The 105,766-nt window shown below is 40.0% G+C and overlaps 6 protein-coding genes across 8 annotated transcripts; all 6 read right to left on the bottom strand.

The window, feature by feature from the left end:
- Nucleotides 1–24,375: 24,375 nt before the first annotated feature.
- Nucleotides 24,376–35,780, bottom strand: LOC124267251 (endo-1,4-beta-xylanase 1-like). The gene is made up of 12 exons (XM_046702164.1): nucleotides 35,566–35,780; nucleotides 35,108–35,256; nucleotides 34,540–34,638; nucleotides 32,723–32,879; nucleotides 31,493–31,538; nucleotides 30,668–30,823; nucleotides 30,490–30,545; nucleotides 29,995–30,132; nucleotides 29,219–29,390; nucleotides 28,803–28,913; nucleotides 26,830–27,048; nucleotides 24,376–24,615 (listed from the first exon to the last, which is right to left on the bottom strand). Exons 1-12 carry the CDS (start codon nucleotides 35,745–35,747, stop codon nucleotides 24,394–24,396), a joined length of 1,707 nt encoding a protein of 568 aa, XP_046558120.1. The 5' UTR covers nucleotides 35,748–35,780; the 3' UTR covers nucleotides 24,376–24,393.
- A 917-nt stretch (nucleotides 35,781–36,697) lies between these two features.
- On the bottom strand, nucleotides 36,698–61,173 carry LOC124267140 (endo-1,4-beta-xylanase 1-like). Of its 3 annotated transcripts, none has more exons than XM_046702019.1 (12): nucleotides 60,978–61,173; nucleotides 60,415–60,563; nucleotides 60,070–60,168; nucleotides 59,376–59,532; nucleotides 58,601–58,646; nucleotides 40,703–40,858; nucleotides 39,939–39,994; nucleotides 39,089–39,226; nucleotides 38,824–38,995; nucleotides 38,490–38,600; nucleotides 37,313–37,531; nucleotides 36,698–36,952 (listed from the first exon to the last, which is right to left on the bottom strand). In XM_046702019.1, exons 1-12 carry the CDS (start codon nucleotides 61,139–61,141, stop codon nucleotides 36,731–36,733), a joined length of 1,689 nt encoding a protein of 562 aa, XP_046557975.1. In that variant the 5' UTR covers nucleotides 61,142–61,173; the 3' UTR covers nucleotides 36,698–36,730. The 3 variants fall into 3 exon arrangements, with proteins under 3 accessions (XP_046557975.1, XP_046557976.1, XP_046557977.1); XM_046702020.1 differs by lacking the exon at nucleotides 58,601–58,646 and adding an exon at nucleotides 40,942–40,987; XM_046702021.1 differs by lacking the exons at nucleotides 58,601–58,646; nucleotides 59,376–59,532; nucleotides 60,070–60,168; nucleotides 60,415–60,563; nucleotides 60,978–61,173 and adding exons at nucleotides 40,942–40,987; nucleotides 41,603–41,759; nucleotides 42,397–42,495; nucleotides 42,788–42,936; nucleotides 43,373–43,549.
- A 2,173-nt stretch (nucleotides 61,174–63,346) lies between these two features.
- On the bottom strand, nucleotides 63,347–71,251 carry LOC124267139 (endo-1,4-beta-xylanase 1-like). The gene is made up of 12 exons (XM_046702017.1): nucleotides 71,037–71,251; nucleotides 70,544–70,692; nucleotides 70,166–70,264; nucleotides 68,876–69,032; nucleotides 67,910–67,955; nucleotides 67,669–67,824; nucleotides 67,001–67,056; nucleotides 66,498–66,635; nucleotides 65,756–65,927; nucleotides 64,782–64,892; nucleotides 64,341–64,559; nucleotides 63,347–63,596 (listed from the first exon to the last, which is right to left on the bottom strand). Exons 1-12 carry the CDS (start codon nucleotides 71,198–71,200, stop codon nucleotides 63,375–63,377), a joined length of 1,689 nt encoding a protein of 562 aa, XP_046557973.1. The 5' UTR covers nucleotides 71,201–71,251; the 3' UTR covers nucleotides 63,347–63,374.
- Nucleotides 71,252–73,109: 1,858 nt separating this feature from the next.
- Nucleotides 73,110–84,047, bottom strand: LOC124267225 (endo-1,4-beta-xylanase 1-like). The gene is made up of 10 exons (XM_046702141.1): nucleotides 83,947–84,047; nucleotides 82,578–82,726; nucleotides 82,163–82,261; nucleotides 80,385–80,541; nucleotides 77,530–77,566; nucleotides 77,289–77,444; nucleotides 75,937–75,992; nucleotides 74,497–74,656; nucleotides 73,720–73,866; nucleotides 73,110–73,280 (listed from the first exon to the last, which is right to left on the bottom strand). Exons 1-10 carry the CDS (start codon nucleotides 84,045–84,047, stop codon nucleotides 73,110–73,112), a joined length of 1,233 nt encoding a protein of 410 aa, XP_046558097.1.
- Nucleotides 84,048–85,467: 1,420 nt separating this feature from the next.
- Nucleotides 85,468–93,543, bottom strand: LOC124267138 (endo-1,4-beta-xylanase 1-like). Its single transcript, XM_046702016.1, has 12 exons — nucleotides 93,353–93,543; nucleotides 92,880–93,028; nucleotides 92,227–92,325; nucleotides 90,631–90,787; nucleotides 89,847–89,892; nucleotides 89,609–89,761; nucleotides 89,113–89,168; nucleotides 88,457–88,594; nucleotides 87,560–87,731; nucleotides 86,599–86,709; nucleotides 86,109–86,327; nucleotides 85,468–85,723 (listed from the first exon to the last, which is right to left on the bottom strand). The coding sequence occupies exons 1-12, from the start codon at nucleotides 93,514–93,516 to the stop codon at nucleotides 85,502–85,504; spliced, it is 1,686 nt and encodes a 561-aa protein (XP_046557972.1). The 5' UTR covers nucleotides 93,517–93,543; the 3' UTR covers nucleotides 85,468–85,501.
- Nucleotides 93,544–96,718: 3,175 nt separating this feature from the next.
- LOC124267224 (anti-sigma-I factor RsgI6-like) lies at nucleotides 96,719–105,149 on the bottom strand. Its single transcript, XM_046702140.1, has 11 exons — nucleotides 105,029–105,149; nucleotides 104,471–104,533; nucleotides 103,940–104,096; nucleotides 103,278–103,323; nucleotides 103,036–103,191; nucleotides 101,947–102,002; nucleotides 101,310–101,447; nucleotides 99,100–99,271; nucleotides 97,898–98,008; nucleotides 97,409–97,627; nucleotides 96,719–96,972 (listed from the first exon to the last, which is right to left on the bottom strand). Exons 1-11 carry the CDS (start codon nucleotides 105,147–105,149, stop codon nucleotides 96,751–96,753), a joined length of 1,461 nt encoding a protein of 486 aa, XP_046558096.1. The 3' UTR covers nucleotides 96,719–96,750.
- Between the last annotated feature and the right edge of the window lie 617 nt (nucleotides 105,150–105,766).

The following is a 105,766-nucleotide window of genomic DNA, read 5'->3' as shown; positions in this document are numbered from 1 at the left end:
GATGGTGTCTCTCACATGACTGTAAACTTTACTTTATGACGATCAGGTAAAACCTGATAACGATACATCACTGACATCCTAGATGCCGTTGTTATACCACATTTCGATGAGCATCCAAAAAACACAGGGCCATTCTTCATTTCACGGGTTAAAGCGTTGGCTCGTCACGCCGAAGACCCGGGTTCGAATCCCCACATGGGTACAATGAGTGAAGCCCATTGTTGGTGCCCCCCGCCGTGATATTGCTGGAATATTGCTAAAATTGGTGTAAAACCAAACTCAGTCAGTCAGTCAGTCTTCATTTCACGACAGTGCTAGGCAACACCGTGGACATGCAGTCGGTGATTTCTTACGCCAAGAAGCGGGGGCAACTTTACCTTGGCCCACCAGGAGCCCAGGGCCCCGTTCCTCAAAGCATGTATGGGAAATACGATCGTCTTAGGGTTAGGATCGCTTTTAGGAACGGGGCCCAGATTTCAAACCCATAGAGCATGTTCGAGACATCATAGGCCGCAGAATATACCAGAGAAAAACTCCCATACCAAATCTGTGTGTATGAGGGTCAGGGTTGCATTAACCCTGTGATCGGTTATTGGTACTGATGTGATTTCTTGAGGATTGTATGCTAGAGTCTTAAAATGGCATTTGAGGTTTGGATAATTTCCTTTAAACGTATTGATACTATGAAAAATATGGGGTGTTGCGATACTTTTTCACCATGCGTATATGTTCGGTGAATTATCAGAAGGAACGTTGCTTGTCGACTGCTATAAATGAAAGTTCTCGTGGCATATTTTGACATATTAAATAAACTGCTCTCTATCAGCACATTACAGAGAAATAGTGTGAATAATCTGCCATAGAATGAATATGAATACTTATTTCTCTTCTGTTCAACACTACATCAAGAACATTCCGCACACATTATGTCACACCTTTCAGAATCACACAGCAATGCTTCAAGCAGTACTTCTGCTCGTGTGTGTGGGCGGGGCTCTCTCAGCAAGCACCAAGGGTATGTATTGTTTCTTTTCGTGTGTGTCACCCGTGAAGATCCGGGTTAGAATTGGTCTTTAGCAACCCATGCTTGTCATAAGAGGCTACTAACGGGATCGGGTGGTCAGACTCGCTGACTTGGTTGACACATGTCATCGTATCCCAAATGCGTAGATCGATGCTCATGCAGTTGATCACTGGATTGTCTGGTCCAGACTCGATTATTTACAGACCGCTGTCATGTAGCTGGAATACTGCTGAGTGCGGCGTAAAACAACAACCAAACTAAACCAAATGTTATGACATTTGTGGGTGGACTGTCTGTCGTGAAGCAGCAAGGGTATGTATTGCTTCTTTCGGTGTGTGTGAGCGGGGCTCAGCGGTCTCTCGTGAAGCAGCAAGGGTATGTATTGCTTCTTTTGGTGTGTGTGAGCGGGGCTCAGCGGTCTCTCGTGAAGCAGCAAGGGTATGCATTGCTTCTTTTGGTGTGTGTGAGCGGGGCTCAGCGGTCTCTCGTGAAGCAGCAAGGGTATGCATTGCTTCTTTTGGTGTGTGTGAGCGGGGCTCAGCGGTCTCTCGTGAAGCAGCAAGGGTATGTATTGCTTCTTTTGATGTGTGAGCGGGGCTCAGCGGTGTGTGCTTCTTTGAGCGGGGCTCAGCGGTCTCTCGTGAAGCAGCAAGGGTATGCATTGCTTCTTTGGTGTGTGTGAGCGGGGCTCAGCGGTCTCTCGTGAAGCAGCAAGGGTATGTATTGCTTCTTTGGTGTGTGTGAGCGGGACTCAGCGGTCTCTCGTGAAGCAGCAAGGGTATGCATTGCTTCTTTTGGTGTGTGTGAGCGGGGCTCAGCGGTCTCTCGTGAAGCAGCAAGGGTATGTATTGCTTCTTTTGGTGTGTGTGAGCGGGGCTCAGCGGTCTCTCGTGAAGCAGCAAGGGTATGTATTGCTTCTTTTGGTGTGTGTGAGCGGGGCTCGCTGAGCAGGCAGTCGTGTGTAGAGCTTCCTGTGGCTTATGTGATCGGGGCTCTCAAGCAAAGCATGCATTGCTTCTTTTGGTGTACGGGGCTCAGCGGTTCTCGTCAGCAAGGGTATGTATTGCTTCTTTTGGTGTGTGTGAGCGGGCCTCGCTGTCGTCTCTCTCTGTGTCTCATCTTGTACAATGTTTTTAAGACAAACTAAGCTCAATGTTAAATAGCTCTTTAAATTCCAGCATGCTCTGCTTTGTTGTACGGGTTTTAATTGTATCTTGCGCCAAGGCGTGATGCGCTTTAAACTGTGTTATGATGTACATGTACTTGTGTGGTGCTCCAGGTTTTACGGTGATGTAATCTGTACAATGCTGGATGTTATGTGACATGTCAAGTGAGTCATGCTCTACGTGCGTGGTGGTTTAAACTGCACCGTGTCCTACATTCTTCTTGATGCTTTTAATTGTAAGTTTCAGTTTTAAATGCACCGTACTCTAAGTTGAGTGATGCTCTGCGCTAGTTAAAACTCTATATATGATAACGGCGCATGCCATGGAAAAGTGGAGTAATGACCAGAACCTTTTCTGACAATGTCCTCCACTTACCCAATGTATCTGTGCATACATGAACGATATGCTGCTTCATGCACCAGCGTTGTTCACCTCACGAACTGATTTCAAAGTCTGACCAACAAAACTAACAGAAAGAATACCCCCGCCCCCGCAAAAACAATACACCACACACACACAAATACAACAACAAACACCCAAAACCCCCACCCCCAACAACCCCCAAAAAGGAGGTAGAAATATGTCCTTCATTTTTGCTTCAGCATCTTGTCATCTGCCAAAGGTGGTCGGCCCATGTGAAGCTCTAATAATGCGCTACTACTACAACGACACCATGGGGATTTGTGAGAACTTCTACTATGGAGGTTGCCAGGGCAACGCAAACAACTTTCAGACTCTAGTCGATTGCGTTGCTATGTGTCAAATGGTTTAAAGATGAAGGTTCTCATGACATATTTTGGAAATAATAAACGTTGAAGATGAATTTTACTGTCGGTAATTTCCAGTTGTTGTTAAACATGTAAACACCAATGTGGACTGCATCTCCATCACTGTGTTGTTTTATATACGTATAGACACCATTAAGTGGCCTCCAATGGTGAAGGGGCGGTGGGGTAGCCTAGTGGTTAAAGTGTTCGCTCGTCACGCCGAAGACCCGGATTCGATTCCCCACATGGGTACACTGTGTGATTCCCATTTCTGGTGTCCTCCGCCTCCTCCTGGAATATTGCTAAAAAGCGGCGTAAAACCATACTCACTCACTCGCTCACTCAATGGGGAACATGATAATAATTTTACTTCCATACCTTCGTGTTATTTTTTAGTTTTACGCCGCTTTTAGCAATACTCCAGCAATATCACGGCGGGGGACACCAGAAAATGGGCTTTACACATTGTACCCATGTAGGGAATCGAACCCGGGTCTTAGGCGTGACGAGCGAACGCTTTAACCACTGGGCTACCCCACCGCACCCAATCGCTTTCAACACGTAAAAAGTTGCCCAACAAGACCCAAAACAATTACAGTTGTTAATGGAAGACAAATCTTAACCATGTAATCATCATGCGTAAGTATTCACAATATTTCTATTGAATCTATTATTTATTATAAGAGTAGAGGATATTCTATAACATGTTGTATACTATTAAATACATTTACGGTACTATGCAGGGAGCGACTTTTCTTATAATCATGTTAGGGCGGTATGGTAGCGTAGTGGTTGAAGCATTTGCACGTCACGCCGAAGACCCGTGTTCGATTCCTCCCATGTTTTCGATGTGCGGAGCCCTTTTCTGGTGTCCCCCGTTGATATTGATGGACTTGCGTTTCGAAATTAAAGTTTTTCAACCGAAAGATTCTATTCGCACGAAATAGGTCGAGTGCATTACGTTTTCTATATCCAGATTTTTCTTTAGAACCACAACCATTCTGGAGATGTTTTCTACTTTGGACCCTTGTTCATTACTTAAACATTATTATATGTACGTCAGAAATGACTTCAATATTTTATGACAGTATAAATGTAAAATACGTTCGCTACACCCTAAACTATAAAAAAAAATAAACATATCGAAAAACATCTTATAAATAATTACTTTAAGTACAGTTATAAGTAAACATACTGCATCTTTTATAATCAAGACAGGGGCGGTGGGGTAGCCTAGTGGTCAAAGCGTTGGCTCGTCACGCCGAAGACCCGGGTTCGAATCCCCACATGGGTACAATGTGTGAAGCCCATTTCTGGTGTCCCCCGCCGTGATGTTGCTGGAATATTGCTAAAAGCGGCGTAAAACCAAAACTCAGTCAGTCAGTCAGTATAATCAAGACAGAAATACTATAGACAACAGCACGAATCATAATGCATCACAAGCCTTCCCATTCCTTATCAGCCAGACAGGAATCCTCCACACTTACAATAACAAGTATTCGTTTAACCGACGAGTGTATCCTGCAATATCGGAAACACTCATTGCGTCCATGACAGTCACACGTGACAGTGGTTCTTTATCTCTGCGAACACAAAGCATTTTGGAAACATGCTGACTGTTTGACCCATGTAACTGAGATAAGACTGTTCTCATTAGACTGTGCCTGTCTCTGTCCATAAGCACATACAGCTACCTGCCGCCATGTTTGTGTGTTTACTTATTTTCGGTCTTCTGATTGCCTCTACCCCGCGACAGAGCCATGCAGCCGGTAGGTGATACTGGGTCAGTGAATGGCGTGTTTGTTGTTTAACGCCGCATATGATATTGCCATTTATCATATACCTATGAATAATATGGACCATTGGACATGCAATACTGGCTGTCGGCATATGTCCATATTGACCACCCGGGCTGAAAATGCATATCAGCCATATCAGTCCTTGGGCCCAAAAAATCATATCAGCCGTATGCCCGGATACTAAACTGGTACGGAATGTATACACGCAAACACTCGAAACGGAGCCTAGTTTATTTTAGAGTTACGTCCCTTGATGTGGTATGTGATAAAAAGGTTATGATATGACAGTTTCCCTTTCGCCAGTCATATCAGCCCTCGACTACCATATCATCCCCCTGTTCGCAGAGATAAAGAACAATGTATTTCGTTGCCATGCCATCACACGGATCACGTGATCACAACTTTATACTGGGTCAACATGCGTTTTTCGTGCATTGATTCTTTTGTATTTTGACCATTATAAATGATAAGAAATGACGTTTTATGAATTTAATCCTGATGTTAACGAGGGATATGGCTGATACTGGGGAAGGAATCCGGGATGGGTGTCAAAAGTTTTTCTTTGCGCTTTGGTCAGAGAATCACAATTACTACGATAAGTAACCCTTTTGTGTCCACAACAGTGCAACAGTACAGGGCAATGTTACAGTACATATACTTATGAGTATGAATATAACTGAGGCTCTATACCACAACCTCCATAAGCATCACTATGGATCCCAGTGGCAACAAACGTCGACCAGAAAACGTGTGGTTGCATCGTTTGGCGAACTATCTGCGTTCGCCCTTCACGCTGTGTTTGAGGTTCACCCTTCCCATTTCAAAATGTATCACAGTTTGTATAAAGATCCAATTTTCCCCTTCCAGCTGTGTGTAGCCTACCCAAAGACGTCGGACCATGTGACGGGCTTATGATGCGATATTACTACAACACCAGCTCAAAGCAGTGTGAGAACTTCTACTACGGCGGTTGCCAAGGCAACTCGAATAACTTCAACACGCTGATGGAATGTGTCATGAAGTGTCAGAATATTTAAAATTCACTGTTTGTGGCTGACAAATACACTCTCCTGTATTACAAATCTATAATCAAGGTTCTGTCATTTGTACGGCCCGCATTATGTAAACATATCTATATATGGGACACATACCTGATTCCACACCTGTCAGTCAGGCGGAAAATCTTCTTCATGTAAAACAAAACGTTATTGGAGATCTTACACACCATTTCTCAGTTGAAATAGTGTGTGTGGAATAGCTGGTAACCTGCATGTGCGCAAGCTACACAAAATGCACTTGATGAATTTCATTGTTTTCTCGTCCAACTTTCAACCCTCACTCACTAACACAACCATCTATCTTTCTCACTTACATCAGCATCGAATGGTCATTTCTCGGTTGTTTCATTATATTCCACATTAAATATGGGCGTATACTGTCTTTTACACGGCTGTTTAATATAAACTGTCTGTGCACAGTAAATACACAAAAAGTCTTAGATCACGACATGTTAGAATGTAATACATCACAACCTTCAGTCCATGTAATTTGAAAATATTCACCAGGCGACAGGTTTGAGGACTAAATGGGACTCAGATAAATATCCCCTAGTTCTGATACACTGTTATTTTCCTTATTATCTCAGCAATCCAATCCAGCCGCATACGACGCTGATACGCAATAGACTTGTTGTTAAATAGTAAAGAAGGACAAAGTAGCTTGGGCCCACCTTGTTGACTTTCAGCACAAGCTGAAGCACTGATGACCGCTAATCGCCAGGTTACGTGACCTGTTTGGGCAAAGGGTAAGGTCACCTCGGTATGAACAATCAGCTTGAATTCTTCTGTTTAGCAAAAGGCCTTGTGCCAGATGTTATAACTGCATGTATGATATAATGGAAATGTGTAAGGTTCACATCTTTTTGACATCAAGGAGGTGGATACACAAATGTCTTTTTACTCGGGGACATTTGCAGTATAGAACGAAGTAAACTAATTTGTAATGCTCCCTAATATTTGCCTGGTACCTTCGACATTCTGGGGTAACTCCAGCGTGTTTTCCCTTATTATGTTTACTGACTTCGATATGGAGAAATAAACCAGGCCGAACAACACCCTGTTCCAATTGGTGGAGAGTATTGGCTTTGCGTGGTGCGTGTATGGGCATGAAACAAGTATTATAATCTTGAAAAGATGTAACACGGAACAAAAGTCGTTTAGGTGAGTGAGTGAGTGAGTGAGTGAGTGAGTGAGTTTAGTTTTACCCCGCACTCAGCAATAATCCAGCTATATGGCGGGGGTCTGTAAATAATCGAGTCTGGACCAGACAATCCAGTGATCAACAGCATGAGCATCGATCTGCGCAATTGGGAACCGATGACATGTGTCAACCAAGTCAGCGAGCCTGACCACCCGATCCCGTTAGTCGCCTTTTACGACAAGCATAGTCGCCTTTTATGACAAGAATGGGTTGCTGAAGTTCTTTAGGTCTTAAACCAGCAAACTGTTTATATAGAGAGATTTGAGGCAATCTTGCTGAATTATTATAGACTTGAGTTGGTCTCCGTTTCTGAGTCTTTTCTCTTGAGACACGCCAGCTGACATAGATGCTAGAACAAAGACTTGTCTCAAGGGCAATTTGAACGGGTGTGTCAAAAGATAGGCCCTGTGTGTAATATTATGGACAAAGACATTATGTCGGTACTGATGCGGGATCGACTAGCTAGGGCACGTTGATTTGTGTGCATCTGAGACTACTCTGCCCCTTAGGATATATTAACTTGCTGTTGAATTCGAAGATCAGGACGGTAAACTGCAACAATTTTGAATAAACAACCGTCTTTAAATACAATGTGTGTGAGCGTGTGCGTGCATGCGTACCTCTGTGTGCTTGGATAAGCCGGACTGATTCCGGTGGTACAGTGCAAGTCCTCTGAGATATATAGGCCGCAGATTAACATGGATACCCCACTCAGACAGAGTATATTGACACCGAGACTACCAGTTATATCCACTATTGCCGAACGCAAGGCAGGGCAACAACAAGTACCATATTGTAACGTCTTTTGTTCGAGCCTCCTGCCTTCTGCTCCCCGGGAGCCGATTTAATTTTTAGGCCATGAAGGGGGTCTCGACACAGAAGGATATGAATAACTAATACATTCGACATAAGGAGTGTAAGTGTAGTATGTTTTCATTACTATATATAGTGAGTGAGTGAGTGAGTGTAGTTTTAGGACCCTGCTATCAGCATCACGGATATAAATGCGAGTAGTATAAATGTATTATTGTGTAATAACTGGAGAATTGTAATTGTTTTGCTTCGTATATTACCTGGACATAAAGGATAAGTAGAACTGTGTACTAATTTGGACATAATATAAATAGTACACAAGTGTTGTCATGGGACAATATTGCAAACTTAGACTCAATGGGAGCAGTATAATTGCCTAATAAGTTCGACTTAAAGAAACTATAGTATAGCTGTGTTATAGCTTCACTGAAAAGTATTGTCTAACACTGTGTTGCTTTATCTTACATAAAGGGATGCTTTGAGTGTGTTTAGATTTACGCCGCACCCAGCAATATTCCAGCTATATGGCAGCAGACTGTAAATAATGGAGTCAAGACCATCCAGTGATCAACAGCATGAGCATCGATCTACGCAATTGGGATACGATGACATGTGTCAACCAAGTCGGCGAGCCTGACCACCAAATCCCGTTCGGGATGCTTAGAACAGTGTTAAACTTTTCAATTGCTTTAACTTACAGGGAGACGTAGACGGTGTCCTCTCGTGAATGAGGATCCAGTATAAGTTCAGAGATCCAGTTGTGTGAAAACACCAAAGAAATATATTAGATTTATGGGTAATGACCAAACAGGCTTTATTAGCACGAAACAACAGTTAATTCGGTGATTAAACGTTGTTTTTTACCCCAAAACTACCTCAGTAACAACATCCGCCGTACATGATACCACTGGACCAACAACATATTTACTTCTTACCTGTGTTTGTTAAATCGGACTTGTGTAAACGGATAACAATGGCGGACGTGTCTGGTCGATTGTTTCCACCGGTAAGTCGCACCTGGTCGACGCTAATGTAAATCCCGAATGTTTGAAACACGTCATATTATCCGGCCTGGCGTGTTTAGGAGAATGAAAACACGATAAAACAGGATTTAGGAGGAAAAACAGCTTTTTAAAAGTCCGAATACAAAGGCGAGAGCTGGTCAGTAGATACTGTACCACAACGCCCGAGGAGCTGGCTGGCGAACACAAGCTGTTAAAATGAAGGTAAGTGTATAATTATTATGTTACATGAAAGACATATTAAGATTGTACTTTCCTTTCATTATAATATTCCTTCATTAAACTGACTGATGACATGTTGGTTTTAAATAAGATTTCTACAATGGAAACGACGTAATTAGATAGATGCTCATATATAGAATGTATAAACATGTAAAATTATTGTGTGAAATGATAATGTGATTATGTAAAACCTATTTGTAATTAGGTGTTTATACGATGAGGGCTTTTTATGTTTATAATAACAAGTAGATTACGGTTTGGTAGAGTAACTAGTTTGTTTCGTAACAATATCACACACACAAAAACACACACTCACACACACATTACAAAATAGTATGGTTTCATTAATATATTCCTTCATTTAAATGCATATCATTCATGGTTTAACTACTTGAGCATGCATTTATGACTAAATGCGTGATGGTCTTCAAGTGGATCAACGTCACGCCGAAGACCCGGGTTCGATTCTCCAGATGGGTACAATGTGTGAAGCCCATTTCTGGTGTCCTTCCGCCGTGATATTGCTGGAATATTGCTAAAAGCGGCGTTAAGCCATACTCACTCACTCACTCACTCATTCAAGTGGAACAGTACTTACATGAGTGATAGGGAAACTAATTTCCAAAGACTGGTCCTGTCTGAGCCTAAGTTGATATGTTGTAAATTATTTGTTAAATCTAGACATGGGCATTTGAGTAATAAGGGCAATCAATGGCGGTCGATTACATTAGCCGATGAATGATAATTAAGATCATGTAAGATTTGCCAAAGCGGTTACACACAATCTATCTAACTCTCTCGCTGTCACACACAGGTGCGCACGCACACGGATGCCCACACACAAGTAACCACACCTATTTTCATATTCTTGTTTTTTCCCCAGCTGATTGGAATTGCCGTCCTCCTCGCCATGTCCGTCCAAGCCAGGGACGACTGTACGTATCACGTGTCTACTCAAAAAACCATTAATCCCTGCTTTATTGATACCATAGTCCAGATTGTTACTATTAATGTGTTTGCAAATCCGAAAAACCTGTTGATATCAAACTATAGCATTGAAAGGTTCTGGTTTTGTACAGAAATATTCACTGGAAATAGAGTTTGGACGACTAAGTTGAAATTGTTTGTAAGAAAAGACAAGACCCAAAATTTAGAAAAAAATCAAAATAGCCAGAGGCACCAGTTATGTGATGAGTTATCCATATGCCAGTTTCGTTGCTAACAATGGTTTTCTAAGTTGTTTGAGAGGCATTTTAGAAGTAAGGAGATATAAGGATGAAGGAAAACCACGTTCTATGGATAGTCAACTTCTTTATTGCAATGAGTGCGACGTTTCGGTGTAGGTACTAACACCGTTATGAAGCAAGTGATGTTAGTGTTAGTACCTACACCGAAACGTCGCACTCATTGCAATAAAGAAGTTGACTATCCACAGAACTTGGTTTTCCTTAATGGTTTTCTAGTTATGGTTCATGGTAGGATAGAAACGCAGCCTTCAACATGAACCTAAGAAAGTATGTCTCCCCTCCTTATCGCTAGGAACAATTCAGTTTGAATGAAGAAATGCTATGAATGTCATTGATGCCACACACAGCAAAATGCCAGTTTGTAAACATCGAGTCTGGATTGGTCAAACTTCAAGTACCCAATGACGCCAAATAGTTTGGAGCCTCCAATAACTGCACTATCTTCTGTACGTTACCTTAGTGTAAAAGGGCTTTTGAGTGAATGAGTTTAAACTGAAGGCCATATCGGCACTAGTCCAGCCAAACCGTTACTAAAACTACGTACACATTAGGAATAGTTAGACTGCTTAAAGAGCTGTTGACGATGGAATGTACAATAACTAGAGTAACTCAATTTGAGGATTTAGGTATTATAGAAGGCCAGAGCCCCAACTACAAAGAATATATAGAATCCAAGAACCCATCCTAAGGTACCACTGTAACATTTATTGTTATGACACCAGGTGTTTATATGTATATTTCAGTGTGTGATCTGCCCCCGGAACAGGGGTACTGCCGAGGTTACTTCAGACGGTATTACTTCGACGAGGCCACACAGAGTTGTGTCGACTTCATATTTGGTGGTTGCGGTGGAAACAGGAACAACTTCGTGTTTCTCGAACACTGTCAGGAAATGTGTGAGGGTGACGCCGACGACACATCCACGTCCGAGCCGACCTCAGTTTCAACGACAACCAATTTCACCCACACCTCTAGTAACGTCACTTTTGACTCAGATCTTGATTCTAATTCAAGCACAGAAGCGCAAAACCTAACGGCTGAGGTGTCGATCGAAGATTCAGACAATTACACCTCTGAAAACACCTCTGAGACTCTAAACACTACGGCACTTAGTGGCGAGGCCGACGTGAATGTGACCGAGGAAGATCAAACTCCCGACAGTGTAACCAGTTCCAGCGATTTAACCCCGACTGAGCCCGGTCCTTCAGTAGCACCATTGAGAGTACCATTCCACGATTCTGTAATCAAGTCCTCCCCCGACTGTGCCTCCTTACCCGAGCGCGGCCTCTGTAGGGGGCTCTTCATCCATTTCTTCTACAATCCGGTGAGAGAGCGGTGTGAGGAGTTTATATACGGTGGCTGTGGTGGAAACGGGAACAACTACCAACAAGAACGTCTATGTCGAAAAGCTTGTTTAAAGCCTGTTAATATGCACGCAGCGGCGACTTTGAAGTCAACATCAACGACCTCTGACAAATCGACAACAACAATCACTCACACCACGTCATCAACAAATGACCTGCCCGTGTCTGTCACCACAGCGACGCAAGGGACATCGGAGTTGACAAGTAAGGAGACGTCATTTGAAGACCTTGCAGTTGATGACACAACTGAAGTGACGTCGCTCGACAGCCAGAAACCAGAAACCACTGTCACTGATGCATCTATTGAAGAAACGTCGCCCGATGACACGGTGATACAGGACTCTATCGATAGCACTACCCTATCAGGCAACGTCGTTGACATACTGGACAGTGAGACGCCGAGTGAAAACATGACTACAAAGAATTCAACAGAACACCAGGAACAAACGGACAATGTCAGCGAGGAAACAACTATAAGTAAAGACAGACCTGGAGATGAATTCGATCAATGGACGACCGTAACCGCCTTCAGCAGTGGGAAACCAACAACTGTCTCAGCTCAAACTCCGAAGGAATCGCCCGTAGGTGTGGACATTACACAGGTGTCAAAGGCGTCGTCTTCAGACCCATCTTCGACCGCTTCAACAACGATGTAAAAGTACTATGTAAATTATTGTGGGCGGAGACATGTCCTCGCCATATGTCTGCAAGCATCTGACTTGACTGATATATATTGGCACATGGCTGAATATACACACATGAACTTTACATAACTGATTATTCGGAGAAATGCTAATAATGCATGTTTATGATGGCCACTTGTATCAAAACTGACCTTTTGTACTTTTTTATGGGCGTGTAATTTCCCCGGTGATTACCAAAATAAAATGTAACAAAATATATGCTGAGCGTGTTCCCTACAAAGTGCATTTATGGGTGGAAAGACCACAGAACCAGCAGATGTATGGTTGTGACGTAGTGAACTGACTGACCCATGCCATGCTACTGTAGGCTGTAACCACTACTACTACCACAATTTAGTATTATGATATATATCCACATATTCAAATGCACACCTATACTCCTCCCTTAACGCACAGACTTACCCGCGGAGCTACCTTTCATCACACTTGCAACTTCATCAAACACAGCAATGTTGTCGTCCGGGTTTGAATTTCTGTCTGGTTAGAGATGGACTTGAAGACCCAAACAAGTCTGATTCGTTTTCATTGTGCCTATATCAACATCACATGCCAGTCCCGATTCTTGCTAACGAGGCCATTAAAGGACAAAGGACTCTAGGTGATATGCTGTGTATAACAACCTCCTAAAATGGGTACGAATACATTCTGGGAAAGCACAAACCACATCGGTCTCCTCCCAAAACTTCCACAGCTTTCTGGTTGACTGCACACACTTTAGCATACTGATTACCCCAGTCTGTAATGGTTTAACCCATTTATCAGTAATGAATGCAAACAATCACCTGGTAATAAATTATATATTTTATAAAGGCAGGGTTATTAACCAAAATACATATCTTTTCTAGTTACATATAACAGTCCATGTAGAACAATTATATAGAACTTATGTCCAATAGTGTCCAATATTTCACCCGCACATTTGACAGTCATAATCCTGTCACTCTGTACCGTTGCAGGAGCAAGTGGACGGTTCCGTCTCTGCTGTACTTCTGTCTTGAAAAATATCTGACTGACAAATTTCATTAAATTATATTTTAAAGTAAACATATAAAACTGGCTATTATTAAAAACGTACTACCGTTATTGTGTCACTACCATAACAATCAATGCCAATGTCCATACCATAACATTATCAATTTCCATATTTAATTAAAATTGATTTATGTGTTTATGCCTGGATTTGGTAGTGCAAGCATGTTTGGTAGTTGAGCTTTGAAGTAAGCATAATACAATTCATATTCTCATTTTGAATTTTTTTGCTACATATTACTTTATATTTGCAAATTAGGTTTTACTGTGTATTTATTGCCTTTAAGAAGCCTTTGACTATGTAGACAGAAACAAGTTATTATTTAAATTAGCACTTAAGGGTTGTCATGGGAAAATGTTTAATATACTTAAGAATATGTTAATATCAGTTAAATCATGTGTCAGATCAAACTAAAAAATAACGAGTAACTTTACCACACCAGCAGGTGTTCGACAAGGATGTGTTCTTAGTCCTATACTTTTCACCTTTTTCATAAATGAGCTTGTGACTGATATGTATGATAAGTGTGATCACGGTATATTTGTTACACAAAATATTTATGATATAATGCTACTTTTGTTTGCCGATGATGTTACAATGTCCTCTTATACTGTTTCAGTGTTGCAAAAGCAATTAAATATGCTCCAATATTTCTGTGAAAGATGGGGATTTCAAGTCAATTTAGATAAAACCAATGTTATTGTATTCAGAAATGGAGGCATTGTTGCTAAACGTGAAAGCTGGGTTCTAAACAACATAAATTTAAAAATTATACCATATTATAAGTATCAAGGTATTGTAATTTCATCAACGTTAAATTGGGCAAAAGCATGACAAACGCTAGCAGCTCAAGCTTCACGTGCATTGATGCTGCTGTTCACATTATTTCGAAAAAATAGTTGCATATCCTTTCTAGCGGCTTGTAAAATATTTGATAGCAAAGTTTCACCAATTTTACTGTATGGGTCTGAAATATGGGGGACAAGACACTTTGAAGTTATAGTTCTAGTTCACACACAGTATCTAAAACGTTTCTCACAGATTGGCAAATTCTCATCCAATAAGGCTGTACTTGGCGAAACGGCGCCACACGATGTTTGTTTCAACACAGATAAGGGTTATAAAATACTGGATAAAAATACTTCGTATGAATTGTTCTACATATCCATACCAATGCTATATAATGTTAAAAAAATTAGATGATGCTGGAAAGCAAAACTGGCTGTCAAATCTCAGAAATTTGCTATTTTACACAGGTTTTACCCACGTTTGGTTATCACACAGTGTTGGTGATTCTATATTGTTTACAACTATATTCAAACAACGGTTGAAAGATATTCATTGCCAAAATTGGCATAGTTTTATTTCATCTTCGCACTATTTAAGTAATTATAGTAGCAATAAGACTTTGTTGCAGCCTGAAAAATATTTAATGTGTCTCTCGGATAGGTCTTTGCTAAGAGCGTTTGGTACATTTAGAATATCTCTTCATGATTATAATATAAATCACCTACGTAGAAACAAAAATGAACATGTATATAACTCACTATGTTTGCAATGTGATCTTAACGTTATGGAGGACGAGTTCCACGTCCTGTTTATTTGTAAAAAGTATCATGACCTGAGATTAAAATATCTCCTAAGCCTCTCTAACGTTCAGCACTATTCAGTGAAACTCTTGTGTAATATATTAAATACAAATAATGAGGATTTTTCTTAAAAATATATTTCTATTGAGATGTAAATGGAAATAGACAAATTGCTGTATTGTTCACCACGTGACATGTGTTCTATCAAATACAATTGTATTCTAGGCTATGACCATTTCTGGTGTCCCCCGCCGTGATATAGCTGGAATATGGTTAATAGGGGCGTAAAACTGAACTCACTCTAGGCTATGAAACCGAAATACTGAATAAATATATTATTATATCATATCATATCATATTTGCAAATCAGAATTTAAAGGAATTTTTTTCAAAACTCATTAGCCATGTTATATTGTAAAAAAACATATTTTAATATACAATGTACATGTACATTAAATGTACTTTAAGCTTGCATAATTTATGTTTTGTATATTCAGAATAATATGAACGTACTTAACAAAATTTCAAGGTAAAACAAGAAAACAAAATTTACGTTTTTTTGCTTACATGAAATATCCACGAATTTATATTACATGTATATATATTTCAGATTTATTAACTAAATGCTCTCTTCTCTACTAAAAACTCTACTCTGCTAAGTCAGGTGATGTATCATTATCTATTGTTTGAGTTCAGTGCACTTCCCGGGCTATCCTATTACCTAAACAGGGGTGATGAGGAGTTGTTGTTTTAACAATGTGTGGTAGTTTTGGGATGTGGAAGTTTTGGGATATAACCGCCACATCAGTTCGACTATAAACATGGGTGCAATGTGTGAAGCCACTTTATGGCGTCCCCTGCCGTGATATTGATGGAATATTGCTAAAAGCGGCGTAAAGTTAAACTCATCTAATTTCTATGCTGCAAACATCTGATTATCTGTAAAAGCATACAAAACTAGTTTGTCCAGGAGGGCGAAACATTGTGTTAGTCATAGTCGTCGAACAGCTGAAACCTCGTGTCTGGAAAATGTGGATTCTGTTAGAGCAGTATGAATGTCAATATGCAAAACGTGATTTGTGGGGAATTGTAGGAAAACCATCTCAGTTCATATCACTTTGCTGTCGTAGTCTCAACAAATGTAATGTTTCTTTTGCTAGTAGCGACGTTACGACATGGTGTGTATCTGATCAGTAACAAGTCCAGCTGTGACGTAACGTACATGATTAAACAGTACTCGTGGGATAAGGGTTTGAATATGTAACAAATAATATTTACCAATGTAGGATTTAAACAAGAACGGGATATCACCGGCATGATGTAAGTTACAGTTGACGTAATACAATATCTAAGACCCTCAAGTTCCACAGGATACGGTGACAGATTCACGTGTCAGTACCACGGAGCCAGCTGTACATATGTACAGTGTACACAGGCTGGGTGGGCCCCGGTATGGAGGTGCCAATACGCGTATAGTTTTCTCATAAGTGCAGACGCCTGCACATTAAACACAAATGCACATGCACTTGTATTGAGCATACCGGAAACGGTGCCGCTAATTGGCATCAGTAATATCAGAGACGTGACTTAATACCGCCATAGCGAAACTCCGCCATTGCACCTCAATACAGTAATTACCATGGGAAAAATGTACAAAGGCCAGATGTGCACGGACTTGTTTGACTTGGAACATATATAGCTCGTGGTTCAATCATACACGAAGTCATCTGCTCTGGATTCGAGAAGTGTCTGCATCCGCCATGTTGAAGGTTGTCCTCTGCTTAGCTTGTGTGATATTCCTTGCTGGACTAACCCATCAGCAGGCTCCAGAAAATGGTAAGTTGTTACTAAGGTTGGGTATGATTTGTAAAATATTCAAATTATTTACTGTTTTTCTTGTTAACATACCTTCACTAATATTAGTAGGTTCTGTACCATTTCAGGTGGCTGAATTACATAAATTTACCCGAATTACTCATAAAATTACCCGAGTATTTATTGGTGTATACCATTTAGATGGCCGAATTACTTCAGCTCTCCTTAGCATTTCTTGGTTGTGTATTTTAATGTGACTCAATTACTATAGGCTTCTAAGGTTCAGAACGATTTGAAAAATGAAAGCTAATATTACGTTAAGTTTACTAAAAACAAGATCCATTCATAATGCAATGCCCGAGATTTACATTTTCGCGAGATGTACACGTCCTCATGGGCATCAGTTTTGGTCTCTCCTTTCTGATCTGTGCTTCTTCACATATAAAAGTGAAATTCTGCGAAACTGGCAAATTCTAAAACCTGCATTTTGGACAAATGTGGTATATATGGGTAAATCGTCCATTGACGGTCTAATATGGTCAAATATCAATTCTTTCTCTCCCCCCACCCCAACCTATATGATCTAGGAATGAAAAAGATCAGGGAAACGGGAAACCGTCTAATTTGTTTCATATATAGGTAAGTGCATAATTACTTACAGTGACAAACTACTAGCCCCATGAAGGGTGACATCTGTTCTCAACTTTTGAGGTTAAATTTGTTCAGGTGAATACTAGAGTAACCTTTGCCTGTATTTTGTATAAGCAGTACACCCGCCTATTTGTGAAAGCTTGACATCATCACTACTCGATAGCGATTCATAAATATACTCTCCCAAAAAAGAAACGCATCATGAAAATAGCAATTTCACGTAGCAATGAATTAAAACGTGATTCATTTTACAAAAGGCTTTGCTCTGTTTATGAATCCTATAGTGTTAATGTTTTGAAACATCACAACAAAACGCACCATCCGTAAAATACCCGTATTTAACAGCATGATTTTCAATTTCGGCGCGTGGTGTCACAGAATACACGATTCACATGCAATGCACGTGAAAGTTGGGGATCAGATAGTCTCAATGATGGGTATAAAAGGTTGATCGCTGTCTGTCGATTATTCACTGTATTTGGAATATTGTTGACGAACGCAAAATGCCACGTCTAAGTGAAGCCAACCGTCATATCGCCATTGGTTTGCTTGAAGCTGGCCAGTCTCAACGTGCAGTTGCCCGACGCATGAATGTTCACCAAAGCACCATTTCACAGCTCTGGGAGAGATATCGCCGGCAGAATGCGGTAGCAGATGCCCCTCGTAGTGGGCGACCTCGAGCGACCACTGCGGCGCAGGATCGCTACATCCGGATACATCACCTGCGTCATCGAACAGCTACGGCGACCAGTACCGCTCGACAAATGCCCGGATTGAGGAGGCTTTCTGCACAGACCGTCAGGAACAGGTTGAGAGAGGCTGGTTTACGTGCCAGAAGACCTTATTTTGGCCCTGTGCTTTGACAAGAATATCGTCGACATCGAGTTCAATGGTGCACCAACGTTCAGGCCTGGAACCTACCGAATTGGCGTAGAATCTGGTTCAGTGATGAATCACGATTTCTATTGAAACGACGCCATGGAAGAATGCGGGTGTACAGACGTCGACGTGAACGTTTCGCCGACGCTTGCGTTCCCCAGGTGGACAAATTCGGCCGGGGAAATGTTATGATGTGGGGAACGATCACCTGCCGTAGGAGAAGTGATTTGGTCATGATCCAGGGCAACCTGACAGCTCAACGGTACTGTGACGAAATCCTACGCCCACACCTCCTTCCAATCATTGATCGCCAGAGGGAGTTGTTTCAACAGGACAATGCCAGGCCCCACACAGCACGTCACACTAGAGACTTCCTCCAGAACCACAACATCAATGTGCTCCCCTGGCCCTCAAGATCACCGGACTTAAACCCGATCGGACATCTGTGGGATGCCCTGGACAGACGGGTGCGACGCCGTAACCCTCAGCCCCAGACACTTCAGCAACTCGCACAGGCACTGCAGGCAGAGTGGGCTGCGATTGGGCAACACAAGATTCTGAGACTTATTCGTTCGATGCCGAGGCGATGCCGTGCAGTTCTGGATGCCCACGGTGGTCACATGAGGTATTGACTTCAGCGCCACCACACGTCTCCATGTGACACTCAAACTGACTTTCCTCGAGTTGGTGCCAAAGACGGATAAGCCTGCATTCCCAGTGTGCAATTTTGTTATATTTCATTGACTCCATAAAGCCTACAAGATGTTTCAAAATAAACATAAAAATACAGTTGAAATTCCTATATGCGTTTCTTTTTGGGAGAGTATAAATCCCTATGATTTGGTTGGTATCGTCCAGTGAAATAAGCTTAGATTTCTTATGACCGTGGATTACATTTTATTGTGTTTAACATATATTTCTTAATGATAATGATTAGAGTCTAATCGCTTTTATTTACATTACATTTCCCTTAATATATAGACAGGTTTGGTATATTTTTCTTCTTGTTGTTCTACTACTGCTGTAAATGGAGGCATTACTCTATGCTTCTCTTCTCGTTTTGCTAGGTACAGAGCCCGCCAATGAAGGTAAGATACACACTACCGACTCTATATTTTCTTTAGGCTGGTCATATATCAATTCTTTAATATGGTCATATATCAATTCTTTCTCTCCCCTTCCCCAACCTATATGATCTAGGAATGAAAAAGATCAGGGAATCCGCCTCATTTGTTTCATATATCGGGAGGTGCATAATTACTTACAGTGACAAACTACTAGCCCCATGAAGGGTGACACCTGTTCTCAACTTTTGAGGTTAAATTTGTTCAGGTGAATACTAAAGTAACCTTTGCCTGTATTTTGTATAAGCAGTACACCGCCTATTTGTGAAAGATTGACATTTTTCTTCTTGTTGTTCTACTACTGCTGTAAATGGAGGCATTACTCTATGCTTCTCTTCTCGTTTTGCTAGGTACAGAGCCCGCCAATGAAGGTAAGATACACACTACCGACTCTATATTTTCTTTAGACTGTCTAGTCTTGTACATGATATAAAGAGGCTCAATTTCAGTGCGCTATAGGGTTGTCATGCTCGCTGACTTAACTGAGACATGTTATCGTATCCCATTTGCGTAGATCGATGCTCATGCTGTTGATTACTGGATTGTCTGGTCCAGACTCGATTGTTTACAGACCGTCGTCATAAAGAGTGCGGCGTAAAACTAAACTCACTCACTCGATTATTTCAGTGGGTAGCATTTACCCATGTTTCTCTAAATGTACTGCTAGGTTGTGATCTACTTTTGTTTCAGTTTTCTTAATGACAGGCGTTTTTCCCCTTATGTTTATAGCTAGCTCGTGTGCTATTTTAGACAAAGACATTACCGTTTGCTTCTTTTCTTGTATTTCTTCAAGGTGCAAAGCCCCCCGAAGCAGGTAGGATACATACTACCGATTCTTTTCTATTCTTTGAAAGATCCGGGGTAGAATTGGTCTTCAGCAACCCATGCTTTCCACAAATGGCGACTATGCTTGTCGTAAGAGGCGACTAACGGGATCGGGTGGTTAGGCTCGCTGACTTGGTTGACACATGTCATTGGTTCCCAATTGCACAGATCGATGCTCATGCTGTTGATCACTGGATTGTCTGGTCCAGACTCGATTATTTACAGACCGCCGCCATGTAGCTGGAATATTGCTGCGTGCGGCGTAAAACTAAAGTCACTCACTCACTCTGTTCTTTGAAGTGCTCATTGCTGTACACTATGTAAAGAGCTGAACGGCATTATACTACTCCCGTGACTGTATGACTGAACGGCATTATACTACTCCCGTGACTGTATGACTGAACTACATTACATCTCCCTTGCATTCATGAATAGGATGTGTAGCGACTTAGATATCTTGCACATATTATTGCTAGGTTTTCTATTGTTTTAAATACCTGAATTAAAACAACCTTGAAATGTTTGGTTGTGTACTATTTCCGATGTCTGAATTATATTAAGTGACTCTGATATAGCTAGTCGTGTACCTTTATGTATATGTATAAAGATAACTTTCGTTTTCAAAGTTACCCAAATATTGCTAGGGTTGAGTTTAGATGGCTGAAGTAATTTATATTATCCTTGTATTTGCAGGTACTGTTTTAGATGTTTGAGTTAAATTAAGTTTTCCTTGAATTGCTTGGTTGTGTACTTGTTAAGATAGCTGGATATCGTTCAAATCTGAAATTGAAATGAAAGAGACCGATTCTACCACAGCTTTTGAGGTAGAATCGAGCAAGCTCTTTCTACGCATATTTCAAAGACGGTCATACGACAAATGCACAATAGTTATCTTATATGTTATAAGCCTGGTTGGCTACTAATGTTTCCCTTCCAGTATTGGCGGTTTGGAATGGCAGAGTGCGACTTTATTTTGTTATGCCTTAGATATAGATACAATTTAGATAGCGAATTTTACAGTGGTTATATTCCATAACAAGTGTCCCACAGTAACTTTCTGGACCCGTGAAGGTCCGGGTTAGAATTGGCCTTCAGTAACCCATGCTTGTCGTAAGAGGCGACTAACAGGATCGGGTGGTCAGGCTCGCTGGCTTGGTTGACACATGTCATCGGTTACCAGATCGATGCTCATGGATTGTCTGGTCCAGACTCGATTATGTACAGATCACCGCCATATAGCTGGAATATTGCTGAGTGCAAACTAAACCAGTAATTTCCTGATCAACACCAAGATATTTTTCAAAGCATGTTTGAAATGAGTTTACTTTTATTCCCCTCTGCAGTGTGTAACCTGAAGCCGGACATCGGGAAATGCAAGGCTATGTTTCGTCGATTCCACTTCAACCCTACCTCGCAAAAGTGTGAGATGTTTGTCTACGGCGGGTGTGACGGCAACGCCAACAACTTTGAGAACATCGCCGACTGCCAGAAAGCCTGTCTCCCGTTGCAGTGAGAGAAATCGAAGCCAAAATAACCCTTAAATAAACTTTGAATCTTGACATCCAATATCGATTTATTGTTATATTCTTATTTAGGTCGTGAATTCTGTGTTTGCCTTTGCTCATACGGTGGATTCGATGACTCAACATGTTCTCTGAATATTGATGATACTTGCAGAGTTAATGAGTTTGGTTAAACTCATAGACGGATCCAGGAATTGTCAAAGGGGAAAGGGGTTTGAATCTTGGCTCAATGTGGACTTAGTCATGTACAACTTATATGAATGGATCACTGAATATCAGGGTGAGTGATGTGACACCTGTGAATCTAGAGAGACTATTGTGAGTGTTGAATCAACCAAGTCACCGAGTTAGACGTCCCGTTACATATTGTCGCCTCTTTCGATAAGCATGCTATTGATCTTTAGGGTCCCTTTTCCCACCTGGAATTACCATTGATATATGAGAATATATGCTGGTGAGGGGTGGGTTTCGAGACAAGCAGATGTTTGACACATACCATTTCAATGAACGACCAGGGGAGAGAATCATTTTTGATCTACTAAATTATGATTCAATGATTTTACTCCAGAATGCAGTAATGCTATCTAAACGTTTGTCAATATATTTTTGATTTGTAGTGCCGGGTTTTTATGAAAGTCGGTTATGCTCTCACTATCCTCAAATGGTGAGGACTGTCTGGTCCAGACTTGATTATTTACAGACCGCCGTCATATAGCTGGAATATTGCTGAGCGCGGCGTTGAACAACAACAAAATCAACCAACTCAAATGGTGATGTGCGCTGTTGTTTAGTGAGTAAATGCATTATGAGTCCATTATCAGCAATGTTATACAAAATAATAATAATAAGTCATATTCTATAGCGCACGTTTCCAAACACCAAGTGATTGCTCGCGGCGCTTAATCAGAATCTGATTCTTATTACCCCGGAAAATCAAAACTGCCTGTTCGGCGCTAGAAGGTTATAGTCACATGACTTTATTCAACCGGGTACCCATTTTCTGCTGGGTGAACACTTGTGTTGTGATATAGTGTGAATAAGTGTGTATGTAGAGGATTAAGCATTGGTTGAGAACATGTTCTACTAAACGGAAGTACAACTTAACAGCCCAACATCTAACAAAACAATAACAAAAACCAGAAAGAAAAACCAAGACGCAAAACAACAAGCAAAAATCTCACCACCAATAACAGCCCCATCAATCACAAAAACCCAACAACAACCAAACACAAAAACGTCTTTATTCCTCTTTTTGTACAAATATCCGATTGAAAAAAAGTCCTTTGGTTTTGAACCATTGTGTATTACACTTGCCTACCTGGTGTACTGTGATAATGAACACGCTTCTGAAAACACCGGAGGATTTTACTGCCACTTCATAAACCGCTCAAAAGCATTTAACAATGAAATTATTTTTTAAAAGTGGACAACAGTGATGTTAGTTACGAATTCCACATGTGCTCCGATTATACACATTACTCTGTCAGCACCGTATACCTTACCTTTCTCGTCTGTTGTATTTAACGAAGTAAAACATGTAAAACTCAAAACACCCAAAAGGAATTACATTTATCATACAACGGATAGCGATCTCGGCAGAAAAGCCAACGGATATTTTCCGTATCCGTTGGGGTCATATACGGATATCGATGCAAATTAGAGAAATCATATGAAATTTTAGGGACTATTTTTACAGTGTAAACAAACATGGCGTCACCCCGATCTATCGGCGATCGTGTCCGGATTGACGGCCGTGGTAACGGTACTGTCAGTGCTTTGATCCAAGAAAATTCAAATGTAATCTAAGATTTGTTGACAACAATACGTGCATTATCATAAAAACTTATTGGAAACTAGATCACTTAATTGAGTGATCAGGAGAAAATTGTGTCATCGAGTTTGTGACGTAACGTATTACTACGCACATATTTTTGACGTCATAGAAATCTGTGCACATTCCACGAAGTTTAGTTTCATGATTTGTGGTAATATTGAAATCGCCTTTTTTAAATCATAAAGTAAGATGACATTGTATGATAAATAGGTTATCGCACTGGTGTGTTTTGGGATGGCTGATATCATGCATTAGGAATACACACTATGTATTTAGCTCGCTAAATACAATGTTTATTCCTAATGCAGGATATTAACCATCCCAAAACACACTCGCGTGATGACGTATGTATCTTTATTTCTATCATCTTGGCTCCTTTTTCCGCATTAGGTTATAAAGGTAGGTTCTGAAATGATCCTCATTATGTTGTTAATTGCGACTACCCTAAACTGCCCTGAATATTTTGTCATGGTTACGCCACTCACATATAGAACCCAAACATGTGAAGAGGTGTGGCCAGGACTCAGTCACTTACAAACAAGTCATTCCCACCCAGGACCACAGACAAACAAGCACAACATATTAAAACCTCTGACGCCGGCAAGGTTAGACCCTGTAGCTCTTGACGGGGAATTGTGGTGCTTTAGATCTGGATATTGAGCCCATTTGTAGGTATATATATATGCATTTACATGTACAAAATGAAGTGCGAATACAATACATGTAGAGGGCGACTTTATTGGTGCACATTGATATTAACAGTATGAGCCGATTTTCCTAGGGTGAAAGTCTTCTTAAGGGTCGGGACTTCCTTGCCACGGACCTTCACTATCACGTCATAATCACCATGGAAACCCCTGACTTTGAAGGCATTTCCAGTCTGAGACAAAGCGTGAGTCTCGTTTGTCATCCATTGTTTCTCTGTGAGGTCCAGGTATCGTTGTCCGGCTGCATTCACCTGAGGCAGATAAGTTACAGCTGTAGACCCCACAGAAAACATAGAAGTAGGACAACTGGATTTTGTATGTGTTTTCGTTAACGTCGTATTCAGCAGTATTCAATGCCTGCGGTCTATAATCAACGACAATGGTTCAAGTGCGTACCCGGAAGGAGCTGCCGGTGACGGGGGTTCAAGAACGTACCCTGAAGGAGCTATCGGTGACGAGGATTCAAAAATACCTTGACGGGGCTGCCGGTGACGAGGGTTTAAACACATACCCTGAAGGAGCTGCCGATGACCAGGGTTAAGCACGTACTCTGAAGGAGCTGCCGGTGACGAGGATTCAAGTACGCACCCTGAAGGAGCTGCCGGTGACCAGGGTTAAGCACGTACTCTGAAGGAGCTGCCGGTGACGAGGATTCAAGTACGCACCATGAAGGAGCTGCAAGTGACGAGGATTCAAGTACTTACTCTGAAGGAGCTGCCGGTGACAAGGGTTCAAGTACGTACCCTGAAGGAGCTGCCGCTGACGAGGATCCAAGTACTTACTCTGAAGGAGCTGCCGGTGACAAGGGTTCAAGTACGTACCCTGAAGGAGCTGCCGGAGACGTGGGTTTAAGCACGTACCCTGAAGGAGCTGCCGGAGATGTGGGTTTAAGCACGTACCCTGAAGGAGCTGCCGGTGACAAGGGTTTAAGCACGTACCCTGAAGGAGCTGCCGGTGACGAGGGTTTAAGCACGTACTCTGAAGGAGCTGCCGGAGACGTGGGTTTAAGCACGTACTCTGAAGGAGCTGCCGGAGACGTGGGTTTAAGCACGTACTCTGAAGGAGCTGCCGGAGACGTGGGTTTAAGCACGTACTCTGAAGGAGCTGCCGGTGACAAGGGTTTAAGCACGTACTCTGAAGGAGCTGCCGGAGACGTGGGTTTAAGCACGTACTCTGAAGGAGCTGCCGGAGACGTGGGTTTAAGCACGTACTCTGAAGGAGCTGCCGGAGACGTGGGTTTAAGCACGTACCCGGAAGGAGCTGCCGGTGACAAGGGTTTAAGCACGTACTCTGGAAGGAGCTGCCGGTGACGTGGGTTTAAGCACGTACCTGGAAGGAGCTGCCGGAGACGTGGGTTTAAGCACGTACTCTGAAGGAGCTGCCGGACGACGTGGGTTTAAAGGACGGAGACGTGGGTTTAAGGAGCTGCCGGAGACGTGGGTTTAAGCACGTACTCTGAAGGAGCTGCCGGTGACGAGGAGCTACCGGAAGGAGCTTCGGTACGAGCAAGTACGCCCTGGAAGGAGCTGTGGTGACGAGGGTTTACCCTGAAGCTGCCGGTGACGAGGTACCCGGGAAGGAGCTGTCGGAGCTGCCGGAGACGTGGGTTTAAGCACGTACTCTGAAGGAGCTGCCGGAGACGTGGGTTTAAGCACGTACTCTGAAGGAGCTGCCGGTGACGAGGGTTTAAGCGTACTCTGAAGGAGCTGCCGGTGACAAGGGTTTAAGCACGTACCTGAAGGAGCTGCCGGTGACAAGGGTTCAAGCTGAAGGAGCTGCCGGAGACGTGGGTTTAAGCACGTACCTGAAGGAGCTGCCGGAACGGGGTTTAAGCACGTACTCTGAAGGAGCTGCCGGAGACGTGGGTTTAAGCACGTACCTTGAAGGAGCTGCCGGTGACGAGGGGTTTAAGCACGTACTCTGGAAGGAGCTGCCGGTGACAAGGGTTTAAGCACGTACCCTGAAGGAGCTGCCGGAGACGTGGGTTTAAGCACGTACTCTGGAAGGAGCTGCCGGAGACGTGGGTTTAAGCACGTACTCTGAAGGAGCTGCCGGTGACGAGGGTTTAAGCACGTACTCTGAAGGAGCTGCCGGTGACAAGGGTTTAAGCACGTACCCTGAAGGAGCTGCCGGTGACAAGGGTTCAAGAACGTACCCTGAAGGAGCTGCCGGAGACGTGGGTTTAAGCACGTACTCTGAAGGAGCTGCCGGAGACGTGGGTTTAAGCACGTACTCTGAAGGAGCTGCCGGTGACGAGGGTTTAAGCACGTACTCTGAAGGAGCTGCCGGAGACGTGGTTTCAAGTACGTACCCTGAAGGAGCTGTCGGTGACGAGGATTCAAGTACATACCACGAAGGACCGCTGGTGACGAGGGTTTAAGCAATTATTCTGAAGGAGCTGTCGGTGACGAGGATTCAAGTATGTACTTGAAGGGGCTGTCGATGACGACGGAGCAAGTACGTACCCTGAAGGAGCTGCCGGTGACGAGGGAAGCAGGTTCTCCACGGTAATGGTTATTGCTCCAGAACCCCCAGAACATGATCCCTTCGACAGCAGGGTGCCCGTAAAAGGCCCTGAAAGCCGTCTCGTACCAGTCGGCCCGGATCTTCTCGTCTGTCTGATACACGTCCAACTCCGTCACCCAGATAGGTACTCCAGCCTGGGCTATGGTGTCCAGATGCTCCTGCAGCAGTAGGGACAGGAGTGATACTGTTGTGCTCAACGCAGATGATTTACTACGTACGCTTGCACTCTCTCTAATACACACACAACACGCCGTGGTATTGGTGAATAGAGCTAAAATCGCATTATTTGCAAAGTATATAAGGACATATCCATACGTATAGGTTGTTACTGAATAATATATACTGAGTCAAAAAAGAAACGTCACATTCTTTCTTCAGGGCACTATAAAAGAACAAGAGATGGTAAGATGGTTAAATTGTTATTATTTCATTGCTGAGAACTGTGTGATGTACTCGATACACTGACAGTGCCATAATCAGTTCCATTAGGCTACACCGCTGTTCCAAAACATGGGTATACAGAATGTCAAGTCACAAGAATAAAAATGCGAAATTTCTCAGTTCAATATCGTGTATGGCCCCCCTGTGCATTCACCACTGCCAAACGCCGTCTCCTCATCGACAGCATGATGCTTGTGAACACGTGGTTGGGGATTCTGCGCCATTGCTCTTGCAAGGCAGCGCCAAGTTCCTGCAAATTCTGAGGTTGGTTCCTAAGACCACGAAGCCTTCTCCCAAGTGCATCCCAAACGTGCTCTATTGGATTAAGGTCAGCGGACCTCGATGGCCAGTCCATGACGTTGATTCCAGCGTTTTGAAGGAAATTTCGTGTCAACATCGCGGTATGCGGCCGAGCATTATCATGCTGGAACTGTAGACCTGGGCCATGAGCCGCCATGAAAGGAACCAGTTCAGGGGTGAGCACCTGGTCGCGGTAAGCAGCAGCTGTGAGGTTTCCACGGATGACCAGAAGTCGGGAACGGTTGTTCCCACAGAAAGCACCCCACACCATGCAACTTCCACCCCCGAATCTGTCGACTTCCTGTACACAACATTGGGCGTCTCCAGACTCTATGCCTGCCGTCCGCGAATCTGAGGGTAAACCTGGATTCATCGCTAGAGACGACTCGGTTCCAGTCTCTCTGGGTCCATCGGAGGTGACGTTGGGCCCACAGCGGACGTTGACATTGATGAAACGGCGTCAATATTGGCCCAAGATATGGACGTCGAGAATGGAGATTGGCAGCCCGCAACCGATTTCGAATGGTCTGTGAGGACAGTCGGCCTCTAAACATCTCAGCCCTGGTTCGTGTAGCCGGCAGAAATCTGTCACGTAGGTGACGTGGGACGATTTGACGGTCTTCTGCTCGTGACGTCACACGTGGACGACCCGACCTTGGGCGATCAGAAGTGGTGCCAGTTTGTTGTAGACGACCTCGCAAGTCATACACAGTACGGCGGCTGCATCCCATTGCTCTTGCGACGTCAATAACTTATCTTCCTGCTTGCAACATGCCAACGGCACGTTCACGTTGCACATTTGACAATCGTGGCATTTCAAGTACCGTTAGAACTGTGGTTTAAAAGTGTTTTTTCAATTCTTGAGGCCAATGCAAACACGTGCATATGAAGAAAACTTCGATGCGAAGATCACGTGATCGACTGCACGTGCAAAACCTGATTTGGCACTAACGTCATTTGCACGACGAATGGATGGGTTCGAGTGGGTTTTGCTAACGTTTTTCTAGAGTCGAAAGATAGGGATCCAATTTCGGATACATAGATGTATCATCAGAGAAAAATTATTCATTATTTTTCAAATTACATTTTGTGAAGTTTCTTTTTTGACTCAGTATAATCACACGATCATACGGAATAATACAATAGTGCAAATCAATTATGAACAGCGTACCTTGATCAGCGTTGGGTCTGGTTTGACATTGTCAGCAAAGTGACATTGTACACCGACTCCATACAGTCCAACGTTAGCGTTTTTAAAGCGAATAGCTTGATTCTTGTATGCCTGAAACATGATATACAGAATATTTCTAAATGATAATATATGTGCGATTGTACGATTCCGACTATATCATGAACATGTGTTTATGCCTCACTATCAAATAGTGATGAGATCAGGTGTTTGCGAAACGATGAGCATATCCTGCCCCATCGGTGGCACCTTGCATAAACAAAAGCAAAGGCTAAAATGAAAAAGACAATTTATGGGTACAAGTTTGGTACAAGTCAGATGCTTGCTGGTCTTCACGAGGGTCCAGCATGGACTGTACCTTTCTTGGTGAATATTTCTGGACAAACCCCCTCACGTACCATTGTGAACCCTCCATCAGCAACAACGTTGTAGTCATTGAGGAACAGCTTCACTTTAGGACCAGCTTGGTGGGCGATACGGAATATTTCTAGGTTGTAGTCTCTGTCGTTGAGAGTGTTCTGGAACCAGAAGCCGTGGAGGTTCTCGTTGTTGACGTCCCAGTGTTCGACCCTAGTAAATGTGCACCAGTGTAAAATTAATGCCGTCTCTCCCAAACCAAAGTTGAAATGGGTACCATTTGTTTCACATAGTCCAACGTTCTGTACATTCAGATGTGTGGTATGCTACATGGCTGACTGACTGACTGAGTTTTGGTTTGACGCCGCTTTTAGCAATATTCCAGCAACATCACGGCGGGGGACACCAGACATGGGCTTCACACATTGTACCCATGTGAGGATTCGAACCCGGGTCCTCGGCGTGACGAGCCAACGCTTTAACCACTAGGCTACCCCACCGCCCCGGTACGCTACATGGAGTTATCGTGTTATTGACGAAACTATTTTAAAGGTCAGAAGAAAATATTAAAATTCATCAAAAGATGCGAAACGCAAAAACCTGAAACCACTTGAGGACCATTGAACAACGTTTTCATGACAGCCACAGTTTGGAATGTGTGTATACAGTTAAAGGGGAGTTTTCATGATTCGTAAGTCAAAACTGTTGTAAATGTCAACCCTCTGATTTAGCGGGTTTCGCTATGTCTCATTGCTTCCTTAAACAAAGGGACGGAGAACGTGTGGGGTAAAAAGCTATAAGTGTAATGGTAACGAACAGGTCTTTGGTTCTGTTGACGATGTCTTGAACCCTGTAATGGACAGTCTGCCGCAAGGTATTCCCTGTCATGGGACGAACCCACTGGGGGACGAACTGCGGCACAGACCATACGATGTTGTGGGCGCGGACCTTCAACCTGACAAAGGGAAAGATTAAATACTTGTGTTGATGATGGTTGGATTTTAATTAAAGCTACTGAAAACAATAATTTCAGAAATATACTAAATATCACGATAACCAGTGGCTTACATATCTATTTACTTGTAAGAGCCTGAAGTGACACTGAACAAAAAGTTCTTCCGGACTGATTTGTTTTTCTGATCAGCTTCAATTGATGAGTGTATGTTCTCAAGTTTAAATAATGAATTTATAATATCAGACTTTATAAGACTTTAATGACTTTATTCCAATGAGTTTATGTTATCTCTATCATGATGTTGAACAAGCTGTAAACAGCACTTTACATTATGAATAACACAACATCAGAACTTACCCATTTGATCTGAGCTTCTTGATTGCGTTAATCGGCGTGTCGTAATCTATATGACCCTGGGATGGAAAATGTAATACAATGATCCTGATGTAAAACCACACGAATACATAGCTGTATACAATCATGTTTTAATTGTCTTTATCACGTATGTTCAATTAAAGGTAGAGCAAGAACACACCTGTTGTTGTTCCATCAGGTCCCACTTGATTGCGTTCTGTGTCACGCCCCAGTTGAAATGTTTGTTGATGAAATCCTGATACCTCTGGTCACCGTTGAGGTAGTCTTTGCACGTCACGGCAGTGCCAAACGGAAAGGCCTTCTTTGTTTGTATGACCTCAATACGACATAGAAGTAGGATTACAACTAGGCAGCGATCAGGTTTATTGTCAGGTAAGTATAAACTATAATTGTAAGTATAAAAAAACAATCTTGATTATCCAACGAATCAGATTCCACTGGGTGCAAAATAGCGATGACAAAAATACGAATGGACCATCAGTGATGACACGATGAGTTCGAGTGAGTGAGTGAGTGAGTTTAGTTTTACGCCGCACTCAGCAATATTCCAGCTACATGGCGGCGGTCTGTAAATAATCGAGTCTGGACCAGACAACCCAGTGATCAACAGCATGAGCATCGATCTGCGCAATTGGGAACCAATGACATGTGTCAACCAAGTCAGCGAGCCTGACAACCCGATCCCGTTAGTCGCCTCTTACGACAAGCATGGTCGCCTTTGGTGGCAAGCATGGGTTGCTGAAGACCTATTCTACCCCGGATCTCAATGAGTTCGAAAAAGGTGAAACATTTTTTACTCTTGTTCTCTAAAATAACATATCTCTCTCTACCCATGTATCTATCCCGATTTTATGAGTTTCTGTGTATCGTTCTGGCGGGGGTTTAACACTGTGGACGTGTTATCATTATGCCACTTTGATTCACAGCAGTGTCCGACGGTCACTATATGAGACAGTGCTGCATCATTCTGTAATGACATACATACGTCTATTTCAACATCGTCGGACTTTACATCTCCAGATAGTGTAACCCTGGAAGAGAAAATAAAGACATTAATGTCCACAATTAAAAATGAAGTACAAAAGGAATATGAACGTTGGTAGCACATCAGAGCCACCATTGCATATGGAACACTCATGCACATGATCAGATCTGTTCTGATCAGTATTTTTTCAAAGTAGATATAAATATATATCGGATATAAAGATATAAAGATATATCGGAGGGTATTCACTCCATGACCTATGCATCGATAGCGGGCGATATTCAAAGACCCCACGGTCACAACAAACATGCGAGACGTGTAATATTCAAGCTAGGATGAATATCTCCTTTATTTGTATGGAATAAATATCCCGTATGCTACTTCAATGATCTTAATAATGTAAAATTTCGACATCTGTTACATATATATAATAATATATATCATATAGATCAATAAACAACACACAACATATCCATGCACATACACCACACACTACTACATGTATATAGATTGGGTTTGTACATAACACCTGCGTGAACACTGGGATATGTACTATTGGAATGAGGCGTCTAACGTTCCTGAGCAAAGGAAGATGCATGGAGAGAGACCAATGGATGCAACATTCTGTGTGACCTTTTGAAGAGGCTCATGCTGAAAGGTCAGTACCTTTGTCCAATCTAAATTTATATCCTCATCGGTAACAATATTTATGTAAACCATATGACATGTACCGCTCTGTATTCTGTAAGCAACATCAAATTTAAATATTTTTACATACGTATGTAATACTAAATATATTTTCAATAGCCAATTAACATTTATATACTCTGTTTCCAAGTGCTTGTTACGACCAAGTTCTAACCTGGGGATACAGTAGTGTTCCTCACATTTTCTTGAGAACCTTGGGCGAGTCAAAACTTGTCATCAATGATATAATTGGATAACAAAAATAGACATCAATGTTTAAGTGACGTGACTATCTTTAAAAACAAATTCTGTTTGGTTTGAAGGGAACATAGCTGTGAAGAATATATGATAATACCGGTTATTCATGAAAAGGGCAAGCATGTCCTGCCCTACCGGTAATATCCGCCATTCACAAAATGTGCAAAACTGTTTACCTGAGCCCGCACTGCAGCACTCCTGCCGTGTAAAAGACAATAGCAGGAGACTCCTGTGAAAACCTGTGTCCTGTACTCTACTTAATATATGGATATGAAATGTTCTTACTTGAAGTTGATGTCGCTCTTCCTGACTCTGTCAATGACTGCATCCGACTCGCCCCTCCAGTTGGTGTTTTCTGTTAGATCCGTCAATGAGATGGAATCCACGACAAAGTTGACTCCGGGGGAAGGCCCCTGCCAGTACAACCTACTGGACTTCACATCTGGTTGTACAGGACAACAACGTTAACACAGGACGAGTTCACATCTAGGTGTACAGGACAACAACGTTAACACAGGACGAGTTCACATCTGTGTGTACCGGACAACAACGTTAACACAGGACGAGTTCACATCTGGGTGTACAGGACAACAACGTTAACACAGGACGATTTCACACCTGGGTGTACAGGACAACAACGTTAACACAGGACGATTTCACATCTGTGGGTGTACATCTGGGTGTACAGGACAACAACGTTAACACAGGACATCTCACATCTGTACAGGACAACAACGTTAACACAGGACGATTTCACATCTGGGTGTACAGGACAACAACGTTAACACAGGACGATTTCACATCTGGGTGTACAGGACAACAACGTTAACACAGGACGATTTCACATCTGAGTGTACAGGACAACAACGTTAACACAGGACGACTTCACATCTGGGTGTACAGGACAACAACGTTAACACAGGACGACTTCACATCTGGGTGTACAGGACAACAACGTTAACACAGGACGACTTCACATCTGGATGTACATGACAACAACGTTAACACAGGACGACTTCACATCTGGGTGTACAGGACAACAACGTTAACACAGGACGACTTGACATCAGAGTGTACATGACAACAACGTTAACACAGGACGACTTCACATCTGGATGTACATGACAACAACGTTAACACAGGACGACTTCACATCTGGGTGTACATGACAACAACGTTAACAGAGGACGACTTGACATCTGGATGTACATGACAACAACGTTAACACAGGACGAGTTCACATCTGTGTGTACCGGACAACAACGTTAACACAGGACGAGTTCACATCTGGGTGTACAGGACAACAACGTTAACACAGGACGATTTCACACCTGGGTGTACAGGACAACAACGTTAACACAGGACGATTTCACATCTGGGTGTACAGGACAACAACGTTAACACAGGACGATTTCACATTTCACATCTGGGTGTACAGGACAACAACGTTAACACAGGACGAGTTCACACCTGGGTGTACAGGACAACAACGTTAACACAGGACGATTTCACATCTGGGTGTACAGGACAACAACGTTAACACAGGACGATTTCACATCTGAGTGTACAGGACAACAACGTTAACACAGGACGACTTCACATCTGGGTGTACATGACAACAACGTTAACAGAGGACGACTTGACATCTGGATGTACAGGACAACAACGTTAACACAGGACGACTTCACATCTGGATGTACATGACAATAACGTTAACACAGGACGACTTCACATTTGAGTGCACAGTACAACAACGTTAACACAGGACGACATGTCTATTAATATCCTTGTTGTATAGTTTTATCATCATGTTATTAAAGCATCAAGGATAGAATGTATGGACGTCAACCTGTATACTGTAAGAAGTTCCATATAATCTAAGACTGATGTGTATAAATTCTATCCTTTATGTGTCTCACTTCCAAATGGACTATATTATTAAATCGTTTAATGAATACTTGAAGTTTAGAATTTAATACACATCCATGAAATACAACTTAGTTTTCAAGACGACATCTTGATTTGTCCATAAGTTCTCAGCAGTTTTAGTTCACACTGAATGAAGGGGAATCAAGTGTCTGTCAAAACCTAGATGGTCTAACCTTGTGCCGGAATGTCGAAATCTCCTTTGACGTGAACCCAGCCATCACTGACCCTGGTCAGCGGATTGAAAGCGGCCGATATATACGTCTTCCTCCCATCTGGCAAGGATAAGGATATAATGCCATTGTGAATCCAAGCGTTGGACATCTAACCGTTGATTCAAACTTATATATGTGTTACATGCAAATTGACTCATCAGTTGTGTCCCTGGAGTAAGTACCTCGAAGAGATCTCTTGAATGAAGGATTATTTATATCCTATACATATATCAACATGATCCATCATTGTTGTAAGACATTGTTCTTGTGTATGGGCCACTGGCCTCAAATGCATAAATAAAGACCCGAGTCACCGAACGTCGTTTTGAACATTTTTCCAGTTGCATCACGGATCAGACTAATGCTATCTCAAGATGCCAGGGCCTGTATCATAAGTTTGTTATATAACACTGGCTTACGACAGTCGCAGATTTCTGTTTTTCCCCGCAGCCATATGGCTGGAATATTGCTACAAGTGGCGTAAAACCATAGTCACTCACTCACTCACTCCACTCGCTCTCTATATTACCATTAAACGTAACCTCTACGTCCATCCCGATATTCTGACCGATCTCATTAGGGAGGTCATTTAATAGTTTTGCATATCCAGAGACGCGGTACCGGCCACTTGGCTTGACATTAACCAACGTCTGGGACGGACCATTCCAGTCTTGTGTTCTTGAAAAACAATCATTAATCTGATTAAGTAATGCCATTTATTTGAATAAAAAATCAGTATATTTCATATATAATTAACAACAACTAAAATATTCTTTTGTGTTACATAACACAAGATAGGCTTATTCTATTTCGAATGTGAGGAATTTACTAAGATTTAATGAAGATTCGACGCTAAATTGTCATAGCCTGATCGTATTATGCAGTTAGAAGAACGTTATATGTACCATGGTGTCAAACTTAGCTTCACTGAAATATATAACATGATAACCAAATAAGGAGAGACTACAGACAGCTGTCCCACCTCACCTTCCTGTGACCTTGATAGCATGTTGTCCTTGATGATGGACAGTGGTCAACTCGCATTTGAAGCAACAGCAGTCCCAGTGGGTCATCGACTCGATCTCTCCATTTAGTAACAGATTCTGCCCCAACACCAGGTGCAACATACTGACCAATACAGTCCACTTCATCACAGATGTGGTAAACATCAATACACAGTCAGATGTTGCTTGTCTCTAACACAGCAGGGCCTCAGTGTCCGTATTTATAGACATAGGTGTCCTAGTTAATGACCTGCTGCTACCTTGAGTTGTCAACATCTGTTCTGTGAAATGCTTCTTATCTCCTAAGGTGCGATTGTAGGAAACTAGATCGAAGACACTGGTCTCCTGCCTATCCATGGCGTCGCTGTTCGCGTTCAGAGTTGTTGCTTACTCGTCCAAGGATCCGCTGATTGCTGGTTCGAATCCCGGATTTGCCCTGATTAGTAACCTTGCTGTCAGTACCATATCATTTCCAGGGCGACATGACTTTCAAAAGGTTTCCTGACATCGGTACAGTGTTGTTAAACATTAACCACACACTCTCTCTCTGATAATGTTTAATGCCGGTTTAAGGTTCGTGTGATTAAACAGGATCGTGATAGAAATAGAAGTGGTTCAAGCAAATGTGAAAATGTTTTTCAGATCATCATTGTAAATACTTCAATGGTTTCATTTTCACGAATCTGAAGTGAAAACAAGCCCGGGTTGGTCGTGTGCTTTTCAATCATATCTCAGATGTTTGCGGTTTGATTGGCGTTAGGTAGACTGTAAGAAGCGACGAGGAACGAACTTGCATACATTGTTTATTCATTACGAGAACAGAACTAGGGATTCGGATAGAATTTATTTGATTTAATATTTTACTTTTTTAAAACATGAATTCGACGAACAATTACTAGATTTAAAAACCTCTTATTGACCAATCAGAATTATGTTTGTTCCATAGTAACAATGGCATTCATGACAACGGCGACTGCTTTACATTCAACTTATGTGCCGTTTTATATGTCACCACTGTTTTGAATGATAATGGCCGATGCACTCAGCAACTGGTCTGGAATAACAAATGAATCCTGCATGCAGTGACTAACTCATCATAAAAAAGACACACACAATAGGCCTGACGCACTTTATTCACAGTGATCGTACTAATGATGGACGCGGAGGTTTACAGTGTGAGCCGATTTACCCAAGGTAAATGACTGCGCGAGGGAGGTAACTTCCTTCCCGTTGACCTTGACTTTAATCGTGTAGTCGCCATGGAAACCGCGGACTTTAAAGTTCTTGCCAGATTGCGAGAGCTTGTGTGTTTCGTTTGTCATCCATGTTTTCTCTGTGAGGTCCAGGAAACGTTGACCGGCGGCGTTCAACTGCAACATGTTATATAGCAGTATTTTCCCACATTCATTTGCATAATTATCTCTATCTGCGATCCAAATAATGTATAAAAGAGCCACTGTAGATGTATTATCTCTTACAAATTATTACTTTTGATTACAGCAGTCCTTCGCAAAAGTTTAAATTGGTTTTAAGTCCATCGCAAAAGTTTAAAATAAGTTTTTAACTGCCATTTATATTTTCGGATCGAGACATTTATTCATGTTTACGCTTCATCCTCAACAAAAACATTTTTATCTTGATACATTCATGTGCTCTGTGATAACATATTCGTTTTATGACTGAAATACCTGAATGAAGTTTTTCTAAAGTATGCCTTTTGAAATGCCTACCCTGAACTCATTTCCGGATACCATTGCGGCCGCGTCTCCCCTCCAGTGCCTCTCACTCCAGAATCCCCAGAACATGACTCCCCCAACAGCTGGGTGGCCATAGAACGCCCTCAGAGCTGTCTCGTACCAGTCTGCTCGTTTGTGTTCATCAGAATTAGTCACATCTAGTTCCGTGATCCAGATAGGAACGCCAGCTTGCCCGATGGTATCTAGATGTTCCTGACAGATAACATAGAGGAATGGTGAAGAACATCATCATCATCATCATCATCATCATCATAGTCGTCAGATAATGGCAAACACATAGTATGTACATCACATTATTACATATTCACAAAACATTACACACATTGGTATCAATATCACCAACATCGTGGAATGGTGAAGAAGAAACATCATCATCATCACCATTATCGTAAGAATAATACTTCATAACATGTGATGTAATTGCCAGTTTCCCTGTATCACCTTAATCAACATCCTCATCGTAATCTTTTAACTAATTATAATAATTTGTGCCATACATATCTACTGAATATGTCACATCTCTGTATAATGGGTATTATCTGCTGAATCAGATTGACAATAGAGGAAAACGTGTTTTGCACTGAGAGTAGTCAATCCCACAATTTGCATATAAAGGTTCAAGGCCTCAGTAAAGCTGTCAAGAAGTGTTATGGTGGACATATGGAGGAAATTTCCAAATTTCATGCATCAGTGACAAAAATGATGTCCGATGCAATTCCCAATTTTGACTTATACCAAACGTTCCCGACTACACTTAGCATATGTTTATGACGGGTGCCACCCGTGGGACAGGATACGCTTACCTTTTCGCGAACACCTGATATCATCATTATTTCACAGTGATTCATAAACACATGCTATCACATCCTACCGCATGGTGACAATCACTGGATTGTGTTTACAAACAACATTGTACAGCTGAACGAAATATATACTCATGATATAGTCACAACTGCACAATTGACTCAGCCTTTAGCAGAGATTACGGATATAGAATGGGTTTTGTCGCTTATATTTGTTGCTGGTGCTGCATAGCAGTGTTCCTGCTGTACGACGGTGGAAACCTACTGAGGCCTGACACTCCAGTGATAGTGGACCAGACGATCCACAGGCACAAAGAATAACGATATTTCCTTTGGGTTCGCATTACCTTGATCAGTGTTGGGTCCGGTTCAACATTGTCTCCAAAGTGACACTGGGCACCGACTCCACCGAGGCCGACGTTTGCGTTCTTGAACCTGATAGCCTGGTCACGGTATGCCTGGGTAGGAAAGTAAACCATAAAAACTATCATCAGCAAAAAATAGAAATATTGCCCTCCGCCATTTTGTTTTTATTCATCCGTAGTTATAACTGAAATGATTAATTGACGAATTGTGTTTGACTGTTGTAACATGTCTTTTGTAAGAAAAACAGTCTCCAATAACCTGTTGTTTAGCACAATTAGAACCTCTTCTCTAAAGGAAGATTGTCTCTAGTCTTACCCCAGTCATCCCGCCCGAAGACACAACACTGTAGTCATTGAGGAACATTTTAACATTGGGACCAGCTTGATGAGCGATACGGAATATTTCTAGGTTGTAGTCTCTGTCGTTGAGAGTGTTCTGGAACCAGAAGCCGTGGAGGTTCTCGTTGTCAACGTCCCAGTGTTCCACGCTGTAACGTCAGATCATGTGTTGAGTTAACACTATGAGTAAAGAGCCTCGCGGTAAACCGATATATTAATGTGTTTGATATGTTAGAACTTACAGGTTCTTAGTTCGTCCAACAATGTCTTGAATCCTGTGTTTTACTGTGTCCTTCAGTGTCTGACCACGAAGGGGTTTAACCCACCACGGAACAAACTGATCCACAGACCAGACAATGTTGTGAGCTCGCACCTTGATTCTGTCGGAGAAACACACCAGTGTAGATTATTGCCGTTTTTATGTAGAAGCATATCTGTACCTTAGCAATATCATTTTTGTGTTAATGCTGTTGTTGGCACATTATCATGATATAAAATTGTAATCCATACAAATGCCATACTAGTGTGTACGATGTTTTTTATAGGAGTTCAAAATATGTTTCAACACTTGCTTCAAACAAGTTAGAGGGGCGGTGGGGTAGCCTAGTGGTTAAAGCGTTGGCTCGTCACGCCGAGGACCCGGGTTCGAATCCCCACATGGGTACATTGTATGAAGCCCATTTGTGGTGTCCCCCGCCGTGATGTTGCTGGAATATTGCTAAAAGCGGCGTAAAACCAAACTCACTCACTCACTCACTCACTGAAACAAGTTAGGAATGTGAGTTTTCACCACAGTGAAAAAAGTATTTGAAATTACCAATCATTCGGTTGAAAACAGAAAGTATTTCAAATATTAAATATTTTCTTGCCAAGAGATTATAAAGCGACATACATGCTATGAACTAGTGTAGCGGTCATTCCTTGGACATCTGGGTGATGACCGTGATAAATTCACATTCTAAAAATCTTATACTTCACCGAGAAAAATGATGACGAAAGCCCTAAATACTTACATTACGTGTGGCTTGATTGTAAAGGTAAGTAACAGAATATAAACTGAAAACAAGAGATATGCTCGAATATGTGTCTCACCCATTGGACCTCAGCTTCTTGACAGCGTTGATGCCTGTGTCATAATCGATTTGGCCCTGTTATAGAACAATGGTGATTTGTCATATTTCATTTTTAGTAAGTAACAGTGAGAAGAGCATGTGTTATGAATGTGCTAACCTACGAAACTACATGCACCGAGGCATTCAAAATGATGGCAAAATCTGTACTACACTATAAAAGGGTGATGAGAACACCTTTTGAACTTCACCCCCAGGTCGAGCAACATACCACCTTCTCCCTCTTAGGGCGTGTACTACTTAGGGCGTTCTTTTTATAACAACTGTGGTTTTTGTGATTACGTCTTGGAGTGAATGAGTACGGCAAATCAATGCATATTTCGATGACTCTGGTAGGACACTGTTACGTATGGCTTTCCTTTCTCGCTCAGGAATCATGGAGTGGAATATCAGAAAGTGAAAAACAGGACAAAGTCCTATGACACGTACGTAGTATTTTCTGTTCATGAACATTCACACATACATAAGGGGCTTACGTTTCTTGAGCATAGGACGCTGGACATCATTACTATTCCAAGGAATATGGGACATCATGTAAACAAACCGTGTCATGATTAAGAAAGTTTGTTACTTTTGACTTATTTGGTTTTCTTTGCCCGCTTCCCGTTTTCCTGCGCACCCGTCCCCTTTCTGTCAGTGTGGTGAAGGGGTCCACGTCCATCATGTTTCTAAGTTAATAAAGCCAATGAAACTAAAAGCCACTAGACCAGTCATGCGCAGTGTTACCTTCTGGGGTTCCATTAAATCCCATTTGAGCGCATTCCCAGTAACTCCCCAGTTGAAGTGTTTGTTGAGGAAGTTGATGTATCTCTGGTCGCCATTGAGATACTCTTTGCAGTCCACTACTGTTCCGAATGCAAATGATTTCTTTGTTTGAATGACCTGGAACAAACATGTCGGTATGGTTATAACTGTTTCACAAACTTGTTGATAAATGATTGAAAACAAAAGTTATAAGCACTCACGTCAATTTCAACTTGACTGTCGGAAATACCTCCAGATGTGGTGACACTGAAATGTATGATAAATACCCGTCTTACACAGACACTATTTAAGCCTATGGGTCATTGCTTCAATACAGTTATTATTTTCAGACATAAAAATGATTTCTACATTTGTTCTTCAAGTTGTTAAGCATCAGTGAACTTATCAGCATTGTCAACATCCGACATTTTTATTGTTCATTTTAAGCGACTGACCACTCCATTTTCTGATTCTGTGTGTGTGTGTGTGTGTGTGTGTGTGTGTGTGTGTGTGTGTGTTAGTTCTTGCGTTTATATGCTGCTGTTTTATCAATCCCCCACCTATTCTTCAGACTCTCGAAAGCAATGTCTGCCACAAAATGAACGTGTTCCAATATGCTTGTAGCATGTTTAATAACAAGGTTTAAAATGTGTTTCTGAACTCAGTTCATTTCCCATAAATGAGTTGCTTGATAATTTGAAATCATAATGAAGGCTTGTTGATATCTTGTATGGACTTCATTTGATAGCATTGACACAGTCACTGACCATACATAAGACACAAGCAGGTCATCTCTGTCACCTGGACACAAGCTATTCATGTCGCGTTGACATGAGAACAATGCAATTTATATAGCTAAAAGAACAGACTGACATAACCTACTGAAAGTTGATGTCACTTTTCCTTATCCTCTCTATGGTGGCATCGGATTCTGCACGCCAGTGGGTGTTGGCTACCAGGGGAGTTATAGACACGGAGTCGACTGCGAAGTTTACACCAGGTGACGGGCCTTGGTAATACACACTGGATGACTTTATACCTGAAAGTGAAAAGGAAAGATCAGATGTCCAAAATCGTGTCATGTAGATAAAACCATTTCCACTTACGCGCACAAATCTCCACCCAAAGCAAGGTGAATTGTACGAATCCGACTAGAGCATGTGCTTTCGAATAGGGATGATGACAAGTGTTCACGAAAAGGTGAGATTTTGAAACGTTTGCACGTAAAAGGCAGGCAGTCGTATAAGAGAACCGGCGCAACCTTTGTGCAATACACTGCAAGAAATAAACACACCTTCCAGTCAAAGAATGCTCATGAAAGTGGGATGACTTCCTTTTTAATACTTTAAATATATTTTAAAACTGAATCGCTTTTGATCACGTTGGAGATCATTGGTTTATCTTGGTGTCTGTAAACAAACAGGTGGTCGTTCGGTGACAGGGGCACCAGTTTTGTACAATAAATTGGAAGCAATAACGAACGCTCAGTGTAAACCATCAACGTATAGAAAAATTAAAAAGTCGAATGATATTAAGGTTTCAAAAGCTGTTAATGCACTGTTTCATTTGGGTCGATCTGGATCGCGTTTGACGCCTTGGGACAGCCAAGGCACTGCACTAGGTTGTTTATATACTTTCAAATATAGTATGCTTTGGTTAAACCAATTCCACATTACCATCAGCAGGTGCGTTGAAGTCCCCAATGAGGTGAATCCAGCCGTCGGAGGCTCTGGCGAGAGGATGGCTGCCAACAGGGATGTATGCTTTCTTTCCATCTGCAACACATTGATGCATCAAAACGTTAACGGAAATTAAACACGATTAAATCTTTTGAAAAGCCTATTGGTTGACAATGTACGTTAATATTAGCTAAACAAACGGAGACGTACCATATCTCATTTATATAACAGAGTATGTCATTAAAAATCAATATGTGAAATACTGTATCATAAGTAAAAAAATACCAACTCTCAATTGCTTTACCAATATGAACATGAAATACCAATATGAAAACGCTAACACAATAAACTTCTTACTCTTGACTGAGAAGTGAGCTACAGAACCTACTGGTAAGGTCAACGGACACCTCCAACTCTATATTTTGTCCCAGTTGTCCGGCCTTGTCATTCAGCATTTTTACCCATCCTTCGACCTTGTACCGTCCATTAGCCTTAAGGCCATTGAGGGTCTGTGAAGGTCCTTCGTAATAATGGTTTCTGAAATATATGGCTTTTAAAAGACATGTTTTCATAAGGCCTAGCTGCCCAAATTTATTTCAAAATAATGCTGTAGTTTCTTGTATTATTTGCCAAAAAATAATCAAAGAGCAATGGTCTGGATCATCATGAGTTATGTTGTTTATAAAATGCATTTATGCTGCAGAAAAATATTGTTTAGTTGTTCAGAAAAGTATTGAATATTAGATACAGAATCAATTTTTGTATAATAGTATCATTTTCATTTAAACGTTACATATAGTGTTAAAGATCCACATTGTTTTAAAGATACAATTATATTTGTTTGAAAACGTATATGAACTTATTAAAAAGAGTTTCATAACCTAGAATCATAAGTTAATAACTTAGTACATCAATGTGTTATTGGAACGTTGCGACGCCTTTTCACTGAGTGGAGAAGTGGTCATTTACTTACCTGCCCGTGGCCTTGATTCCGTGATGTCCACTATGATGATCAGTGGTCAGCTCACAATGTATATTCCAACAGTTCCAATGATCCATTGTTTCCATGTTTCCATTCTGGACGATATTCTGCCCCAAAGCAAGGGGCAGCAGACACAGCAGCACCAGACACGACATATCTGGTAGAACACAGCCACGGCACTGAGGGGTACCAGATGGTTATCTTTAAAATTCCATTGCAAACCTTATCTCCTGGAATGTCCACTGCATACCTTTCAGTGTGAAGGTTATTATCAACATATAATATGCTTATTAGATACGTGGGGGAGGGAGGTGACAACCATTATTGGTATGAGTATACATAAAAAAAAGAAGAATACATTAATTACAGTTTATCTTGATTATTGTTGTACTTTAAAAATACCCAACATTTCATTATTGAACTGAAACATGTTTTGCTCACCTGTATCTCTGTTCCTGGGCAAGCCTCAAATACCCCAGAGGTAATGGGTAAAATGACTTTGCTGACTGTGACTAGAACCCTGGATCGTTGCTCGTGTTGACAAACCAGTGTTCCAGGGAGATAGACCATTGCTGATTTGTAGTTGATGGTACATGGCGATACATTACCACAGAGGTTTCAAGAGGACAGAAAGATGATGACAGAATAGATACTACGGTTGATTTAAAGGGTTATAAAAGCATCAGACATAAGAAAGTTATCGGAGGTACAGTATACAACACAGCAACGGGATTTATTAGGAGCCAAGGCTGCTCTCCCCTTCTCTGTCACAGCAATCTCCACAACTTGATCCCCACAACAGTGGAGCTCGGATCTCAGTGTTGTCACCACGTTCAACACGTCAAGCTCTGTCACCAAGACAGGTGTTGCTGAAGGCATCCACACAAAGCATGGTGGAAATATCACGAATCACAGGAAGGCAGAGCAAGTAGAAGGATTTTGTGAGGGGAGGAAGATTTAGTAGCTCCTACAGTGAATAGGTTCACTTTCTTTGGTGAAGTACTGTTGAATATTAGTCGTGGTCTGTTGCTTGGAAACAGTAACATTAACTGAATATAGTGAATGTATATTGTGCTGTCATTTGAAAATGACACAGCTTGGTAATATACTGAAAGGCAACAGAAACGTCGTAATATTAGAAATGTCATTTGAGTATCAATGGAGTATTTGAACCTATTTTTAAAAATATACACCAGAAGTCAAGTTTGAGGAAACATGAATCGTGGTCGTATAGCCTGCATTGCCCAATAAAGTATTGTTTGAGATTGAAGTTAGAAATGTTTTTGTTTTTTGGAGAGGGAAAAGTTCCCACAAACACAACATTGAAATCGAGATGCACGTGCATCATAAATGCATTCAGGCATAAATTGCCGTCTTGAATGGCAATCGTTCACTTGTTTTCTGAACACAGCAGCTATGACTAGGTTAACGAGAGATCAACCACAACAAGCTATTGGACGTCTGCACGCTTGTCAACATGCTCGAGTCATTGCTAATGACTTCAGTTGCAGCGTACGAACGATAGAACGTCTTAGAGTGCGATACAATGCCACCAGCAGCACTGATGACCGTCCACGTAGTGGTCAACCCCGTGTAACAACACGTCGCCAGGACCGTCATATCGTCCATCAACACGTGAAAGACCTATTCGCAAGGGCCAGAGAAACAGCTTGGGTGACCATAGGAAACCACCAGCGACCAGTCAGTGACCTACCATTCGGCGACGTCTCCAAGCCAGGAACCTGCTTTGTTGATGTCCTGCCAGGAGACCCATATTCACCCAACGTCTACACCGGGAACGTATCCAAGTGGACACAACAGCGGCAAAACTGTCGTGGGGGACAATGGAGAGGGGTTAACTTCTCTGATGACTGTCGGAAATGCATTTCAGTGGCGTATTATTTAAAAAAAATAGGTTCAAATGTTCCATTGATACTTAAATGTCATTTCCAATATTACGACATTTCTTTTGCGTTTCAGTATATATGTATTGTGTTTCTGAATGTGTATTTTCATGCAAATATACCACGTGGCTATTCAGAACAGCAGCTTATGTGACATGATGCTTGTCAACAATATTTCTTACACATTGTTTGGATATTTTAATTTGTGTGTTGAGTGACTATTTACAAAGAACGAGAGTGGCATTACACAAAAATCAAACCTGTGGAAACAAGACGCCAAAACATTATCATAACAATGACTTTGTAAAGATAATTATAAGTACCACCGATAAGAAAATACTTAATACGAAGGGGTTATCTTCCCACAATTCTTGTCTGGCAGTGTGAGGAAAGGAGCTCAATATTTTAGATCATTTTTTCAAAGTGAACTGAATAAAAACAACATGCAGATAAAAAGTTGCCATCACTGTGACGTTGTCCACCACGATTGCCATCAGTAACTAGAGTGAATCTGTCAGTACATAAGTGCTGGAATCATTGAGAGAATCAGGACAGAGATACGGTTTCCTCACGTAACTGTTTTGTGGAATATGGTCCTCAGTCGGACACCTTTTTGTTTGAAGAATTTATTCAGTACAAACGCCAAAGGCCCACGTACAATATGAATGCGTGAGATATATACATACAAGGTACTTAAAATCAGAACATATGTATAACATATCTTCACAGCATATACGTTGAAGATATGTACAGATACATTTACAGTAATGAGCAACGTAACATGCATATGAAGCCGGATAAAGTTTGCATAAAGAGCTATAAATTTAGGGTTGGCATTTAAAGTCCATTTATTAGACAATCCTTATTTACATATTCAAAATATATCATATACTTTAGCCGCAAATTATAGACTGGACATTCTAGCAATAACATGTGACTCATATTCTAAGGTATTCTTTCAAAATGGACAAAATCTTGATTTTGTAGGTATACATGTACCTTCTTTTCAACCAGTATTTTTCGTGATATTTAATTCACCTAACCTTAAAAGTGATACATATCTTCTTAAATCTTTTTAATGGTAGAATAGAAATCTAAATTAGAGTGGTCATTTAACATGGAAAGAACAGACTGAGCATTACAATCTTTAAGCCTTTGTGGGAATTGTGAAGTATATAATTGAGTGTTTACCATATTTTCTAATAATCACATGCATAATTACAAACATAGATGCAGATTATTCTCTTAACTTCAGTTGTCCGTGACTTCGTTCATTTTCGTCCATTCTTTTTAGCACAAGCTAACATTGTTTAAGGTGTCTATTTTCTTCCATACTTAATAATTTACGCCAGTATTTGATAATCTTATAATTGAATCACAGTAGATATTATAACGACCACATACAGCCAAGACAGCAACCCGATGAAGGGGCAAGTATTAGCCCAGAAACGTCGTGTGTAAATAATAAAGACGTTGCACATCCATATCAAGTGTGTTGTATTACCCTACCAACTTCTAAATGCCTATCAAACATCTGAGCAACACTTGTTGTATGAACATCCAGGACATATTTACAAAACTGTATATGGATTCTTTCCAGGGCTACCCATTTATGCTAACCCCATATCTCTGAGCAGTAGAGAATAATTGGTTTAATTTGTGTAGCAAACATTTAAAATAAAACAGAAGGGAAAATATTTTTAAGATTCATTGTTTGATTGGAAGGAGAGCTTTAGTTCCTTTATGAATATGAGTTTGTACTGCTTTTGGCCAAGAGAAAAATAAAATACCTAAATAGCTACAGAAGTATACACTTTGTATTTAATAATTAAAATAAGTTGTGAATTGTCTTATTAAATGAAGCGAGAAAACATTTTCAATAACCATAAGAGATATTCTCTTAAGTAGATTATTTGTGTGATAACGTCTTTTTCATAATGATTATCTTCGTAAATACCAAAGGCTGTAACTGCTGGTATATTGAAGGTTGAAGGTTGAAGGTTGAAGGTTGACTATATTTTATTATCACTCGGTATATCTTTACGCATCTATTTAAATATGAAATAGCTTAGACTGTTTCAATCTCTTTTTCTTTTTCATGTGGGTAAACTAGGAGAACGACAATTAGCTATTTTATCATTTTGAACAATATCAAGAGATCGATATGGGCTATCGGGGATCTATAGTCACCGATTCTAGTTACCAAACTGAATGCCCCATGGATGAAGGAAAAAAGTTATTTTTGCAGTTGGATAGAGGGAAGGTATGATATTTTGCGAGAAACAAACTTGTTTCTCTTCTGAGAATGCAAACATTCAAGTAAATCCTTCAAGTATACGAGAAACCACACTGTATTAGTTTTACATTTCTCAAGCACATTTTGTTGGTGGTGCCTGAATTTGAAGTATTGTCTGACATTAAGGGAAACGTATGTCTGTCTCAGAATGCAACAGAGGATTGGAGCATCACTATTTTTTTGCAAATTTCCAAAGCTGCTTTTTCGACTCTGCTTTCAGCAAATATTTCTTATGATTTTTTAAATGCTTTTGTATGTATGTGTATCCCAGTTGAGTCCAATGCTTACCCTGGGAGCCAGGACCCGGAGAATAACGCATAATTGCAGCCATGCTACCATGCACTGACTTATGACAGCAAGGCTGGGCTCACATATACCGAGCGATTATTTTGTCTCGTGACAAACACACTTCACCAACGTGGAGACCATATAAAATCTCCATCACATCGTCCTTTCCTCACATGTTAAGATAACGCGATGATATATATAGACATGCTATTCTGTCCCACTCACGCTCAAATTGTAATGGAAAGTACATTCACATTTATCTGTGGCGATTCTATAAACACGTTCGTGTTAATATATCTGTGTATGAGTGGGCAAATCTTTACGCTATATCAGATTTTTTGAAGCACATGTATATTTCGGCAAAATTATACTGTATGAATTATCACTATTCGAAACCGCTACTTTCATGCTGATATTTGTGGAGATTGCTGAGGGAACGTCATTCACCATAGACAAAGATGCGATTACAATATCGGACGTGTTATTAACCAACGTCTTAGCGCCCCCATCCTCTCCTTAGAAGATTTATACCATTCGTTAAGACGTTATTCGGCAAATATTTACACACTGTAAATGTTTAAATGTTAAAAAGGTGCTGCAATCATTTTACCCGGGATAACCCAAGCTGCCTGTGAGGCGCTAGAACGTTAATAGTTAATCCACCGGGTACTCATTTTCTGCTGGGTGAACAGGGTCAAGTTTGAATAAACTCATTTGCCTAATAGTTCAGTCAATCTAAGGTTTAACCTTCAACTGTCTGCAAAAGAAATGCTTTTAGCTGAAACAAAACACAAATGTATCGCTCAAAAGCATAATAAAAGTCTAGAAAAATCTAGGGGTGGAAATATGTATATTTTTTCTTTAGACATGAAACTATTTTTTGCAATGCGACTCGCATTGGTGGGCCACCATAGTATGAAAGGGACGTAACTCTCAACGTTTGCGGTGACCTTCATGTAGGTGAACGTAGAAATCAACGTTGGAATTATGGACAATTCATCAATTTTGGATAAGTATTTATCTTTCAAACCTATAAATGTACCATTAACACAAATTAAGTTGACAGTGATATTATATATTGCGGCACATTTTGTCAAAAAAGCCTATTTCTTACAAATAATCACGCCACATTTACTCAACGGCACACTGTTGTTTTGGTGGAATGAATTTAAAAAATACAAGATTTTGAACACAGAAATGGGTATTTAGAAGTATTGCCAGAAATCTTAGACCTTTTATAGGCTAATCTGTTGATTTGTAACGTAAAATATGCACAATTCAAGGGGTGGTTCTGTTTTAGAAAAACATCTATGGAAGCCCATTTACGCCATAATGCATCTAAAAGTTCACTATTACTTTCAATCGGTAAAAAAGCCAATTTTCTCATAAAAAGCCACTGTACACGTGACAAAGAACACAAGAGAATATATAAATACATTTTAAACATATTTTCATGGAAATACAATGGTAGCTGCTTGTTGAAAATGGTGTGGTTACTTCTGTCAGAAAAGGTGAGGTGAGGTGAGGTGAAATTGGGTTTAACGTCGTGCTTGAGAATATTTCGCTCATATGACGACGTGCATGCGTGTGTATGTGTGGCTGCTTGTACTAGCCCAGACTTAAGCTGGTTTTATAGTGCCAGCCCACTGAGATACCATGCCACAGTGAAGCATGAATACCCCATTCAGACACATTATACTGACTCCGAGCCGACCAGTCCTTGTTGTACCCATTAATGCCGAGCGCCAGGCAGGGACCAACAAGTACCATATTTTAACGTCTTTTGGTATGACGCGGTCGGGGATAGAACCCGCGACCTTCCGCTCTCCGGGCGGACGCTCTAACCACTACACCACGGAGGCGGTCTCTGTCAGAAAGGGAAAACTGACATAATTTTATGCTTGTTCAACCGGTAAGGGATCATTCACGTTATATTCATCTAGAAAACGTGTTTATTTGATGTCAAAGTTTTTCAATAATTTAAAACACGTTTTATAATAAAATAGTTACAAGTAGATATATATGTATTTTCTTGATGTAGAATGAAGATAAATTTTGTCATCACTGTAGCCAATAGAAGGTTTGTTTCACTGATAGAACCGAGTACATGTATTTCACTCTCAATTATATACTTCTTTGATCGGCATTTTAGAAGGTGAGTTGATGAAGAATAATGACAATTATTATGGATATACAACTTCTTTCATTCTGTGGAGGCGACGTTTCGAAATAGGTTCTAATGTCATAGGTTCACTTGCTTGACAATAATAAAATTTATTCATATTACTTTCAGATATTTTCAAGCATCAAAGGAGAAATGCATTTTATGCAACCTGGACCTTGATGGAAAGCCCACTGTAGTTTTGAGGAACAAAGGCTGCGATGGAATTAATTTTGCAAGCTCAGCTCGTGCTGACTCTTTGCACGTACAAGCTGGCTCATCAAGTGGTTCATCAAGAATGCCGAATGACGTATACCAACCCAAATGTGATAAAACAGAGTATTTCCCAACAGCCCCATGTAAATGATTCAAGTGAGAGACCAACACGTTCCAAAATATCAAGCTTTGTGTTTTCAGAACATTGTTTATTCTGTGGACAGTATGCGCGTCTATCAGGAAAGAAGAGGTAATAAACTATGTGAAAGATAATGACAGTGATCGGATCACAGTCGGCAACCTTGTTCACCACATGACACAGTTGATTGGAGATACTGCTTATAGCCATGATAATGTGAAACGCAAACTACAAGAACACTTTGGGGATTCTATCATCGTAACGGACATGAATGGCAAGTCAAACCTGGTTACTTTCAGAACAACAACAGAAACAGTTATCCAGGACTTTGTAGACAACCACACGAAAAGGACTGTACTACAGAAAAGCTTAAGTTAATAAAGACAGCAGCGAAGCTTATACTGACTGGCATCAAGGACATCAACACCTCAAAAATATCTTATCCATCATCAGAGGAGATGTCATCCATACAACACAATATCGACTACATTCCAAACTCGTTAAAGACTCTCCTAATGTCCATGATATCTGAGAAGGATGCTGAGGTCAAGATTACTTCCATTGACCTGACTATAATTCAGGCAGCAAGACCAAGGCTCCTGTTAGCTCCACTTCAGATTGGACTTGGCGTACATCTCCAATATCAATTCATATCAAAGTTCCTCATAGAAACTCTACGTGCCCTGGGGTTCTGTTCCTCCTACAGTGAAGTGCAGCTTTTTGAAATCAGTGCTGCTGCACATCAAGGAACTGCTATTCCACAATATCGGAAAGGGAACTTCCTTCAGTATATAGCAGACGATGAAGATCATAAAGTCAGAACATTGGATGGCCACAACACTTTTCATGGAATGGGCATATTGCATGTACAACTCCTGCAAATGTGTCTGTGACCAAGGTACCACGACTCCATGCAACCTCTGAAGATCTGTGTGTGCTAGGACGCATCAACATCAGGTACTATAAGTTACAGGACGATTTTCTGTCAGCACTTAAAGTCGACAGGTTATGTGATGTTCAAGCTGAGGACTCACCTTTGGGTGTTGATTTATTTTCGAAAATAGCATGGAAGCCAAAGAATTTGATTCCAGGTTGGTCAGGAATGATACAGATGATACAACATGGTTCTCATCAAGGAAGGTCTTCTTTTACCTTTCTCCCAATGATTGACACGAATCCCAGTGATCTAAGTTGTATATACTCTACACTGACATTCATCTCAGAGCAAGTATTTGGCTATGGTTCCAAGCCCGTGATCACCTTTGACCAGCCTCTGTACTGGACGGCTCTTATAATTGTCAGCAATGAGCCTGATCAAAGTTATCTGAAAAAGATAATTCTTCGACTGGGAGGATTCCATACTGAAATGAGTTTTCTCGGATGCATTGGCTATGTAATGGGTGGAACAGGGTTGCAAGAGACGCTCGAAACGGGTTATGCTTCAAATGCTGTTGCTCATATGCTTAGCGGGAAAGCAGTTACATATGCTGTCAGAGGACACCTTCTTGTCGACAGAGCTCTCAATCATCTTCTTGTCAACAAATCTGCAGGCGCTGATACAGATGCTACGCCGGCAGAAGCTGTTACTCTTCCTGATGGATCATCCACTACCACATTGTCTGAAGATCTTCGTGATGCTTCGGAATTATTTGAAAGGATCCTGGCCGAAGAAATATCTCCAAATGATATCAAGGATAGCCCACCTTTGAATCACATACAGGAAATCCTTAGCAATACAAAGCAGTCATTTTCTCATTCACGGATCCTTTATATAGAAATGGTGGACATAATTGAAAGGAGAACGCACAGGAAATTGGAATCTCCATTTACAAGCAGTTATGGAAATGTTGCCACTTTTTGGCTGCATGTGGGCATAATATGTATACCAAGTCTGCTTATATCTATTTGCAATCAATGCAGCGACTCCAACAGGATCATCCAGATGTCTATCTGGTTTCATGTCTGGATACCATGTTATCCGAAGGAGTGACAGATATTGGGCTGGGTTATCTTCAGACTTAGTCATTGTACAGGTGCTGATGAGAAGTTTGAAGTCCACTGGTGGTATGACAAGAGGGCACGGTATGGGTGAATCACAGAGATCTCAGTGGTTACTCTCTAGACCAGCATGTGTTGATGTAAATAATGCAATGCAATCTCTCACTCGTGTTGGGTACCACACAAGTGACCAACACAAAGAAACGACCAGTTCTAGGATAGTCAGAGATGATGCGGATTCTGGTACCATAAGCTCCTTTCATAAAGACAGATCACCCTTCAATGACGATCGATCCTTATGCAACGTTGGAACAGGGGTTACAGCTGACAATTCTGTCAATATCAAGCATTCAAAAGAAAATCGGAAAGAGGATTGTGCAGTCCCATGTGTGGTGAGAAGGTTGTGAACTACAATTTCAAGAAAGCCAACCAGGCAGTCCCAATGAATATAAAGGTAACAGTGAAATCAGATGTGCTTCGTTGTGGGGCAGGACTGCAGTCCTAGAAACTTTGAAGTCAGGCTGCCAAACACGGTCACCCATCCAACGTTATCTGATTTGTGACCTGAGCTCTGCGCACAGGTCCGCACACCACCATTCACTACTGTAAAATGAATGAAAGGTGATAATATATGCAGTAAATGATATCGCAGACGTTAAATTAATCAAGTTATCCTGCATGCAGTGACTAACTCATCATAACAAGAGACAGGGTGTCTTACTCATTTTATTTATTGTTATTGTACTATTGGTGGACGTTGAGGTTTACAGTGTGAGCCGATTTACCCAAGGTAAATGACTGCGCGAGGGAGGAAACTTCCTTCCCGTTGACCTTGACTTTAATGGTGTAGTCGCCATGGAAACCACGGACTTTAAAGTTCTTGCCAGATTGCGAGAGCTTATGGTTTTCGTTGGTCATCCATTGTTTCTCTGTGAGGTCAAGGAAACGTTGACCGGCGGCGTTTATCTGCAACATGTGAAAGAGGTGTAATCATGTGAAATAAACATATGTCTATTTTCGTGATGATAATAACGTATACTAGAACGCCAAGACAGGACAGATAGATCAGGGTGACCCATCTGCGCCACAGGTTTCAGACTGTACTGATGACTGCCCGAAACCATCCCAGGACTTCGCCGTATCCACCCCAACACAGTTCGACAACGTTTAAGTCATCACGGGATCAAACCACGACGTCCCGCCATACGGCCTATCCTGACACAACGTCATCGACAAGCTCGCCGAATGTGGTGCCGAAATCATGTCCGCAGACCTTTGTTTTGGTGGAGAAATGTTGTTTTTACAGATGAGTCCAGGTTTAACATTTCCCATAGTGATGGACGTCAACGTGCCTACAGAAGCGTGGGAGAACGTTGTGCACAGGCCTGTGTCTTGGAGAGGAATCGCTTTGGTGGTGGTTCCGTGATGATTTGGGGTGGAATAACAGCACGCCAAAGAACTCCTTTGGTGATTGTTCAGGGCAACTTAACTGGTGTGGGCTACAGGGATCAGATTCTTCGACCTGTGGCAATTCCTTTTGTGCAACGTCATGGCCCTGGGTTAACATTCCAACAGGACAATGCCCGCCCTCATATGGATTTCTTGCAACACCACAACGTTGACTTACTGCCTTGGCCTGCAAGTTCACCGGATCTCTCCCCGATAGAGCATGTTTGGGACGAGATGGATCGACGTCTACGCCGTCTTCCTCATCCGCCAGATAACGTCCTTGACCTTGCAACAGAACTTGAGAGAATCTGGCGTGACATCCCACAAGCCTTCCTTGCACGTTTGAGAGGCTCTATGCGTCGTCGATGCACTGCTGTTCTCAATGCCGATGGTGGACATACCCGTTATTGAGCTTGTGACATGGTCGTTTGACCCCTGTCCCGCTTGTGGACTCGTGACGTCATTGTGATTGACTTTTCAATTGAAATTCTCCCGACTTGTTATGGTCTCATGATCCCTCCATTAAAGTTTATATGTACCTTTGACATTGTTATCGTACTTATCAACTGGGATAATATTTTGACAATGCACAGTTTCTTTATGTGGCTAGTATATATTCGAGTCAGTGTAACTTATGACTACACTGAGCTCCAATACAGCTATGTGATCAAATCCTTAATGCTTATTAGTAGTGCTTGTACATCACCCATTCCTGAAATTTAAGTGCTGGTAGTTGTTGTTTTAAAGAAAAGGTATTCTACACATACAATTTAATTACAAAATGCTAGTACGTTTGTGAAAACACAAACAAATGGATTACACTCAAAGTAGGCTTATTTGTACTCTCTATATAGGTATTTATTTAATGGTTTAACATTAAATTACGCGAAGTATTATATTTTAATAAGTAGCTGTTTTTCGTGCCTACCCTAAACGAATCTCCGGATACCAGTGTGGCTGGTTCCTCTCCAGTGTCGCTTACTCCAGAATCCCCATAACATGATTCCTTCAACAGCTGGGTGGCCATAGAACGCCCTCAGAGCTGTCTCGTACCAATCTGCTCGTTTGTGTTCATCAGCATTTATGACATCGAGTTCAGTGACCCAGATAGGAACTCCAGCTTGTGCTATGGTATCTAGATGTTGCTGGTGGTACCGACATAAACAATTGAGGAAACGGTGAAGTAAAATCATCATCATCATCATCATCATCATCATGGTCGCATCCACATTGGTATCAGCATCACATACATACGAGCATTTTTATTTAACTTACAAGAGTATTTATAATCATTTGTCTTATCAGAATGAGGAATGTCGTCATTTGATATATTACCATACAATTCATAGATTGAGTTACCTTGATCAGCGTTGGGTCAGGTTCAACGTTTTCTCCAAAGTGACACTGGACACCGACTCCGTAGAGGCCAACGTTTGCGTTCTTGAATCTGATGGCCTGATCAAGGTATGCCTGAACAGAAATATGAAACATTATTTATGGCCTTTTAAACACAAGATAGTTATGGATGAAAACCTCTTTCTTCAATTGTTGGTGTGACGTTTCGGTATATATAACTTTTGTCACACAAACGAGAAGTGAGACAGCATAGACCAGACTTATATATATATCTAATAAGGATTAAGAGGAAAATCAACAAAAGTGTGTGAGTGAAAGGAATTTATAACAACAAAGGGTTATAGGAGGTTGTACATTGTAACGAAACAAATTAATAAAGTTTACTTACGCCCTTTCATATTCATTAAGTCATAGTTTGGTCTATCAAGGGTTAACAAATGTAATTCAAATGCTTATAGTTGAAAACTGTAAGAGAACAAAAAGGAAGAAAACTTTACACAAGGTTTATGTTAATTTGATAAAATGTAGTACAGGTTTAAACTATTTTCCCGCCCTAACACTCTGTTAACGCATACGTTAATAACCAGCCTAAAGTAACAAGATATGTAAACAATATGTGCAAGTATGTGTCATCAGACTGCCTCAAGTCTTACCCCAGTCATCCCGCCCGATGCCACAACACTGTAGTCATTGAGGAACATTTTAACATTGGGACCAGCTTGATGAGCGATACGGAATATTTCTAGGTTGTAGTCTCTGTCGTTGAGAGTGTTCTGGAACCAGAAGCCGTGGAGGTTCTCGTTGTCAACGTCCCAGTGTTCCACGCTGTGAGGGTATATCATATATAGGGCCAAAATCAAAATATTTAAGAAGTGACTTCTTAAATGTGAATCTGCGCAAAGTTTATGTATAGTTTAGGACTCGTTTAGGAAAAGGCCACCGCCCCAATGAGGCCGCTTCAACTGTTTCATATCTAGATCAATGCATAACGAGTGACCACAACCATCCACGAAACACCCTACGAGAGGAGAGATGACTTATTTAGACAAGAAATGACGCAAACGATCAGAAGTCCTCTCCAGTATACATAGTATCATCACTATTTGATGGTGAATCATAAACCTGGTCATAATAAATGGTTCTACCGTCTCTGCTTGTAGCATATACTTCATGGATGTGGAAAGGACTTAGTCGCTTGTCTTCATTCAATTTTCCCTTTTTTCATCTAACATCATAACTAAAATTTATTTTATTCATGAACTCATCATTATGTTATAATCTGAAAATGCTTTGGTACCATTGGGCAAAGACTTGATATGTCAGAACTTACAGGTTCTTGGTTCGTCCAACAATGTCTTGTATTCTGTGTTTTACTGTGTCCTTCAGTGCCTGACCGCGCAGTGGGCGAACCCATTGTGGGACATACTGATCGACAGACCAGACAATGTTGTGAGCTCGCACCTTGATTCTGTGTGGAAAAACACAACAGTGTATATGATTACCGTTTCTGTTAAGAGGTACCATTTTACCTCAACAATGAATATGAAGTTTTACGATGTCTAATTTTGTTCAGGTCAAATGTCAAACGCGCACCACATGACTAAAGTTTGGGCCACACCTGCTTCACACAATTGTAGATCGTCGAATAAAATCCCTGTCTGAGGTTACCCAGCAGGTGGTTGAAGACAAAGACTTTCAAAGGCGTTAAACAGTTTCATTCGCAGTTGTGATGTTAAAACGAATACTGAAGGCAGTGATTAGATACAGCTGCCTGACTTTTCATCTTCATGTCATTGTAAGGTAAATGTAGTTCTCCCAGCAGAGATGGGGAGGTGGGGTAGCCTAGTGGTTAAAGCGTTCGCTAGTCACGCCGAAGGCCTGGGTTCGATTCAACACATATAGGTACAATGTGTGAAGCTCATTTCTGATGTCCCCCGCCGTGATATTGCTGGAATATTGCTAAAAACGGCGTAAAACCAAACTAACTCACTCACACTGTCTTCCCAGCAGCCTTGTCACTGGAGTGATATCTTTAGTTATTTGCAGATTCAAGGAACAGATTATAAAGTAAGATTACGCTTGTGATTTGTAATTCTTTGTTGTTATGATATACACATCAGACTGATACATAACGAGGCAGTTCAGTTCGCAAAGGTTTATACAGATAAGTATAGTGGCCTTGGAACCTTATCGCTTCTACATTAGGAAGTTCATACATTTCTTATTAGTGAGGTGAGTACTAACGCAGGAGAAATGATCAAACCTCCTCAGAATATACGTATTTATGTATGATAATTTAGCATGTCAATGAGTTTTTTAGGTCAAGGTCGTTGGCCACAAAGTGAAGATAACCATGTCCGAATTCTTTTTTTAATTAGTGCTTGTAAGTACACACTTTTCCAGCTTGGCTATAATAAAGCCTATATATCAAATTCATCTTGGATCAAATAACTTTCTAAACTCTTTAATACTGTAAGGATAAAATCAATGTCAGTATGGAAACCAACAACAAAGGACCTGCCATAAAGACTGTCTCACCCATTGGATCTCATCTTCTTGATGGCGTTGAGGGGCAGGTCGTAGTTGATGTTGCCCTGTTATAGAACAAGGATTCTTTGTATTATTATATCTTCAGTACTGCAATAGTGTAGGAAATGGGATTCCTGGCCCCGTTCAACATAGCGATTATGGCGCTAACTTCCTTATTTTTACATAGCACTAAGTTCGTTTTGAGGAACACGACCCGTGCACTGTAGGACTGTTGTTTTTGAAACGATTGACAATGTCAAGATGTTATATGTTAATATTATAAAAGTCTAAACTGGATGATTGCCAGTGGTATGAGTAGTGCATTTTTATCCAGCAATCGTTAGCATTATTTAATCCAGCAACGTGGAGAATCGAACGACCACCCCGTTAATGCAGGGGGTAACCACTGACTTTTAGTGACCAGTTCATATAATAAAAAATGCTATTTTATTTGTTAACTCAAAGGACACTGTTTGACGGACATCCACACTGCCCTTTGAAACATACCGACAGACATGGTGCCTACAGACTTAGAGTTTGATAGTCAGGTCTACAACTAAGACCCCGGCTGACATAGGTGCCTTATCTGTCTTTCAATGTGATATAACAACAGGGAGTGTCCGTAGACTACACGAACTACCTTCTGGCGTTCCATTAAATCCCACTTGAGAGCATTCTCGGTGACGGCCCAGTTGAAGTGTTTGTTGATGAAAGCTATGTATCTCTGGTCGCCATTGAGATACTCGTCACAAGCCACGGCGGTTCCGAATGGAAACGATTTATTTGTTTGAATGACCTGGAACAAGAAATGTTGGAGTGGGTGTAAATACATTGTGTCCAAACATTTGATGAATTACTTTGAGAAATAATAATCAGCACTCACGTCAATTTCAACTTGATTGTCGGAAATACCTCCAGATGTGGTGACACTGAAATGTATCATGAACAAGCGTCATAGGTACCATTTATATATGTGTCAAAGTGAAGTATGTGGCTAAGTGTCATCCATACTGGTTGTCAAGCCAAGGATTGTTAGAAAGATTCTCATATGATTACACAGTGCCATTTAGAAAGTGGTCATGTTATATTTGGGATTACACTTTCTTAGTAAAGCACAGATTCTAGTACTTTTGTTGAGCCTGACTTTGAGACTGTGGGTTCGAATCCCGGATGGGACTCAACCCAACAAAAGTACTAGAATCTGTACTTTACTAAGAAAGTGTAATCCCAAATATAACATATGTTACGTAAGATTCTCATAAGTTATACTTTCTAATTTTTATTAGATACTCAGTAAGCTGTTATTTTTATGATTTATTTATTATCACGAATCTCTTTAAGAACAGCTCGCTGAGGTTATTTTCAAGTTTTAATGTTTAAATTTCCATTCACCAGTTGAAATGACATATCCAGACAAGTTTGATTTTAGAGAACTTCTAGTTAACATTTAACGTCACATCTTCATTATGTTACAGAATCTTGGGAAACTGAATGCTTGACTCATTTGTTGCTTTAGCGGGAAGATCAGAAAGTGGACACACGGGCTAATTTATGTCACGTAGACATAAGACACATAGGGGTGTGTCATCTGTGACACTACACTGAAGAAACTAAAACAAATTGACTTCTGTAATTCAGGGAAGGCTGACATAACCTACTGAAAGTTCATGTCACTTTTCCTCATCCTCTCTATAGTGGCATCGGATTCTGCACGCCAGTGGGTGTTGGCTACCAGAGGCGTCACAGACACGGAGTCGACCACAAAGTTTACACTAGGTGATGGGCCTTGGTAATACACAGTGGACGATTTAATACCTAAAGTTAAGAAAGGAAAATAGAATGACAATACCATACAACTATACACGTCTCGCGATACCTGTGCATCCTTATTTGATATTTGAACCTAAAATAATCCACGAAAAGCGAAATTTCTTTTACAAGGGGTTATATAACAACAAAATATGTTTCATCTAGATCTGCTATGTTGATGTTCATCTCTCTCTGTATACTGGATTCCCTAGTCTGCTAAAGTGTGAGACGTTCATCTAGATTGTTGAGATGAACACACAACGAATGAAAAATGTCAAACTCTGATAAATTGAGCTTGATAGGTCATTCGAAAACCGTTACTAAGATGACCGGTGTTGTTATTAACCACTCACTCAAATCATCCAATGTCGATATACATTTCTACCATATTTAAGTCTAACTGGACCGGTTGATGTCTTGGGGTTGCTTTTCACTGTTTTGGTATTTTCAAATATCGTGCGTCAATGAATATGTTCAAATCAGATTATGTCGGATGTCATTGGTTTGCTCTGGACTCCTTTGGTTAAACCAATTCCACATTACCCTCAGCAGGTGCGTTGAAGTCTCCTGTTAGGTGAATCCAGCCGTCAGAGGTTCTGGCGAGAGGATGGCTGGCAACAGCAATGTATGTTGTCTTCCCAGCTGCAACACATTGATGCATCTAAACGGTAATGTTAACGTTAAATATAATACACACATATATGAATATTGCACATCTTATGTATATAAATAAAGTGGCACTGCCAAATCTACATTTTCAGTACAACTGCTGATAGCAAATACTGGAACAAAAGTAAATTCATCATCAACAAAATGCAGAATAAAAATGCCAATGAACCCCTCGTATCGTGCGTAACGGAAAAATGAAGAGTGAGCTACAGAACCTACTGTTAAGGTCAACGGACACTTCTAGCTCCACATTTTGTCCCAGATGTCCGGCTTGGTCGTTCAGCAGTTTTATCCATCCTTCGACCTTGTACCGTCCATTAGCCTTGAGGCCATTGAGGGTCTGCGAGGGCCCTTCGTAATAATGGTTTCTGAAATATATGGCATTCAAAAGAAATACTTTTTCATAATGCTTAGATGCCCAAATTTATTTCAAAATAACGTCGAAGTTTCTTGAGGGCCCTTCCTAATAATGGCTTCTGAAATGCACATATGTTTTGAAGAAATATTTTGTGGTATGGTTATACCTTTTGAATCTTACTGTGGAAATATTCTTTCTTATATCATTCCCATAAAAATGTTCAGGATCATTATGGGTACCGTTTTTTTAAAAATATTTACAAAATAATACTCTGTAGCTGTATAAAACATATCTAGACATTAAATAAAGGTTCAAATATTGTTAACTGTTATCAGCAATCTAGCCTTGAAAAGCATTGTCTCTACTGAGTTGAGAGTGTTCTCTTTCGTTCCACGGAAATTTCCACATTACTTACATTACTTACCTGCCCGTGGCCTTGATTCCATGCTGTCCACTATGATGATCAGTGGTCAGCTCACAATGTATGTTCCAACAGTTCCAATGATCCATTGTTTCCATGTTTCCATTCTGGACGATATTCTGCCCCAAAGCGAGGGGCAGCAGACACAGCAGCACCAGACACGACATATCTGGTAGAACACAGCCACGGCACTGAGTAACAGGTGGCTATCTTCAGATGACAACCTTATCTACTGGATTCATCATTGAGAGCCTTTTTGCACTGAGGTTATTATGTAAGACATGTTATATTTGGGATTACACTTTCTTAGTAAAGTACAGATTCTATTACTTTTGTTGGGTTGAGTCGCGCCCGCTAAGCCCCCGCGGCTTCCACAAAATGGAAGTCGGACAACTAGTAGTCTAGACTGCGGACTTTGTGTACCCCTCTGATAAGTGTAAATTGACACGGCTCCCACGGCCGAAAGCAATGAATTCACAATGCCATTTAGAAACTGGTCAAATGTAAGATATGTTATATTTGGGATTACACTTTCTTAGTAAAGTACAGGTTCTATTACTTGTTTGGGTTGAGTACCATCCGGGATTCGAACCCACACCCCAGAGTCAGGCACCTAAGCAGCAGCACACAAAGTCAGCCGCCTCTCTAGTGTATCTATACTTCAGTATCCCCAAATGGGGACTCCTTCAGTACATGGGTGGCCGTAGACGATCATCAAGGCTGCCCTGTAATAGTCTGCTCGTTTGTCTGGGTCATCGTTAGTCATGTAAAGTTCTGTCACCCAGGAACGCCAGGTTGCACAATGGTTACTGATGGCGACGAGGCTAAACATTGTGGAAATAGCCATTATCGTGAAATTATCAAATAATTATTTACAGAAAACAGTGCTACCATCAGAATCTGCAACACAAGCAAAGTTCAAGCAGCCAGAAGGCTTGAGAAGAAAGATAATGGAGTCTCCACACAAGGCAAGCAGTTTCCTTCTTTTGTAAGGGTACTGATAAACGTTGGTTGGGTATGTTGCTCGGAAATGTTGTTTTGTCACTTGCTTAAACTAAATAGGCATGTATACTCATTTGAAGAAGGCACTGCTTGATTGTAACACTCAATGACGCTTATCGTGCATGCATGAACAAAGATAGTCCACATATCATGTAATTATTCAGAATAGCAGATGATGTGATCTTTTGTTGGTCAAACAAATATTTGCAAACTCTTTTGTAGAAACCGTTCTGGATGTTTTAGTTACTTCCAGATTTCTAATCTAATTTTAGTGATCCATTGATATAGTTTTCAGTGCGTGTGTGCCTTTAATTCCCAATACAAACGGTTTCATCGCATAATCTAGATTGTGGTATAAAGACTTCATGCCGGGAGCAAGGTTAAAAAAGCACCCAAATATTTTTTCTTTGTAAATTACAGGGAATATCCGATCCAGCCATATTTTACCTTATGTTCCCAGGCTTTTGTTTTACAGTCGGATTGGCACACTCGATATTTCTGTAGCTATGAAAATTGTTTTATCACGTTTAATTAAATAAGACAAACTAATTTTAGAACTCAATGGTTAACTATTCTCTTGAAAGCAAGAAGAATATATTATTATCTCTGCCACAGAATATAGCGTTCACATTTAAGATTTTATGTATTTCACATAAAACGCTGTACATTCTTTTGATATAAAACGCAACGAGAGTGCTTTATACCACCGATATTTAAGTTGTTATCTTTGCACCAATCTTGTCTTTCAGTGTGATGAAAGAGGTTATCTGCTTAAGATCGTGACGTACAAAAATACAGATAAAATAACTTGACCAAAATAAACGCAAAACTTGTTTGAAATTGTGTCGTGCTTAGCGATTATCAGTAAATAAAATCTTTCTATAAGCATGTGAAATGGTACAACCATTGAATTAAATTTGCAGTTTCTTGGTGTGTGTATAGGACGGACTACTGTCGGACACTTTGTTTGTTGCTATTTCTAAATATCCAGACATAGGAAATATCTCCTCAAACAGATTATATTGCATAAATCCAACTTCATCATGGGCACCTTCGTAGACTCGCTATTCCTCGTTTTTCTGTTGGGAGACTTCATTAATAATCTAATTAAGAAAAACCAAAGACATTGGCATTAATGTATGGGACGGTTACAACTGATCCTTGAAAGACAAACCGTTAGTTAAGACGCTATTCAGCTGCAACAGTTTACAATGAACTTATATTGCTGCTTTGCATCGTGCAGTTAACATGATGAGATCTGAAACTATCTGGAAATATCACTTCGGAGTGACAATGACAGACATTCACTACCGTAATGAATAAAGAATTATGTTGTCCAGCAGTGGAAGAACCTTAACAGACAACACTACAAGTGTCTTACTCATTTTATTGATTCTACTATTGGTGGACGTTGAGATTTACAGTGTGAGCCGATTTACCCAAGGTAAATGTCTGCGCGAGGGAGGGAACTTCCTTCCCGTTGACCTTGACTTTAATGGTGTAGTCGCCATGGAAACCGCGGACTTTAAAGTTCTTGCCAGATTGCGAGAGCTTATGGTTTTCGTTTGTCATCCATTGTTTCTCTGTGAGGTCAAGGAAACGTTGACCGGCGGCGTTTATCTGCAACATGTGAAAGAGATGCATCTATGTGAAATAAATTAGATGTCTATTTAAGATGAAATAACAATATGAGTCAGTGGAACTATCGGATATACTATATACATTCAACAACAAATAATTCTGACAGACGCCATTCAAAACGTGATAATTTTGAATGTCTAGAATATTACATCTAAAATATAAAACCAAATTCAAAAGAGTAACAAATACACTTTTATTTAATTTAAGATGCACAGAAATATAGACAACAACAAAGTTCTTGTGACGCCATTCAAAGTTAATCATAACCATAAGACACCAAATTCAAGACAAATTTGTTAATGGTAGAACAGACTTCTGGCCATGTGAATGTTGTCATAATTAAGACACATTTCACACTCTAATCACACTCAGTTGTCTTGTCGTTGAGGCGTTACTGGTGGTCAGCTTCTGTGGTTCGAAGCTCAAAGTTTTTCAGAGTGAACGTGTGTTTATCCACACTGAATAAATCTATCATCAGCTCATGTTTACATACCCACAGACTTACACGTTTTAAAATATGTTTCACCTTGGTTTTCAAACAGTTAATTAAAAATGTGTTTGTACGCTCTGTTACGCGTTTTAATTATGGTTTGGGTTAAACTTGATCAAATTTATCCAAACATGTATGTCACAAGAACTTTTGTTGCTGAGTATATAACAATATAAATGGTTTAACATTAAACTACGTGAAGTATTATATTTTATAAAGTTTGTTGTGCCTACCCTAAACGAATCTCCGGATACCAGTGCGGCTGGTTCCCCTCGGAAGTGTTTGTTACTCCAGAATCCCCAGAACATGATTCCTTCAACAGCTGGGTGGCCATAGAACGACCTCAGAGCTGTCTCGTACCAGTCTGCTCGTTTGTGTTCATCAGCATTTGTGACATCGAGTTCAGTGACCCAGATAGGAACGCCAGCTTGTGCTATGGTATCTAGATGTTCCTGGTAGTACCAACATAAACACTTGAGGAAACGGTGAAGTAAAAGCATCATCATTGTCATCATGCTGGCATTCACATTGGTATCAACATTACTTACATACGAACATTTTACTTAACTTATAAGAGTTTATACAATCATTTGTCTTATTAGAATGAGGCCGTTATTTGAAATACTATTATATAATTCATAGGTTGAACAAAGATGTTGTTGAGCTTGACTTACCTTGATGAGCGTTGGGTCGGGTTCAACATTGTTTCCAAAGTGACACTGGACACCGACTCCATAAAGACCGACGTGCGCGTTCTTGAATCTGATGGCCTGTTCACGGTATGCCTGGACAGAAAATTGAAACATATTTTAAGCCTACAATGCAATAAAAAATTGAAAGAAGAAAAAGAAACATTACACTGATCTGTTTGATTGTCATTTTAGAAGTTGGTAGGTAACAGTAGAGACAAGATATGGATGACAACTTCTTCATTCAGTTTTGGTGCAACGTTATACCGTTGTCAAGCAAGCTCGAAGTAAGACAGCACAAAACAAAAACTATTATAAGTAACAACAACAACAACAACAACAACAACAAAAGAAGGGCGTGTATCAAGGGATTTACAGCAATAAGGGATTATGTTTTATGGTATATACTGAACATAGTAACGACGCAAAGCAGCAATTTTCCCTACGACCTTTTTCATTCATTTAGTTATACTTTGGTTCTATCAAGGGTGACCAAATTCAAGAAAGGATTACACAATGTCCTTTTGAAATTTTTACAAGAAGTGTACATGTCATTTCACCTGATGAAGGAGTAAGAATATACCCCTAAACGTCATGTTCCTCAAATAAAAAAGATGACATCCATACATTCTCGCCTTCATGTGTATGACTTCTTTATGTGTATGACTTTTTTATGTGTATGACTTCTTTATGTGTATGACTTCTATATGTGTATGACTTCTTTATGTGTATGACTTCTATATGTGTATGACTTCTTTATGTGTATGACTTCTTTATGTGTATGACTTCTATATGTGTATCACTTCTAAATGCTGTTCAAAGACTCTAGAAGTTTTACTGTCTGCAACGGTGAAACACAAGAACAAATATTTTCGCCCAAATACTCTGTTAACACACACGTAAATAACCATCTTAAATAACAAGACATGTAAGTGATATGTGCAACGACACTAGCTTACTCCAGTCAGCCCGCCTGATGCCACAACACCGTAGTCATTGAGGAACATTTTAACATTGGGACCAGCTTGATGAGCGATACGGAATATTTCTAGGTTGTAGTCTCTGTCGTTGAGAGTGTTCTGGTACCAGAATAAGTGGAGGTTCTCGTTGTTGACGTCCCAGTGTTCCACGCTGTGAGGGTACATCATTTCAAAGTTAACATCAAAATATTTAAGAAGTGACTTCTTAATTAAGAATTCATCAAAGAAACACACCAAATATACCACCAAATGAATGATTCAAAGATTCGGAAACCTAGTCCTGAATACAATCAGGGAAGAACTTCCATATCGACAGAAGGTATTTGAGACAAGTGGCACAAATACGTTATGGATTCTTAAAATACCTAAAGGCTTTGTTGAGTTTGTGTATTCTCAGACAAGAAACGGATTCAGTTGGTTTGATTACAACTTTTTGACTTGATGACGCCAATATCCAACACAACTGGTTGATTCATGGGGACATTTCTCAGTAAGCGACATAACCACATACACAGTTGTACCTATATATTTTAGGCGGGGTGTTTTGTCAAAACTGGAGGCAACAGTTTGTCACCTGAAGTTCACCGAGAATGTCAGATACTGGAATCTAAACGTGGCAATATATCTGCTCGAATGGGCAAAATTGAAAGAAAGTTACATCAAACGACAAGATAAATTTTGACAGGCACAAATTGTATATTATTGATATTTTAGAACTTACAGGTCCTTGGTTCGTCCAACAATGTCTTGTATATGGTTTTTTACTGTGTCCTTCAGTGCCTGACCACGAAGGGCTTGAACCCACGGTTGAATAAACGGAGTCCCAGACCAGACAATGTTGTGACCTCGCACCTTGATTCTGTCGCATCCCAGATTACATCTCAAGTTACAACAAGACCAGCAATTGTGTGGAGATCATTATTACCCTATATACTCAGTCTATTTCGGAAACTTGGTCATTGTTGCAGTTAGGTGAATGTTACCATGCCTGTCTTTATTGCTGTAATCACTGCCTTTGTACTCCCACTCAGTTTTGTACTGCCATTGTAATAGCTTGGTAGACATTTGTACTGGTTTTTAAAATTATTAAAGTTGGAATACAACTGTTAATTATACTATATTGCTTTGTTGTTTGTTTCTTGGTTTCATATCATGTTCTTTTATGGACTTTCAACATGGAAATCAACAGCAACAAATATCAGTTTTTTGTAAACTCGTTCTCACCCGTTAGATCTCAGCTTCTTGATGGCGTTGATTGCCCCGTCGATGTTGATGTTACCCTGTTAAGAACAAGAGCTGTTCGAAGCATTCATTCTTCAATACCGCCATAGTAAAGAAATTTGATTCTTATCTCCGTTCCAAAAAACGATCTGAGCACTGAGAGGATCTTGGTTCCGATACGTTGATACAGTTTTTTGACAATTGCAGCATTGAGGTCGCTTTGTCGAATGGGGTGCACGACAGACAAATAAAACACGTTTCTAAAAGGATTTACCATATCATTTAAGAAAGTCCAAAAGAGATGAGTACCAGCAGTGCTGGAGTGAAAAATGCTATACGGTTGGACTACACTTGTAAACTGACATTCAGATATTGTACCAATGTGAAGAATCGAGTCCCAAATGCTTTTTACAAATCCCTAGGGGTCATATTTGAGTTTTAGTAATCCATTTATAAAATATTTACTGCTTTATTGCCCCATCGGCACCGGTTATTCGCTGAAGTTTTATGTTTAACGATTCGGCTTCATCATTTGCCTTATGCGAGTATGATAATCAGATGTACAACCAACGATTAAAATCCCAGTTGCCATAGATTCCTAATCTGTATGTCACTTTAATGTAACCTCTGCACGGAGAGGGTCGGCAGACTCGTCCGATCACAGGTACTACCTTCTGAGGTTCCTCCCATTTCCATTTGAGAGCATTCTCTGTGACTGCCCAGTTGAAGTGCTTGTTGATGAAGGATATGTATCTCTGGTCGCCACTGAGATAATCGCCAACCTTTATAGCGGTTCCGAATGCAAACGATTTGTTGGTTTGAATCACCTGGGACGAAAATAAGATGACATGGGTGTGGGTTCAACGGTTTGTTTAATACTATTGATTAATTAGTTTTAAAGATAACACTCACGTCAATTTCAACTTGATTGTCGGAAATGCCTCCAGAAGTGGTGACGCTGAAAAATATGATGAACAAACGTGATTTGTGTCAGTTATAGGTGTGTCGAAGCGAAGTATAAATATATGGCTTATTACCATCGATACTCAGCATAGTTAAAAAATATCGTTATTATATCGTGTCGTGTTTTACTTGGTTGGTTGTTAGTTTCTGACTGATTGATCCGTTTCAGTTTAGTTATATTTTTATACGTTTTTTTAAACAGTTGAAAAGATATAGCCAAACATATCATAACAGGTTTAATCTTAGCAAACTTCAAGTCACGGTTCATCGCCTCAATATCTCTAAGTTTTTCACCACTTGGCACCCTTAGAGATGTGGGTTAAATTGATCTTCAGTTTGGTGTAAGAGGCTTGCTGAGTAGATCAATGCTCACAACACATTCTTAATATGATATAGTCAGAACTGTACAATCTCTCACTTTTCTCTTATCTCTAGGTGACAAGATGTCCTCTTTGTGATATATGTCTCTATCTTTTCTCTTCAAGAAGGCAACATGAGGGCCAAATTTCTATGTTTGTTTGCTCGTTCATTCGTTTGTTTGATAGTTTGCTTGTTTGTTTAATGCCACACTGCCACACTATGTGACGGCAGTCTTTAATATTCGAGTCTGTACCTGAAAATTCAGTGATTGACACCATCAGATATAATGACAAAACATCTGTTTATGAATAACTATCAAAAAGTGATGATACCAGGTGTTCAAATCAAAATAGGGAATTGCATCGGACATAACTTTTGTCACTGATGCATTAAATTTTTAAATATCCTTGACATGTCTACCATAAACTTTTTAAAAGCTTTACTTCAATATTGTGACCTTGATCGAAATACTTGTGATGAAAAGAGAAAGACAAAGAAACTAAAAACCATTTGAGGACTCTTCTATAGCTCCAATAACAGACTGACATAACCTACTGAAAGTTGATGTCACTTTTCCTCATCCTCTCTATAGTGGCATCGGATTCTGCACGCCAGTGGGTGTTGGCTACCAGGGGTGTCACAGACACGGAGTCGGCAATAAAGTTTATACCACCTGACGGGCCTTGGTAGTACACAGTGGACGATTTTATAACTAAATTTAGAACAAGGAACAATCGAATTACAAAGCAATGGAAAACGCATTTCAAGTCACATGTTCACATCATTACCTGATCATAGAACATAAAAGGTTATAGATAGAATGAATTTCATTTTAAAGTGACTTCAATTACCAGGATATATGGTCCATATCTAGCAACAAATGCTATGTCAATAAATCTATTCTGTATTTAGCATAAAGGCAATAGGTATTGGTAACTAACACCAAGCTGAAAGCTTTCTATATTTGTTAACATATTATGAATATACTTGAACAACAGGTTTGTACTGATTGAGGCTCATCAATCATCATTATTATTTTAAAGCCATACATACATGGACATAAGTAACATTTTCCAGGACAAAATACCCCAAAAAGGAACCTACCTCTGAAGGTTCTTCCCATATTATAAGTACCACATTAATAACTGGACTATTTCTAACCTATACATGAGTGAAACATTGATGAATAAGCAATATGTTGCCACCAGCTTTCATAAATTTTACTGAAGTTTTATGTGTATGTAAACGAAGGCAAGATATTAAATTGATATAAACCGTACGATAGCATTATAGCTAGCTCATAGCTATAAGTCCATTTTATACTGATCATTCTAAAGTTAATTTCAAGTTTCTACAACATACCACTCAGTTACAATAGCCTTAGCTATATGTTCTTTTTATATGGAGTATCCTTGTGAATGTTTAAGGGTCAATTTCCAGTTTCTATTACCACCCAATTACATCGACTTCATCATAACATATTTCTTTATATTCGAGTGTCTGTAAATTGTGAGGCAGTCATCTGGAGCCACAGGGTCACTTTTGAAGAATATTTGGAAGAAATAGTTCTCATTCCATACAACGAACGCTCACTGAGAACCGTCAACTGTTTGAGCAGCCACTGCCGCTAGCATTTACAACCTGTCACATTCTATTAAAGTAATCTTTTATGTGCCTTGTGTGGTGGCCTGTGACGTTTTTTCACCGTTTCTGGTTGTTTTGGTACTATAAAATAATATCGTGTAGATCAGAACAAGGGCTGTCTGGGAATATTTAAAGTTCAGGTGATGTTGGATGTCATTGAATGTTTCTGGACTGCTTTGGTTCAATGAAATACCACATTACCCCCAGAAGGAGCGTTGAAGTCCCCAGTGAGGTGAATCCAGCCGTCGGAGGATCTCGCGAGGGGACTGACGGCAACAGGGATGTATGCCTTATTCCCAGCTACAACACGAAAATGCACCAACACGTTAATTGTGCTGAAACACGATTACATCTCTTCAAAACCAAATACATTGAGCTCCGTAGTTAGAATGAAGAAGTATGACCATTCAGATTGCAAGACTGGTGTATATATATACTGGTGTAAATATAATACACACATCTATTGTACATTTTATCACTTCCAAAAACTATGTTGCACTTTGAACGATGGATGAAGAAGTATGTCAATTTTTATGAACACTTCTTGTTCTTTACTTAGACGTGAGCTACAGAACCTACTGTTAAGTTCAACAGACACTTCCAACTGTATCTTTTGTCCTAGTTGTCCGGCCTGGTCGTTCAGCAGTTTTACCCATCCATCGACTTTATATCGTCCGTTAGGCGTAAGGCCATTGAGGGACTGTGCGGGCCCTTCGTAATAGTGGGTTCTGAAATATACAGATGGTTAAAGAAATGCTTTATTGTATGGTCAAACCGCATTAATCCTAAATGCCAAAATAGACTGCAAAGTAGCGTTGTTTATATCTTAAAATATTATGAAATAAACAAATTGTCCCGGTGAGTGATGTCTTTCCGCAGATAATTTTACTACATAATTGTTGCTCAGGAACGTATTGAATATGGGTTATACAGGAATGTTTTGTAAAGCACTATCAATCTCTTATCTCCGTGTATTTAAATATATAGGAAACGCCTATGTAATAATGGAACTTTGTACTGCATTGTCTTTCCTCAGTGGGAAGGTGGCCGTTGTGATTTAATAACGATTTACCTGCCCGTGACCTTGATTCCATGCTGTCCACTATGATGATCAGTGGTCAGCTCACAATGAAAATTCCAACAGTTCCAATGATCCATTGTTTCCATGTCTCCATTCTGGACGATATTCTGCCCCAAAGCAAGGGGCAGCAGACACAGCAGCACCAGACACGACATATCTGGTAGAACACAGCCACAGCACTGAATAACAGGTGGTCGTTTGAAAGATTTCACTGCAAATCTTATCTTCTGGAATGTCAACTGCACAGTTTGAAAGTCACTATAGATACATATGGAAACGTGCAGCCTTTCTTAAAGTACCTGCAGCCTTGTGACGGTTGAGCACGCGGACATCTAATGAGAGCAAGTATTTTTAAACATAGACCCATCCCTATTCTACTGATTGTTTAGACGACTTAATTATTAATAGAAGCGACAAAACCCTTTCCACATCCATAAGAAATCTCTGATTCTACAACTGTGACTATATCATGAGAATATATTTGTTTCAGCAGTATTACAGCTATGCGATGTTGTTTGTAAACAAATCGAGTTTGGATCAGATAATCCAGTGACCGTCACCATGCGTTACGATGACAGAGCATATGTTTATGAATCCCTAAAAGGTGAGCGTATCCTGCCCCAGCCGTAGCACAAATTATATGTTACGTCTAGTCAATTCCTTCTCTGTGAATAATTATCTTTTACCGGGTTATTGCAGTTATCCGGCATGCGTCTCTCTCTCTCTCTCTCTCTCTCTCTCTCTCTCTCTCTCTCTGTGTCTCTCTCTCTCTCTCTCTCTGTGTCTCTCTCTAGGTAGGTGTAAATGTCTGTTATTGTTTGCATCTATGTTTGTAAGCGTGTATTAATGTATCTGTGAGTGTTTGCATCTGAAAGGTAACTCACTGTACCAGTTCTACTCTATCATGAGTATGTCCCCTGATGTCACTCCTACAGACGTGCGCTCCTACAGAGTGTATCCTGGAGGAGCATATCCTGTTCTTATGAAGGCATGTTAACTGATTTCCTGAAACTACTCAGAAGAAAATGCTTAATTAATTTGTTTTAGTAAAAATGTTGCTATATATTACCAAATTAGGCTTTCGATTAAGTATTGAGTAGAAGAGAGTGGGTGAATATATTCATATGAGACTACAAAATGCAAGAATGCTGAAGGATTATGAGAGAGTAGAGAGAACATGATTGATGATGTGAAACAGAGAAGAATTATGACATAGAAGAGAATGCAGACAGGCAGAAGATCAGTCAGTTTTTCTTACAAAGAAGGAGACAAAGAAGCTGTCTGCTCCCCTCTCCAGTGCAGAATCCCCACAACATGATTCGTTCAGTACTTGGGTGGTTGCTGAGCGTCTACAGACCTGTCTCCTCGTTTGTCTGGTTCACACCAGGTTCTGACATCCCGGAACTCCAGCTTGCACAATGGTATCGAGATGTTTACTGATGACAACAACGCTAAACATTGTGGAAACAGCTAGGTAAAATCATCATCAAGGCGACAAACCTTGTCCATAATCAATAGATAAGAAATGTCCCATAAAACAGATGCCATTTTATGATTCTGATTTCGTTGTGAGCATCTTCCTAGATAGAGTATGCTCGCTTGTTCCTCGTTTTTTCCTTTTGGGAGAATTTCATTAGGAACCTCATGACCAAAGACAAAAACACAAAGACACAGTTCGGCCATTGGTATTGGCATTAACGTCTGGTTCGGTTACATTTTGTCCTTGAAAGATAAATCATTAGTTACAGCGGTATTCAGCTGAATGAAATATACACTGCAGCAGTTTAAAATGAACCGCTATTGCTGCTTTACATTGTGCCATTAACGTGATGAGATCTGAAACTATACTGACATATTACTTACATTTGAGTGACAATGACAGACATTCACTGCTGTAATGAATAAAGTCTGACAATTTATCCAGCAAATGATTACGCAGACGTTTAATGAATTAAGGTATCCAGCAGTGGAAAACCTTAAGAGACAACACCACAAGTGTCTTACTCACTTTATTGACAGTGATCGTACAAATGATGGACGCAGAGTGTTACAGTGTGAGCCGATTTACTGTGCGAGGGAGGGAACTTCCTTCAAGTTGACCTTGACCTTAATCGTGTACTCACCATGGAAACCGCGGTCTTTAAAGTTCTTGCAAGATTGCGAGAGTATGTGGTTTTCGTTGGCCATCCATTGTTTCTTTGTGAGGTCAATGTAACGTTGACCGGCTGCGTTTATCTACACCGTCTAAAAAGGCTGTATTTATATGATGAAAATACACAATTACCTACATTTGCAATGGCAATAATGCATATTAAAGTTAGTGTAAATTTAAGATACACACTCAGCTTGAAAGATTCCCCAAAACGTTAATTTACACAGTCATAACAGAAGCGACAACACCCTTTCCAAATCTCTGCTACTTCACAATTCCGACCTTTAAGTATTTTAAAGTCCAAAATGTCAATAGATTAAACTCATATTAAGCTTCCTTACGCTTTCCGCTACCACATTGAATTTCCAAAATATTGATTGAAACTTACAACTATAGAACATCATTGACATGCTAGAGAACGAATTAATATATTTTTGCATTGACTGTTTGTAATGCCTCATTTCCAGACACCAGTGTAGCTGGATCTCCTCTCTAGTCTCTCTCGCTCCAGAATCCCCAAACATAACTCCTTAAACAGCCGGGTGACCACAGAACGCCCTGAGAGCTAATCTCGTACCAGTCTGCTCGTTTGTGTTCATCAGCATTTATGACATCGAGTTCCGTGACCCAGATAGGAAAGCCAGCTTGTGCAATGGTATCTCGATGTTCCTGGTAGTACCAGCATAAAGCATTATGAACACGGCCATATACAATAATCATCATCATAGGTATAGCGTCTAAATGAAATACACATTAAATTATAATGATTAATAACATCAACAAAAGATGGGCACATATGAAAGGAATTTACAACAATAAGGGATTATGTTCTGTATACTGAATATTGTAACGACACAAAGTAACAAAGTTTACCTACGGCCTTTTTCATCCATTTAGTCATACTTTGGTCCTTTCAATGTATTCAATTTATATGCATATATTTGGAAACAGCAAAAGAAAGAAAACGAAGAAAGGATTACACAAGATTGTTTTGAAATTTGTACAAGAAGTTTACATGTTATTTCGCCTGATGAAGGAGCAAGAATATACTCTGAAACGTCGTGTTCCCCAAATAAAGAAGTTCATTTCCATACATTCTCGTCTTTATGTGTATCACTTCTAAATGCTGTTCAAAGCCTTTAGAAGTTTTACTGTCTGCAACGGTGAAACACAAGAACAAATATTTTCCGCCCAAATACTCTTTTAACACACACGTTAATAACCAACTTAAAGTAACAAGATATATTAATGATATGTACAAGGACACAAGGAGGAGCAATCAGACCTTTCAAGCCTTACCTCAGTCAATACAACACTGTAGTCACTGGGGAACATTTTAACATTGGGACCAGCTTGATGAGCGTTACGGAATATGTCTAGGTTGTAGTCTCTGTCGTTGAGAGTGTTCTGGTACCAGAAGCCGTGGAGGTTCTCGTTGTTGACGTCCCAATGTTCCACGCTGTGAAGGTACATCATTCATAGAGTTAACATCAGAATATTTAAGAAGTGACTTCAATTCTTAACTAAGAATTGATCAAAGAAATACACCAAATATACCACCAAATGAATGATTCACAGATTTCGAAATCTAATCCTGAATACAATCAGGGAAGAACTTTCATATGTACAGAAGGTGTTTGAGGTAGGAAACATAAATATATCGTGGATTCTAGTCCTGGAGGCTTAGTTGAATTTTTGTCAGAAACGAAACTGATTTCAACTTGATCACTTGATTGTGCCACTACCCCTCACGACAACCTTGACTCCTTCATTCAGGGGACATTTGTCAGTAAGCGAGATAACCACATATACAGTTGTACCTATATATTTGAGGCGCGGGACAGTTTGTCAAAACTGAATTTCACCTTTAGTTTATTGAGAATGTCAAATACTGGAATATCTTACAGACATTTACACATGAACCAGACTTCCACATGGACACATAATGTGGTCTCCTCCTTGCTAAAATGTTTCTTTTTGAACGAGGCAGAATTTCCGCTTGAATTGTTGAAGGAAACTTACATCTGACAAGAGAAATCATTTCAAATTTCTCTTTATATGGGCAACCTTATGAGCAGAGATTTCCTTTGATTGGGAGAAAGTTGCATACAATTGATGTTTTAGAACTTACAGGTTCTTGGTTCGTTCAACAATGTCTAGTATATGGTGTTTTACTGTGCCCTTCAGTGCCTGACCACGAAGGGCGTGAACTCACGGTTGAATAAACGGAACCCCAGACCAGACAATGTTGTGACCTCGCACCTTAATTCTGTCGGAAAAACACACCAGTGTAGATTATTGCCGTTTTCTGAAAGTAACTATAGGGTACTACAACTCAATTGACATTTCCACTATATATATTCTAATGAAGGGAGTTGGAAAATCTTCTAAAGTATTTTTCTCATGTATATAGTGGTTCTAACTCGCATCCCAGATTACATCTCAAGTTACAACAAGACCAGCAATTGTGTGGAGATCATTATTACCTTGGTGAGTTACCAACTCAGTCTTTATAGCTATAATCACTGCCTTTGTATTTGGACTCCCACTCAGATTTGTACTGCCACTGTAATACCTTGGTAGAAATTTGTATTGGTTTTTAAACTTATTAATTTTGGAATACAACTGCTAATTATACTATATTGTTTTGTTGTTTATTGGCTGGTTGCACACCAAGTTCTTTTATGGACTTTCAACATGGGAAATCAACAAGTAACAAATATCAGTTTGTAAACCGACCCATTAGATCTCAATTTCTTGATGGTGTTGATTGGCACGTCGTAGTTGCTGTTACCCTGTTAAAACAAGAGCTGTTTGCAACATTCCATCTTTAATAAAGCAATAGCAAGGAAATTGCATCCTGACCCCGTTCCACAAAGCGATCTGAGCGCCGAGATGATCGTGGCTAGCATACTTTGATGCAGCTTTTCGGCAGTTGTAGCCCTGAGGTCGCTTTGCCGAACGGAGTGCACGACAGACAAATAGGACTCGTTTTTTAAAACAATTGACCATGCCATTTAACAAAGTCCGAAAGAGATGAGTACCAACAGGATCAGAGTGAAAAGTGCTACATGGTTGAACTGCACTTGTATACTGTGTTATGAGAATGTGTTTTTCTTAATTGTAGTGTCACATTAAGTTACTTTTGGTTGTTATGGGTCACAAAAGTTTGAGAAGCTGAATGTGGATTTGAACTCGCATCTTAGGCTATGTAATTTCACCTGTTAAGATTGGGTTGAGGAGTTGCCTCCCTTTGTTTGTTTTGTTCCGGTGGGGTTGTGGAAGCTGTGAGAAGATTGCGGTGTGGCATGGCTTTTATTAGAAAAATCCAGAACTGTATAATAGGTATATAAGCGATGGTTTTTGAGATGTATGAGAGGGACGACTTTAGATTTACGCTCATCTGTATGCTAACATCAACGTTTCAAGACCGACACCTCAAAAAGGCCTCGTCTACATTGAACTTTCAACAGCTGACAACAAACTTCAATCAATACATCTACAAGAGTCTGGTAACTATAGACATTTAGTTAATATTTTAGAACCAACAGACTCAATAGTATTGTATTAGAAATCTGTACTGTCATTAATTGTAACCATGTTTATTCAATATGTTATTGAATATTATATACTCGTCGGTTTGCTGGTTTAAAGGGGACTGACAAGCCTTTATCACAGTATTTTCTAAACCGTAACGTTACAAGTGACATTCAGATATTGTACCAATTAGGAGAATCGAATCCAAAATGCTTTATACAAATACCTGGGGGGTCATAATTGATTTTTAGTGATCGATTTATAAAATATTTACTGCTGTTTTGCCTTTTCTCCTAACGGAATCGGGTGGAAAATCGAGACCGGTTATTCGCTGACGTTTCTGTTTAATGATTTGGTTTCCCATTGCCATTTGAAACATACAGACAGACATGGTGCTTACAGACTAGGGCCGGGGTATCAATTTATGCGGGTATGATATTCCGATCCACGACCAACGATTAAAGACCAAGTTGCCAAAGGTTCCTTATCTGTGGGTCAGTGTCATGTAGCTACTGCAAACAGAGATCGTCGGCAGATTCACCACAAGGTTCTACCTTCTGAGGTTCCAACGAAGTCCATTTGAGAGCATTCTCTGTGACTGCCCCGTTGAAGTGCTTGTTGATGAACGGTATGTATCTCTGGTCGCCATTGAGATAATCGCAACACTTTACAGCGGTTCCGAATGCAAACGATTTGTTGGTTTGAATTACCTGAAACGAAAATACGATGGCATGGGTGTGGGTTCAACGGTTTGTTTAATACTATTGATTAATTAGTTTTAAAGATAACACTCACGTCAATTTCAACTTGATTGTCGGAAATGCCACCAGAAGTGAACAAACGTGATTGGTGCCAGTTATAGATGTGTCAAAGCGAAGTATAAATATACTGAGTCAAAGAAGAAACTTCACATTCTTTCTTCAGGGCACTATAAAAGAACAAGAGATGGTAAGATGGTTAAATTGTTATTATTCCATTGCTGAGATCTGTGTGATGTACTCGATACACTGACAGTGCCATAATCAGTTCCATTAGGCTACACCGCTGTTCCAAAACATGGGTATACAGAATGTCAAGTCACAAGAATAAAAATGCGAAATTTCTCAGTTCAATATCGTGGCCGCTCCGCGCATTCACCACTGCCAAACACCGTCTCCTCATCGACTGCCTGATGCTTGTGAACACGTGGTTGGGGATTCTGCGCCATTGCTCTTGCAAGGCAGCGCCAAGTTCCTGCAAATTCTGAGGTTGGTTCCTAAGACCACGAAGCCTTCTCCCAAGTGCATCCCAAACGTGCAATATTGGATTAAGGTCAGGGGACCTCGATGGCCAGTCCATGACGTTGATTCCAGCGTTTTGAAGGAAATTTCGTGTCAACATCGCGGTATGCGGCCGAGCATTATCATGCTGGAACTGTAGACCTGGGCCATGAGCCGCCATGAAAGGAACGAGTTCAGGGGTGAGCACCTGGTCGTGGTAAGCAGCAGCTGTGAGGTTTCCACGGATGACCAGAATTTGGGAACGGTTGTTCCCACAGAAAGCACCCCACACCATGCAACTTCCGCCCCCGAATCTGTCGACTTCCTGTACACAACATTGGGCATACCGTTCACGACGTCGTCTCCAGACTCTATGCCTGCCGTCCGCGAATCTGAGGGTAAACCTGGATTCATCGCTAAAGACGACTCGATTCCAGTCCTTCTGGGTCCATCAGAGGTGACGTTGGGCCCACAGCAGACGTTGACGTTGATGAAACGGCGTCAATATTGGCCCACGATATGGACGTCAAGAATGGAGATTGGCAGCCCTCAACCGATTTCGAATGGTCTGTGAGGACAGTCGACCTCTAAACATCTCAGCCCTGGTTCGTGTAGCCGGCAGAAATCTGTCACGTAGGTGACGTAGGACGATTTGGCGGTCTTCTGCTTGTGACGTCACACGTGGACGACCAGACCTTGGGCGATCAGAAGTGGTGCCAGTTTGTTGTAGACGACCTCGCAAGTCATACACAGTACGACGGCTGCATCCCATTGCTCTTGCGACGTCAATAACTGAGGCCAATGCAAACACGTGCATATGAAGAAAACTTCGATGCGAAGATCACGTGATCGACTGCACGTGCAAAACCTGATTTGGCACTAACGTCATTTGCACGACGAATGGATGGGTTTGAGTGGGTTTTGCTAACGTTTTTCTAGAGTCAAAAGATAGGGATCCCATTTCGGATACATAGATGTATCATCAGAGAAACATTATTCATTATTTTTCAAATTACATTTTGTGAAGTTTCTTTTTTGACTCAGTATATATGGCTTATTACCATCGATACTTAGGATAGTTTAGAATATCGTTATATATGTCGTGCATAAATTCCCTGAAATCATGATTCAATTTGCACAATCCCAGTGAAAAATAATCCAAACGAGAGACACTATAAGAAATGTTTATTCTGACAAAACAGTATCTTGATGCAATGTGACATAAAAAATCGTTAAGGTAATTAAAAGATCAAACATCAAAACTGAACTACTCATTTTTACACGTGATATTTCGAGGATGGCAATGGCTTGAGCATTTATTTCAATCTTTGTAGGACGATATAGTCAGAATTGTATCTCTTACGAATGTGGAACGAGTTTTGTCGTTTTTCTTATCTCTAGGTGACAAGATGACCTGCTTGTGATTTATGTCAAGGTTAAAGAAATGACACCTGGACCCTTTATCTTTTCTCTTCAAGAAGGCAACACGAGAGCCAAATTTTTTGTTTGTTTGTTCGTTCATTCGTGTGTTTGCTGGTTTGTTTGTTTGTTTGATGCCACAATGCAATATTCCAGTCATGTGACGGCGGTCTTATAATATTCGAGTCTGTACCAGACAATTTAGTGATTGACGCCATAAGATACGATGACAAAGCATATGTTTATGAATAACTATCAAGTAGTGATGATACCAGGTGTTCGCGAAACATTGTGTGTATCCTGGTCCACCGGTGGCACCCGTCATAAACATCTACAACTGACTGACTGACTGAATTTGGTTTTACGCCGCTTTTAGCAATATTCCAGCAACTTCACGGCGGGGGACACCAGAAATGGGCTTCACACATTGTACCTATGTGGGGATTCGAACCCGGGTCTTCGGCGTGACGAGCCAACGCTTTAACCATTAGGCTAGCCCACCGCCCCAAACATCTACAAAGACGAGTCAACAGCTCAAATGAAAAAGTGCGGGAACGTATTGTACAAGTCAAAATAGGGAATTGCATTGGACATAAATGTTGTCGACTAGCAAATTTTTAAAAGCTTTACTTGAATATTGTAAACTTGATCGAAAAACGCCTGAAGAAAACAATTGTTACTTGGACAAAGAAACCAAAGACCATTTGAGAGCTCTGAGGACAGACTGACATAACCTCCTGAAAGTTGATGTCACTTTTCCTCCGTCTCTCTATGGATTTGCATTGGACAGAAATATTGTCACCGATGCATCAAATCCCCATGTCTACCCTAAAACATTTTGAAAGCTTTACTTGAATATTGTGAACTTGATCGAAAAACGTCTGAAGAAAAAAATGTTACCCAGACAAAGAAACTAAAATCCATTTGAGTACTCTGTTGCTCTAGCTCCAAGAACAGACTGACATAACCTACTGAAAGTTGATGTCACTTTTCCTTATCCTCTCTATGGTGGCATCAGATTCTGCACGCCAGTGGGTGTTGGCTACCAGGGGTGTCACAGACACGGAGTCGACCACAAAGTTTACACCAGGTGACGGGCCTTGGTAGTACACAGTGGATGATTTTATACCTATTTTTTAAAAAGGAACAATCGAATTACAAAGCAATGGAAAACGTATTTTGTGTCTCAGGTTCATATACGTAACCATCATTGCACGATCATAGAACCAAATAGGTTATAGAGAGAATGAAATTATTTTTAAAGCGACTTTAATCACCAAGAAATGGTTAATATCTAACAATAACTTCTATGTCAATAAATCAATCCTGTATTTAGCATAAAGGCAATAGGTTTTGCTGCTTAATGATTCTATTTGTTTTGCAGCTCCAGCTAAGCTTGTAAAAAATTCTGGACGTTACTCGGGAGGCTTGGCTATTTACATAAGGATGTGTTATTCTCTGTTTTTCAGAAGGATTTACTCTCATTAATATAATTGTGTATTTCTCAAACTTAGTTTTGACGGAGTCAGCACTCCTGTAATATTTCTTGTTTTGTTTATATTTTGCCGAAACACTCGCCTTTGTATATGATACGCCGCATGATAATGGTATTGAAGAGTTAGATACAAAGATCTTTAACATAACGTCAGATTTTACACCAGCTCCTGAAATTTGACAGGTGACTTTAATGCTTGGACGGAGAATGGGGAGGATTATATTAGTGAAGACGAATCTGATCTGGAAAGGTTGAATTTACCTGATTTATATGCTTTAGATACTTTATCAATTGTTATCATCAATAATGAAGAGCATATACTATTCTTAAGTATTTATCTGAAAAGAATCTGCCAGTATGAATTATAGCATTTCAACAGTACTATAACTGTGCAGAATATCTCTGTACTCTAAATGTACTTTAGGCCATGTCGCCGCCATACCGACATTTATTGTCATTGTCATTGAATATACTTCAACAACAGGTTTTATTTTAATTAAATGAGGCTCATCAGTCATGAAGCATTTGAAATTCATACATATATGGACATGAATAACATTTTCCTGGATATAAAACAAAAAGGTACCTACCTAAAAGGTTTTTCCATTAATTATAAGTACCACATAAATAACTTGTAATTAGTCCTGTGGACTACATCTAAACTATAAATGACCAGCTCAAAAACATTTATGAATATAAAATATGTTGCCATGATGTTTTAACACCCCTACTGTTTTATGTAAATGTCAACTAAGGCTAGATGTTAAACTGATATAATCCGTAAGATAGCACTATGGTTTGATCATAGCTATAAGTTCAGTTTATGATGAACGTCCTTAACAATGTTCAAGAGTCAAATTCACGTTTCTATTACATACCACTCAATTACAATAGATTTCATCATAACATTTTTCCTTATATCCGAGTGTCTGTAAATGGACAGGCAGTCATCTGGCCACTGGGGCCACTACTGAACAATATCTGGAAGAAATAGTTTTCATCCAATACAGCGAACGCTCACTGGAAACCATCAACCTTTGGATTTACAACCTTTCACATATTGTTAAGTTTATCTTATATTTGACTTTGTGTGGTGGCCTGTGACGTGTTTCCACACTTTTGGGTTGTTTTGGTACTATAAAATAATATCGCGTAGATCAGGACAAGGACCGTCTGGGAATATTTACAGTTGAGGTTATGTTGGATGTCACTGAATGTCAATAGACTGCTTTGGTTCAATCAAATACCACATTACCCCCAGAAGGAGCATTGAAGTCTCCAGTGAGATGAATCCAGCCGTCGGAGGAACTGGCGAGAGGGTGGCCGCCAACAGGGATGTATGCCTTCTTCCCAGCTACAACACAAAGATGCACCAAAATGTAATGGTGCTGAAACATCAGTACACCCCTTTCAAAAACAAATATATTGTACTTTGTACTAAGGATGGGGAAGTATGACCATTCAGATTGCTAGACGGGTGTATAAAAGTATATTACGGACACAATATTGCACATTTTATCACTTCCAAAAACTATGTTGTACTTTGTTCGATGGTTGAAGACGTATGGCAAATCAGATTTCGGGACGGACAGTCATTTTCATATTGTTATCAAAGGGCTAATAAAATCCACACTTCTTGTTTTTGACTTAGAAGAGGCTACAGAACCTACTGTCAAGGTCAAAATACATTTCCAACTGTATATTTTGTCCCAGTTGTCCGGCCTTATCGTTGAGCAGTTTTACCCATCCCTCGACCTTATACCGTCCGTTAGGCGTGAGGCCATTGAGAGTCTGTGCGGGCCCTTGGTAATAGTGGTTTCTGAAATATACAGATGGTTTAAGAAATGCTTTATGGTATGGACAAATTGTCCCGATGACTGTGATGTCTTTCCAAAGATAATTTTACTATAGAAAAATATTGTTTTGTTGCTCGGAAAGGTATTGAATATTGGTTATAGAGGACCGTTTTGAAAAGCAGTATCAATTTCTTATCCACGTGTATATAAATATACTAAGTAGCAAAAGAAACGTCAGTTTTGAATTTTCCTTCGCAGAAACGGATAACTGTAAACTCATTTAAGGTTTTGATTGTATGTTTTTGACAACATCTCCAACTTTACCTGAGCAAAGACATTCCTTCCCAAACTCAGATTGGAAGCCAGGAAATGGTCTCCAAAAAACGCAACCTGATCTCGGAGATGGTAAGGTGTTCTCCATGTTTTTCATGCAACTCATGCTGCACGTGCTGTTCACAAGGACCAGCCCTATAAAATGCACCCTCAAACCTGGTTGAAACAATGACATTACAACGTCAGCAGGATGGCGCCAATCACGACAGCTCAGAGGAACCAGGCGCTAGGAAGACTTGAAGCTGGCCACACTGCACAAGCCGTTGCCAATCACTTCCGGGTCAACGTTCGGACCATCTACAGGCTGCAGCAACGTTTCCGGGCCACCAACACCACAAATGATCGCCCCCGTACTGGCAGAGCAAGGGTGACCACAAGACGACAAGACCGCCATGTTGTGCGACAACATGTACATAATCCCTTCATGCGGCACGCCGACGTCTTAACAACGGGAACCTCTATTGCCGTAGACCCTACCGTGGACCTATCCTCACCCCTTGTCATCGACGTGAACGTCTACAGCTTGCCTTACAACACCAAAACTGGCGATACACCCAGTGGAGATTGGTGCATTCCATGCATAGACGCTGTGCTGCAGTTATTGCCGCTCGTGGTGGTCACACTAGATACTGAAGTCAAGAGTCTGAATGGACTGCAAACGTTCACGTAATGTCCTGAAATTCTGATATTCATTGATGTGTCAAGACATTGTACACAAAAAATTGTTTGATCCGCTTAATATGTCAATTTCTGTAATGATTTGATTACAGTGCCTATCTAATTTTGAATTCGTACTGACGTTGTTTTTTTGCTGCTGAGTATATATATAGGAAACACCATTGTAATAATGGAACTTTGTACTGCATAGCGTTTTCTCAATTACCTGCCCGTGGCCTTGTGGTCAGCTCACAATGTATATTCCAACAGTTCCAATGATCCATTGTTTCCATTCTGGACGATATTCTGCCCCAAAGCAAGGGGCAGCAGACACAGCAGCACCAGACACGACATATCTGGTAGAAAACAGCCACGGCACTGAATAACAGGTGGTCGTTTTAGAGATTCCATTGTAAATCTTATCTTCTGGAATGACAACTGCATACCGTTCAGTGTGAAAGTCACTATAAATGCACTTGGAAAAGTACATTCTTAAAGTTCCTGCAGCCTTGTGACGGTGGATCACGCGGATATTTAATAAGAGAAAGTATTTTAAACATAGACCCATCCCTGTTCAGATAACTTGCTCAGTTGTTGGATTTACGTGTGAAATACTTTTATCAAACCCTTTCGACATCCATAAGACATCTCTGCTATAAACAGGGTCGACTGTACCATTGTGACTATATTATGAGAATTTATTTGTTTCAGCAGTATTACAGCTGTACAGCATTGTTTCTTAACAAAACGAGTCTAGACCAGACAATCAAGTAATTGTCACCATGCGATACGATGACAGAGCATGTGTCTATGAATCACTATGAAATAGTGATGATGCCAGGTGATCGCGTAAAGGTGAGCGTATCCTGTCCCACCGGTGGCACCCGTCATAAACATATGCTTCGTCTAGTCAATTTCTCCTCTGTGAAGAAAATATCTTTTACCGGGTTATTGAACCTAATGACATACGTGCATGCGTGCGTCCCACAAATAAATGAATAAATATATGAATGTATGTGTGTGTGTGTGTGTGTGCGTGTGTGTGCGCGTGTGTTAGTGAGTGAGGGTAGGTAAGTATTTGTGTCTGTTATTGTTTGCATCAAAGTTCGTAAGCGTGTATCAACGTGTATTGCGTCTGAAAGGTAACCAATTGTACCATTTGTACTATGTCATGAGTATGTCCTCCGATGTCACTCCTGCAGACGTGCGCGAGCAGACGAGAGTATCGTGGAGGAGAGTATCCTGTTCTAATGTTAACAGTTTTCCTGGAAAGACTCGGGAAGCTATGAAAACAATCAGAGCCAGACCTGCACCGAAAATTGTTTTTGTAACTGATGTGTTGGGAAATTTGGAAATGTAACCTAAATCAAACATCTTTGCCCGGTTTTATTATCCCCAAAAGAGGGGCTTCACACTTCTCAACAACTGGTCCTTGAACAGATAAACCACTAGTTAAGACGTCATTCAGCTGAATGACATTTACACTGCAACAGTTTGAAATGAACCGCTATTGCTGCTTTACATTGACGAGATCTGGAAGTACCAATTCGGAGTGACAATGATAGACATTCACTGCTGTTACGAATATAAGCTGATGCTATATCCAGCAAAGACTTCAGATAAATCAAGTTATCCTACATGCAGTGACTTACTCATCATCACAAAAGAAAACACACAATAGGCCTGACGTCTGATAATATATCCAGCAAATTTAAAAGGCAAAAATGCGTTAAATGAATTACGTTATCCTGCAGTGACAAACAGAAAACAGAACAAGTGTCTGACTCACTTTATTGACAGTGGTCGTACTAATGATGGACGCGGAGGGTTACAGAATGAGACGATTTACCCAAGGTAAATGACTGCGCGAGGGAGGGAACTTCCTTCCCGTTGACCTTGACTTTAATCGTGTAGTCGCCATGGAAACCACGGACTTTAAAGTTCTTGCCAGATTGGGAGAGCTTGTGGTTTTCGTTGGTCATCCATTGTTTCTCTGTGAGGTCAATGTAACGTTGACCAGCTGCGTTTATCTACAACGTGTAAAAGAAGTGCATTTATATGACGTAAATACACAATTACTTACATTTGAGATGCAAATAGTTCATATCAACGACAGTGCAAATATAAGATACACACTCACCTTGAAATATTACTATACTAATTTACACAGGCATAAGTAAAAAAAAATATTCCCAAACAGCTAAAACTTCGTAAAATATGAAGATAAGTTTTTTCCGATATCATGTTCTTTAAAGTCCGCAGTATCAAATAGATAAAAGTCAAATTAAGCGTCCTTGTGCTTTCTAATACCACATTTAATTTCCAAAATATTGATTGCAAACTAACAATAGAACATTATTGAGATTCTAATGAGTGAATTAATATATTTATACATTCGCTGTTTGTAATGCCTACCCTGAACTCATTTCCAGACACCATTGTAGCTGGATCTCCTCTCCAGTCTCTCTCGCTCCAAAATCCCCAAAACATAACCCCTTCAACAGCTGGGTGGCCATAGAACGCCCTCAGAGCTGTCTCGTACCAGTCTGCTCGTTTGTGTTCATCAACACATATGACATCGAGTTCAGTGACCCAGATAGGAACGCCAGCTTGTGCAATGGTATCTAGATGTTCCTGGTAGTATCAACATAAAGCATTATGAACACGGTCATATATAATAATCATCATCATAGTTATGGCGTCTAAATCAAATACACATTTCAGAAATCATTACCATCAACAGTGGTGTCAGCATCACCTACATACGATCATTTTACTTAGTAAGATTATTTTTAATTTGTTTCTTATGGAAATGGACAAAATATATTCATCGCCAGAAGTACTAAACGCTAATAGATGGGGCAATATGATTCTGTAACAATAATAATATTTTCTTGGGAGTTACCTTGATCAGCGTTGGGTCGGGTTCAACATTGTCTCCAAAGTGACACTGGACACCGACTCCATAGAGGCCGACGTTTGCGTTCTTGAACCTGATGGCCTGTTCACGGTATGCCTGAATAGAAAATTGAAACAGATTGCAAGCTTATAATACAATAAAGAATTCAAGCAAGAAAAGAAACATTACACTGATCTGTTTGATTGGCATTTTAGAAGTTGGCAGGTAACAGTAAGGCAAGATATAGTTTGGACGACAACTTCTTCATTCAGTTTTGGTGCAACGTTTCGGTATATTTCCTTATACCGTTGTCAAGCAAGCTCGAAGCGAGACAGCACAAAACAAAAACTATAATAATTAATATCATCAACCACAGAAAGGCATGTATGAAAAGGATTTACAAGAATAAGGAATTATGTTGTGTATACTGAACATAGTAATGACACAAAGTAACAAAGTTAACCTACGGCCTTTTTTATTCATTTGGTCATACTTTGTTTCTTTCAAGGGTGACCAACTTGAATTTATATGCATATATTTGGAAAAGCAAAAGAAAGAAAACGAAGAGTTGAGTTGAGTTGAGTTGAGCTTTACGTCACATCCGCATTATTCCAGCTATATAGTGACGAGAACAAGTCAAAGGATTGCACAAGTTTTGTTTGTTTCATATCTGTACAAGAAGTTTACACGTCATTTCACCTGATGAAGGAGTAAGAATATACTCCGAAATGTTGTGTACCTCAAATAAAGAAGTTGATTACATTCTCGCCTTCATGTGTATCACTTCAAAATGCCGTCCAAAGACTCTAGAAAGTTTACTGTCTGCAACGGTGAAACACAAGAACAAATATTTTCCGCCCAAATACTCTATTGACACAAACGTTCATAACCAACTTAAAGTATCAAATATATAAATGTCATGTGCAAAGTTTACACGAAGGAGTCATCAGACTGCCTCAAGTCTTACCCCAGTCATCCCGCCCGATGCCACAACACTGTACTCATTGAGGAACATTTTAACATTGGGACCAGCTTGATGAGCGATACGGAATATTTCTAGATCGTAGTCTCTGTCGTTGAGAGTGTTCTGGTACCAGAAGCCGTGGAGGTTCTCGTTGTTGACGTCCCAGTGTTCCACGCTGTGAGGGTACATCATTCATAGAGTTAACGTCAAAATATTTAAGAAGTGATTTCCTAATTTATAAATGATCAAAGAAATACACCAAATATACCACCAAATGAATGATTCAAAGATTCGGAAACCTAATCCAGGGAAGAACTTTCATATCGACAGAAGGTATTTGAGACAAGTGACATAAGTACATTCTGGATTCCTAAAAGCTTTGTTGAATTTTTTCAATTTCAGAAAAAAACAACACATTCAAGTTTGTTTGATTTCAACTTGATCACTTGATTACACCACTACCCTACATGAAAAAAGTGATTCCTTGATTCATGGGACATTTGTCAGTATGCGAGATAGCCACATATACAGTTGTACCTATATATTCGATGGACAGTTGAAGGCAAATGTCACTTGATGTTTACCAAGAATGTCAAATACTGGAATATCTTATAGATCTGTATAGATGTAATTTATAAGACAAGAACCAGCTTCCACATGGACACATACTGTGCCCCCCTCCTTGCTAACATGTTCTTTTATGAATGAGGCAGAATTTCTGTTCGAATGGGCAAAATTAAAAAATTGTTTTATCTAACAAGAAGAATTGCTTCAACTTTTTTTCTTTATGTGGACATCTGATGTTATAGATACTGATCTATAGACACAACCTTGTGATGGTCTCAATCTGAGATGTCTTCTGAAATGGAAAAGGTATATCACTGATATTTTAGAACTTACAGGTTCTTGGTTCGTCCAACAATGTCTTGTATATGGTGTTTGACTGTGTCCTTCAGTGCCTGACCACGAAGGGCTTTAACCCACTGTGGGACGAACTGATCCACAGACCAGACAATGTTGTGAGCTCGCACCTTGATTCTGTCGGAGAAACACACCAGTGTAGATTATTGCCGTTTTCTGGAAGGTACTACAGGTACTACACGTCTATGGACATTTTCACTACATTCTGACGTAAGGACTTTGAAAATCTGCTGGAGTCTTTTTCTCTGGTATATAGGGGAATTAACTAGCATCTCACATTATATGTCAGGGTACAAGTGGAGATCATTCTTACCATGGATACTCAGTCTATTTCGGAAACTTGGTCATTGTTGCAGTGAGGTGAATATTACCATATCTGTCTTTATTGCTGTGATCACTGCCTTTGTCTTAATCTTGTCTTTGAATTTGTAATCCCACTCAATTGTGTGCTGTCACTGTAATAGCTTGGTCGACATTTGTATTAGTTTTTAAGCTTAGTTATTTTGGAAGACAACTGTTAATGATACTATATTGCTCTGGTGTTTGTTTCTTGGTTCCACACCGAGTTCTTTCATTGACTTTCAATATAGGAATTAAGAAGTAACAAATATCAGTGTGTAAACTCGTCCTCTCACCCGTTAGATCTCAACTTCTTGATGGCGTTGATTGGTACATCGTAGTGGATGTTACCCTATTAAGAACCAAGAGTTGTTTGTAATATTCCTTCTTCAATAAGGCGATAGTGTAGAAAATTGATTCCTAACCCCGTTCTACAAAGTGATCTGAGCATTGAGACAGTAGTGGCTCTCAGGATCGTGGGGGTCATAATTGATTTTTAGTGATCCATTCTTAAATATTGTGTTGCTGCTTTCCATGTTACGCTCAACAGAATCGAGTCCGGGTATTCGTTGACGTTTTATGTTTAACGACTCGGTTCACCATTGCCCTTTGAAACATATGGACAGATATGATACTTACAGACAAGGGGTATCAATTAATGTGGGTATGATATTCAGATCTACAACCAACGATTAAAGACCCAGTTGCCAAAGGTTCCTTATCTGTGGGTCAGTGTCATGTAGCTTCTGCAAGCAGAGAGCCTCGGCAGACTCATCCGACCACAGGTTCTACCTTCTGAGGTTCCAACGAAGTCCATTTGAGAGCATTCTCTGTGACTGCCCAGTTGAAGTGCTTGTTGATGAACGATATGTACCTCTGGTCGCCATTGAGATACTCGCCACAGTTTACAGCGGTTCCGAATGCAAACGATTTTTTTGGAATGACCTAGAACGAAAATATGATGGCATGGGTGTGGATTCTATGGTTTCTTTAATACTGTTGATTAATTAGTTTTAAAGATAACACTCACGTCAATTTCAACTTGATTGTCGGAAATGCCTCCAGAAGTGGTGACGCTGAAATATGTTATGAACAAACGTTAAGGTGTCAAAGCAAAGTATAAATAGGTGGCTTATTACCATTGAAAAAAATATCTTTTATCTCTAGGTGACAAGATGACCTGCTTGTGATTTATGTCAAGGTTAAAGTAATGAAACCAGGTCTCCTTATCTTTTCTCTTCAAGAAGGCAACATGAGAGCCAGATCTGTTTGTTTATTTGTTCGTTCGTTCATTCGTTTGTTTGCTAGTTTGCTTGTTTTCTGCAATATTCCAAACATGTTATGGCCGTCTGTTAATATTCGACTCTGTACCAGAGAATTCAGGGATTGACACCATAAGATATGATGACAGAGCATGTGTTTATGAATAACTATCAAATAGTGATGATACCAGGGGTTCGCGGGAAGGTGAGCGTATCCTGCCCCACCCGTCATAAACAATGCAAAGACTAGTCAACTGTTCAAATGAAAAAGAGCGGTCAAATTCTTGTCTGTGAAGATATGATCGTTTGTGCAAATAAAAAAGTGAGGGAAGGTATGGTACAAGTCAAAATAAGGAATTGTATCGGACATAAATTTTGCCACTGATACATCAAATCCACATGTCTACCCTAAAACATTTTGAAAACTTTACTTGAATATTGTTAACTTGATCGAAAAACGTCTGAAGAAAAAAATGTTACCCAGATAAAGAAACTAAAATCCATTTGAGTACTCTGTTTCTCTAGCTCCAAGAACAGACTGACATAACCTACTGAAAGTTAATGTCACTTTTCCTTATCCTCTCTATGGTGGCATCGGATTCTGCACGCCAGTGGGTGTTGGCTGCCAGGGGAGTTATAGACACGGAGTCGGCCACAAAATTTACACCAGGTGACGGGCCTTGGTAATACACACTAGATGATTTTATGCCTAAATTGAAAAAAGGAACAATCGAATTACAAAGCAATGGAAAACGCATTTCAAGTCACATGTTCACATCATTACCTGACCATAGAACCTAAACGGTTATAGAGAGAGTGACTTTAATTACCAGGATATATGGTTTATATCTGACAAATACCATGTCATGTATTTAGCATAAAGGCAATAGGTTTGGGTATTTAACACCAAGCTGAACGCTTGCTATATTCATTAGGATATTATGAATATACTTAAACAACAGGTCTGTATTGAATGATGCTCACCACTCATCATTATCATTTGAAATTCATACATATATCGGCATGATATAACATTTACCAGGAGGAAAAACGAAAAGGAAACTACCCCAAAAGGTTTTTATAAGTATCATGATAATAACTGGATAATAAGGTTTGTGGCCTATTTCTAACCTATAAATGGCCAGTTAAACATTGATGAATTAACAATATGTTGCCATCCACCTTCACTTTTTCCTTTCAAATTATTTGCACAAATGTAGTCCATCGGCCCAGGGTACAATATTGGTCCATAACAACTAGATAAATAACTCACACAATATCAAACAAGGATGCATCATCAAACCATACTTGAAGCAGTCATATTGCATAGATGTACATGCAACGGTATTTCCATACAATTGTTTTATATTCTCGGGCGCATTTCATAGTATATGAATTCAGCAACATTTCTAGTTACATACACAGTTTCACAAGACAGTTGAACTGAACTTTTGAAGAGTATGGTTTACATAGTATTTAGCCGGTAAGAACTGTTTCCCGAGATCATCATACATCTGGCACACTAGCAAAAATGGAATTCACTCTCGAAGTAACCCTGTTCTAACATATCTTACCGTCACTACATGCAGTGTATGGGAACTGCATCCACTTTCATAAATTTAACACCCAAACTCGTTACTGAGGTTTCATGTAAACGAAGGCTAGATATTAAATCGATAAAAACCGTAAGATAGCATTATGGTTAGATCATAGCTATAAGTTTAAAATAAGCATTCTTAAGTCAATTTCAAGTTTCTATAACATACCATTGAATAACAATAGCCTCAGCTATACATTCATTGATAATTGATTATGCTTGAGAACCACCAAACTACAATCGACAACATTAGGATATATTGGAGCCACAGGGCCACTTTTGATGAATATTTCCATTCAAGAAACCTCACTGAAAACCTTCCACGTTTGGAGTAGCCACTAGGATTTACAACCTCTCACATACTATTAAAATTTGACTTTGTGTGGTGGCCTGTGACGTTTCTTCACAGTTGTTTTGTTGGGTTGTTTTGGTACTATAAAATAATATCGTGTAGATCAGGACAAGAACCGTCTGGGAATATTCAGTTCAGGTTATGTTGGATGTCATTGAATATCTGTAGACTGCTTTGGTTCAATGAAATACCACATTACCCCCAGAAGGAGCGTTGAAGTCTCCAGTGAGGTGAATCCAGCCGTCGGAGGATCTGGCGAGAGGATGGCTGCCAACAGAGATGTATGCCTTCTTCCCAGCTATAACATAAAGATGCACCAAAACATTAATTGTGCTGAAAAATGATTACATCTCCTCAAGAACAAATATATTGTACTTCGTAGTTAGAATGAAGAAGTATTACTATTCAAATTGCAAGACTGGTGTATAAAAATATAATACACACATAAATGAATATTGCACAGTTTATCACTAAAACGCTAAAAAATATATATTGTACTTTGTACGATGAATGATGATGTATATAAGTTCAAATCAACACTTCTTGTTCTTGACTTAGAAGTGAGCTACAGAACCTACTGTTGCATTGATCAATGCTCATGATGTTGATCACTGGATTGCCTGGTTCAGACCGCTGCCACATAGGTGGGATATTGCTGAATGCGGAGTAAAACTCACGCACTCACTCACTTATATAAAAGAGTATGTTTTAAAAACATCAATATGTGAAATATTGCATCATGAGCAAAAAAAATACCAATTCTCTTTACCGATATGAACATGAAATACCAATATGAAAACGCTAACACAATAAACTTCCTGTTCTTGACTAGATGTGAGCTACAGAACCTACTGTTAAGGTCAACAGCCACCTCCAACTCTATATTTTGTCCCAATTGTCCAGCCTTGTCGTTCAGCAGTTTTACCCATCCCTCGACCGTATACCGTCCATTAGGCGTTAGGCCACTGAGAGTCTGCGAGGGACCTTCGTAATAGTGGTTTCTGAAATATACAGATGGTTTAAGAAATGCTTTATGGTATGGTCGAACCACATTAATCCTAAATGCCAAAATATACTGCAAACGAGCGTTGTTTTATATTCTAAAATATTATGAATTAAACAAATTGTCCCGATGAGTGATGTCTTTCCAAAGATAATTTTACTACAGAAAAATATTGTTTTGTTGCTCGGAAACGTATTGAATATTGATTATAGAGGACTATTTTGAAAAGCAGTATCAATTTCTTATCCCCGTGCATATATATATATATAGGAAACACCATTGTAATAATGGAATTTGTACTGCATTGCCTTTCCTCAATTACCTGCCCGTGGCCTTGATTCCGTGATGTCCACTATGATGATCAGTGGTCAGCTCACAGTGTATATTCCAACAGTTCCAATGATCCATTGTTTCCATGTCTCCATTCTGGACGATATTCTGCCCCAAAGCAAGGGGCAGCAGACACAGCAGCACCAGACACGACATATCTGGTAGAACACAGCCACGGCACTGAACAACAGGTGGTTGTATTAAAGATTCCACCGCAAATCTTATCTCTGGAATGTCCACTGAATACCGTTCAGTGTGAAAGTTACTATAAATACATATGGAAATGTACATGCTTAAAGCTCCTTCAGCCTTGTCACGGTGGATCATGCGGACATTTAATGAAATTTTAAAAATAGACCCTCCCCTATTCTACTGATTTGTTGAGACAACTTGCTCGGTTGTCGGATGTTTTTGTGAAATGATTTTGTCATTAAGGAATTCCTTCTCTGTGAAGAAATTATCTTTTTATTCTCATACCGGGTTACTGCAGTTAGACAGTGACATGCTTGCGTGCATGTATGTGTGTGTGTGTGTGTGTGTGTGTGTGTGTGTGTGTGTGTGTGTGTGTGTGAATGCTAGCACCAATCTATGTAAGCATGATTTAAAGTGCTTGTCAGTGCGTCCCAAAGATGTGTCTGTCTGTCTGTGTGTGTGTGTGAGTGAGAGAGAGAGAGAGAGAGAGAGAGAGAGAGAGAGAGAGAGAGAGAGAGAGGAGGAGAGTATCCTGTTCTAGTGAAGGCATGATTTCCTGAAGCTAGGAAAAAAATCAGAGTACGTAGCTGCACCGGAAATAGGTTTTGTGACTGATGTGTTGAGAATTTTGAAATGTAACCTAAATCTTTTCCCGGTTTTATTGAGCACAAAAGGGGGCTTAACACTATCTCTACTTAAAATGCAAAAGTATGTTCAATATTTACCAACTGCAAACCTTGATTTGATTACACCGCGTTTCCTTGTCAAAGTTTCTAAGCTAGTTCACTGAGTTGCATTGATGCCTCACTCACAGACTGCAATTTAACTAAATAAGTTTTCATCGATTCCACGCCCGGTAACATCAAGTACTATTTATTTGGACTCGACACGTATCAGGAGGCATGGAGGTTTTGAGACTGTAAAGGTTTCCACCTGACCAAACTAGCTTCCAATTTGTTTCTCAATCAGTCTGTCTCCTTCCATCTGGCAAAAATTTACTTCACATGGCGCCGTAAAGTCAATCATTATGTTTAGCGTAATATGATAGATTCGTACCATAGAGACTGACTGACTGACTGAGTTTGGTTTTACGCCGCTTTTCGCAATATTCCAGCAACATCACGGCGGGGGACACCAGAAATGGGCTTCACACACTATATAGAGATTGTAATTAAATGATTCTATGTGTTGGGAATATCAATTAAAACTAATGAATTAACATATTAAAGCGAACGTTTATTGAAAGAGCACATTCTGATTTGCAAATACAATATTCGACTGATTATCATGACAATAAGAAGAAAGTGATCAGAAATATATAGAAGCACAATTCACTTAGATCACATATAATACCATTTAGTTAATATACATTTTATAGTTTAACAAATAATATCAGCATACAGTTATTCCAATGAAGATACGCAATGTTCACTTAATATATACAAATTTAGAATATTTAAATAACAATAGTTTTTGTGTGTTTTATTTATTTAAACGTGAAAATATAGCATTTAGATATATTCTCTTTATCCCTACATTCACACAAAAGTATTTCAATGCAACTTTTAATAATCTTCTGGAAGGATAAAAATTTAATCACTGTATTAGTTTGTATTGTATAATAGACTAACTGTAAAAGCAACTGAGTTGTGCAACAGAGCAAAATGACCAGTCTTCCCTCATGCGAGCGAAGCATTTTGCTATGTTGCTAACTCAGATGCATTACAGTTAACCGATCTGTATATCTCGTATAGACTTCTCCAGTCAGTAAATACATCAATCAAATTTTATTCTAGGTAAGTTTACAATAAATCTACATGTAAAACATTATAGGTTCAGTTAGAATATCACACCTGAAGGTAGTTGTGTACTAGTTGACAAAATAACGTGTCTTTCTCATTGACGTAACACACATTTACATCTTTGGTATTGTCCGGTTAATGGATGTTATTATTAACGATTGTTATTTAGTTGCACATGAGCAATGAGTTGTCATGTCACAGTAACAGTGCGAACGAAAATGCTGTGGAATGTACGTAATGGTGTTACTCTCTATATACCTCCCCAAATGCATCGATTCATTTTGGCCCCTTGATCTCAAACGTGAAAAGATTTTGAAACATTCTGTTGTCCCTGATGATACACATATCGCCATGTTTTTTATGAACCGCATTTCTATTTCGGACTATGCGTGGACTTGTCCAGCCAAATTATAACTCCACAATAAAAATGTTACTAATTATTACCAAATAAGGATTTAAATTAAGTATTGAGTACAACAGTGTGGGTGAATACATTCAAATAAGAGTACAAAATGCAAGCTGAAAAACTATGAGAGAGTAGAGAGAACATGGTTGATGATGTGAAACTTAACAGAGAAGAAGAATTATGACATGGAAGAGAATGCAGACAGGCAGAAGATCAGTCAGTTCTTACAATGAAGGAGACACAGAAGCTGTTGGTTCCCCTCTCCAGTTCAGAATCCCTACGACATGATTCCTTCAGTACTTGGGTGGTTGCTGAGCGTCTACAGACCTGTCTCCTCGTTTGTCTGGTTCACACCAGTTCTGTCATCCCGGAACTCCAGCTTGCACAATGGTACCGAGATGTTTACTGATGACAACAACGCTAAACATTGTGGAAACAGCTAGGTAAAATCATCATCAAGGCGACAAAACCTTGTCCATAATCAATAGATAAGAAATGTCCCATAAAACAGATGCCATTGTATGATTCTGATTTCACCATGAGCATCTTTGTATATAGAGCATGCTCGTTTGTTCCTCGTTCTTTTGGGAAAATGTCATTAGGAACCTCATGACAAAGACAAAAACCAAAGACACAGTACGGTCATTGGTATTGGCATTAACGTCTGAGGTGGTTACATCTGGCCCTTGAAGGATAAACCATTCGTTAAGACGTCATTCAGCTGAATGAACTATACAGTGCAACAGTTTTAATGAACTGCTACTACTGATGTATATTGTGCAGTTAACATGATGAGATCGGAAATTTTCCTGAAGTATCAGTTCGGAGGGGCAATAACAGATATTCACTACTGTAATGAATATAAGTTGATGTTATATCCAGCAAATGGCCACAAAGACGTTAGATAACTCAAGTTATCCTTCATGCAGTGACTAACTCATCATCACTAAAGACAACACACAATGACGCACTTTATTCACAGTGATCGTGCTAATGATGGACGCGGAGGTTTACAGTGTGAGCCGATTTACCCAAGGTGAATGACTGCGCGAGGGAGGGAACTTCCTTCCCGTTGACCTTGACTTTAATCGTGTAGTCGCCATGGAAACCGCGGACTTTAAAGTTGTTGCCAGATTGGGAGAGCTTGTGGTTTTCGTTGGTCATCCATTGTTTCTCTGTGAGGTCAATGTAACGTTGGCCAGCTGCGTTTATCTACGACGTGTAAAAGAACTGTATATATATGATCACCTACATTTGTAATGACAATAATGCATATAAAACTTAATGTAAATATAAGATACACAGTCAGCTTGAAAGATTTATGAAAACGTTAATTTACATGGGCATAACAGAAGCGGCAAAGCCCTTTCAAAATCCATAAGTAATCTCTCCTAAAAGCAGAGTCGACTGCACAATTCCAACCTACCTCCCAAACAGTTTACACTTTGTAAAATATCACGACCAGCCATCCATTACAAGCAATTTTCTTCCCGCTATCAAGTAGTCCAAAATATCAATAGATTCAACTCAAATAAAACTACCAAATTGAAGATTCACCAAATTGATTGAAACCTATAACAACAGAACAGTATTGAAATTCTAGAGAAAGAAATAATATATGTTTAAAATCGCTGTTTGTAATGCCTACCCTGAACTCATTTCCAGACACCAGTGTAGCTGGTTCTCCTCTCCAGTCTCTCTCGCTCCAAAATCCCCAAAACATAACCCCTTCAACAGCTGGGTGGCCATAAAACGCCCTCAGAGCTGTCTCGTACCAGTCTGCTCGTTTGTGTTCATCAACATTTATGACATCGAGTTCAGTGACCCAGATAGGAACGCCAGCTTGTGCAATGGTATCTAAATGTTCCTGGTAGTACCAACAAAAAGCATTATGAACACGGTCATATACAATAATCATCATCATAGTTATGGCGTCTAAATCAAATACACATTTCAGAAATCATTACCATCAACAGTGGTGTCAGCATCACCTACATACGATCATTTTACTTAGTAAGATTACTTTTAATTTGCTTCTTATGGAAATGGACAAAATATATTCATTACCAGAAGGACTAAACGCTAATAGATGGGACATATGATTCTGTAACAATAATAATATTTCCTTGGGAGTTACCTTGATCAGCGTTGGGTCGGGTTCAACATTTTCTCCAAAGTGACACTGGACACCGACTCCATAGAGGCCAACGTTTGCGTTCTTTGTCCTGATGGCCTGATCACGGTACGCCTGAATAAAAATTGAAACAAATTGTTAAGCATATGATGCCATAAAGGTTCAAGCAAGAAAAATAAACATCACACATTCCTCTTATTTATTCATTTATTCAATTCAAATACCTGTTGAAGCGGTAAAAGATAGAGAAAACTAAGATTATATTATACAGTAACTGGATATATTTGAATCTGATAAAATGCAACAGAGGTTTAACAGTCCCCCAGCATTGAAATACACATAACCAAGAACATAATATCCAATAATAATATAATATCCAATATCCATAAATATATTTAACATGTACTTCAGCCGATCATACAACATTGTAGCAACAGCGAAACATTTTTACATCAAAACTGTACATTACTAGTTACAACAAAGAAGTGCTGATTTGGGATGGTGGCTTGATTTGGCTAATCGGATGGGGTTGACTAAAGGCTTGCATGGGTTTATACTCACACAGGTAATATATCTATCCCTTGCTTGCATTTGTATATATATATATTTCAGGGATTAAATACGAACTTTGTGATTGGCATGTTGGAAGATGCAAGTTAACAGTAAAGATAACCTATTTTCTGTCTTGCAACGTTTTCATTCAGTTTTGGTGCGACGTTTCTGTATATATCCTTATACCGTTGTCAAGCAAGCGCAATGTAAAACAGCACAAAACAAACACTAATGATAATTAATAATAAATTATAGTAAAAAAAACCCAAAACAACAAAATCAAAAGAAGGGTGTACATGAAAGGGATTTACAACAATAAGGAACTATAGTTTTAAACGCTGAATATAGTAACGAAGTCTTTTTTGCATTTATATAGTCATAGGGTGGACTTTCAAGGTGAACAAATTCAAGAGCATATTTCTGAAAACAGGAAAAGAAAGAAAACGAAGAAAGAATTACACAAGGTTTATTTGACTTTGATATTTGTACTAGACTTTTAACTGTCTCCAATGGTAAAATACACAACAGTAAGAACAAATATTTTCTGCCCAAATACTCTAGTAACACTTACGTTAATAACCAACCTAAAGTGACGAGATATATAAATGAAACAAACAAAGATACAAAAAGGAGTAATCAGTCTCAAGTCTTACCCCAGTCATCCCACCCGATGATACAACACTGTAGTCATTGAGGAACATTTTAACATTGGGACCAGCTTGATGAGCGATACGGAATATTTCTAGATCGTAGTCTCTATCGTTGAGAGTGTTCTGGAACCAGAAGCCGTGGAGGTTCTCGTTGTTGACGTCCCAGTGTTCCACGCTGTGAGGGTACATAATTTCATAGAGCTAACATCAACAACATAACATCATTAACTTCTCAATTAAAAATTCATCAAACAAATACACTAAATGTACCATCAGCTTAATGATTCAAAGATTTGGAAAACGAATCCTGATTATAATCTGAAGGCACCTGAAATTTAATGAGAATGTCAAATACTGGATTAATATGTTATACAGACTGAAAATGATAATCTGAAGTCACCTGAAATTTAATGAGAATGTCAAATACTGGATTATTATGTTTTACAGATTGAAAATAGTATACAGCGCAGAGAGGTCGGGTGGTGCTGGCACAGTCAGGCTGGTAAGGCTCAACATCAGCCCAGGTACCCTTGTCCCTTCTACACGCAGCCGAGACAGCGAATGGGACTGCCTAGTCGAACTGATCAAAACTTTCTAAAGAATATGTAGATTTCCAACACTGCAGCCGTCTGCATTATCCAGAGTGTCAGAAGGACTGTCCTATCGGTAGAGAACCCGGGTACTCTCTCGAGCTGGTACCAAACCAAAGGCATCGAGAACAATGGGGAGCCTGACGACAGTGTACTTGGGATTCAAGCGAGACATTTCAAAGGCGAAGTCTGCATATTTAGCATGCTTTTTCTGTATCTTGCCAATCATGTTGCTGTCAAAGGGGACAGAATATTCAATGATATAAAAAATTCATTGGCTTTATCAAAATGGACAAGATCAGGTCTGTTGGCTGGAATTCTTCTCAGGCTGTATAAGGGCCTATTCCACAGAAGTTTAAAAGCATCATTTTCCATGACGCCCTAGACATGCTCAGGGTCGTACCATGGATGGATCTCGGAGTCAAAGCCACAGATATGGCGAAGACGATAGTAGAAGCAACGAGCCATATCATCATGTCGTTTAAGATATGATGTTTGTGCCAGGGAAGGGCATTCAATGACATGACGTTGGACAGTCTCTGTAAATTCATTGCACAATTGACATTTCATGGAAATATTTTTTTCAGAATCACATTTAGGTGATTGCGAGTGGGAAATGACTGGTCTTGGGCAGCAAAAGGAAAGCCCTCAGTTTCACATTTAAGACAAGCCGACTTCATCCAGGCAAAGGAGTCGGTTGGACTGCTATTCTGTTCCACACACTGCATGTACACACGATGCAATGGTTTCTCAAAACTTCTACAAAAATGACCGACTCTGGGCAGACTTGGTGAATAACTTCACCTGGTTTACTCCCATCGCTGTACCGCCCAGCAGTACATTGCCATCAACAAAATCAACCTCACATTTCAGATTCTGTCCAACAACCTTGGTATGCTTAAAATAGCTGTGGAATTCCTTGCTTTCATCATGGCATGCATCACCAAAGGATCATCCGATAAATAGATATGTGCAAAAGTACACAATAAAATTCTATCATGAAGAGCCTCCACGTTAATCAAACCCCGACCTCCCGAACTGATTAGCATATATAAACGATTGAGAGAGGATCGAGGGTGGTGAGCTCTGTTATCAGATATGATCCTTCTGGTCAGGCGGTCAAGACTCTGGATGTCTTGTTTTGTCCAATCAACTACTCCAGAGGAATAGGAAAGGACTGACACAGCAAAAGTATTGGTGGTTTTGACCTTGTTTCGAGCATTTTTTAATAATTAAAATGATTAGCTTATAGATGTATATGCAATTTGGGAATTAGGCATTTACACAAGAACCAAGCTTCCTTATGAACCCCGCTTTCCTAATTGCTGAAATGTTTCTTTATGCACTGGGCAGAATTTCAGCTCGAATGGACAAAGAAATCTTGAATTTTGGTCAAGATGTTCAATATTAGGTTCAGGTATATCGATAAGCTGATATCGAACAATAATTTCCAAGTAAATTCAATTCAGAGAACAAAATAATAAAAACAATTCACATCTGATATTACAACCATTAGAAACCGATTCATAAACACAGCTTTATAATATGGTCTCTATCTACTTTCAGTGGAGATTTCTTTTGACTGGGAACAGAGTTCTTTACAATGAATAGTTTACAACTTACAGGTTCTTGGTTCGTCCAACAATGTCTTGTATATGGTGTTTTACTGTGTCCTTCAGTGTCTGCCCACGAAGGGCTTTAACCCACTGTGGTACAAACTGATCCACAGACCAGACAATGTTGTGAGCTCGCACCTTGATTCTGTCGGAGAAACGCACCAGTGTAGATTATTGCCGTTTTCTGAAAGGTACTACAGGGTACTACACTTCTATGGACATTTCCACTATATTCTGACGTAAGGAGGAGTCTTTTTCTTAGGAATGTAGGGGGGAACTAATTCGCATATCACTTTACATCTCAAGCTACAAGAAGACCAGTGTAATTACCCTGAGTACTCAGACTATTTTGGAAACTTAACCATCGTTGCAGTTAGGTGAATATAACCATCCCTGTCTTTACTGCTATAATCACTGCCTATGTATGATCTTTTCTTTGAATTTGTAATCCAACTCAGTTTAGTACTACCTTGGTAGTAATTTGTATTGGTTTTTAAGCTTATTCATTTTGGAATACAACTGTTTATTATACTTATACTGCGTTGATGTTTGTTGGTTGGTTTCACACCAAATTCTGGAATCAACAGTAATAAATGTCAGTTTGTAAACTTTCAACAAATAGTCATTCTTGACAAATGTCTCACCCGTTGGATCTCAACTTCTTGATGGCGTTGATTGGCTCATCGTAGTTGATGTGACCCTGTTAAAAACAAGAGTTCTTTCATAAGGCAATAGTAAAGAAAATTGATTCCTAACTCCGTTCCAAAAAGCGATCTTAGCACTGAGGGGATCGTGGCTGCCTTACTTTGATGCAGCTTTTCGACAATTGTAGTACTGAGGTCGCTTTGTCGAATGGGGTGCACGACAGACAAATAGGACACGTTTTTAAAACGATTTACCATGTCATGTAATGTAGATATATCAAAGTCCAAAATATACGAGTACCAGCAGTATGGGAGTGAAATGTGCTACGCTGTTGGGCTACACTTTTACTGGCTTTCAGATATTGTACCAATGTGAAGAATCGAGTCCAAAATGCTTTTCGCGAATACCTGATGATCATCAATGTTTTTAGTGATCCATTTATATAATTTTTACTGCTATTTTGTGTTTTCATCCAACGGAATCTGATTCGGTAGATAATCAAGTCCGGTTATTCGTTGAAGTTTAATGTTTAACGGCTCGGCTTCACCATTGCCTTTTGAAACATATAGGCAGACATGGTGCTTACAGACTAGGGGTATACATCCTTTATTACGTATTTATGGACATGAGGCCAACAGTACAACACGTGTAAAACAGTATGGTAAAGACATGCATATGCGCCACACTGAGAATGTAGATCTTATTACAGTTGATACGATTATGTGTTCACAGAGATTTTTGTTTCGATCGAAGTACAAACACTTTTTGAGAAAGATACAAAATCTTAATAGTCTATTCTTATCGCTTGTTCTCATCAATTCAATAAACATTTGAACATGAGGGTAATTACGACAGTATTCAGGTAAATATTTAACACGATACTCATTATACAGAGGACATACTAATGTAATATGGAATTCATCTTCTAGTTCATTCACACAGGAACAACAAAAGACTAGACTAGGGATATCAATATAGGCGAGTGTGATATTCACATCCACAAACAACGAATAAAGACCCAGTTGCCATAGGTATAAGTGCGTCAATGTAATGTAGCTTCTGCAGACCAATCCGACCACAGGTTCTACCTTCTGAGGTTCCAACGAAGTCCACTTGAGGGCATTCTCTGTGACTGCCCAGTTGAAGTGCTTGTTGATGAACGATATGTATCTCTGGTCGCCATGGAGATACTCTCCTAAGTTTACAGCGGTTCCGAATGCAAACGATTTTTTTGTTTGAATTACCTAGAACAAAAATAAGATGGCATGGGCATGGATTTACGGTTTCTTTATTATTGTTGATCAACGAGTTTTAAAAAGATAACACTCACGTCAATTTCAACTTGATTGTTGGAAATACCTCCAGAAGTGGTGACGCTGAAAAATATTTTGAACAAACGTGATTGGTACCATTTATAGAGTGAGTGAGTGAGTTTAGTTTTACGTCGCACTCACAAATATTCCAGCTATATGGCGGCGGTCTGTAAATAATCGAGTCTGGACCAGACAATCCAGTGATCGACAGCATGAGCATCGATCTGCGCAATTGGGAACCGATGACATGTGTCAACCAAGTCCACCCGATCCCGTAAGTCGCCTCTTACGACAAGCATAGTCGCCTGTTGTGGCAAGCATGGGTTGCTGAAGACCTATTCTACCCCGGATCTTCACGGGTCACCATTTCGAGATGTGTCAAAGGGAAGTATATGACGTATTACCATAGATACTTCAATCACTCTGAGGGTAATTGAAAATATCAAACACGTTATTATATCGTGTCGTGTTTATAGAATACTTGATAGATAGTTAATTTATGATGTTTGATTAATCAGTTAAATTTTCGTTATATTTTCTCGTGTATTACCAGCTCAAAGACCAGGCATATTATAACAGGTTTAATCAAAGCAAATTTCAAAAGTTTAACAATGACGTTATCTGTGTTACCAATTTGAGTATTGTTTCTTTAGCTCCAAGAACGACTGACATAACCTACTGAAAGTTGATGTCACTTTTTCTTATCCTCTCTATGGTGGCATCGGATTCTGCACGCCAGTGGGTGTTGGCTACCAGGGGAGATATAGACACGGAGTCGACCACAAAGTTTACACCAGGTGACGGGCCTTGGTAGTACACGCTGGACGACTTTATGCCTAAATAGAAAAAGAACAATCGAATTACAAAGTCAATGAAAACGCATTTTATGTCACATGTTTTCTTTTCACATGGTACCCATATTGGGTCTTCGGCGTGGGGAGCAAACGCTTTAACCACAAGGCTACCCAGCCGCCATTCATCTGTAACAACAACTGTAACTGCCATGTTGCTGCTATACTCGTCAACGTGTGAGGTCAAGGTCATCCATCACCACATGACAAGAAAAACCAGTAGGAAAAGTATAATATCTAATGGCCTTGGAGACAATTTAATTTCAATATCAATTCTATCTAACCTGTTAAGAATTTCATTTGAAGTTATTTCTCAATGCCTTATGTTTTTTACAATTGTCAAAACTCACAGTATTTACCTTGCATGTCATATTTCACCGCAACTTCTGTTGCCATAACAATGTCAGCCATTTTGGCTGTTGCTAAGAAGGGTGATGACTCATATAATCTTAGTCATACAACTGATGTTATATTTAAGAAATCTCAGCACATCGTTGAGGTACATTTTCAAGTGGTCATAACTTTTTCTGCCCAAGGTTGATTTTGGTTGGGTTTTTTCTCAGCATCACAGGAACCTATAAATTATTTTAAGACACAAATTTGTTTGTTATGCTAAATGTCAGCTACTGCTGCTAGGATTTACATACTATTAAAATAATCTTTTATTTGACTTTGTGTGTTGGACTGTGACCGTTATTCAAAGTTTTGGGTTGTTTTGGTACTATAAAATAATATCGTGTTATTAGGATATTTTTGTGTGGTGGCTTGTGACGTTTTTTTTACAGTTCTGGTTTGTTTTGTGAACATGAAATACCGTATATATAATGACAAGGAACGTCCAAGAATATGTACAATTCAGGTTATTTTGGGTGTCATTGGGCTTTTGGCTGCATTGGTTCAATGAAATACCACATTACCCCCAGAAGGAGCGTTGAAGTCTCCAGTGAGGTGAATCCAGCCGTCGGAGGATCTGGCGAGAGGATGGCTGCCAACGGGGATGTATGCCTTCTTCCCAGCTATAACACAAAGATGCACCATTGAACTGAAACATGATTTTGATTTTATCACATCAAAAAACTATATTTTACTTTTACGATGAACGGATGCAGGTGCGGATGAAAACTTATGGCAAATGAGATTGCAGAGCTGACTGTTATTTTTCATACCAGTATTAAAACGTTATACAATCACACTTCTTGTTCTTGACTGAGAAGTAAGCTACAGAACCTACTGTTGAGGTCAACGGACACCTCCAACTCGATATTTTGTCCCAGTTGCCAAGCCTTGTCGTTCAGCAGTTTTACCCATCCTTCGACTTTATACCGTCCATTAGGCTTAAGGCCATTGAGGGTCTGTGAGGGTCCTTCGTAATTGTGGTTTCTGAAATATACAGATATTTAAGAATATTTTTGTGATATGGTTAAACCTTACTAATCCTAAGAGCCAAAATATACTGCAAACTAGCGTTATGGTATCTTGTACTATTCAACAACATAATTATCCTAAAATAGTATAAAATACACAAATTGTCTCGATCATCATGAGTGATGTCTTTCAAAATATATTTTTACAACAGAATAATGTTTTTTGTTGCTTGGAAACGAATTGAACATTGATTATAGACGCAAATTTTGTAAAGTAGTATCAGTTTCTTA

This window comes from Haliotis rubra, unplaced genomic scaffold (assembly GCF_003918875.1).
Source record: "Haliotis rubra isolate DU_JTF1 unplaced genomic scaffold, ASM391887v1 Scf13, whole genome shotgun sequence".
Lineage (NCBI taxonomy): Eukaryota > Metazoa > Mollusca > Gastropoda > Lepetellida > Haliotidae > Haliotis > Haliotis rubra.
The sequence above is the reverse complement of the archived record's forward strand: the minus strand, read 5'-3'. Positions and strand labels throughout refer to the sequence as shown.

Excerpts from the sequence above, each read along its gene's own strand:
- LOC124267138 (XM_046702016.1), bottom strand. The coding sequence starts at position 93,516 with ATGTCGTGTCTGGTGCTGCTGTGTCTGCTGCCCCTTGCTTTGGGGCAG. Across the intron at positions 89,762-89,846 it reads ACAATCAAGTTGAAATTGAC|GTCATTCCAAAAAAATCGTT; the intron begins GTGAGTGTTATC and ends TTTTCGTTCTAG. Across the intron at positions 89,169-89,608 it reads CTTCGTTGGAACCTCAGAAG|GGTAACATCCACTACGATGT; the intron begins GTAGAACCTGTG and ends GGTTCTTAATAG.
- LOC124267139 (XM_046702017.1), bottom strand. The coding sequence starts at position 71,200 with ATGTCGTGTCTGGTGCTGCTGTGTCTGCTGCCCCTTGCTTTGGGGCAG. Across the intron at positions 67,956-68,875 it reads AAAAGTGACATCAACTTTCA|CGTCACCACTTCTGGAGGCA; the intron begins GTAGGTTATGTC and ends CATATTTTTCAG. Across the intron at positions 67,825-67,909 it reads ACAATCAAGTTGAAATTGAC|GTGATTCAAACCAACAAATC; the intron begins GTGAGTGTTATC and ends TTTTCGTCCCAG.
- LOC124267225 (XM_046702141.1), bottom strand. The coding sequence starts at position 84,047 with ATGTCGTGTCTGGTGCTGCTGTGTCTGCTGCCCCTTGCTTTGGGGCAG. Across the intron at positions 82,727-83,946 it reads GAACTGTTGGAATATACATT|AAACCACTATTACCAAGGGC; the intron begins GTGAGCTGACCA and ends TGTATATTTCAG. Across the intron at positions 73,867-74,496 it reads ACAGTGTTGTATTGACTGAG|GAACATCGAGATACCATTGC; the intron begins GTAAGGCTTGAA and ends TGGTACTACCAG.
- LOC124267224 (XM_046702140.1), bottom strand. The coding sequence starts at position 105,149 with ATGGTGCATCTTTGTGTTATAGCTGGGAAGAAGGCATACATCCCCGTT. Across the intron at positions 104,097-104,470 it reads GGTGAAATATGACATGCAAG|GCATAAAGTCGTCCAGCGTG; the intron begins GTAAATACTGTG and ends TTTTCTATTTAG. Across the intron at positions 103,324-103,939 it reads AAAAGTGACATCAACTTTCA|CGTCACCACTTCTGGAGGTA; the intron begins GTAGGTTATGTC and ends AATATTTTTCAG.
- LOC124267251 (XM_046702164.1), bottom strand. The coding sequence starts at position 35,747 with ATGTTTACCACATCTGTGATGAAGTGGACTGTATTGGTCAGTATGTTG. Across the intron at positions 30,133-30,489 it reads AAGAAGCTCAGATCAAATGG|GTTGAAGGTCCGCGCCCACA; the intron begins GTAAGTTCTGAT and ends TCCCTTTGTCAG. Across the intron at positions 27,049-28,802 it reads CAGACCCAACGCTGATCAAG|GAGCATCTGGACACCATAGC; the intron begins GTACGCTGTTCA and ends CTACTGCTGCAG.
- LOC124267140 (XM_046702019.1), bottom strand. The coding sequence starts at position 61,141 with ATGTCGTGTCTGGTGCTGCTGTGTCTGCTGCCCCTCGCTTTGGGGCAG. Across the intron at positions 60,564-60,977 it reads GGAATCAAGGCCACGGGCAG|AAACCATTATTACGAAGGGC; the intron begins GTAAGTAATGTA and ends CATATATTTCAG. Across the intron at positions 39,995-40,702 it reads ATTTAATGGAACCCCAGAAG|GGCCAAATCGATTATGACAC; the intron begins GTAACACTGCGC and ends GTTCTATAACAG.